A 105,254-nucleotide genomic window follows, 5' to 3' on the forward strand; every position below is an offset into this window, starting at 1 on the left:
TAGTTCAGAATCTGGTTTACCTATACATGCTCTGTGTCTAATTTGTAAATGTTTAAGACCACCTCAAGTGAATGCCATAGGCAGGAATATTTGAAAGTTTTTGATCTATATTCCTTGTTGTAGTCTTCTTTGACAGGCATTTGTATCTTTATAAAAAATTAATCTCTAACATTAAGGAAATATGCTCATTTTGAGTGTAGAATCAACACATGCGTTGAGAATGACGTAGTGGGCAATTGTTAACTGTTATACAAATAAAATTTAAAAGTAATTATTATATGTGGAAGCCCACCAATGCTGGAGCTGAGAATAGCTTTGTTGGAATATATTTGAAAACCACCTCAGTGGTGTAAAGGCGTGATATATTTTTGTAAGAAACAAATTATAAGATGAACTTTCTGTCCTTCTGTTGAAGTGCTTGATTTACCAATTTTGGAATGACTAAGTGGGCTATCTAGCAATTTCTGTTATTTTCAGTATAAAATTACCCGGAAAAGCTTATTGAGACAGCAATGTTATTTCATCTCAGTCCTAACCATTTAACTTGTAAATAAAACCAATTGATTACAATTGAAATTCTAAATAAGAATGCTTAAAACTGCAATATTACTACAGCTCTCAAGAATATTTACAAAATAGTATGCTCCACTGATTTCAGTGATACCTATAACCTAATAGGTGTTTAAGATTGCAGACTTCACAAATCCTATTTCTAGTCCCATTTCAAGTTTTGTCACAGCCTGGTATTAGTTAACTTAGAATAATTAAATTTGAACTTCAAGCAATATCTACACTACACAACCTATAACTTACCAAGTTGAACACAGCCCACCATCATATATTCTGGCCTTCTATGACTTTAACTGGTCCCTGTGGTTGGAGGCTGGAGCAAAAAGAAGAGGTCAGTGGCGTTTCATATGGGCCCCATACATAAATGGTCATTGTTCAGCTGCATTTGACTTATAAGTGGTGACACAGACAGACAGACATGAACAGATAGCGATATTAAATGCCAGTGTCGTTTCATAAATAATGGCTTGTTTTGCCTATTTTCTTCCTGAAGTTTTAACAAATTCTAGTTCTTTCCCCCCCTCTGTTTTGGGTAAAAAATTTGTGTCCACCCACAAAATAGCTTTATCACTGAATCAAACTGGACTTAATCAGACAGAATTTCTTATTGACTATGTAGATCTCTGTTTTTGATGACCATTTCTGGGTGACCTAATACATTTTGATTCAAGTTGAATTTGAACTTATATCTTCCAGGTCTATTTCTAATGTTCTTTAATGACAGTGGCTCCTAACATGGCACATTTTGAATGAAATGTCATCTGGATAATCTTGGGGAGATTCTTTTAAAAATTCCTGATTCTTGTCAGTTGTGGAAAGCTTCAAAATTAATAAGCCACATCTTAGAGACCTCATTCAAAATCTAGTGCTAGCCAATCATATATTTATTTATCTTCTTTATATTTTATAGTCTTTTACATTGCAATCCTAGACAGAGTTACAGTCAAGACTTCAAAGGGCATGATTCTGCTTAGAGCTGCACTGTTAGGTATATGAAAAGGTGGAAAAGTGGGTAGAAGAGATGGTAAAACAGGATAAAATAAGCTTGCACTGAACATAATTCCAGTGGATGGAGTGAATCCTTAAGAAAGTTGTATTGTTTGGTGAGGAAAATGGAGCCTCTGTGTGTGCATGCATGTATATAACCTAAACACGTGTTTCAGATACAGTACACTGATCACAAAATATTTTCAAAGCACTGACAGAACAATTAAATGTGTCATGCACTAGAGTAACAACCCCCCAGAAACAACTCTTAGTAAATATTCAGACAGCAGAATAATGGTGTGAGAATTATATGGGATGCATAGGTTGCTCATTATTTCATATCAAGAATTCTAAAGCATTTTTGTAACTTTATTTTATTTTATTAAATTTATATCTCACCCTCCCTGACCAATGGCCGGGCTCAAGGTGGTGTACAAACAATTTAGTCAATCAGTTTTATTAAATCTGAATCCTGTGTACAGCCCCTCCACTGGCTGTCCATCAGTTACTGGGTTCAATTCAAGGTACTGACGGTCACATACAAAGCCCTTCAGGCCTTGGACCCTCTGTGGAGCTGCCTCTCTTCCTATGTTCCACCATAACCGCTTTGCTCAGCTAAGCAGGATCTTCTTCAGCTGCCACCCTGCAAATGGACAAAATCAACAACTGCCTGTACATGTGTCTTCTCAGTTGTTGCCCCCACCTTATGGAATGGCCTATCTGAAGAGGTCAGGAAAGCTCCCACGCTCCTGACATTTTGCAAACAATGTAAAGCAGAATTGGTCAGCAGGGCATTTTTAATTAACTTATTAGGACTCTATAATGGAATGGTTCAGGAAAGCACTTTTATTAAGGGAATGGGATTATGTACTATACCAATGTATTTAGTATGTATTATCTGTTTGCTGTATGTATTACAGTTCTGTAATAATCCTACCTAATACCATTTCATGCATTGTGTAACATACATCTAATACTTTGTCTCAGACTTCTTTAATCCTCATGGTATTAACTGGCTGTGGTGGGTTTTCCGGGCTGTGGTCTGGTAGATCTTGTTCCTAACGTTTCGCCTGCATCTGTGGCTGGCATTTTCAGAGGTGTATCACAGAGAGAAGTCTGTATGGCACCTGCATCTGTGGGCGGCTGGCATCTTCAGAGGTATACATATTCCACTTGCTTTACTGCTACCAGATCCTCTGAAGATGCCAGCCACAGGTGCGGGCGCAACGTCAGGAGAAAATACTACTGGAACATAGCCATAATACAGCCCAGAAAACCCACAACATCCTAGTGATTATTCCGGCCGTGAAAGCTTCGCCAATAAACACAGTCACCTCATTGCCCGTCGTGGGTTAGCCTATCATAAGCACGTGCATAAGCACTTCATCCTCTGCCCAAGTTGTTACAATACTAATATTTTGACTCGTTTTGAATATTTTGACTTTTGAGGCTTTGCTAGTGGACGGCCGGGACGCCTTGCCGCAGTTTGCTCTGTGCTGGACATTCCACGCCGACTCAAAGGGCGGACTCTTGCTCCATCCTGCAAGGGACACTGGGGAAAGGTAGGGCAGGAGTTTCGGGGCGGGACAGTCGCCCCGGGCGAAGCTTGGGCAGCTTGGGATGGCTCCACCCTGCCCAGCATACCCCGGCGGGGGGAGGAACTCCTCGCGGCGACCCAGGTAGCTCTGGGTTAATCATTGGCAGGCAACGAGCCGCTTTGCTTGCTCTGATTGCGGCCCCTCCTTTTGGCTGCAGAGTCTCCACCTACCCGAAGCGTTGGTGACCCGCCCGCCCGCCTTTCTTTCTCTTCCTTTCCTAAGAGCGAGCTTTAGCTGCGAGTTTCCTGCCTGGCCAGTCGTGATCTCAGAAAGCAAAACCTTTTTTCCTCGAGTAAATCTGCCGTTTTTCCGCTCAGGAGTAGCTGCTTCGCACTTTCCCAACTCGGGTGAGTTTCTGTCGAAGAAAGTTGCGTGAGATGCGGGGGCGGGGGGGGGCATGGCATGGCAATCAGTGCTAAGTGGTTCTGACTTCTGAGTCCAGACCACTGGAGCGCTTTGCTTTTTCGATGAGAGTTTTGCGCCTGTGCTTGCACACCGCAGGTGGCGTGTCTGTGGGAGAGGAATTGCTCTCGACGGGAGTTCAGCGTCTGTCCTTCAACCTCTTCCCCCTCCCGCAATTGACATGGCCATCCCTGTGCAGGTGCCTTTCTGGTGTCTGACGTCGGGATCCCCACCTCGCCAGGGATTATCTGAAATGACTTATCTCCTGGAGGCTCTGAAAAGCTTTACCAGCCCACGCGGAAAGGGGCTTGTACTGCTACAAGTAATCGCGCGCTCTGTGACCTTTGCAGGAGAGGCTGTGCCTACTTTTCCTTTCCAACTGGAAATAATCGTTGCATTTTTCTTTTTGCGCACCCCGGAATTGTGTAGACAGCTGTTGATTATATGCTCTGCTGAAGCAGGGAAAATGGAAGGGGGGCGGGAGGAAGTACTGGATTGACTGATTTATCTTTCTAGTTCAGGAATTGTCCTAAAGCAGCACCAGAGGGGCTCCCAATGAAGCTTACTTATTAAATTCAGCCATAGCACAACATTCAAAAACAAAAGTGGTGTAATTAAGACTTAATTGACTTTTATTGTTTTTCATGCATTTATTAGTGTTCCATAAACTCATTCTGTACTTATTTTTCCAAGTATATGTTTGTGACTAGAGCAGTGGTTTGGGAGCAGAGAACCAGGGAATTTGTGGTATTTTGGAATCAATTCATTTGAAATAAAATGACATTTTCTTACAGTGCAATCCCTAACAGAGTTGTACCCCTCAAATTCCTTTGAAGTCAGTGAGTGTAGAAGGCCATAATTCTGTGTAGTGAGTTTTAAAGTGCAACACAAATGCTGGGGCTGAAACTAATAATTGGCTTGGGGGGAACTTCTTGACAGTGTTAACCCAGAGATGAGGCAAAGGGCTCCAGACTGTGAGGGAATGCAGGGCCTGGCTGGTGACTCCAGGGAGTCTCTTAGAGCTGAAAATTGTAGTTCTCCGTCTCCTGCTGTTCAGGAATGTTGTTCAAACAGGAGATCAGTGCAGACATGTGTATGCAATCACTTTCATAAAACACACTGGCAAGTGGGCTCTCTAATCACCTTGCTCCTGCTGGGTTTGCCTTTCTCATGGCTTTTTGCCTGTGCTAGTTCCCTTGTGAATTTTGGCTACTTCCAGTTACAAGTAAAGCTATATGGTTAAATAAGGCTTTTGATGCAGGGCAAATATTTTTTTCCAAAATATTAATTAGGAAAACAGTGTTACTTGCTGAAGCAACTTAAGTTGTTTATGAGAATGCATGCTTTTGAACTGTACTTTTCATTTAGGATCACTAGCAGGTTTAATAACAGACATCCCTTCCCCCCTTCCTTTCTTGTTCTTTAGGACTGGCAGTCTGAGCACAGTGGCTTTTGCTGCATTTCTTGAATTGTTTGACAGACGGTGTTTGTATAGTTCCTCTGCCCCAGGTGCTGGGAAGGCTGTTTTTCCCCCTTGGGGTTCTATGCCTGTAGATTCTGTTGTGTTTAGTTCAGTAGCATGAATTCAAAGTTTGTGAAAGGGTTCAGTTAACTTTTTACTGTATGTGGGTTCTAAAGTCTTGAGAGGACTTATATCAAGAGCCTCAGAGGCTGCTGTAAAACAGGTTGGATATGTGGTGTCAATAACATTGCTGTTTGTCTTGAGAAAAACATGTGAGGGTTTATTTGACTCTGAATAGATACACTAAAAACTTGTGTGAGTCAGATGTATAGAGTAGTACTGTAATGAATGTGAACAGTCATGTGGAAATAATTTTCACTTGAAATCAAAGACTTGAGTTCAAACTAAGCGTTCCAGTGTACCACGTGGTACAGCCCTTCTGGGACTTAATATTTCAGGATGAATGGGCATATGCTTTTCAGTGTCAACAAGTGTATATTTCTATGCCTTATCATGGTATGTATTCTGCAACAGTACAGGAGGACTGTATTAAATAATACTGATACATGTGCATCTCAGATCTAACTTTGGAAACATGTTTAGGAATGCTGTTCTAGTGATTCTGAAACAAAAAAGGTAACCAAAAGGTCTTGTGCCAATGGAATTATCTCAACTCATGGCCCAGGCAAACTTTACATTTGCTTCTTTTCTGTACTTCTGCAAAGAAGAAGACCCCTTACCAGGTTATGAATGGTGCTCAGTGGCATGACTAAACATGGAAGTTTTGGTACATTGTGACAGGCTTTGTGTTGAAGTACCAACAGCTCAAGTCAGACAATACTTAAGGCAACTATTGGATTTTCAGTATATTTTCCTGTGTGATTGTCTTCCTGTGTGATATGTAACAGCAGATTTTGCACTAGTGCTCTAGCCCATGAAAAGTCCTTGATTAACTGAGTGTCTGATTATTTGTGTGGTCATGTTGACCTATGGAATACTATATACAGTTTTGTAGCAGTTTTGTAGTAATGGCATATGAATAGCTGTAAGATGTAATTTACTTATTTAATTAAATATTTTGACTCCACTTTTAAAAACAACATGGAGAACTTAAAGTGACTTACGAGATCCCATAGACATAAAAATAAACTGAAAACAAAGCTGTACTGCCCAACTAGCCCCCAATACAATTTTAAAGCAAGTGATAAGTCACAAACAATAGTCCTTCTAAGAGGCTTCCTTATCTCTGCACAGCTCACTCTCACTGAGCAAAACTGAGCTGCCAGCGAGAGCTCCTCCTTACAGGGGGTCATCCAACCTGGCTAGCACCAATACGGTGCTTGCGTGGACACAGCTTTACAAGGAACGTTGGCCACAAACATGGCTGCTAGACTCTAGCCCAGTAGTACTTTAAAGACAAACAAGTGGGGGGTATAAGCTTTTAAGAATCAAAGCTACCTTTGTCAGATGGACTACTGCTAGTTCTGCCAATACAGGGCCTCAGACCAAGAGCCCAGGCTCCGCATAACCTGCAAAAAGGGGAGGGCTCAGCCCAGGTTTTGCTGAGATGTTCTCAAATCCTTCCTCATGCCTCTGGCTAAGGAAGGGTTTCTTCTCTCAGTAAGTAATTATGTTGTTGAATTCACTGCCACTGGGTACAGTGATGGCCACAAGCAAAGGGCATTAGGCAGATTCATCTAGTCAGTGGCTACTAGACGTCATAACTTTAGGGAGCCTCCCCATCCAGAGGCAGTGAACCTGTCTGCATACCAGTGCTAGGAGGCAATGTCAGGTCATCTTTGGCTCATGGTTAGTCACTGTCTGAGAGAGGGTGCTGGCTAAATAGGTAACTGGTCTGATCCAGCAGGGTACCTTTTATGTTCATATACTTGCAAAAAGAGAAGGAGCAGATACTGAGCCCAGAACTTGCTCAGTTGTCTTGAATGTGTGGGTTTCCAGCACTGGCTTTGGAAATTCCTGGAGATTTGCAGACAGTGTCTCAGGGGTGTGATGTCTGGAGGATTGTTGAGCTTGGTGAGGTGTGATACCATAGAGTCCATCCAAAGTGTCTCTCCGTAGTCCAGAAACAGTAGTTATTCTGGGAGTGCATCAGCTCCTACCTGGAGGCTGACAGTTGCATCAGATTTCCCCTGATGATTTTTGGTGTTTGCATAGCAAGAACCTTAGGCTTGAATATGAGTAATGAACATCGTTTCAAGCCCTGAGATCCGCTGTTAGGTTATTGTAGGTAGGGTTTTTTAAAATTAAAATAAAATCGTAAGTTCTCCAACTAGCAAAAAATGGAAAGAATGTGACAAGATTATTGTTTGGGGAAAAAAGAAGAGATCTATATTATCCACACTGAACTTTAAGGATAGACCAGGTTATATGTCTGGATATATTAATGAAATAACTGCAGATGTTGCTGATTGCTTTAAGTCTTCCCAGGCTTTGCTTCCGTTACTAATATGAGATCATGAACCACAAGCACCAAGGCACCAGTCAGAATATCTGTTGTTGTTCTGCGGGAAGATATGGAGATGGAGAGGTTGCAGAGACATTAAGCTCTGAGCATTTTTTAGAAGCACTGCATGAGGACATGGAGATCTTAGCCCTTCACGCTAGCTTTAAATAACAACCAAATAAATAAAATAGTGCAGTGTAGTATACACTTTTTTGGGGAGAAAATGCTAATGTAAACAAGATGAGAGCCCTGAGCTGGATAGCCCCAGGAATATCAGGGTCATAATGTGGAGGCAGGCAAGGGCATACAACTGCCAAACATCTCTTCCCTTGAAAACCCCACAAAGGGTCAGCGTAAGTCAGCTATGACTTGATGGCAGAAAAAAATGAAAAAAAATAACATGGAAAGCAATATAAGTGGCAATCCTAATCCAAGCAAAGGGTAAATGTGGGATTAAAGCTTTTTTTTAAAAAAAGTAAAGGCCTTTGTGTAATATGAAGCAATCTGAGGGCCACAAAAAAGAGTTATTTTGCCTTTCCTCCAATCTGTAGAGCAGTTTTTAAAAAGTTAATGCTGAACTTCTTTTATTTAATATCACTGTTAAGTCTACGGATACTTTACAATGATACCATTTGTTAGACCTTGCAGCAACCCTATTAAGTAGAAAAGCTGTGTGGGAAGGACTTTCTTGAGGCTGTCTAAGAAGTTTCAGCACTAAAATTAAATATCAAAAAAATATCGTCCACTATTCTGGTTTAACTGCTTCTTGATGGCTCTTGGGTTTCCTTTGAGGTCTCTCTTGTTAGAAGTGATGTGTAAGAAGAAGAAAGTTCAGGGTAACTCCAAGCAGGGACTAGCTGTGTAAAGCTACTAGCTGCACTAATTTTTCTGAGACTTTTCACAGAACCTGTGGAAGGCTATCTTTTCCTCCTGAGCAGTGATCTTCCATCTCCTTTCCCAGATTGCACATGCAGCTGGCTTTTCTGTACAACTATAGCCAAAAAAAGAGCCTTTCCCTTATATGTTCTAAACCACCTTTTTCTTGAAAGGCTAAGTGTGTGCAGACAATCACAACATGAGCTCTCTGCACCAAATCTTCAAGAAGAGTATGAATTCCATGAGATTAGTACAGCAAAAACAAGAACTCTAGAGACAGGCAGAGAGAGGGAAACAGAAAGAGAGAGGGAGAGGGTGGTCAAACAAGTCGGCCTGTGTCTGCCAGTGCTGCTTTGGTTCTGCAGCTGCAGGAATTACACTTTGGTCTCCACTGCCCTCTAATTTCAAATTCTATATCCATTGCTCTCTTATTCATTAGCTTATCCCCTTTGCCACTCTCCCTTTATGAGTGCTGTGTAATTAACTGGCAGAATGGATAAATGAATTCTGGGAAATTACCTTAGGCAGTGAATTTTTTTCTTCAAAATTTCCTATGCAGGAATGTTTGTTGTTACTTGGGGCTCATTCCTTTCTCACCTGATTTGGTGAGAGCACTATATTTCTTTATTTACAAAATATAAACCCTACTTTTCTGCCTTTGCCAGGTTCACTAAGGTGGCTAATAGATTAAAAACATATAGCAAAAACTTATCTTAAACACCACTAAAATTAAACAAAAACACATTGTTGAAATAATTGAAACCAGGTCACAAGCAATGCAGTAAAATACACATACATTAAAACAACAATTAAGTAGATGGCAGGAAGGATCACTGAAGGAATGCCTGATGAAATAAAGTCTTCACTTGATGTGGAAGATGACAAAAGAAGGGAACAGGTGAGTCTTTCTGGGGAGAGACAGTTCTAGTGTTTTGATGTCGTGACATAAAAGGCCCCCTTATGGGTTGCAAGCCACCTATTCTCAGTAGCTGGGGGCAGCTGAATCAGGATCTGGGGGAGGGAGGTGGGGGCAGCGTCCTTGACCACGTCAATGATGATGTGGGCAGGGTCGAGGGAGCCTGAAGACGACAAAGCAGCAGGACTTCCTGCGGTCTCGTCGTCTTCGTGCTGGGGGGGGGCAATTTTGTGCCCCCCACGTGATCAGATTAGTGGTGCCTGGGGACAAGGGGTACCCCCCCTCCCCAGGCAGATACGCCACTGAGGTCAACACCAGAACCTTCAATTGTGTCCAGAACCTGATTGGGAGTCAGTGTAGTTGGGCTGAGACTGGAGTGATACTGGCCTACTGCCTTCTTCAGTCAGCATTTTGATTTTAGCATTCTGCACTGATTGAAGGTTCTGAGCACTTTTCAGGACATCCTCATGTTGAGTGCACTGCAGTAATCTAATCTAGACCTATGTTTTGTTGCTCATCCTATGGCAAGCTGCTGTAGAGTGGGATTGCTCTATTGTTGACTTTTTTTTTTTAGTTTCTCCCTTCTTTGCAAAGCTAAGAATAGTAAATAGTGATGTATGAGAGGGATATATCATTAGGATAGTACTCACTAGGGAGGGACTAGAATATTAAAGGGCCGAGTACTGTCCTGAAGCCTCATCTCTTGCCTGAGCAGTGGAACTGAGGTAGGCTAATCCTGTTTGAGGAAGAGGAGGAGATGGATAACCTGCTAGAATGAGAGTCTGAAGTTAGAAGAGGTTCTTAGGGATGTTTGAATGAAATGATAGGATTGGGTAGGGGGTGAGGATCTTGAGACAGTGATGGTGGGACATTGTCTTTCTGCCCCTGTTGTATAGTTATGAATTGGCAGCTGTCCTCCTTTATTCCAGTACTGATTGTCTGCAGACAGGAATAGATCCCCTCTTTTCTTCACACAGAGTCTTTGGGTGACTTCAGATGAGCTCATCTGGTTTTTGTGAGCAGCTGCCTCACAAAAATACCAGCTGCACCATTAAAAGAACCTAGCAGACAAGCTTCACTGAGTCAATAGTCACACCCAGTACATTACCAGTCTGCAAGCATGAGCATGCTACCACTATAACACTGTTTTACAAAGCAGCATCCACTAATGCTACTCCCCCTGCTTCTGCTTTGTTTGTAATATGCTGTGGAGACTTAACAGTATTACAGCTGGTTTCCAAGTTAAAAGAACAAAGAATGAATGCAAGACATTGCCCCCTTCCGCACATGCAACATAATGCACTTTCAATCCATTTTCAGTGCACTTTGCAGCTGGATTTTACTGTGCGGAATAGCAAAATCCATTTTCAAACAATTGTGAAAGTGGATTGAAAATGTATTATTCTGCATGTTCGGAAGGGGCCTTTGTGTCTACTTTTACTTGGAACAGCTAATTGCAGAGATGATGTGTGATTATTTTAAAGCCATAATCTAGTACTACACAAGGGATGATCTTGATTGTGAGGTATGGTTCATGTGCGTTCTTCACAGATGTAGTGCAAAGATAGGCAAACAAAACTCAACAGCCATATTATCTACAGGTTGAGCTAGTGTGATTAGATTTAACCCCATTTCATCTTAATATAGTTATCTGGACATACTTTGTTATGTTTGGGGCTATTCAGAAGTGCTGAGTAACCCAAATTGGAGGCTTCTTGAGCCAAACACAGTGCAGCAGTTTAAAAATAAAGATGAGAAGACTATGTGATAGCTGTGAAGTGTAAGAAACTACTGATTATAGGCATGATAGTGGGCCAAATGCACCCAGTTTATATCCCTTTAATAAATGCTTTGAGCAGCAGTGGCATAGTGGTTAAGAGCAGGTGCATTCTAATCTGGAGGAACCGGGTTTGATTCCCAGCTCTGCTGCTTGAGTTGTGGAGGCTTATCTGGGGAATTCAGATTAGCCTGTGCACTCCTACACACGCCAGCTGGGTGACCTTGGGCTAGTCAGCTTTTCGGAGCTCTCTCAGCCCCACCCACCTCACAGGGTGTATGTTGTGAGCGGGGAAGGGCAAGGAGATTGTCAGCCCCCTTGAGTCTCCTACAGGAGAGAAAGGGGGGATATAAATCCAAACTCTTCTTCTCCTTCTTGAATTTCACTATACTGTAAGAGTTGATAACTTAAAACAAAAATGAAAAGGTGTGGGATAGGCAAAGGACTAAGGAGGTTGGGTCACTAAATTCTACTGAGCTTGTCCCTGGAAAACACCTTGAGCAGTGCTATCCATAGTTACATATAATTCTGTTATGTAATAATGAGATGATAATGCATTTAATCCAAACCAGTGTGTCAGATGCATAGTATAAGAACAAAATGCATTGGACCCAGGTGCTTACCAAGCAAAATTTTTTTGATCTTTCAGGCCAGCAAGGTGGTTTGGAGAATGTCCACTGTTCATTGCTGTTCTCCATTCTGTGCTTGTGCCACTACCTGCACCAGTCCTTGGTTCTTATAGGTCCCATTAGCATTACAATGCACACCAGAATGAAAAGAGCAATTTGTGTTCAGGATTGAGTGATTGAAGTTCATGCCAGTGAAGTTTTTTAGTGTTCCTTTCAAAATATTGTTCGGTCTGGTATTTTTGGGCCTAGAAAAGTCAGACTGCAAAAGCCTGCTTTACCTTTGATCTCACTCCACATTGGGGTAAATTTTGAAGATAGGTGTTGTTGATGTACATCAAATGTACGTTGAACAGCAAGATTCGAGTCCAGTAGCACCTTAGAGACGAACAAGATTTTTGGGGTGTGAGCTTTTGAGAGTCGAAATTCCCTTTGTCATATATCTGACGAAGCTCATATCCTGGAAATCTTTCTGCTGTCTTAGGTGCTAATGGACTAGAATCTAACTCAGTGGTTCTCAACCTGTGGGTTGCGACCCCTTTGGGGGTCGAACGACCCTTTCACAGGGGTCGCCTAAGACTCTCTGCATCAGTGTTCTCCATCTGTAAAATGGATAAATGTTAGGGTTGGGGGTCACCACAACATGAGGAACTGTATTAAAGGGTTGTGGCATTAGGAAGGTTGAGCACCACTGATCTAGCTGTTCTACTACAGGCCACATGGCTACCCCCTAAACCAGGGGTAGGGAACCTGCGGCTCGAGAGCCGCATGCGGCTCTTCTGCCCTTACACTGTGGCTCCACGAGCCGAGCCGCCGGCCCCATCCTTGCCCGCCCTGCAGGCAGCAGGGCGGGCGCATCCATGCGTTTCTCAGAATGAGCGGAGTAAAAGGTAAAAAAACCCCCTATATATATAGTGCTATCTTTATTTTAAATGTCAAAAATTATTTGCGGCTCCAAGTGTTTTCTTTTCCCGTGGAAAACAGGTCCAAATGGCTCTTTGAGTGTTAAAGGTTCCCTACCCCTGCCCTAAACTAATATCTGTTATGTGTTTTTAGAATGGATGTTTCTGGTGCTCTTTAGTCTCACCAAAATAGCTTTCTTTGGATCATTTGATAGTATCATAAAATATTCTTGATATAAAGTTCAAGAATGCTGTAAAATAGATCTCACACATTCATCACTCACAAATTGTCACATTATTTTTATGTAACATTTTCTTCTTATCCAGCATGTTGTAGTAGTTAAGAGCAGGTGGAGAACCGGGTTTGATTCCCTGCTCCTCCACATGAGCAGTGGGGTCTTATCTAGTGAACCAGATTTGCTTCCCATTCCTACTTTCCAGCTGGGTGACCTTGGACTAATCACAGTTCTCCAAGCACTCTCTCAGCCTCATCTACCTCACAAGTTTTCTGTTGTGGGGAGAAGAATAGAAAGAGTTTGTAAGCCCCTTTGAATCTCCTTACAAGAGAGAAAAGCAGGGTATAAATCCAAACTCTTCTACTTCATCTTGCGTCACACACACACAGACAGAGGATGAAGTAGAAGAGTTTGGATTTATACCCCACCTTTCTCTCACAGTGTGTGTGTGTGTGTGTGTGTAAAATTTCTATACCTCCTCTCCCTTTTCGGGCTTGCGGTGGTTCACAACAATTCATAAAAATAGCCTAAAATACAATAAACTATAAAAACTATAATACATAGAACATTTATACATCTATAAAACAATAGATTCAATTTAAAATGTATATAAGATATAGAGTATCTGGGTGTCTCCAGTCCAGATACTGATCAGACCCAGATCTGCTCAGGTTCAGATAAGGAGCTGCATCTTGGGTCCTTAGATCATACCCCCAAAATGTCTGCAGTTCAGACCATAGTGTGTTATAAAAGATGTACAGAATAATTATACCAAGGTGCAGGTAGAATAAAAAAAATCCAGATACCGGTAATTCAAGTTAACAAATCAAGCAGTAGCCTGGAGAATCGTGTAGTGTGATTTATTTATTCAAAATATTTGGATAGGGGCTATTCTATTTCAGTTTTTCTGCTGGTTGTACATTTGTGTCAGCTACCCCACCACCCCAGTGCTTTATTATCAGGAAAAGCAAACTGGAGATTCCCTAGTTTTGATGTCCTCCCAACATGCTTGGCCAAACCGCCTGTTATGGTAAAATTTTCTGAAATTGAGTGCAGCAGCACATTTAACATTAACCCTTTCTCTGAAACTTTCAGAATATTTTTCCTGCCTTTGTACTTCCTCTCAGATATTTTGAATGCTCACTTAGCTGGAATAAGCAACATTAACAGTTATTCGAGCATAGTCAAACTGAAAGCTTCCTGTAAAATGGCAGTCTGTTAATATTAAATTGTACTAATGCCTACTGCTTTGTCCTGCTCTGTGATGTACTACTGAAGAACAAAAGAAGGGTACAGTATAGGCTGTTTTAGAAATGGTGGCTTTGTTCAGCTGAAACATTTTTAGAAATGAGGTTAGATTTTGTAGTTCTTAGTGCTCTGTAGTGTGCTAAATTGGTCTTAGATTTTGAGTTTGTTCAAGTAGTTCAGAGTTGTCTGTTCTATTGTACTTGATCTTCATTTGAGATCACATGATCACTATATTTACAGTACAATTTTAAATGTCGTTACACCATTTAACTTCAATGGACTTTTTTTCTGTTAAGTCACAGCTGATTTGTGGTGATCCCGTAGGGTTTTCAAGGCAAGTGACGTTCAGAGATGGTTTACCACTGCCTATCTCCATGTCACACCCTTGGTATTCCTTGAAAGTCTCCCATCCAAATACTAGCCAGGGTCGAGACTGAGAGTGTGTGACTGACCCAAGATCACCCAATAAACTTCTATGGCACAAGTGGGGATTCGAACCTGGGTTTCCCAGATCCTAGTTCAACACTTTAGCCACTATACCATACTGGCTCTCTTCTGTGGGCTTTAGAAAGGTATGCTTCTGTTTAGTATTGCATTGCTAATCATGGACTTTTCTAGCCATACGATTACAAAGTAAGGAGGTACCGTAATTAGCTGTGCTTGACCTAATAAAGAGGGTTGTCCTGTTGTTTTTGAAAGAAGGAATGTTTGCTGTGGATAGTTAAAAAGGGACACCAAGAAAGGGACCAAGGAAGTTTGAGGATGATTTCTTTATTACTTTATTGCTAGAGTTCTTTGCTCTGTGAGCAGTTTTTCTGAGATGCACTTGCCCTCTGTGGTGCACTGAATTTTTGATGGCATGAGTTGATCTGTGTGAGGTTGTTAGGTGGATGGTTATAATTTTTGTCCAAGGTATCCTTTTGGTCTCTTGTAATGCTGGGACATGTGAGTACCTCTCCTATAATACTTAACAACTGTGTCAATAAAATGCAAGCCCAACAGGACTTCCAAGTTCTACATGCACAGTGTTCCTACTAAAAATAATTTGATTTGAGATGTGAATTATTATGCATGGAGCACTTCTGCATCAAAATGCTTTCAACCTGGGTAGCTTCTACACAGAAATTGAGAATCAAGTTCCAAAAGTTCCTACAGAAGGGCCATGGTACATATACTGTAACTCTGTTTTTTTCTACCAAATTTATATTTTGGATTTGGGATAGCCAGAGATACTTGAAGAAAAACAATCTTATTGAGAGTGATCCCTAAAATAAGAAATTTTCAAGGGAAATAAGCTTTAGGAAAATATTCTTAAAGTGCTTGGCTTGGGTTTGTAGGAAAGTGGTTATGATTGGTGTACCCAGAGGTTACTGGCACTCTAACAACAACAAAAAAACCCTTCTGAGTTTTCATTAGTTTAGCTTGCTGTGCTTGCTGCCTTCAAGGAGCGTGGTCACCTGACTTATTCTTGGCTAAGGTGGGAATAGGAGGGAAGGGTTGGGAACTGGTGTTTGCCACTGCTCCTTGCCAATATTTGTGAAAAGTTGCATGATACTCTCAGGATAAAGTTAGACGTAATCTGGCTTGCTCCAAGAAAATGAAATCATTTTGACTCTGCCTGACAAGGGTCAGTATAGCATAAGACGATAGAAGCTTTCTTTCTTGAAGTGAATGTACATGCTAGCTAACCAAAAGGAAGAAAAGTGTCCATGGAATGGTATACGAATACGTAAGCAGAGTTGGTATATTAAGTAACTTTCCAGTGATCATATAGCCTCAACAGGGCATAATCCTAGGTGGGTTGCTAATCTGCTCAGTGTAATTCAGTAGGTCAGGAAGAGCTCAGGAGATGTTGTGTTGTGGGTGGTGCTTAAAGGTGCCATGAAAAGGATTCTAAAAATTCCACAGCAGGCATTTATTCCCTGTAGCATGGCAGGGTCTTAAAGAGTTAATTAAGGTTTAAGCCTCCATTTTGCCAAACCCTGCAAGCGATACAAGCAACTGTTTCAAAAGGTTTATAACTGCAGAAGGTATCCCCATACTGGCAGTACATAAGTCTCACCACTTATCTTGTATGTCCCTAAGGGCTCTGGCCACCTGAAGGATCAGTAGAAATATTTGGTTTAAATTCCAGTTCAGATATTTGGGATGCTCAACAACCCTTGGAAACATCTGTCTGTTGTTGCTGTTCAATCAGGAATGAATAGAACTGTCTGTAATCACAAAAGATCTGAGTCATAGGACTTATGCCTGTGTTAGTGGGCATCAGGTTGCAGACTTAAGGTAAATGTGCAGTGGAAACTGGCTAAACTTCATCTTATTGAAGTTTATTGAAAGATGTCATGCCTAAAATAATATTTGTCATCTGAGTATTGAGTCCCAGTATGACACTAAAGATGTCTATTCACGATCATTTAAAGGAGATTAAGGATGTCTTTATAGTTTATATGTCTCTTTGCATTTGTGGTCTGTGTGATAAAGAGGCGGCTGTTTCTCAGTTTCATTGCATGATCTGGAGATTCTCATTTACATTTGTGATTGTGTAGAAGTAGCAAATGGTACGAATTCTGGATTAGCTGATGGGAACACAATGGTGAGATGTATTTGTGGCATGTTGGTTGTTTGCTAAACGTGAGAATCAGTACAATGGATGAATGGGATGCTGGATTGGTTTAGGAAAACTAAATTAAATCCCTGTTTAGCAATGAAGCTAACTGGGGAATATCATCTCTCAGTCTACATTATTTTGTAAGATTTTTGATACCATATACCGGTAGATCCTTGCTGACACTAATTGGAAGAGGAACAGAATAGAAGAAGAAGAGGAAGAGGAGAAAGAGGAGGATGAATTTGGATTTATATCCCCCCTTTCTCTCCTGTAGGAGACTTGAAGGGGCTGACAATCTCCTTGCCCTTCCCCCCTCACAACAAACACCCTGCGAGGTGGGTGGGGCTGAGAGAGCTCCGAAAAGCTGACTAGCCCAAGGTCACCCAGCTGGCGTGTGTGGGAGTGCACAGGCTAATCTGAATTCCCCAGATAAGCCTCCACAACTCAAGCAGCAGAGCTGGGAATCAAATCAGGTTCCTCTAGATCAGAGTGCACCTACTCTTAGCCACTGCTCTTAGCCACTACGCCACTGCTGCTCCTAAATGAATTTGCTGTGTGCTAGAGAAGGACTGGTCTTACCTCCTACAAATATAAGCATTTATTAAGTGAAATAATTTGTTACATTGTCAATTTGGGAAATGTATAACCTTTAATTTGGCCCCCACATCCTGTTAGGGATTTGAAAATCATAAAATTCTTGTCTCTCATGGGCAAGGCAGGCAATTTCCCGTATCATGCATGCAAACTTGTGGGAAGTTAGTTATCGCTTGGGATAATATTCTCTGTATTCAGGATATTTTTAAGGAGGAGAGTGATATAAACTGAGCAATTCTAGGGGAGAAGGAATGGTTTTTAAGATCTGTGTCTTAAGGGAAAATTTTTACATGGGTGGTCATATTAGTTTTCCTTTTTCCAAGCCTGTCAAACTTCAGATGAGTAGCAAGTCTCTCATGCCTGCCAGAGTATATCAGGGGAGCTGCAATCAGATAGACAGGAAGCCTGCATTTTTTGCTTTTTAGTAGGGTTAGTAGGACGGAGGAGGATAGAGAATTCTTGATTTTTGTTTTCCAGAAAGTCTGACATTGTTATCAAAGGACCTATAGTTGCAGCAGGTGAGGAGGCCAGTTGGGAACGTGTTCCTTCCAATTCAGTCAATAATTATAACAGGTATAAGATCTCTGTGTTAGCATGAGGGAACAAGGAGCAATAAAATCCCAGCAGACAGCTTACTGGGAACCTGTCTTTCAAACACTTGATCTGTGAAGCAGGTTTCATCCTGTTCTGGCAGAGTTTTTTGACAAACATTAGCCCAGTGTTTGCGGGGAATTTTAAAACTGGTGAAAGCTGCTTGGCTGGCTCAGGAACTTGAAGTCCTGTTTATTCAGAAAACAGGTAAAGCACCAATTAGTGTTCCCACTTGTCATCCTCACTGTGACAGAGGAAAAACCTGGTGTTCATTTTTTGTAGCCTGAAAGAAGCTTATTCTATCTGGGTGGGGAGAAGGCTAAAGATTCTATTCATGATGTGAGGCAGAGAATATGGCATTGTGATGAAACCTATGTGTGAAGTTGTAAATTTGCATTTGAACTTGAAGGTGTTAAGCCTGCATAATTGGAAGAACAATAGACTGATTATTTCCTTACACACTTTAACACCCTCAAGCTGTGTTTTAGAGTGTAGTCAGTGAAGTCATACCCATCTAAGTCTGCTGAAGTCAGTGGGCTTAGAAGGGTGTGGCTGTTTCAGCATAGTTATAAAACCAATTGAAAACATTCACCTGAATATACCCAGTGAGAGGTTAAAGAGTGGTAAAAGTATGACTTTTTTCCTCCTATTTCTCACGAGCCATTTATTTATTAATAGGATTTGTGAATGAAGCAGAAAATATAATCTGTTAGCGAACATAGACTGTGGTAGGTATGTTCACAATAATTGAGAGGAAAATAATGCAGCATTTTGTTTGAGAAATGTAAATTAATAGTTCCTTTAAACTCAAACCCCAACATTAGGACTATCCTTTAACTGGGATATTCTGCTTTTGTGTTCCGTCTGTGATGATTTTAGATTGTCAGATGAATGTCTGAGATATTTTAAGTTTTCACATAAAAATATATCTGTAATTGGCTGTGGCTACCTGTCAAGTATACACTTTGAGGCTATTGATTTTGCGTCTGTCTAAAGTGTACAATAACCCTTAGATGCTGAAAGACAAAAACTGGGTACTTCTGGTTACATTTTGGGTTGGGTCATCATTGCACAAGCTGCCAGAAATGTCTGCATTTGAAGTTCTTGCCTCATTCTGTTTCATCAGAGTTGTTTTTACATCTCAGTGAGGATGGTAAAACAAAGGATTCCAGTCTCCATCTTGAGGCATAACCCACTGAAGCAAATAGTATTTCTTAAGCAACCTAGAATCATTTGGCCCTCTTACAAATCTCAGTCTTTGATCCTTATTTGATCTGGAAGCTTCTTAGTGCTAGAGATGAGAGATGCAAAGAATTTGACTTGCTAGGAGAACAAGTTTTAGAGTTTCCTATGAAATACTTTCCCTTGGTATCTGCTCCCAATAATTTCAACGTCTGATCATTTGCAGTGAAAGCTTTAGTGCCGATAAATCTGTGGAAGATGTTCTATGTCTGTGTATTGTAAGGTGTGGCAGATGCCATTCTTGGCAGAGTGACCTCCAGGTACATTGCATGATGTTTCAGTCACTATTGCTCACTCTTCCTGTGAATCAGTACTGATCTCAAGATGTCTGAGCTGTGTTCACATTTCTTACATAGATGTTATGGGAAGTCTTTTTCCTTCTTATTATTTGCTCAGCCTAACCTTCTTTTCAGTGTAGTCGTGAGAATAACATAGAGAAAGGAAGGAAGTGAGGCAAAGAAGAAGTAACCCCCCCTCCCAATTTTTGTATTGTCCTACCCTTCTATTTCCTATAAATTAAGAAAAAGTAGTGCTACAGTCTTGTCAGTTTAAGGCAAAAGACAGAGTTGGTTTGCCATTCCCTGCCTCTGTGTAATGACCTTGGTATTCCTTGGAGGTCTCCCATCCAAATATTAGCCAGGGTTGACCCCACCTAGTTTCAGAAATCTGACCAGATCAAGCTAACCTGAGCTATCCAGATCAGGGCAATCTTATTGCTGACTCTTATTACTTTGAATTTGTCATTCCTAAAATTTTGGTGATGTTGGTGGTAGGACTGAGAACCTATTGCTACTAAATACAACTTTGGAAAGGGGAGAAATTTCCTGCCTGCTCTGGAAATTCCTTCTTCTCTTCATCCATGTGAAGATTAGAGAAGGGGAAGTTCCACACTTTTGGACTCTCTTTGAAGTTTGACTTGGCTCACTGATGGCTGGAATACTAGTTGGTATTATTTAATAGGATTTTGAGTTGTGTATTTCAAGTGAGAGGTGTCAAAATGCCTCTTTTCCTGACTTTCATAGGGAGCCTTAGATTGTGTGTGTGAAGAAGATACTTTAACAGTGGTATCCTAAGTGTGAGTTGTGTGTGTGCAAAGTGCTGTCAAGTTGCAGACGTTTTATGGTAACTCAGTGGGATTTTCAAGGCAAGAAACTATGGCCTTCTTCTGCATAGTGACCCTGGTATTCTGTGGTGGTCTCCAGTCCAAATACTAACTAGGGTCAATCCTGCTTAGCTTCTGAGATCTGATGAGATAAGGCTAACCTGGCTAGGTTAGGGCTTTATGTGGAGTTACATCATTCTAAACTCCTTCAATAGAGTTAGAAGGGTATAACTGTCCTGGGGAGGGGGTACTGTAATAATTTCAATATCTGTTTGGGTGACTGTCAGGCGGTGAGTCTTGACATATGGTTGATGGTGGTGAGAATGTACTTCTCACTGTGCCCAGTATTAATATAAGAATGTGTTGTGTATGTATCACATCTGTTTCCTGCTGCTGCATTATTTTCTGCCTTTGCATTGTTTGGGATGGTCATAATAAAAGGGGATTACATGGATTTTGTGTTTAGATTTTGTTTTGAAGTAGCACAGCTACTTGCTTCCTTTGTCTTACATATCTCTAACAATATTAATGCTGTATCAGATTTTTTGAGTTTGTTCTCAGCCTTTGGTGTCAGCCTGATGTGTAATCAGGGATCACGAAAGCTTTGCCATGAAGCCACAAAAAGAATTGCTTCTTGATCATTCCTAACCCAAAACTAGGTGAAGGGTTGGGCTCTCTCATACGGATAGGGATCACTCTCCAATTAGGGGCTCTGGCCATACTATTATCTTTCCATACACTGGGTGGAAGTTGTTCTCTATGATCACTTGTGAACTTCCTGAGGCAAAGGAACTTGATGAAAAGTTACAGGTAGTTTTAAGGCCATATAGGGCTTTAAGTGACAATACAGTAAAAAAAGAAAGAAGGCATATCTAATTTGTTAGAACTTGTAAATGAAATTTGAATGCATGTTTAATGACTGATTGATTGCAGGATTATTTTGTGCTTTTCTCAGTAGGCTTCTGCATATTACCGAGTAAAATGGGCAAATATTAATGTATGTATGGGATTTATTCAAAGTGACATTATTTGTCCATCAAGCTCAGTACAGCCTACCTGCAGAGGTAGTGGCTGTCCTGAGGCAGAGAAGGGCTTCTATAATACCTGCTAATTGAGATCCTTTTAACTGGATATTTCAGCGACTGAAGCTGGCCCTTCTATGCAAAGAGATTCTGTGCCCCCTTCTCTATTACTTCAGCAAGAGAGAGGCATATTTTCTCATAGCTCAATTACAAGTTTTTATAAGAATATCTGTACATCAGTGGCGTAGTGCCAACCAGGCGGGGGGTGCGATGCCCCGGGTGGAGCCGTGGCGGGGACGTTCTGGGGCGGGGGCGATCAGTGCTGCAGCAGGGGCGCAGAGTGTGCGCCCGCCCTGAGTGCAGTTTCCCCTTGCTCCACCTCTGTTGTAGATTGAGGGTTCTGGCTCAAATGTGAGAGGGAAGGCACTTGTGGTACTCTTGAACTGTCTTTTATAAATTTACAAAAAATATAGAACAGCAAGATATCTACCAAATTGAAAGAAATAAATAGTGCAAAATGTTCTTTTTCGATGAAATGCTGTATTTTATAACCTGGTTTTGGACCAGTTCTTTATTCATGATGTTCTAGACATTAGAACAGCATCCTTACAAATGAAGTAGTAGAGTACTGTTGTATAATAGAAGAGGAGGAGGAGGAGGAGTTTGGATTTATATCCCGCCTTTCTCTCCTGGAAGGAGACTCAAGGCAGCTTGCAAACTCTTTTTCCTTCCTCTCCCTACAACAGACACCTTGTGAGGTAGGTGGGTCTGAGAGAGTTCCAAAGAACTGTGACCAGTGGCGTACTGGGCCTAAATGGCGCCCACATTAATATTTGCCCATTTTACTTGGGCCTAAATGGCGCCCATTACGGGAGCCAGCAGGGTGGGCGGGGCTCTGAGGCAGATTGGATGGCCACCGCCTGCCTGGGCCACCCGCCATCAATACCCCCTGCCCTCCCTGCAGGCTGGCTCCTGCCCTCCCCAGGGTGGGCGGCTCGGGTGGGCAGGTGCCCACTGCTGACCCCCACCCCCCTGCAAGCAGGCTGGAGGGGGCAGGACTGGGTGGCAGGCGCTGCGGCAGACATCGTGGTGGTAGGCCGGCTCCTGCCCTCCCTGGCCTCTCAGGGGGGTGGGAGCTGACCTGTGACCATGGTGAACACCTCAGCCAGTGCATGGCGCCCTGGCACGGGGGGGGGGTGCCAGGCACCAGCTGGGTCACTGCACCGCGGGAAAGGTCAGGTGCGGGGACCCAACCAGTGCTCCCCCCACGTGACAAAACAGTGTGCAACCGGGGACATGGGATACCTGGAATCCCATCAAAGAAAGGGTGACCTGGGCCCCTGTGAAGAGGTTGCTCCGGTTACAGGATCAAGCAAACTCACAATAACCTGACAAGGAGCTTTGATCTCCTGACAGGAAGCCAAAAGGCTTTGAAATTACCCAAAAGGAAACTAGTAGCTAAACAGTGGCCAGAACAAAAAACTGGCTTACAGCATGGCCAGGAAATGAAGTTTACCTGAGAATCCAGGAGAGAAAAGAAAGGACATTCTAATCCAAGCTGGGCAGGAGTTAGCATCTCCTGAGCCCAGGTCTGAAACAAAGCCTGCCAGGAATTGTGCTGTTAGCTGAGAAATAACTGTATCAGAACGTTTTCTTGTTTTCTGGGGTTTTTTTCCAATAAAATCTTTGAGAACTCGTGGTTTTTGAGTATCTGGAAAAAAGAACCCAGGATTTATAGGACAGGCGTGGTCCCCACAGGGTCTTTTGACAGCCCCTTACTGTGACTAGACCCAGGTCTCAGTGACTGTGACTAGACCCAGCAGATATCATGTATAGGTGTGGAGAAACAATCCAGTTCATCAGATAAGAGTGTGCTGCTCATGTGGATGTGTGGGGAATCAAACCCGGTTCTCCAGATTAGGGTCCACCACTCTTAACCACTACACCATACTGGCTCTCAGAATGTTGATTTCTGAAGATGTACAGATACCCATAAATAACACTTATGTCAGTATTTCATTAATTATTTGATTTCTCTACAAACATGCATGCAGCCTTTTAGAATCTTAAGTTATATGTGTTAGAAGTTATATGTGTTAGAACCTAGTTCTAGAAGTTATATGTGTAAGAACCTAGATATTTAGAAAAAATGAGAAATAGTGAGATATTGTAAGGCCTTCTAAGTTCTGAAGACATGGAGATTATTTTGGAAATTGTCCCTTTGATTATACATGCATTTCAACTATAGCTCTTCATGTAACAGTCCAGGGAATTGCAAGAAAAGTTATGCCCTATTTGTAAATTAAAAGATTTAATTGGTGGAACTAAGATGTAGGTGGGCTATCCCTTTTGAATTTCTCTCAAATTATAACTGAAATATTGTTCTCCAAACAAGCAACCTTTGTGGTTAGCCACACTGATTCATTAGAAAGATCATAGAATCATAGAGTTGAAAGGGACCTCAAGGGCCATCAAGTCCAACCCCCTTCAGTGCAGGAACACACAATCAAATCCGTCTGAAAACAGTAAATTCCTTCAGTGAGAGCAATCTTATGATGTTTTGCTAAAATATTCATTGTATATGATACACATCTTAATATGGCAAGGGGCAGGTTGTGTGCTAGCAAAGCTGAGAGCAATACTGTAAAAAGTTTAAACTCTCAAGAGTCTAAACTCCTAGCAGAATCACTCAAGGTCACAGCTGAGACACCATACTAAGATGTATCCCCTTCAGAAATCAGCGGCCACATCTGTGGAAGAGAACATGAAATGTGAGAAGTATGAATCCCGGTAAACCTGGAATTGTTAAATAGAAAATGGCATACTGACTGTTGTGGGTTTTCTGGACTGTGAGACTGTGGTTTGGTGGTGTTTAGCTCTCAACGTCTTGCCCATCATCTATGACTGGCAAAAGAAATACCCAACTACACAAAACACTCTACACTGTGCCACAGAGAGAGACAAATCTTTCTGTGGCATGGCTCTGAAGATGCCAGTTATAGAAAAGGGTGAAACATTGGGAGCTAAAACTTCCATACCACAGCCAAACAGTCTGGAAAAATCACAACAGCCAGCTGATTTCTACCGTGAACGCCTTTCATAATACAGAGAAATGGATGTTTAAATGTTGCAGTCCTTGGAGTAAATGAACTAAAATAGACTGGATTCGGACATTTTCAGTCACAAAAATTATGAAGTGTTTTACGTGGAGTATGAAAAAAAATAAGAAAAGGAGTTGCTTTAATAGTGATGTCAGATGTAGTACAAGCAATCAAGAGCTATAATGCAATAATCAAATAACATGAATCATACTTAATAAAAAACCTGTCAACATAACCATAATTCAAATTCGTGCCCTAATTATGTATGCTGGAGAGGAAGAAATTGAAAGTGTTTATGCAAGTGTCCAGGAAGAAATGCATCACGCACCTGAACAAGATAATAGTTGGTAATTATAATGCAAAAGTAAGAAACAAACTAGAATCAAATTTTGCTGGAAGATTTGGGCTAGGAGCATGAAATGAAGCAGGAATGCTACTCATGAGATTCTGGGAAGTAAACAAATTGTTCACTGTGAACTCATTTCAGGTGACTGTACAGACAACTGTGTATGTGGAGATCATCTTTTTTGCTCTGGCTGCCAGGAAAATCAGGGCAAAGAAAGCAACAGATTAAGTTGAACTTTATACTTGAATTATAAATATTCAATATTAATGATGGTTATAATTCTTGAATTGACCCTCATTTCTGTGATTTACAAATAGAGCTTTACTGATAATTTTTATGATGAGTTTTTTGGATTGCTAATATATTTGATTGTTAATATATTTTAGATTGTAAAGGCCTGTGGCTATATACAGTAAATTTCTTATCATATCAACGTGTACCTCACTGGATGGCCAATACAGAAATTAAATAGTTTACATAACCAGAAGCAGAAAAAGAAGCTCTAATCCTTCTGCAAAAATGAAAACGGGAGCTGATTGCAGTATCAACCATGAAGTCTTACTATTAAAATTGAAATAAAGTTGAAACCCCCCCTGAAGCATTCATAATGCCAAAATACAATCTGAACAACATTTCTAGAGTTTATAGACCATTTAAAGAACAGATTTACATTAATAAGTTTGTGTGAACGTGAAAGAAGAACTATGGGTTGAAACCAGTGAAAGTCATTAATTCACCATATGTCACCAAAAGTTGGAAGTAACTTGATGGCACTTAACACACACAGACAACACACATAAGAAGCAACATGGCGAAAACTGAGAAAATTGAACCAAGTAATAGCATTGGAAGAACACTTGGAAGAAAAGGTTAATATTTTGCAGATAAGTTAAAGGCTCTTAGAAGATTCAAATAATACAAAGTTGTCTAGAATCACTGGTGATTTTGGGAACCTATTTCTAGCTGTATAACTAAAACCAAACTGTTTTTCTTTGTTTCTTTCAGCAATATGATGAACAAGTGAAAATTTAGTAAATGCAATAAGGTTTAAATGTCCATATAAAAAGGAAACAATTTGGTGAGGCCACTTAAGGAAAATATTATATTGGGTTCTGAGATTCTCTTCTGCTAAATGGAGAAGGCTCCCAATGTGGTAGTGAGTCACAGGATCTAACCCACTGAAATTTGAAAAGGAATATTTAGAGGTCAACTCAAAAACAAAAGGAATATGCTTTTAATTTCCACAATAGGTTAATGATGCTCACACCTTTCTCTGAAGGGTTTAACTAATGATAAACGAAGCTATTCTAGCCTGTATTTATGCACCACTTCAAGAGCAGGAAGCACAGCTGGGAGAAAACCTGTTTGTTACCCATAATGGATTGCTTTACAGATGGAGAGATTATAGCAGTCCAGGATTTTAATTGTATGTTTGATCCTAGACTTGATATCTTATAATAGTAGAGTAAAGTTTCATTAGTTTTCCCCTAGAAAATAAACTGTTGGTTTAATTTGTTAACCAATATATGATGGCACTTTAGTACTTGATGAAAGTCTTTCACTTTCTTTTCTGCATGTACCTGTAGTCTTCATTTTTTTGCCATACAGTTAGAATTACCCACCTTCTCAGTACTAGTTGTTATTATTATTGCTGCTGCTGCTGCTACTGGTACTACTGTTATTAAATTTTGTTTAGTATCTGAGCGGCTAGTTCTTTAGCTGGTTGCTGGCCTTTCATTACAATTCGAGCCCCACCCAGAGACCTAGAACGTTGCAATGTATTAGAGTAGGATTCATGCGAATCCCAGCAGGGTTGCCTTCTGAATCTGACATATGTTGATTTTGTCAATTTGAAGATCTTTCAAGTGTTTTCAGAGTGGAACCCAGGGTACTGATTACCACTGGGACGACCTCAGCTTGTTTATGCCATAGTCACTGAATCTCAATTTTCAAATTGTGGTATTTAGTGTCCTCATGTTCTTTTTCACTGTCTGCTGACTTTGGTCTCTATTTTGGAACCCAGAAACATTACATCTCTCCTCCCCAAGCCCCACCCTCCTCAGGCCCCACCCCCAAATCTCCAGGTATTTCCCATCCCAGAGCTGCCCCCAGGTATTTCCCATCCATCAGAGCTGCTATGTTGATGATGGTCACTTTTGTCCTCAATCACTGTGATGTCTCATGTATTATGTGCCAACAGTTTTTCCATTTGGATTCAAAAGTCCCCCAAGATCTTGACCTTCTCATTTTCTGTTACTTTCGCTGGACAGTATTCCCATCAGTTTTTAGCAGCCCTAATGTTGTAATTCTTGCATAAATTCCAGTGGATCACCTTGGCCCCCAAGTTGTGCCTCTGTAATCAGTCTGGGCAACCTTTTTGCAGCAGCTGAGTATATGATTTATAGTTTCGTTGGCTTCCTTGCACAATCTACCCTTTGTATCATCTGAGGATTTTTCGATTCTGGTCTTGACCATGTTTGTTCTAATCAACTGCTCTTCAGCAGCTAAAATCAGTCATGCAGTTTTCTTTTTTCAAATATTCAGTTGTTAACCAAAGCCAGGTCTTTTCATTGTTATGGGGAAGGTCTTGCATGCTTTGATGACATTGAGAGCTATGCTGGATGTAATGTATTCTACCAGAAGGGTGTCCCAAGCCAGGTGGGTCTCAACCGAGAAAACCAGACTAAGAATGTCCACCAACCCATACAATACAAAAGAATCCTATACTGCATCAGTCATTGCATAGATCAGTGATGGCGAACCTTTTTGAGACCGAGTGCCGAAACTGCAACTCAAAACCCATTTATGTATCGCAAAGTGCCCATACGGCAATTTAACTTGAATACTGAGGTTTTAGTTTACAAAAAATAACTCATACATCACCATATTTTATCTGAAAAGAAAAACACAATGACAGAGCTTTCAATGATATAAACAACTTTTATTTTATACACAACTTCACATAAACAACTTTTATTTTACAAACAACTTTTTCTTGAAAGTGAACGTTTGCATTTGGCATGCTTTTGACCAATTAATGTGATTTTTGCTGTTGCATGCATTCTGATAATTTGTCTATGTTTGGCTCATACTTAGTAAGTTTGAGAGCAACACATGCAGCACTCAGCTCATCTGTAAGTCTGTTTCTTGTGTCAGATTTTATATAGTTCAAAGCTGAAAACAGCTGCTCACAAGCATAAGACGATCCAAACAAAGAAAGGAAAGCAATCCCAAGTTCCTTCATTGATTTAAAATTATTTGGCAGAGAATTCCACACTTTGAGGATTTCATTTTCAGAACTAGCTGTGTTCTCCTCTGTCATCCTTTCTATCTTCTCCAGTGTTTCACGCAAGTCATAGAATTTATTTTTCCAGAGTGTGCTTTCTTGAAATTCCAGCAGCTCCATTTCCAGATTTTCTAAATTTAACCAATTTCATAGGAAAGATCAAGTTCTTCAAATTTGGCTTTATCTGGATAAAGTAAGAAAAGACAGTGTTGCCTCCATCTTGCGTAACTGTAAAAATCCTTTACTAAAATTCACCTTTGCAGCTGCTACAATGCTAGAAAATTCCTTGTAGATTTCCTGATGGCTTGTAGGATTGTCTGCAAAAGTTGTAGAATTTTCCAAATGCATTTTTAGTTTTGGGAAATATTTCAGCTGCCCACTTTCAAGATCTCTTTCAAAAACCTGCAGTTTTCTCTCAAATGTTTTGATATCACAAAACATCCTTTCTGCTGTTTTCCCAACACCTTGTAGCTGTTTGTTCAGTACGTTGAAGTGTGCTGTAAAATCTGTGAAAAACATTAGGTTGGTAAGCCAGGCCATATCAGTGAGTTGTGGAAATTCCTGCCCCTTTTCATTCATAAACAGCCTAATTTCATCCAAGCAGGCTACAAATCTCTCCAGGACTCGTCCTCTGCTCAGCCACCGGACATTGTTGTACATAAGTAAACAATTATACTGTGCCTGAACCTCCTCAAGAAGTGTCTGAAACTGTCGAGAATTCAGAGCACGAGCCATGATGTAATTGACCATTTTGTGACATCTTTCAGGACATCCCGTCAAATGTTTTGCTGCTGTCCTGGCACAAAGAGCTTCCTGGTGTATAATGCAATGGAACTGGATGACTGGATGTTTTACTTCTTTAACAAAGAACTGTATGAAGCCAGATGTTGCCCCCACCATGGAAGGTGCCCCATCACTAGTGATTGAAACCACTTTCTCTGGTCTGATATTGTGTGACACAAAAGCCTCCATCCCCGCACTGTGGATATCTATCCCTTGTGTTCTTTTGGGCAAAGACACCAGTTTCACCAGCTCTTCTCTCATGATGTCACCAGCAGCATAACGCAGAATTACTGCTAGCCTGGCATGATCAGTCACATCTGTACTTTCATCCACGCAAATGGAGTAACAGGCTGCCTTTTGTAAGTCAGTGGTGAGCTGCTGACTAACATCAGTTGCCATGCGCTGGACTCGATCTTTCACAGTATTTCTGCTAATTGCCATCTCAGAAAAGCGTTTCAGAATTTTGTCCTTGTTTGGGAAATCATGAAAAAGAGAATTACTCCCAGACAACATGGCTGTTTTGATAATCTCCCCATCAGAGAGGGGCTTGCCGTGTTTTGCTAGGCACAGTGAAATTTGAAAGCTGGCAGCTGTCAGATGATTTGTTCTGGAAAGATAGTTGGAAAAACTAAGATGCTGGGAATGATAGCTCCTCAATTTCCCTTCAAGAAACTCTTTTCTTTCAGCTTCATCAAGTTTGGCAACATTTTCGTGGTTGGTGTCAAAGTGCCATTTGACACTTGATGTGCGACAGACAACACTTTCGTTACACAGGACACAGAACGCTTTCCCACCGCGTTCAATCACTCCAAATAACTCTGTCCAGGTCTCTTGGAATGATCTTCCACTGTCTGTTTTAGCTTTTTTGGCTGTAGCCATTTCTGGGTGACTTGGAGTCTGCAAAAATACATTTTTTAAAAATTAAGCATCCAGTACAAATCTATCCGACACAACATATCTAACACTAAAGAAATGGATATTCCCTGAATAGACCAGTGATTCTCAACTGGGGTTCCTTTTGAATTTGCTGACCACCAGAACGGCAACACATGGCTCCAAGAACTCTCTCAGCCTTACCTACCTCACAAGATGACTGTTGTGGGGGGAGGTGATTAAAGTGGAAGGTAGAATTAGGGCAAGTGTTAAGAAAGCCTGTCAATGGTTGTGTCTTATGATAGCAAAGAATATATTTAAGGAAGTATATAGAGAGGCATATAAATATAAAGGTTTTCAGCTCAGTCTGCGTGGAATAAAAAGCTCACATGTGAGCAAACCAAGCCCCTGGTAATAATGGCAGATTTCTCTTGCAAAAAGACCAACGAGTTGCCAGTGGCCACCTTTGGGTGCCACATTCTTGACAAAAATACTCCCAATAACTGTTCCTTGAAAGAGAAGGAATCATTCCACAACTTCATTTTGTGTTGTACAGAAACAATAATCAATTCTTTTTTTCCTTTCCCTCAGCTTTATATAGCTTTTAGCATCTTTACTTTGAGAATTTCATTACACTGTCCTCCATGCAACTATTTGGGCAACCAATTGTTGCTTGCTCATTCATCCCAATACTTTAAAAACATCCATTTATTTCCAAATATCAACAAGTCTCAGCATGATTTTCTCAAATCCAGTGTCAACAAACAATTTAAAGAACCACCTCTTTGCCATACAGGTTGTTAATTTAAAGCAAATGTTGAAAGCAGACCTATTTCATGCCTTATTTCTAATCTTCTCCCTTCACTCTTTTTGCTCTTTGTTTATGGGCATTTGGCTACACATGGTTTCCATATTAAAGCAGCAGTTTTTTAAAGCTGGAGAAAGTGAGTTGAGAGGGAATAAATGATTATAAAATCACTGGCAGGAATTAAAAGTATGAAAATACTCTGCTTTAAATTTTAAAAAAAGACCCTTAGTTTGACCAATACATATTTAATAAAGAATTCTTATTTAGGATTAACCCTGTAATTTCAGGGAATTTCATTTGCAATTCCCAGGTTGCATGCCTCATTAAACCAACTTTTCACTCCCAATTTAAGTTCAGGGGTGGTGGAAGAGAAGTTATTGATTTTATTATTCAGACATCTCAGGAAGCATAGAGAGTTGCTGGGGTGGGGGGAAGGGATTTTTTGCCCAGGGATCTTTGGATCCTGAATTTTTTATTTAATGAGATCTGGTTGCCTAGCTCCGAATCATCATTCTCCCAAGAAATATGAAAAAAGGAAGTTAACATGAGATCTTAAATTCCTTCTCTCTCTGCCCCCCCCCCCCAATCTCTCTTCACCGCTCCTCCTTACATAATGAAGAGGAGACTCTAATGGGGAAAAGATAAAAAACACCACCACCTTCTCTCTGGTCCACTGGAAATGCATTTTGTGCTTTACGAATGCCCTTGCCTCCATAAACACACACACAAGACAGGCTGGAAGGGCAAGGTGTGTCAACATGAGAGCTAGCGATTGCTGGACGGTGACTGGGGAGGGGAGGGGGGATCGTCCTCACGCTCTTTTCAAGGCATCCACCCCACCCGCATTTTATGTAAACAGCTACAAATTTTGAGATAATCCCCGTGCTTGCCCAACTGACTGTGGAAAACATGTCTTTGTGGGAGAGAAATCTCTTTCCTAAGAGAGCACACCAGCCAGCGCGCGCACGGTGCCTGCTGCTCAAAAACTTCCAAACACAAAATCCGGCACTGGCTGGAAACGTGGAGCAGAGGCTGTTCTCAGAGGCAAAGTGAGGGAGATGTCCTTACAAGGATGGTACATGGCGGGGCGGGCTGGACTGCCCAGAAGACTCCCCCCCCCGAAAAAGGGTCTCCTCTGAGGAGCTAACAGGGTTGCTGGCAGGAGGAAATAAAAGGGGCCAGGAGGGGAGTCGAAGCGCTGCTGTAAGACCAGGCAGGGAGTGAGTCCCTCTCTCGGCAACAAACGTCTCCTCCCGCCCGCCGCTAATGAAAGCGCGCCTCTTTCTCTCCATGAAGCCATGTTCCCTCCTCCAGCCGGGAGCGTGTCTCTCCGCGACCCTTCCCAACAGGCTCCTCCAGCTTTCTCGTTTGTTACCCAGCCGCCTCGTCCACCCGAGCCTTCCAAATCCGCCCGCCCATCCACCCCCCCTCCAAGATCGTGCCCTCCAAGTTCATGAAAGGATGGTACACGGCAGGCGGGCTGGACTGCCCAGAAACCCCCCCCCCCCGAAAAAGGGTCTCCTCTGAGGAGCTCCCGGGGAGCTTTCTCTCCAGTCTCCACGAAGCCATGTGTCCTCCCTCAGCCGGGAGCACGTCTCTCTGCGCCCCCTCCCAACAGGCTCCTTCATGGTTCTCGCTTTGTACTGCTTGACCCTGCCGCGCCTTTCAAATCCGCCCACCCTCCAAGTTTGTGACCGCCGCCGCTGGACCTACCGAGGCTTGCACGGTCTCCAGGAGGCACAGCAGCCCGGCAGCAGCAGACAACCCGGCAAGATGGACCAGTCACCAGCACTGAAACAGCTGAGCACGAGGGAGAGCCGAGAGAGCACTGAAACAGCTGAGCACGAGGGAGAGCCGAGAGAGCACTGAAACAGCTGAGCACGAGGGAGAGCCGAGAGAGCACAGGGCGGGAAAGAGGGAAACGCCCCAGAAGGCAGTGCGGGAGGAAGACCGTCCCAGAAGGCAGTGGGGTTTTTGCGCCCTGCCTCGGAGGCCCTTTCTGACGCCTCTGACGACCCGGAGCCAGTGCGAGGGGGGGAGAGGGGGAGGGGGAGAGTCAGAGCCTCGCGTGCCCAGCAAGAGGCTGCCGCGTGCCACCTCGGGCACGCGTGCCAAAGGTTCGCCATCACGGGCATAGATTAACAAGGACCATGTTGCAGGGACCATAAGGTCCCTGGCATGTGTCAACATGAAAAAGACAGAATTATAGTGTGCAAGAAAATCGTTAGTGTTATTATTTGATGTTATTTATAGTCTACTTTTCTCTGAGACTCAGAGCAGATTCCTTGAGTAAATCAAACATAGTCAAATGGGGCGGGGGGGACGGGACAACCAATAAACAAGCAGGTTTGAATTGTAGAAATCTGAAAATGGACCTAAATGTGGCTTAATTTTTGACGTGACATGTTAAACAATGCAGAAGTGATGTAGTAGGATCATACTTTCTGCAACAGACAATGCATGCTTTATACAGCAGTATATTCCTCAGTCCCCTGTACTGTAATCAAAGCATTTTTCTGAAACATATCAGTACACTCCTATTTCCTGGGTAAAAATAAAGCTTTCCTGAATAATTCAGTTTTCCATAGTTTGCGGAAAGCCTGGAGGATGGGAGCCTTCCTCACCTCATCAGGAAGGCCATTCCCTAAGGTGAGGATCAGAACAGATAATGTATGTATGAGCAGTTGCAGATTTGGCCATTTGTAGTTTGGTACTTGTAGGAGGCCTTTCTCCATTGACCTGGTGGACCATAGGGTAGAGGTAGTCCTAAAGGTATGAAGGAACAAAGCTATTAAGTCAATTGTGATAGTCAGTACCTTGTATTGGGCCTAGTACCTGATGGAGTGACTAAAGAATGGAAGTAATATGCCAGTCATCAGAAAGTATTTACTCCATTTTCTTTTCAGGCCCTTCTCTTATACAGTATTTAAGCTGATAGAATCACCTTTCACCCTGTTGACAACTTAATGTTTCTCTATCCTGTTTGTGTCTTCAGGTCTGTTTGTTCACCACTTCATATCAATTCTCCTTGTGCTACATTGGGCAAATATTCCTGTCATTTAATTTGGGAAGATCTGTGTGCTGTGTACAGTTTGGGTTACTTGCAGACCAAAATCTGAAGGATCCAAACAGTTTGAAGCATGATCTGCAAAAAAGTAAACTACTGGGTTGGCTGGTAATGGTTACTCCTGTATAGTTCTAGAATGGAGGGAGAAGTGCAAAATCATAGGGAAAGAGGAAGGAAAATGTCCATCACTGACAATTGAAGGAGGAACAAAACTGGGATAGGGGCTGAGGGAGGACACAAAGCGACAAATGTAAATGAGGAAGTCATCTGAAAAAAGAAAAAGAAATGACAAAACTGTTACTGAAAGAAACTTTCTATAACTAAAACTGCTTAGAAAATGACACTGTTGTCATGAACCATTAATACTTTAGGGATTGCATCATTTATTTATATTTGTTTATTCATTGTTAAGGTTAATTAGTTATGCTCTCTGTTCAAATTTTATTAAACAGATTCACAGTGCAGTCATGGGCATAATTTCACCCTTCTAATTTCATTAAATTTTGATGGGCTTAAAATGTTGCAATTCAGTTTAGGATGCCTCTGCAAGATGGCTTGCCAGTGTCTCTTTCCTGAACTGTAAGAGAGAATCATAGGCATTATATTGGATAGAATTCAGGAATCTGTAGAAGAGAGAGATGGGTTTATGGACATTATGGATGCATAACACATAGATTAATCAGCAAGGTCATAGGCCCAGTAGTACGCCGGGAAGCATAAGCCATTGACCTTAACTTATTTGTTCACTGTGTGTCTCAGCAAAAAAAGGTGGAATACAAAAAAAGTACATAAATAACCTTTCTTTGGGGGCCTCTGATTCCATAAGGAGAAAATATGGAGAAAAATGCTGTGATATTTTAGGAATGTATAACAATCTATGTTGCATGAATTGCCCGAGGGACAGAAACAAATATTCTAATAGTCCAGTGGGAAGAAACTGAGGAGGAAAGTGACCCCAAAATGAAAAGGCAATAATAGGAATATCTTCAGAAGATGGTACACCAGAACTCATAACCTGACAAAGTTGGGGATTCAGAATGCTTTAAGAACAGTTGTGCAATTGAGAATTGTGGAAAGATTATATGCTGATGCTTTGTGAAAAGTTTAAATTTCTCTTTTTGTGAAATTAAGAAATTGTATGTTAAAGAGAGGCTTGTTGGTTGGCCCAAATTGGACATCTCATGAGGCTGTCTTATCAAACGTATGATTAACTATATAAATGTGTGGCAGTCAGGGTGTGGTATTCAAAATACTGTGCAGATGAAAAAGGATTAGCCTAGCAAGCCAAATGGAAAATACTCTAGGGGATGAATTGATGGGGAAGATGGGGAAGCTAAATGAGAGGTTACGAAAGCACGAGATCCAAAACATGATGTTATCTCTAAAGTTGGAATTGGTAGCATTTGGAGAATGTTGGCATAGTCAGAGATTATTGGTGTTGCTGATAGTTGATTATTATAGGAATCCTACTGAAGAAAAAATGGCCATGTAGGATTTAGAGTAAGTAAATGCGGAACAGACCAACAAAGCTTCATGCAAGGAGCGAGTGAGGATTGGTGCCGTCAATAGAAATGCATCTCACTGTGACATACCTCTGAAGATTCCAGCAATAGATGCAGGCGAAATGTTAGGAGCAAAGACTACTAGACAATGGCCACATAGCCCAGAAAGCCTACAACAACAACCTGGATTCATACTTCAGCATCATACGACACATTGGGGTGGTTGTCCCACAGCTGGGGCTTTGGGGTCATACCACATCAGTGATTCCTACAGGCTTTTTCTGTCTTACTGTTATTGTACTCAGTTTACTTGTGCAACCCATGTTTTGACTGAAATAGCTGCAGCAACTTTGTAGTATGTCTGTCTGTATCCTTGATTTTCCTCATCTGCCTGTAGAGGTGTTGTGAGTCCAGTTTTGGCTGGTACAGAGCAGCAGTAACTAGACCAGATGGACAATCAGGCAGCTCAAGGCAACAGAGACAGCAGTCTAACAGTTTTAGGTTACTAAAAGTTAACCATCTAAAAGGAAGGAATGAGGTTTGTTCCTCTTTGCATATGGCATTAAATACGCTGAGAAGAATGTTATGTTAGTATATTTTGTATGACAAGAAAATGTTTATTTATATGGCAAGTAAAGTGTGTAGTAAAAATGGATTAGCAATCCAGTTTTTATAATTTTTGTTTACACAGAAACCTTTGTAGTTGATTAAAAAAAAAGATTGAGGAAAAAATCAGTAATTTTTTATTCTCCATGGCCTCAACATTCTAACTATTTTGCTGCTTCAGAGAATCCAGGAATGTATTTGCACTATGTGGAAGGTTACCCAGAAGAGTGGTCCAGGGATTCTCAAGCCTGTGAGGTTGGTTTTTTACCGCTGAAATCAGATGTATACCCTCCCAAAAGGATCTGGAAGTCAGCATAAAGAGCTGCAGAGTTAAGAGAAAAAAAGGATCACCTCCATAACCAGCTTAGCATGACCGAGACAGAGCTAGCTCCATCTGAAGTCATGCATCAGCAAGCAGTAATCAGTTTTCAGTGGGAGCAGTGAGTAAACCAAGTATAGTTGAAGGCATGACAATATGGCTGTGTAAATTCCACGTGGCAGGGATGTGGGGGCGTGGGGGTGTGTGAGGAGAGAAAGTAGTAGACCCAAGGACCAGAAAGCAGCACTGTTACTGTGCAGCCAGAAGTACAAGACTGAAAAGGTGTCGAGTGAAAAAACAAGACAGTAATGTCACACTTACTCTAGTGCAGCATCTCCAATTCAGGGCATATACTGATGAAAATGTCTTTCAGAGAGTGTGAAACTTCATCCTTGGGTCACACCCATTAATGACAGAGCCAGAAGGCTATGCAGCACTCACTAATCCATAGAGGAGTTACAGGACTGCAGGTAGGTGGAGACAGGAGTTAAAATACTTACAAAAGGAGTGTGAGAGAGCCCTGCAGGAACAGGGTAGAATTCCAGGTCAGGGTATCTTGAATGGAACAAAGGTGCGTAACCCTCAGCCAGAGTCACCAAGGAATCCACAGAGAGGCTCTGGTATTCAGCAAAGACGTTCCATGTCTGAGATTAGGAATGTTATGCGGGAGGGCACATCAGAGGAGAATACACGGACACACATTTGTTAAGTGTGTGTGTGTGGAGGGGTTTGAAATTATTAGTCCTGCTAAGACACAGAATGAAGGGCAACTCGAGATGGTCATGGAATTATAAAAAAGGGCAAAGAAAAAAATGGCAGTTGGAGAAAGACAAGAAACAAAAAAGACCTGAAAGACAAGGAAGGGAAAGAGGTGAAAGTGTTGAAATGAAGTTGACACGGAGTGACAAGGCAGATTGAAAGGAACTTTTGGTGACAGAGACTTGCGGAAACACTTCCTGTTACGATGATTTGTGTAGTTTGGGATTAAATTAATTTACTTTTTTTGTTTGTTAATTGGTAGCATTCTCTGCTTAAATCTGTAGAACAAAGAAGTACTGTTGAACATTGTTAGACTAAGATGTTTCACTAACCTCTCCCTTCTCAGATGTAATTTAGGATTATGAGCATAATATTTCCACTCAAAGGAGAGGGGGTCCAAGTGTGACCCGTAGCCTGAAAAATAACATCCTGAACCTTTCATATCCAAACCTAGAGCTTGTGAATCTTCCCATTCTCTGAACACTATAAACCTCTGTGCTCCTTTTTGCTAGTGCCAATACAGCTGGGACTGGCAGCTGTGTTGTATAATCTAGTGCAGGGAAGTGTTAACTGTTTGCTTGGTTCCTGCTGAGGGTGCCATATGCAGAACTTTTTGTGTGAACATGACCATGCTAGTTCAGTGTCTTTTTAAACTGACAGCATATTTGCCTCATACTATTTTTCTTGACACTGGCATTCTGGGCTTTGGTACCATGCTGGTAGTTTTGTTCATAACCTTGTTTATAGGTTTGTTTTGGTACCATGTTGGTAGTTTTGTTTATAACCTTCAATTTCCCACATGTGCCATCCTGACTTGGGTGACCTCTGAGAAGCTGAATTAAACCTGACTCTAAACCAGTAGCACAGTTGAAAGGATTGGGTTTTTGGAGAACTGGTGCTGAACCAAAACGTAAAATGTCTTGCTTGCCTTGAGTCTGAACTGAACTCTTAAAAACCAAAACTGGAAACTAATTCAAAATAAATGGCTGAATAATAGTGCCACACCTAAGCAGAATTATGCCCTTCTGTCCATTGAAGTGAGTGGGCTTTAGAAGGATGTGACTCTTAAAAGGAGAAGTTCAGGATGCTTGAATATAAGAGAGCTCCTTCCTCATCCATCTGTAGTTCTCAGGTAGTATCTAGAGAAGGATGGATGTAGGATCAAGAGAGAAGACTCTTTGATCCAGGTGCTAACCTCTTTTCATGGATAAGACAAAGGCAAAGAAAAAGCCAATCTCATGAAAATGAAGCTTCTAGAGATGTAATAATTCAAACAATGAATAGACTGTGATCAATTTTTAAAAGCCTAGTTAGTTCAGATGGCCACCTTAAGCAGTTCCTCATTGTGTTTAGGATTCCAGGACATGAAAGACACTTATTCAGACAGAAACCCACATATTCATTGTATACTACCTGTATTCTTTTATCAACAAGCCACAGTTCAAAAGTGAAAATAAGCACAGAAGAATTGCCACGTTGGATAAGACTGTAGAAGAATTGTTGTAGTGAATAAAGCTGTGAGATCTGACACAATTCTGCAGGACCTGTAAGACAGAGCTGTTCCACCAGGAATATGGTTGAGGCTGCTACAGTTTTTCAGGGGTTCTCAACCTGGGGGGTCAGGACCCCTTTGGGGGTTGAATGACCCTTTCACAGGGGTCGCCTAAGACTCTCTGCATCAGTGTTCTCCATCTGTAAAATGGATAAATGTTAGGGTTGGGGGTCACCACAACATGAGGAACTGTATTAATGGGTCGCGGCATTAGGAAGGTTGAGAACCACTGCCATAGAACAACCTCCCTCTCCCCCCACTTCTCATTGTCTCTGCTTTTATGTTGATTGGATGCTAATTATGGATTTCTAAGATTAGTTAGTCACTATTGAGATCTTAAAAATATCTTTACTGTATAAATTGTACTGTTTTTTATATGATGGAAGCTGCCCTGTGCCCATGAAGGGAAGGGTGGTTTATTATTATTTAATTTTGTTTAATATCGCAGCTGCCAGGTCTTTAGCGGGTTGTTGGCCTTTCATTACAATTTGAGCCCTACCCAGAGGCCTAGGAAGTTGTAATGCATTGGTGTGGTATTTGTATGGATTCCATCAAAGTTGCCTTTTTATTGTTGCTCCTGTTGTTGCTGTTATTAAAAATAGTCTATAAATGTCAGCTTCCCATCAACTAAAGGTCAAATGTTCCTAAAAGTTTACAAGCAAGGCATGGATTATAGCCATCCCCAGTATGGGGTAATAATACACTGCCTCTGAATATGGAACTTTCAAAGGTGCCATAGTATTGAGTGATTGATCCTTCTTGTCCAATCTTTTTTTTAAAAAGTTAGGGCTTCATAAGTTAATTGTGCGCTATATGAAAAAGTATTTTTTGTCAGTGCTGAAGCTACGGCCAATTGATTCAGGGAGTATCTCAAGTTCTAGTAGAATGAGAGCAGGAGAATTTCACTCTTACCCATTCTTTATCATTTCTTCTAAACTAGGAGATTGCTTTAGACTTGGCTTGTAGAATGATATTCCAAGCCTTTGATCACTTTAGGCTGTGCTCACGTACTCAGTACTAAGTCCCATTTCATAAAGTAGGATGTGCTTCTGAATAAACATTCTTAAAGCCCCAGCCCAGCTGCAGAGACTGCCTACATCTTCTGTGCTCCAGATGTTTATAATGACATTTATATTTCTGTTCACTGCCTTAAGATGCCAAAAAAATGCCACAAATGAGCTAAAACTGTGTTTTCCGTTCCCACTATATCAGTCAATATGCTTTACTTCTTGTTCTATATTTATCACGTATTCTTTTTATAGAGGCAAGTCTGCACTTTTAAGTTTTTCTTTAATCATTCTGAATGCATGTGTCTGAACCAGATGGTTACTAAACCACTTTTGAAAAGTTTGTATCTGAAGTGGAACCAAACTGAAGAGTTAGCTGAAATAGAGCTGGAATACAGCTGAAGGCAAATATTTGATAATTCAACATTCTGGGGACGTTGCTGAGTTCCGCAAGGTGCATATTTTGCTTTGTTTTGTTTGTTTGGTGGATGGAGCTCATGCTTTCTTGGTTAGCTAGTGAAAAAAGGAAAGGGAAAGAACTCTGAATAACCTTAGATGTCATTGCCTTTGATTAATAGGCAGTTGAAATGAGGTCCAGCTGTGAATTGCTCTTTGTAACAGTGTCAGTTCCTGTTTGGCCTTAATGGAATTTTTCAAATCTGTATGGCAAATTGGGACATAATTGAGACTGGGATGCTAGGTAATTGGTCCCCCCCCAATACATCTCAGTCTCTTGCATTACTTTTATTTATTATGCTTTCATCTTACCATCCTTTTATCATGAAACTTATGGTTTCCAGAAATCCTCTCATTCAGGAACATTTTTACCAAGTTTGCTATATCATTTATCTTCCAGCCCTACCCTCCTTATGGAAGGTAGGGTTGGAGGATAAATGATAAGCAAACTTGGTAAAAATGTTCCTGAATGAGAGGATTTCTTAGGGAATTTCTTCCTCCTTAGGGAAGGGAATACATATACATACTCTGATGAGCTGCTATTATTCCAAATATTCAAATACTAAGCTGTAGTCTTCAGAACAGCAACCTGGGGCTCAGCCTTAGCACTAGTGAAGCCCTGCTTTTCCAGCAGGGTACAGCTTTCTCCCAGAACCCCTTTTCCTCAAAAGTAATATTCATCACAGAACTTCATGCATTTGAACATCAGTGTGGCTCATTATGCTACTGTGTATTTTGGCTTTGTCTCCCAGCAGCTTCTTGGTAAAATCGCTTTTAAGCAAACAGACTTCGGTAGGAAAGTTCATTCCAAGTAGGATCATGCATGCTCGGCCAGAAGAGCTTTCTTTCTTTGTGGCCACCATTCATCTTCCCCATTTTGAGTTTCTTCCAAGACCTTTTGCCCAGTGTGAATTGCTCCCTGATTGATGTTTTTCAGAGCAGCATTCCACACTTTTGTATCCAGCCTTATGATTTCATACTACAGTTCTAGAATTTCACGTCTTCCATGTGAGTGTGAAAGAGGGAAGCCCTTCAGATTCTCTTTGGAGGAAAGCTCTTTACATTTTCCCCCTCCTTGTTGACTGGTTGGTTTTTAAAAAATCTGCCCAGGATTTCTATGTAGATGGCCTTTAGGGCAATTAGTGCAGGATCCTTCCAGTGCAAGATGCATTGAATTTAATGATGATTTGTCACCAAATAGCATTGTGATTCATACCTATGCAAGGCTGCTTCATCACAGACAAAGGGTGTGTTGCGTTTCATCAGAGTGTCAAGAGGAGGTTACAGATTAAACCATGAAATATTGTGCTGAGAATTGATCGGTATCATCAGGGAAGGAAGGTCGGGAACATCTCTTTGCCAGATGAATGAGTTTCTCTTTGTCCCCTATTAAAGATATAGCCCTGACCTCTCAGCCCTTGGCCAATAGATCCAGGACCAGGCCAGAATTTGAAGTATAAATAAAGTTAACGTTTCCGCTTCAGTCGTGTCCGACCCTGGGGTATTACTGCGAGCAGTGATTTTATAGGCAAGCCTCTTTTGTGGAGTAGTTTGCCATTGCTTTCCTCGGCTATTCTTTACCCCCTAGCTATGAGCTACCAGTAGGTATTCATTTACTGACCAGGAATGGATGGATGGCTGAGTTGACCATGAGCCAGCTGCCAGGATATCTGACCCACAGGGGGCTCGAACTCCTGATTGTGTGAGTGGCAGTGCAAGCACCTAACCACTACGCGACGTGGCTCTTCGAAGTATATTTACTTATGCATAAATATTTATTTTGCAATGTTAGCAAATGGTACTTCTGTAATCAGCTTTTAGAACTTGATGAAGTGTTGATTGTAGACTTCTCTTTCCCAAGTACTGCTCAGATGAAAAAAAGACCTTGTGTATAGGGGCTGACCATTTTGAAAACTGTATGCAGTCCAGGATGGATGTATTTGTTTCATCCATAGTAAATCATAGTAAAACTCTGGTTCTTAAATTGAAATTGATCAGCAACCTGTTGACAGCAACCTGGATACCCAGATTTAGGGTCTTATAATGAATATGCATGGCCCTGCTTTCTTTCAAGCCCATCTTCAGTTGCCGCAGAACAACCCCAGGTTTAATTTCAGAGTTGATCTATATAACTGATAGTCTTTGTAAAACCACAGTCCATGTTCCTTTGGCCACTTTAGAGAAGGAGAAACCACAAGATATAAGAAGGTACTGTTTTGTGGCCTGTCAGCATGCCAGAACACATCCACTTATGAAAGTGTCCCTGGACACAACAAAGTTAGGAAAAAAAATGATTCCTTCTTTCCCTCCGTTCCTTCTGCTGTGTTATGTGCAGGAGGTATGTCTCTGCTGAAGTCCTTAGTGTGGGAGAAAAAGGAGCTAGACTTTTCTGGGTGTGGTGCTAATATGTGAGAGTGTGGGGAAATGACGTCAGTCTCCATATCTTCATCAGCTATTCACTATTCTAAGCTGCTCCCAGCTTCCTTTGGCAGATGTACCATTTGCAGCACTTGGTGAAGGCAGCCAGGAAGACAAATGCATGAGAGATGACGGTCTGGGAGAAGAAGAGCAGCCTGGAATGGCTTCTATCCCAAATTGCTAGGTTGATAGGTAAGGGCAAAATTGGGTCAGTCTTGAAGAAATGCAGAAAAGTGAGTTTTTTGCTTCCACTCTACAAGTGCTTTGTGATACCTTTTAAGGAAATAGGTAGAGTTTGCTGAGAGCAATCGGGACGCTGGAGAAAGATGAAAGGCATGGGAGCTGGTTGCGGAAGGTGCCTCTGAAGGACAGACCTGTCGCTGCTTGCTTGGCTGCCGAACATTGGCACAGCAATGACATGTTCACTTGTGTTATTGTGAAGATGTGCTTGAACTGTGTGTGCTTCAAAGAATGCTGGGTTTTGTGCAAGATATAGAAAGAAGAACACTAACAGGGAAACAATGTAGGGCAAAAATGTTTTGTTGGGTCTTGGTTAATTATTGGCCTATCTAAAGAGATGTGGTTGCACAAAAGATGCTGAATTTTATGGCTGCTTCACACATATTTTCCTGTACCTTTATGTGTAAGAGCTGTACAAGTGTCTACCTGACAAAATATATTTTGGGAATCCAGTGGAAAATGGTGGCTCCCAGTTACCATAAGTGTAAAAAAAAATCTCATAATCCTTATTGCACAGGAGTTCCCCCCTTCTCTTACAAGAGTGTACACTTTAGGGATGTCCATTTGGATATCTTTGGTTTGAATCTTTTTGGTCTGAAAGGACAATTTTTCTTTGATTTTACTGAGTGTCTTCATGCCAGAGTTTGGTATCAGCTTGCCAGCCTGGCTTGGCTTGAATTCTGTCCTTTTAAAATTTATTTGGTTGAACTGGCAATTCTGAGTATGCTCTTTGTTCAAGTTGGATTCCACTGAATTCTCAAGTTTGAACATTGGTGGGATTCTCAGGGTCTACATTGGCTTGGAATCTCTGATTTGATATTTCTTGAGCTTAGAACAGCTTCCCTGGTTATCTCGGTTTGGGTTTGAGGATTCACTGGTTTTACATTGATTTGGATTCTCTGGTTTGACATTTGTTGCGCTTCTGCACGAATTTCCCGCATTGGTTCTTTGGTGGCTTATTGACTCTCTTTGCATTGGGAGGCTTTTGGCCAGGGTTGCTTGGCTTGCTCTGGAGCTTTTCGTTACTGTTTGCAGTGGAGAAAGGTTGGAATTTCCCCCTCTCCATAGGAAACAATGAAGGATAGCTGGAGGCACCCTGTTCAGGGGCCTTCATTTTTGACCTCTTGTTCCAATTCATGTGCAACTTGGGGGTTAGTTAATGAATAGATGTTAGCAGCAATTCTGCAATTTTAGTTCTATTAGCTTAAAGAAAAGCCCCTCGTCACTCCCAAAAGATTCCCCACAGGGAATAATGGAGCCAAATAACGCTGGAATCCTGAAAAAAAAAAATCTGGATCTGAATACTCAGCTGGTAATTGGGAATGAGATAACTGGCAATACTGATATTTTTCAGCTTCCTGATACCTGGATCCAAAAATACTGATATTTTTCAAGGCATACATCCCTATTATACTGTTGAAGAGAAAGCACTGTGTTAGAATTGGCCCTCAGTCTCCTCGTAGTGACTTAAGTGACTCAACTTGCTATTTAAAGGATAGTTTAAGAAATACATATTGTTCTGATCTCTGTCCTATGGGGGGGGGGGGCGCATCTATTTGACTGGAAAATGTTTGTAGTTTCTGACTGAATAATCAATCATGAGTGGGATGGGTGAAAGCATTTTTCATTGCTTGAATTGTTTTTTGCTGTTCCTTTTTTGCCTCTGAGTGTGCTGAGCATGTATAGTTAAAGAATGGGTTTGGGTTTTTTTATAAAGTGATACACAGGGTATGGCATTAGTAATGGTTACTGTATAGTTCCAAATAACCAGCAGTTCTGTTCATTCTGTTCAATGTATATTTCTCATAGGAAATCATGATTAATTGAGGTTACAAGGGTGTACTAAAATGGCAGCTCTGATGGTTCCTTGATTGAGACCTGAAAGGGCTGGAGGCTGTCGTTTGGACTCTTGGCTGAAGGGTTAGTTGAGGGGACTGTTGGTAGCTTGTTACCTTGGGATCGTGATGATTCACTCTCCAGTATTGTGTGGTTTTGTTCTTGACCACCTTGTCATCCTTAAGAATTAACTTTTGAAACTGGTGTACTGGTTTGCTGTAGTGAGGTCGGACTCAGATGGTAGAATGGACCGTACCATTTTCAGATCGCAGGTAGAGGATCTATGTCCAAGCTCATGCAAATAGAAAATCAGAACAGCAAACAAAGTGATGGAATAGAATATTTTCCCCTGCTGTGCTACTTTTCTGTTTTGCTTCGTTTTGAAATGCACAAAACAGTCACAGCTGGAATGTAAGTGGTAAGTCCATTTTACCATCTCAGCATTCTTCCACCTCATTACCACCTCATTTTCCTTTTAATGTGAACTAGGTCTGTTAATGTTTCCATTTGTCAGATTTTTGCTCAATCATATCCTCACAAGACTGCCATGAGCAAAGTTAGTATTTCTTAGTCTAAGTTTTCCTGTAATTTTCCTGTAGAATAAGATTAATAGTACCCTGTGCAAAGAGAGTTATGAAGATCTACTGGATATCAATTGTATGTTAAATGCAATACACTTATATTTACTGCAGTAAAGATTGGACTTTTGGGTGGTGTAAGTGCATCGAGTCGTATAGAGAGCTTTCCAGGCAGCCAGGGCTTGTGTGTGTGTGTGTGTGTGTGTGTGTGTGTGTGTGTGTGTGTGTGTGTGTGTTTGCTGTCTCCCCGTATCACCTGGAAGTTCTCAGGAGGCGGCACAGCAGTCATGAAGTCCCTGGCCACTGGTGCCCTATGGATCGGGCTGCCCAAATTCTAGTTGCTGGGGTGATCACCCCAGGAGGGCGGAACATGAAGTAAAACCATGAAGCCAAACCATAACCAACCACAGAAACAAATAATGAAATAAATAGTGTACCGGCTATCAGTAGGGGTAGGGTAGGGAGATCAGCCATTATGTCCTTGTACTCTTGAAAGGAATAATTTGCGGATGAACAATCATTATTGAGAATGCATACTACCTCTTTTATAAAGCAATCTAATTTTTGTAACTTCCATTTTTTTTCTTTTGCTTCTGGAAAGGTTATACTTGGAGCAGACTTTAACTGAATAATGGATAATGTAGTTGATAGGTCAGTGAAGAAGGGGTGTAATACTAGGACCCTTTATAGCATTATAAGAAGACTCCTCTCTCTTTTAAATGGTCACTACATAACTCTTTTTAAACTTATTGACACTATATAACTCTTTTTAAAAACAGAATAAGACCAAAAGTAAAGATAAGAATTAAAAAGCCATATCCAAACTACAATTATAGTTACATTTTGAAACAAAGAAAAAATAATATAAATATATAATATATTAAACAATGATACAGTAAGTAATGACAATATATAAAAATGTTATTAATAATTTATATATCTATTTATCTACTTTTCTTTATTCTAAAAATATAAGCAATATGCTATCTGTTTAACTTGAAATTATTTAATTGATCTTTTGTTCACATAGTTCATTAATTTTGCCATCGCTGCATATTCAACTGGTTTATTTTTCCAGTATTCCCAGAATGGACACACTGCTTCTTTCCATTTTGCCGTGAATGTTACTCTAGTAGCTCTTACCATATATCTTCCAAAATTCTGGGAATTTTTTTGGCAAAATGCCTCAAAGCTTCCATAGTGAATTTAATTTTCAAAATGTTCTGTATTTCAGCATGTATTTCTTTCCTTTTTTGTCTTTTACCATATCAACTACATATGATAAAAGGTACTATCCATTTTTTCCCCATTTCCAACATTTCTTTTATAGGTAAATAAAGTCTTTATTGGCATATATAGGATGACACAGTAAATTTCCAACATTTCCTTCATAGTTTTTTTCCATTTCTGAATATACCACTGATAGAAGATCTTATACAAAATTTCTCTTAATGTTTGACTGGCTGGAATTTTATATCCTTTATCTAAAGAGTTTCCCATTGTTGAAGAGATATTTCTTCCTCAAAATTTCACATCCATGTTACTGTGTTTCTGTGTCAAATTGAAGTAATAACTTATAAATCCATCCTAATAGATGCTGTTTTTGTTGCATCATCACCTTTTCAAATTCAGTCAACTCCATTATCCCTCTTCCTATGCGAATTTCCGTTGTATATCTTGAAACTAATTGAAAATAGAGTAACTAATGTGCTTTTTTTGCCTTCATCCTTCATCTTTTGCCAAGACTTAATTTCTCCTTGAGAATTTGTCATATTTACATACATTATAAAGTCATTATTTTCCCTCACATGCTTATCACAATATGCCTCGATGGAGGACATTAATGGGGATATTGGAGGGCTTGTTCTTCTTCGGGTGGATTCACTACAGAACTTTTTGTCATCTCAAATCAAACTGAACAGGGGTATAAAACAAGGTTGTCTGTTTTCTCCTTGCAATCATGATTGGAAATCTGTGTATCTAAAAGTGTGATGGAATTGTACTGTAAAACTAGCAGCATCACACCTATATGTTAAAATGGTCTTTGATCGTTGAATGGGGAATCCAAAAGGCCATGGAAATGTACCCAGGACAGGAAGATGCACAAATAAGGCACTTCAAAGGCTTTGGGTAACTGCATGGCAAGGAGGGAAGTTTTCTTGGAGACTAAGAACACAGACCAAGGTGATTCTACCATGGGCTAAGCTAAGAGAAGCATCTCTTGGGCAAGAGGTCCCAACAGAACCGACGAATGTATTCAGCTGAGCAATCTCTTTAACTGCATTTATATTTTATTTCTTTTATTTCTGTTTTTCAATAAATCTTTGAGAACTCAGCTGGTCTGGAGTCATTGAAGGGAAAAGGACCCGGGATTGGGGCGAGATAGAGTGGTTCTCCTAAGCTTGATCTCAGCCTCAATCTTCATAAAAAGCTATTAAAACTGGTCCTCAACACGTTAAGCCTTTATACAGATGATGTTGTTGCCTTTACAATGGACCCAGATAGTTCCAATTAGAAATTTAAAATGATTTGATTTTTTCCCAGTTTGTGGGGTATAATCTTAATGTAGAAAAAACAGAAGCTGTATTGCTTAATTTAATCTCTTCTGGTATATGTTATATAATCATAGGTTAATTTAATTGGCTTTCAAATATGCAATTAAATATTTAGAATGTTAAACTTGGTAGACATAATTCTGAAATCTGGAAAATTAATTATAAATCAGTAATCCCAGACATTAAAAGTATCGTCCAATGCAAAATATAGTCCAATAGTGGGTCTGTCGATTATTGGTATAGTCCAATACCTCTGAATCTTTCCATTGTGGGCCTTATATATGTAGTCAAAATGAAAGTGATATTTGCTGGCTAATATTTCTGTAATAATTCCTAAGACTGTTTTGGGTGAGTGGCAAGCAATCAGGGGCGTACCTAGGCAAACTGGCACCCGGGGACAAAACCTGAGTTTGGCGCCCGCCCTCCCCCACCCGGCGTATGGGCAGCCAACCTCCCCCACCATGACCAAACAATGATTTTTTGTACCAGCTCACAAAACACCTCCCACTCCCATCAAAACATACATGGCTCTCTCCCCACCAACTCTTTTCCTAATCACAACAACCCTATGAGGTAGGTTGTTAGCCTGAGAAACAACTCCAAGTCAGTGCAAGTGGGTATTAAGCATGTAAATCTCTCACAAATCACCCCCAGCAAAACATTTACCAAACAAATGTCAGAAACATCTCTCACAAACCCCCTCCAGTGCAATCCACCCCCAAACAGCATCACTTTCAATGAATTGTTTTAAACTAGGGAGCTCAGATTCTTCTTTTTTAAATCCACCTGTAAAGGGAGAATCTGGGGTCCCCAGTTAAAACTAAAATTGAAAGTGATGATATTAGAAGTGGATTATCCCCACCCTGAAACAGCATCACTTTTTGAGGGTTGGAGATTCAAGATGAAGAACAAATAGCAGATTCGGCTGGAATCTGAGCAAATTTGAAGGGCACATTAGGACAAAAAATTGTCGATTATGTCCTGCCAAATATGAACAAATAAGAATGCACAAGGTATTTGGAAATTATTTTTTGGTGTTTTTTCAGCCTGCAGGGAGTGCATTTTTAAAGCTAGTGGCACCATGATTTCAGGGCATCATCCAGAGACTGCCCTGATGATACCACCCAAGTTTGGTGATGTTTGGTTCAGGGGCAGAAGCTTTGCTTCTGGAGGGGGGGGGTTGAGAGAGTTCTGAGAGAACTCAGCCCACAGGCTTTCATGTGCAGGAGCGGGAAAACAAAATAAGCCTTTTGGGGGCCCATAAAATTGAACCCCCAGAAGCAAAGGTCTCCAAACCTGGATGCTATTACCAGGAGGCCCTCCTGGAGCCACCCTGAAAGTCTGGTGTCTCTATCTTCAAAAATGTGCAGCCTGCCTACACACTCAGAAATTCCCCATTGGCTACAATGGAGCAAAGTCACTGCAAAACAAAGAATCTTGGGCAAATTTCTTGGGGTGCCTGGAAGGGGTGTATTTTTAAAGCTAGTGACACCAAAATTTCAGGGTATCATCTTTTAACTATTCTTATGACGCTACCCAAGTTTGGTGAAGTTATGTTCAGGGGGACCAAAGTTATGGTTCCTCAAATGGGTAGCCCCCATCTCAGGTTAGCTCCCATTGAAAACAATGGGGATGGGGCACCCCCTTTGGGGGTCCATAACTTTGCTTCCCCTGAACCAAACATCACCAAATGTGGGTGGTATCACTAGGACAGTCTCTAGATGGTACCCTGAAATTTTGGTGCCGCTAGCCTTAAAAATGCACCCCCTGCAGGCCGAAACGTGAAAAACACTTTAAAAATAAAAAAAACACTTTCCAACTCACAGATGTGTCATAATGTGGCAAGAGTGACTTGGCTCTTCAGTTGGATGTGAGAGGCTACAGATCTTGAGAACTTTTCTATAAATAAATACAAATGATAGGAAAGAGTATATGAGGGCAATAGCACAATAATTCATGCTCTGTGTTGTTGAAGGCTTTCAAGGTCAAATCAACTGTCTGTTGTGGGTTTTCTGAGCTGTGTGGCTGTGGTCTGGTAGTTTTTGCTCCTAATGTTTTGCCTACCTCTATGACTGGCACCTTCAGAGACATGTTACGGTAAGATGTGCATCTCTCTGTGGTACAGTGTGCAGTGATTGTGTGGTGTAGTATCTATTTTGCCCACCTCACAGGTGGGAGGGGGGTGCGGCGCATCTGCATGAATTATACTTAGACACATGTCTCTTGGATTTTGAAATGCTTCTGACCAAAGGAGGAGAGCATATTTTCTTTAGAATTTATGAAATATTGATTCAGTTAAATGTTTGTAAAAACTATAATCCTCACTTTCTACTTAAATGGAATCGTGGTCTTGTATATGAGATTTCTAGCGATCTCCGGAAATTTGCTTTAACCTGAGGATAATCTTTTACAATAACCTTGTATGTTAAAGAACATCTGCATAAGATGGTTATTAAATTTATCTTATCAGAAGCTGCAAAGATGCATAATGTTTCTAGTAGTTCCTAGTATTGTTATTTTCATTTGGTGGATTTCCATCATAAGTGTTGGTACTGCTCATATACTGTGAATTGTCAGAATAATACATGTGGAAAATTGAGCAGAGGATTAGTGATTAATGTGCTTCTAAATCCAGAGGTCTTTCTATTGAATTATGTATCTAGTTTTTCTGTACAATATTAGGATATCCTTTCAGTCTTGTCAAGATTGTAATACTTGCTTTTTGCTTGGTAGTGGAAGCAAAACATGGCACCAGGTATGCAGGGGTGGGTGGAGAAAATTAAAGAAGTTTTTATAAATGTGACGCTCACTATTTTATAGAAAGAAAAGTGTTTTCTGCATTTCGATTGCTTATGGAGTTCTGTTCTTAATTACATTGAATTAAATTAGTAAGTGTATTAGTTACTCCTGTAAGATTACATTTTCTTTCTAAATAAATTAGAAACTGTCTGCCTAGGCTGAGGAGGTGGGAATTGGGTGAAATTATCTCCACTTTTACACCAGCAGACACTTCCCCCCACCCCCTTAGTTGCATGGGTTTTTTTTTTGTCCACACCACTATTGTAACTTCTAGCATTAGCGTTTTGGAGGTCTCACTGGGTTTACCGCTTTACTACCGCTTTACAGGAACCACCATTCCCTTCAAGACAGTGATCGCATGCTTTTATATGCATACGGAGATGTATGAGATTCAAATGGAACCTGCCACATAGACTTTATAAACTGAAGTTTTGGATTGAATTTGGGGGAGTAAAAGACCTCTGTTTAGTTGCAAACAGGTATATTTTAATTGTTAAAGCAATCAGCTAGCTCAGGGGTAGGGAACCTGCGGCTCTCCAGATGTTCAGGAACTACAATTCCCATCAGCCTCTGTCAGCATGGCCAATTGGCCATGCTGGCAGAGCGACTGATAAAGGATTTACCCTCTGGAAAATCTGGAGTGATAAAACTGAGCTGCTTGTTCAGGAAGCTGAATCGATGGCCCTTTCTGCACAAGTCATCTAGAACTTTTCCAGAATGTTTTTGAACCCCGCCCTTTACCATGATGTTTGTCCACAGTCACCTCCTCCAACCATTTCATAGCTGTGATTTGGGTTTAACATTTTTTTTGGGAGGTGGGATGTTATTCATTGAAATGATGCTTCATTGATTCTTTGCCTCGGTTCTCTGTAGCTGTTTAATCAGTGCTTTGTAGATTCAACCAAACAACAATAACAACGAAACACAGAAATAATGAAAATAAAGAGGTGTTGGGGAAAGGAGTGAAGTCAGGGATGTGAAAAAATGGCACTGAGGAGAAAGTTGGGCTACGGCACAGAGGTGTGGAAAATGGCAGTGGGAAAGATAATCATTATAAATAAGACCACAAAGAGAGGGAAGATAGCTTGGAAACATTTTATTCAAAAGAATCATTGTAAAAGAGGTTTAAAAACCTGTGAAAAAGTTGCTTGGAACATTTCAGAATCCAAAGGGGGAAAATAACAATATAGAACTCCACAGAGGACACGTTTTATTTCTAGCCTGAAGTTTCTTGTGTTGGAAGGATCAATGTCACCTCCTTTTCTTGGTGATTTAAATCATGATTTAACGGCGTTACTACAGTCACCTTGATTTAAATCACATGACACATAAAGCTGCCTTATACTGAATCCGAGCATTAGCCTGTCAAGGTGAATATCATCTGTTCAGATTGGCACCTATTCTACAGGGTGTTAAGTAGAGATCTCTCACATCACATTTTTAGATGGAGATGCTGGAAATTGAAGCTGGGACCTTCTGCCTTTTAAACAAATGCTCTACCACTAAGCTGTAGCCCCCTCCCAAGTTATACTGATAATTTTCTCTTTTCAAGTTTTGCATAAGGATCTTTCAAAAAGTTATAGAAAATAAGCTGACTACATAAAGTGCAGCCCCCCACTAATGTATTTGCTATTCATAATCAATCATATACCTTGCATAGTTAAATTTTCATGCTTGTTAATGAGCTACTGTCGTTCACAGAATTGACCAGGCTCCTGGCTTCTCCCTCTGGTGGCAGAGATGAAATTATTCCAGTGTCTGCCTCCTCGGGCATGAACTCCTCAGCACACCCTGCGGAGCAACTATCTATCAACCTAACCCATGTTAGCCGCATTATGGAGGATTGGAATGACATCACCCAGACACCTGCTGATGCTGCCTCCCTGAAGGCTGGACTGCTGTACAATGCCAACAACAATGCTTCTTTAGGGACTTGGCGAGGCCTGAAGAGCCCTTCCCTCGCTTCGGCTGTCTCCCACTCCAAACTGAGCTACCTGGAGCGTGTGGTGCTGGAGATCGTGGAGTCAGAACGGATGTATGTGCGGGATTTACGAAGTATTGTAGAGGTGAGTCTGTCTGCCATGCATACCTGTTAGGAGAATCATTCTTAGCCCATTGCTACACAGCGCATTTAGTTATTGTTAAAAGCACTTCATATTCTGTTTGTTTCTTGTGGTTCAAAGTAGTTTACTTTTATAGCATTTCATAAATGGTATAAAAATTGTTTATCTGGATTATTTTCTAATGTAAAATGCTGTAAGTGTCTAATGAAAGCTATGGGTTTTGGCTTGAATGTAATATCCCCAGGTGAACTGATTGGGTTGCTGAACCCATAGCTTCTACCTATTTACATGGTTTCAAGGCTTGGTGGTATGTCTTATTTGGTTGCTTTCTATGTGGCAATTCTCATGGCTTGATATGACTTGACAGAATTACTTGGGGAAGATCATAGACACTCAAGAGCTGCTCCTGCGGCCGGAACAAGTCAGTGCACTCTTCGGAAACATTGAAGATATTTATGAATTAAATAGGTGAGTGTGATGTGTGGCCACCATGATTTCTATGGCACTTACTTTCTTTCAGTTCCTTGTATTGATTTTCAGTTTTGCCTTAAAAATAAACCAGGAGGTGACCTTCCATAAGTGGTCCCAATCGCAGTCGGTTTACACAGTGTAGCAGAATAGAACAGCAGAATCCTGAGATGAAAGAATGGACTATGTTGATTCATACTGCAGGTGAGAGTCTGAACAATTGGAAGCAGACCAGGAAACTTCTTGGGATTGTAGTTGATAGCTCAATGAAGATATCTACTGGTGAGGGAGACAGATTCTGTTGTGGGGCTTATTAGGAAAAACCAAATGGACGGTATCCTAATTCTCTTCAGTCACACACTGATTCTAGCAAGTATTTTGATGGGAGACCATCAGGGAATAGCGGAGTCATGATGCAGAGGCTGGTAGTGAAAAACCACCTCTGAATATCTCCTGCCTTGAAAAACCGATGGGCATGTATTAGCTGTGACTTGTCAGCAAAAAATAATAACAGATGTATGGTTTTGGTTGTATTTGGAATCCTGTGTTACAGTTCGAGTTACACCATCTCAAGAGGATATTATAGGCCTGGGAAAAGTATATAAAAGGACAACCGAAATGATTAGGGAGTTGGAGTGCCTTCCTGGCAAGGAATCGCAAAAAATTGGGACTTCTTAGTGTCGACAACTGGTGTCAATGTGAAGAAAGAGGTTTATAAAATGAAATATGGTGTGGAGAAGTGGATAGAAACAACTTTTCTTCCTTTAAACCAAATACACTCTGAGAGGGGGCAACCATTACATTGGGGTAACAGGATAAGTCCAAAACCAGCTACAAAAATTGAGGCAGAAGGAAGAACTTTTTGTGCCTTTTTGCCTGGGGTGAGGAGGGGAAGGGGTGTTGGGATCAGAACTAGGGGATAATTAAAATGCTGTTTTTCAAAGATGAGCTAGCCTGAAAAGAAATCCTTTGTTTATATGGGGGAGAGTTATTTCCCTTTTTGTACATGGGAAGTATCAAACATATTCCCTCTGAGAGACTGGAAACTTAGATCTGTGGCCAGGTATTTGTAATGATTGAGGAAGGTCTGGATCCTTCTTATCCAGTCATTTAGATACTGAGTAAATTGCTGGAATTGGACCATTGCTTATTGTTTCAGAAATCTGGTTTGTTAGTTGAGAATAACTTATCTGGGAGGAGGCTCCAAGGTCCTTGAGGGAAATGGCCCTCAACTGAATCCCTCTTAGGGTGAGTTTTTGCATGGTTGATAGTAGAGCTGCCCTGCATTCCTTTCCAACTTTGGTATGATTCACTGCTCTTCAATACATGCTCCTTCTATCAGTCCTAGGCTCACACTGAGGTGTAAATGTGCACAAATTGGGTAACAAACTGCAACAGAATGTGGGTCCCTGGGGGTTGAGGGTCTCAGAAGCACCAACCATGGGTGGGATGTCCAGCTGATTAACTATTTTTTCCCCTACTCAGTGAGCTCCTGCAGGACCTGGACAGCTGCCACAATGACCCTGTTGCCGTGGCAAGGTGTTTTGTGGACAGGGTAAGGACATGAGAAATGTCGTGGTGATCTTTGGTGGGGGTTGATGGAATGCCATGACTGGCACAGTTGTGTGAGCCCTTTGCCACTTGTATGGTTGCTTCCACTGGTCTGGGTTTAATCCACCAATATTTAGGATGAAGTCTTGGTGTATTTTTTTGAAGGCACATGATGTGACGACCTTACTGAAACCAAGCACTTCTGGATTTGGCTGATACCTAGATGGGTCTCTCTGGGAATCCAATGTATTTTTCATCCAATGTATTTTCCCTCTCCCTTCCACAGAGCCAGGACTTTGATATCTACACTCAATACTGCAACAACTACCCAAAGTGAGTATCCTTCACAGTGTAAAAATCAAGAGTGATGTCATAGTGCCTATGGAAGAGTGCATTTTCCTCTAATAACAGAAGTGTCTTTAACTCAAGAATTCCTGTGCAATCTCTGCCTAGGTTTGAATGCAACTTCCAGCCATTCTTTGTTTCTATGCAGCTGAGCCTGTGGGAGCCCTCAGACCAGAAAATGCAATATTTCTGGGTTTATGACAAACCACCGTTTGGTGTTTCAGCCAAATGCGCAAACCATGATTTGCCCTTGCCCGGTAAACCAGAATTACAAAACCATGGTTTATGCATAATGTGAAATCCTGGCCTTCAGTAAAAGTGCTAACCATAGTTTGCAGGTTCAGACATAATGGCAAACTACTATTTGCCATGGAAGTGAATATCTTTGATTTACTGGATGTGTTCAAGGGGGCAGATGAAGAAAAGGATTCTACCCACCCCGTTTGTTGACATAATGATAAATCATGCTTTTCATTAAATCTGAACTAAGCCAAGTGTCATAGCTGAGTGAAAGTTAGTTGGTAGGCAGGGCTATATCATTTTCTGTGACACAAACGTCAGATCCAGCACTATGAGCAACTGAAGTCTTCAGCCTATATAAATTATGCTAATAAGCTAACTTCATGTAATTTGTTTTGCTTATGCAAGTCAAAACAAGAAGAATAGAGTTATGCATGGTAATTAAGGCACACTCCTGTCCTCAGGATGCTCTGCTCAGCGTTCCTCCTCGCCTTCCCACTCCGAAGCAATTTCATGAGATATTGCTCAAACATTTTCAGGCATTGTCATGGTCCTGGAGTGTTCCTTTATTGCTTGATTTAAAGCAAAAGGTAGCACTTCCTGGCTGACAGATTAGAGCTGCAGCATTAAGTTTTGACTAGATTGGCATCTCTGTACAGATTGATACACTATAGTTTTAAGGCACACTGCCGTCCGTCTGACACACTTTCTCATCTGTAAAATTGAAAGACTGTCCTCAACTTATTGGAATGTGTAAGTGAATGAGCTCTATGGGTTGTGACATGCTAAATGTGCTGCAGAATGCATGCATCCTAGAAGAAAATATTTTGGAAGATGTTTCTAGACAAGATGTAGCTCACAATAACAGTTTCTTGTGAAGCTTTGAAGGGATGGCTTTGCTCAGGAGAAGAGAGCTTTTCCTTGCAGTGGATTAGTTTGCTGGATCTCCTAATCTCCTGTGCTTAGTAATGGAAAATCTCTGCAGGAGTCAAAGAATGCGCCACATTGCTGAGCGTTGATGCCTTTCTGTATTAGTCTGCTTATCATTAGTTCAGCATCTTTGTTTCAGATTCCTTTTCTTTAGAGTATTTGAATCTGTCTTTGTCAGTTCTTCCTAGAGTGTACGGGAGGTTTGTGTGTTTTGAAGCTGGTGCCATTAATTGAATCTGATTCTGGTCCTTCAGCTCTGTGGCAGCACTGACCGACTGCATGAGGAATAAACAATTGGCCAAGTTCTTTCGCGAGAGGCAAGAACAAATCCGTCACTCACTGCCTCTTGGCTCCTACCTCCTCAAGCCTGTCCAGCGCATCCTGAAATATCACCTTCTCCTCCAGGTAACCTGTGCGATGACTCTGGGTTGCTTGCATTCTCCAGGTTTGTGATGTTGGGTTTCTGGGGTGGTATGGTTTTATTTGGAAGAATAAATATTTGTATTAATTCACAATACATGTATTCCTCCTGAAATGAGCAGGTCTGTGTTCTAGAAAACATCACCTTCTAGACATACAGAAAAGTTGTAAAGTATGCATTGGCATAATTTTTGAGAGTTAGTATAGAGGCTGGATTTTTGTGGGCATGGGAATTACTTTTGTCCATGTGGGCTACATATGGGTAAATATATTGTGGGAATTAGTTACACAAGAATGTGGTTTTCCAACAAGGCTGCTACGTCATAATCAGTCTTAAGTCATAGTTCTGTTATGGAGTAGAAACTGCATGTTCTTGCCTAATAAAAGGAGCCATACCTTATTTTAAAATAAAATCATCCACAAAGAAATTCTCTGTTCTGCTGGCAAAAAATAAGACATCTGACCAATAATATTTAATTTCACTGTAAGAAAACAATTCTCAGCTTTCTTAGCAGACCTAATTGTGGAAATTGCAGTTGTGGTCAGCTAATGAGGCCTTAACTCTGCAAGAGCTGAATTCAGTGTAGATCTCTAGATTAAGTGTAACTAAAATAATTTGTCACATCAGAGTGGCAGTCAAACAGAACCCCATGCCCAAAGAGGTTGAATGAAACAAAGCAAACGTTCTGGAGAGAGGCTTTCTGGCATCCATTCTGTAAATGCAGTACTCATACTGATCTACACTCTTTTCACTAATAATCGAGTGTAAACGCAGTATAAATCCAGTGATACAACAGCAGGGAAATCTTCTTTTGAACAGTTGACAGAAAGGACTGGTGTAAAATTCTGTGAGGTTGTTTAGATGAAATATGATGTCATCTGCAGTCTCTAGAAATTAGTAAGGTGAGCAAGATCAGGGATTCCAAATGGGTGGAAGGAGTGTTAGAGGGACTCATGCCATCTGATTCTGTCTCTTTTGTCCTAGGAAATAGCCAAGCATTTTGACTTGGAACAGGACGGCTATGAAGTGGTAGAAGAGGCAATCGACACCATGACATGTGTGGCTTGGTACATCAATGACATGAAAAGGAAGCATGAGCATGCTGTGCGATTGCAGGTAATTAAGAAGGAGTATACTATCCTGGAGAAGGATCCATTGTGACATCAAGCATGAGTGATGGATGACTGTAGTAGCACCCACTCAAACTTGGAACATTAGGCAGATAATTCTGATGATGCCGCCTTAGTCAGACTACTGGTGTTTCAGTGATGAGTATTGTCCAATTTGACTGGCAGCAGATCTTAAGGGTATCAGGCAAAGGTCTTTCATATCCTACAACCTGATTCTTTGAATTAGGAATGCGAGGGTTTTAACCTGGGACCTTTTGCATGCAGAGCTGATATTATGGCACAACCTAACCCATACAAATAATCCAGCCTACCCTGGATAATATAATGCTGAATGAAATTAACATGTAAAACTCAGTGGCAGCCAGGATTGACCCAGATTCAAATCCCCATTCTGTTAATGGAAGCTTGCTGGACAACTGAAGGACACTTTGTAAACCACCCTGGATTATCATTGGACAGAAAAGCAGGGTATAAATAGCTATACCCCATTTATGTGGTTTCTTGGAAGTGGAGGTAAAGGCATTCTACATAGAAAGATCCTGTTATTGATAGCTGACCAGTCCTAGGACTGGGCCTTGGTATTGAAAATGGGTTCTGTGCTTCTACCTTACCTCAGGTAAGCCATGGGAATGCCCTCCTAAAAGTACCCCAGTGGTTCTAAATAGAGTGCCTATTCTCTCAGACTTCCTCATATTTTCATAGCTGATTCATTCCACATTTCCCTTTTGACATACAATTATTACAAGTTCTGCTTTTATTAGATTATCTCACACACAATCTTGTTAGGGCCCCACCCTTACTCACTTTTAATGTCAGGGAGCAATGTTAGCGGAAATTAATGGCAAATTGCCTTCACTTGGGATTTTAAATTTTGCAGTTCTTGAAGTTTTGGTCGTTTGTGTCAGCTTTATTGTAGGGTGTTAACTTAGTTTTCACGTATATTTTTTAAAAAATGATCACCAAAGGCAGGGCTCCTTTGCAGATAACTCATAGTAATTTGCAGATAACTCATAGGAGCAGCAGTGGCGTAGGAGGTTAAGAGCTCGTGTATCTAATCTGGAGGAACCGGGTTTGATTCCCAGCTCTGCCGCCTGAGCTGTGGAGGCTTATCTGGGGAATTCAGATTAGCCTGTACACTCCCACACATGCCAGCTGGGTGACCTTGGGCTAGTCACAGCTTCTCGGAGCTCTCTCGCCCCACCTACCTCACAGGGTGTTTGTTTGAGGCGGGAAGGGCAAGGAGATTGTAAGCCCCTTTGAGTCTCCTGCAGGAGAGAAAGGGAGGATATAAATCCAAACTCCTCCTCCTCCTCCTCCTCCTCCTCCTCCTCCTCCTCATCTTCTTCTTGTTCTTGTTCTTGTTCTTCTTGTTCTTGTTCTTCTTCTTCTTCTTCTTCTTCTTCTTCTTATTATTATTATTATTATTATTATTATTATTATTATTATTATTATTATTATTATTATTTTTATTTTGTCTGAACCAATCAAACCAATCAATTATTTGAAGGCAAAATCCAGGCTGTTGACTGGATTTGGGCAAGAAAATAAGGGCAGATTACTAAAGATGAAGGGTCAACATTTCTAAAATGTGTTCAGCATAGTTGTTGTTTTTCCTAAATGATCTTATGAGATCCTGAGGTCTGTTACTCCATTTGTATATCAGATTGTGATCTGTGAGAGCAGCAACAATGCCTTTTCCTATGTTTAGGCTGGATGCAGGAGTTGCTGAATGAACACCCAAGGTTGATGATTCAGTCCTATCTTCTGTATTGTTAGGTTTTTATTCTGGATGCATAGAATACATTGTGGTAAAGAGGAAGATTTGGGGCTCTTTGATCCACAATAAAGTTGGGTCATCCCTTCTTTTCTGTTTCTTATAGAAAATTTCAAGCAGGATAAGTACTGAAACTTTCTATAACTTGAGGATGTGGGGAGACTCTGTAGGGAAGAAACCAAAAGATTTGAACCATTCTTTACCAGAAACTTGCTTTAAAGCTCCTGGGAGATCTGTTTGTAAGGACAAAATGTATGCGAAATGGATACTGTCTTTAAAGAGACATAGAAGTTTAATGTCTCAGAGTTTACAAAGTTCAAGTGACTTGTTCGGAGCTGCTGAAGTTCCATCACAGAACAGGCACTTGTTTTGATCCACGGAGTTCTTTTTTTTTTTTACTCTAGGAGTCACTTCAAGTCACCCAAAGAAATGGTATGGTACTAGTCTTCTCTCTGACTTTTTTTTCTATTGATTACAGGAAATTCAGTCATTGCTAATTAATTGGAAAGGCCCAGATTTGACGACCTATGGGGAACTAGTCTTGGAAGGCACCTTCCGTGTTCATCGGGTGAAGAATGAGAGAACTTTCTTCTTGTTTGACAAAATCTTTCTGATAACAAAGAGACGGGGTGATCACTATGTATACAAAAACCACATTCCAGTAAGTGAGCTCAGTTTTTGTGATTTTGTGTCCTATATAGGTAATAGGTGAGTGAGTCTGTCATTAGTTCTGACTCCCTTTTTGAGAAGCAAGTATTTCATGTCAAAGAATCTGGTTCATTCTCCATCAGATACGATCTCATACGTGGCAGTTTATACCAGAATACAAATTCAGTTTAAAGGACTTCTGTGCAAATATGATTACATGCTTATAATTTCTTCCTAGAAGTGCTGCCACTTCCCTCACAATCCTATTTACATCCAGCATGGAATAGGCACAAAAGGTCCCTTTTTTATGAACACTCACATAAAAACTATTTAGTGTGAATTTGTTACACTCCAGAAAGCATTGTATATGAATGCATAATAAAGGAATAGATTTTTCTGTACTAACAAATTCAAAAACAAGGGGTAGTAGATCTTCCAAACTGATTAATAGGAACTCGGAGGGCATGAGGGAATGCATGAGAGTCTTATTACTTCCACACAGCCCATTTCCATACTCCCATTTTGGTTCAGCTGACGCATGTCAATTGCAACAGTGTCTTAATGAGCAAAGAAATTGTTAAAATTCAGAAACTATGTCCAAACATACCACAGACTCACTTCAGGCCTTTTGATATTTTTTTTCTGCCCTATCTCTGAGCTGCTCTTTCTCTTTCTATTCAGTGAGATCATTGTATGTTTATTTGGGGACCCTGTCTTGTTTAGAAAGGGGACACAGAAGTGTTTTAAATAACTACAGTAAATTTATTCTACATATAATCCAGATCATCCTAAAAGCCCAACATCAGGCAGCAACAAATAATAAAATTCAGCCCCTTATTACATAATCTTTGACCTCCATGCCAGCCAACCAACCAAAGTGAAGAGCCATTAATGCCATTTTGGGAAACTTCTCAGCACAAGGAAACCCACTGACACTTCTATCCTGGCAGCCCTAACAGTGCATAGATGCTAAGTTTAGGAGAGTTGGTCTTCTGTTTGCTTGGAGATTGTAATGGACCTTCTGCATTCATGTATGTACAGTGTTCCTCCTTGATGCTGATCGAGAGCACCCGAGATTCACTCTGCTTCACCGTCACCCATTACAAGCACAGCAAGCAGCAATACAACATCCAAGTGAGTTGATAAGCCATTAGCATGTGAAAATCAGCTGAAAGTGGTTCTTTGCCAAGGAGCAGAGACAGTCGTAGGTATGGAGAGGAGTCAGAATGGGGCCACAGTGCAGAGTTGGAAGGAGTCTGGTGATAAGAATGCTAAACAAAGATCACAGAGAATGTGCAGGACTGTGATGGAGAAGGCAGAATGCTAGCAAGCTGATTTGGGAAGGGGCTATGGGGTGTACAGGGAGGGAAGTCAGCATGATATAGCTAGATCTTGTCAGATCTTGGAAACTGAGCTGGGCTGGTACTTGGAAGGGAGACAACCAAGGAAGACTCTGCAGAGGAAGGCCATGGCAAACCATCTCTGCTTTTTACTTGCCTTGAAAGCCCTTGGGCTAACTATAAGTCAGCTGTGACTTAATGACACTTTGTGCACACACCTGTGGTATGTGCATTTGAGAGAGAATGGAAAGGAGGTGCTGGCCTCACAAGGGCTGGGTGAGCTGTCTGGTCATCCAACCAGATCTCTTTTATTACCAGGCAAAATCAGGGGAGGACAAACGGGTTTGGACTCACCACATCAAACGTCTGATCCTGGAAAATCACCATGCCATCATCCCCCAGAAAGTGAGTGGGACTTCCTTCTCCTTTCTCATTGTGTTGATTGTGAGAAAATTCATGGGGGTGAAATCACTGTGAACTTCTGTTACTTCTGCCTCAGTCATTTTCTGAGTCTTAGATGGAACCAATTCTGAACAAGTTTTGGGGGTCAGGAGTAGAGTGGGGAAATATGCATTGTATGTGTAAGTTCTTGCTGTTCTTCAGAGTCCATCTACATTCTCATGTCATGGGCCTTAGAAATGTCATACTGTGGGAGTGTTGGTATAGGGTTTTTTTAAAAAAAAAATCTGACTTTTTGATCCAATTGAAAAAAGGATGGACACTTAACAATCAAAAAGAAATTTGGACTCCTTAGAATGTGGGAAAGGCACTTGCAAGGGGAACATCCCCTCACTTATATTTTCAATTTCTCTGTTTTCCTGATAGTAAAAGGAAAATGGAGCTCCTCCATTGCTTCAGGTCTTGAAATCAGTTGTTTTTTCTTCCATTGGGTACTAACCACTTTCTTCCCTTCAGGCCAAAGAAGCCATCTTGGAAATGGATTCCTATTGTAAGTTTTCCCTCTGTTCGTCTTGAAAGTCAGTTTTCTTGCATCCTTTCTTGTTTCTGGTCTGTCAACGGCCCACTGTGCCAGGCCTAGACAGGCCTAAATATCCCAGTTCAAGCCTAACAATGTGCTATGTGGCACAGAGGGTCAGATTCACTTATTGGGCCTTGGTAATTCACACAGCAGAGGAAGCAACAGTGTAAGAGTGAGATTTTGGGGTGGGGGGTGGCCACATTCTATGTGAATGATATAAATCATTGCCTCCTTTTAAAATATATTTGTTTGTTTTAAATATTTGTAGCCCTCTTGTTGAAGTAAGTCTTCAGGGTAGTTTACATGAATAGTACAACATCAGTTTTAGCAATGATTAACCAGTGTTGTGTTAGCCTGTATTTGCTTGCTGTAGCCTTTGATCCTCTAATGGCCTGTGTCCAGCAACTCTGTGCATGGAATTTAGAGTTTTCCCATGTTCCGTTTTGTTTCTGGAGTTTCTTCCAACCCCTGGAAGGACCATTCCCAGGGACATGGGACCCATGCAGAGAAATATCTGTGAGTTCACAGCCAGCAGAAGTGAGGAAGGACAGGGGGTGAAATCACTCTTTCTTCTTCTTCCTCAAGTGGTGAACCACTAAAGAAAGGGGCTGATTTCATCCTCTTGTCCACCTTTATTCTCTCCCACTGACTAGCATGGCTGTTCTCTGCATGGATCCTGCAACATCAGGAATGATCTTTCTAGGCATCAGGTGTGGCTGCAGGAATGGAGTGGAATACAGGAAAACTCCCACACTTGAGTGGCTGGATTCATGCCAGGATGCTCAGGGAAGTGGTATTAGCTTGGAAGTGGTATTAGCTTCCAGGATTCTCAGGGAAGTTGGTATTGGCTTGTGACCTGGTCATGCCAAGTGGGACCCGTTACCAGGCTTTCATACACGTCCTCCTCCTTTTAGATCCTTCTCGGTACAAGTACAGTCCAGAGCGTCTGAAGAAGGCCTGGTCTTACCAACAGGCAGAAGATATTCCTCAGCAAGCCAGACAGGGGCGTCGGCAATCAGGTACACCGGGTGGGGGTAGGAATATACCTGACAAGGCAGTGCTGTGAAATGGAAGCTGCTCTTCTAACTGCATCCTGTTGGCAGCTATATGCTGAGCAGTGCTTGTTTGGAGGGTTTGGATGGGCCCCCCAAATATCTACCAGGAGGTTTATGTTCAGTGGCCTTATGGATGAAGTTGTTGTTAAACATTCAGATTGGGTCACAAGCTGACATGTGCTTAAGTATCTACTTTGCCAAGGACCAGTGACCTCTAGCACATACACACAGAGAACATAGTTTTGTTTATGCTAGACAGACCTTTGGGTCACTGTGAACTTCTGTTACCTCTGCATCAGATGATTTAGGAGTAGATGTGTTGGTAGACATTATGGTTATTTGGAAAAAAAAAAGGGAAATTCAGGACCTAAGAAAAGGAAAGGCCTTGAAAGTGTGTCCAGATGATGCACAGTTATTGCAACAGAAAAGAGGCAAAGTGTGGCCAGCAAAACCTTGTTTGGCATCTTTACAGTTTGACTTGTGCTTGAGAGGGCTGTACATTCTGGCAAGAACTCAAAGACATTCGTACACAGGGAGAGAGGGAGGGATAAGTGGAAGCCATTGCCTTGTGTAGGTGTCATGAGCATTCTCCTGTTAGTGCTCCCTATCTATTTCTTATTTTGTTTTAGAATTGTATGTGTGAGTAAAGGTATCATAGTATCCAGCTGAACAAAAACTGAATTCAGATTACCTCAGTTTTTGTGGCTCTCCAAAGGAATACCGAAGACATGGAGAGTAGAAGCTGGCATATTGCAATATCAGCAAAAGTTGACTCATTAACAAATATTCCCTTCGCTATTCTACTTTTTCCCTCTGGAACAAATGTGGCTACACCTATGCAGGCCATCTATGGAAGAGAAAATGCTGGAAGAGAGTTCTGTGAAAGACTAATAGTTTTGCCTGGTGGGAGGGAGAGATTTGAGGTTGTTTTATTTTGGATTTAACTTGATTTTTTAAAAAACAAACACGATTATTGTAGCAGTCTTGAGCCATGAGGAAAGTGGGGTATGATTGTTTTGATAAATAAAGGAATAATCATTATTGTTTGTACAACTGACCTGGCTAGTTGCATGGTGTTCTTAAAAATGTGGATTGGCCCTTATTGTTAACTCTTCAGAGCCATCTTAAAGGCTAGCATTGAAATCTGAAGGTGGGCCAGAGGTCTTTTCTTTTGCTATGACAAACTTCCCCCCTCACTTCCTGTACAAGGATGGACCAAGTTCATATTCATGAGACCTGGATAGGTCTGAAATGAAGCAGTGTACTTACACTTCAACCAGTGCTCTCTCAGCTTTTGTATTGTCCATTCTGGTTTGAGGCATCTCTTCAGATCCTTGGGACAGAAGTCTTTCCTAGACTGAGACTCCTTGCATAGGGAACTTTGGAGGTGAATCTCAGATCTTTAGCCTCAGCCAGAAGCCTCTCTTACTGACCCCTGCTGATTTCTCTTGAGCCTGTTGTACACAAACAACCTTCTTTTGTCAGTGCCAAACAAGTGTGTGCAAGATAGGGCTGGCTGGTTCCATTTCAGTGAATCATGTACTCTGTAATTTGTGTAAACAAGTCCGCACAGATGAGGTTTTGAGTTTCTTTTGACCTTCCTCAATTTCTTTCCTTAACAAAGAGTGCTCTTGTCAACAGTTGTCATAAATGTATTAAAGCTGGTGTCTAAATTTCTTGTGATAAAACTGAGAAGTAGCAGTTTAGACCATGTTTATTTTCTCTTTCAGAAACTCAGGAAAATTAAACATAGTAGACATAGGGGAGTTCCCAGGCTATATTATGTGTAAATATATAACATGGGACAATGGCTATGTTGACTTTGGGAAAGTTGGGAGCAATAAACAATCATTTACCCATAAGACTAGCTAATTGCAATGTTTTGGTGTATCACAGGTGTGGGAGGAATGTTAGTTTATGACAGTTAGGAGTATGCTAAGGGTGTATCCATAATGTTTTAATCTTTGGTTGCTGTGTCAAGGAATAACTGATGTACTTAATTCTTGATTGCCTCAAGCTTATATTTATGTGTCAGATAAAGATAGTTCACTAGACAATCTCTGGTGGGGGTTAGTGGCAGCCCCTTTCTCTTTTTGCATGCTCTGGATTATCCAACGATGCTGAAAAAGTGTGCCTCTATTGAGGAGATATTGCAAGGCAATCTTGAAAAAAATGGCATCTGGTTCTCTTACAACGAAAGTTTCACAACAGCAATTGTATTGAAACGCAGGGGGGAAATCTTGAAGGGAAAGGGCCAGTGTTATAAGGGATCCCATGATCATTTAGTCTACCTGTTTCCTTGAGAAAGAGGATATCAGAGTGTTGCTTGAGACTGCGCTGGAGCCCTTTTTCAGAAAGATAGGCCTTGTGGAACATTTCCAATAAAACCACACTGGCTCTAACAGGCATCTTGTGCCCCTTCCTTAGAACCATTCCATGGCAAAAACAGTGCTAAGAAGCTCCTAGACGGACTCCATAGCTCTACTTCACAGCGTAATGAACGCCGAAAATCTGGTGCGGGCTTCCTTAATTCAGCATGGAGCACAAAGTTTCTCTACAGTATGGTGTCATGGGGCTGAGAGGAAAGAATTGGAGGGATTCTGACCAGAGATCACTGGTCTTTAGTAAATTGGGGGTGTGTGCTTTGTCTCTGGGGTGATGTAATGGCTGAACATGACTCTCAGTCTCCAGCTACTATGAATGGGTGGTACTGGCTCCTAAAGCCCTAGAGGCAAGGCTGTGTATACTCCTCCTTGTGTTCGCACCAAAACTGGCACCATAAGAATCCCCAGTTTCTTTTTAAAATCTGTATTTCTCATCCGTGTGGCTTTTGAAAACTTTGAGAAGACATAGGCTGAATTGAACAAACTCTCAGAAATCCTCAAGAGCAAAAATGGACCTCTGAGTGATAGAAAGCTCTTGGTCTCCAGTAGGATGGTATTTGCTATCACAACAGTCCCCAATTGTTATACCCCCCATTCTGGTTCTTGCCAATTTTTTTTTTGCAAATTCTTTCAAAACCTGAATCTTTGAAACAAAGCAAGCAACACACAGTAAGAAATTGTGCAGCTAACCTTTCAAAACTGGCAGAATCTGTTCTGTTTACAGAATGTGGATGTTTGCTTTGTGCAGAATTTGAATAATAATATGTGAGGGGGGAGGGGAAAGTACACACAGCCTTATCTGTAGAAATGCCGTTGGAAGAAGGCAAGGGTATTTATATAAAAAACTTGCTGGCCTTTCCATTCCTTTAACGTTGGTGGCTTGTAAGACCACAAGGCTGATGCATGCTGAGAGTGGGGTGTTGGAGAGGCATTTTCTCCCCTGGCTAGTGGAGGTTGGTGCTCTTCTGCTCTGCACTTAGTCTTTGAGGTGTTTGCTTCTGGATGGGCTGAGGCTGGTGCTGGGCTACTTCTGGGACAGTTTGGGTGCTTCTGGGCTCTGAACCAGTAACTGGGTTTCAGGAACTTATTTAACCGACTTTGTGTTTTTTTATCACAGAGCCAACAAAACAAATCCTCAAGCAACTGAGCAGCAAAGGTGAGTGAATTTGCCCCTAACCTCCTCCCCCAAACATATGGGAAAGGGGCTCTATATGCAGTGGTGCTTCCCTAGGCAAAGTGGGCTGGATGTGGGGATCTAAGAGATACCTGGTCTGCCTTTCTCAGATTAATTCCAAACAGCCACTGTGAGCACAGATTAGAGTCTCTCGGCCCGTGCAGCTTTGATGCTGAAAGATCAGGCAAGATAGTTCTCCATGTTGAATAATCCCAAATAGTTCATTTACATATTCATTGAGTAATAGCTTTCTGTTTGCTTAGAGTTTATCCACTGCCTTGGGGGGGGGGGGGGGGGGGGGGGTAACCACTGCACCCACTGAAACTGAATATAATGATATGCCTGTAGAACAAATGGCTCAGCTTGACTGTAGCTATTTGTAGTCATACAAAGTACATCTGGAACAGGTATTGGGAATTGGCACTAGTGAGGAAATAAGCTGAAACTAGTTGAAACCCTTCCCACTGCTTATAACTGCCTTTGTTTTTCTCTTTCCCCCTCCCCACTTCTGTTTTCATATACTACAAATGTGGCAGTAGGACTAAAGGTAAGCTCCAGAAACTGTGGAAGGGAAAACATGGGAGTGATAGGTAAAGGTTTCTTTAAATGGTCAAGGCACTGGGTGACCTGCAGTCGGCTTTGGGTGCCTTACAAAATGCTTTCCACAGTGAATACTTGCTGCCCACTGTTGTAGTCTCCCAAAGAGTGAGAAGTAAGTCACTGCTGCAGGTGAATAAGAAACAAATACAGATCAGGCAACCTGGATGTGAGAAAATTGCCCCAAGATACATCTCCATTGGCCTCTCAGCACTAGTGCCTTGCTAAAGGGAGCTCTCGCTTGCCCCACTTCCATTAGCATGCGGACAGTGATGGTGCTCTTCTGGAGTTTGGGGAGCCCCCACAGCCCTCCAGAAGCTTGTCCCAACAGGAGGAGGAGCAGACCTTTCCCCAGGAACATCCTGAAGAGTTGGCTGAAAGTGATGGCAATGAGAAGGAGATGGGGCCAGAGGAAGAGGATGAAGCGGAGGAGGAGGAGGAAGAGGAGGAGAGGCTGGTAGGAACGGAGCAGGTGGCAGATTTTGCAAGCTCCTTGATGGCAGTCCTCCATTGCTGGCACTATCGGGCCAACGCTTTGCTTTTCTCCTGGGGCAGCACGGTGAGGTGCCTGTTCAACCTCTCCCCTCATCTCCCTTATGCTTGCTGGCTTGATGCATGGCTCTCACCTGCCCTCCGCCATCTTTGGCTGTCTTCTCTACAATCTCCCTGTTAACCAGGCCTGGGCCCAACCTGCATCTTGAGGCTGGACGATGGAATGGGACCCCTCACAGCCCACTTCACAGCTAGCTGGTTAACCCTTCAGTCATGCCAATGACACACTTTGTGCTTTGCACACTCCCACACTGGCTAACAAGGTTTGTGGTTTGTTAACCAAAGAGGCTAGTTGGTCCTGATTACCACTGTCCCCGTGGCAAGCCCCCTTTTTGCAGCTCTTTTCCTTTTGCTCGGAAAGGTTCACCTTAATAGATTTGAGAGTAAGATGAAGCTAGTGCTGTTTGCCAAGTCCTGGTGCCTACAATATAGGACCCTCGTTGGGTCCGGTATTAAGGATGAAAGCAGACCTACCTGTGGACAGGAGCAAATATGGGGGGTTTGGCTGTGGGGGGAACTCTTCTCCCCACACCCCTAGCTCTTGTAAAGACAAGCCAGTCACCTACTGACTGAATCCTGATTGATTGATTAATTGATCAATCCTCTGTCTGGCACTGTGAAATAATTTGAAGGCTTCAATTAAAAAATCATTTGAGTTTATTTGGAGAGGAAGACTTTGTAGTTGACACAAGAGCTGGCCAATCCTTACTGTGCAAACTTAACTTTTTTGGGGGGGCCAAAAACTAGGTGAATGCCTCCAGCTTGGACAGGATCAGGGCAAAAAGGCTGCCTTGTGCCTAGGTAGCAGTGAGTATGCTTTATAGCCATCTCACATCCGTTGTCTTCTTATGAAGCTGCCCAGTGCATCTTGCAAATAGCTTGTCAAGGCTGTTTGCCATTCAGCTGCCAACATCTCCGTGCTGTAGGGTGCCTTGATGATCAAGTCTGGAAGGCTGCAAAGAAAGCTGCTGGTTGCCAGAGTGGCAAACCAACCAATGTTGCCAATGCTTGTCTTCCTTTACTATTTGCAGTGTACCAACCATGTGGAGTTATAAAGCAATAAGCTCTTGGCCTGTGGATCACCCCAATTGTCAATATAGTCCAGCAGTTTGTTTCACACAGAGACCACTAGATGCCCTAGAACAGGGGTAGGGAACCTGCGGCTCTCCGGATGTTCAGGAACTACAATTCCCATCAGCCTCTGTCAGCATGGCCAATTGGCCATGCTGGTAGGGGCTGATGGGAATTGCAGTTCCTGAACATCTGGAGAGCCGCAGGTTCCCTACCCCTGCCCTAGAAGGTCTGCAATCAGGATGCGGAAGCCAATACTTCCCCCCTGACTCCAGCACTAATATTCAGAGGTATACTGCCTCTGAACATGGAGGTATTATTTAACCATCAGGGTTGATAGCCAGTGGCAGACCTATTCTTACATCTAATTTGCTTTTAAAGCCAGCTAAGATGGTGGCAGTCCCTGTGTAAGAGGTGGGTTTGGTTGGTTTGCCCAGGGGCTGTAGTAATTGACTCAAACCTACATGAGAATTCTCTTCACCCAGGAATGCAATTAGGTGGTTGGGACAAGCTGCGATCTCGGTCTTCATCTGTAAAATGTCTTGATACTAATACTAACCCGACTGACAATGAAATGAAAATCGAATTATAAGGTGTTTAAAAAATGACAGATAGCAGTGGTCAAGGATGTTCAGTTACTCTTGTCCTGGCATCCAATAAGACTGCGGTTCTTTCCTGATACCATGTGCTCAATCCTCTAAACAGTGTTCTTTCTCTTTTGGTTCAGAGCAAGGGCCACAAGGCACAAGAAAGGCACAAACCATGCCAGTCTCCAGAAAATAGTGAGAAAACTCGGATCCCGGAAGCTACTACTTCGGTCTTAAAGGTGAGGGTCTCCTTTGCAGACATGTGGCCCAATATGCTGCTAGGCATAACTGTATTGCCACTCTTGCCAGTTTTAGACAGGGGATGTCTTTGCCCTTCCCTTGAAGTAGCGGCTTCAACAGTCCAGGCCCTGGCAATTCTGTTTTCATGATCTAAAGTTCCCGTATTGGCTATAGTATCCTGTTTACTTCCAGACCACAACATACTACAAACTAGATAAAATGTACATCTCTTACGGAGCCACCATTGAGACTTAGCGAAGGCTGGCATTTCAATAGGAACAGTTTGCTATTTCTAAACATGTATCTGAAATTTGCAAGGCCACTATTTTGGCTTGTAAAATAGATAGATGAAATATTCCTGTTTTCTCATTTTCTCTCTTTTATGTGCATTTCCCAGGCACAATCAGCAATGGAGCTTGAGAGGGGAGCAGAGGGTTCTTCCTACAAGGAAGCATGCCCAGAAGAGAATCCTTCGGACCCTGAGTCAACAAGTCCTCCAGAGTCAGCCTCTGCAGACCAACATGGAGTCCTGCATCAGAATTCAGATGGTCTGGAGCCCACTGAAAATGCAGAAAAGCCACTTAGCAGTGAGGAGGAGGAAGAGGAGGAGGAAGAGGAGGAGGAAGAAGATGGAAGCGTGTCCCCGCCGAGAAGCATCCTTCCTCTTTCTGTGCTAGATCAGGCTAGTATTATTGCTGAGCGTTTTACTAGTAGCCTGTCTCGTCGAAGCAGCCTGGCTCTAGAGGAGGGGAAGGGCTACCTGACTCCCAAGCAGGCCAGCCAGAGTGGCAGCGTCCTAAGCCTGGATGGCAGCGAGAAGGCCACCTGCCGCAATAATGGCACCAATGAGCCCCAGAACTGCAGCCTGCCGCAAGAGCCCCCAGCTGAGCCTAGCAGTGCCTGCAGTGAGCTTCGCTCACCTGGTCCAGTTGAAACGGATCGCAGTTCCTGCAGGCGGAAGGAATCCATGCTGTCTCAGCAGGACCGGCTGCTTTTAGATAAGATCAAGAACTACTACGATTATGCTGAGCATCAAGATGCTGGCTTCAGTGTCAGACGGAGGGAGAGCCTGTCCTACATCCCCAAAGGACTGGTGAGGAACTCAGTCTTCAGGATCAACAGCCTCCCCCAGCCAGAACCTGAGCAGCAAGCGAGGAAAAGACTGGGTACCTCTGTTGGCAGCAAGGCCTGTCGGACTGCATCCTGGATACTCTCGAATAGGTCTGCTGTTGGGCCCCAGGCCACCTGCTCTGAGCCAGGCCATGAGGAGAACCCCCAGCCCATCAGTGAAGCGGAATTCAGGCCATCTGCTGAGATGCTTAAGGTATGGGAGGAGATGGAGAAGTCCGGCAGACAGTTGTGGAATGGAAAGGCTGAATATGAGGGCAGAGCTGGCCGGGCAAACGGACAGTGTGCTGAACCTTCTTTGAGAAACAGACTCAAGGGCCAGGAGAATGGCTTTGACCTCTCTGAGTCGCTTCTCATCTTGGAGGATGAAGATCTTGGAGCTATAACGGAGGAGTCTCCTGTGCCCTCTCCAGAGAATAAATCTCCTGTGGATCGAGCCGAACTCTCCAGAGTGCCCTGGAAATTAATGCAAGAGCTGAGGAATTATGAACCACATGAGTGTTCCCCTCAGCTGCACCCTCGTATCATGCGTCTAGCCCACCTGACAGAAGCGGAGCTGACAGAGAAGATGAAAAACAAGGTGTACCATCTGGCCCGCCAGTACAGCCTCCGAATCAAGGGCCGCAAGCCTGAAGTGCACAGGCAGCTTACTGAACTGGAGGAAGAAATGAAGCGTAATGCTTCATCTGGCCAGCAGGAGGCCAACAAGAAGGGCAAGGGTAGGTAGCCCTATGTGGGCAGTGTGCTGTCAGAGGAAGCCTAATGTCCCTACTAAATTATGGTTGTGCCTAATGGCCATAGCTGACTGTCCAAGGCTGACCCACATCTCTGACTTAGTTCCCCTCCCACCAGGCAAGCCACCAGCCACAACCAGTTCCCTGAGGGCCTTACCCAGAGAGGGAGGCAGCAGGGAACCCAGGAACAGCGGCCAGTCTGGTGGGGCAGGCAGTAACAGGCCACAACTAGGCTAGTGGCTCCTACAGCTTCTGGAGAGGAAGCTGGAAACCTGGACAGCCCAGTGGTGGCCTGTAAGGGTGAAGGGCAGCAGCTGGGAAGGACGAGGTTAAGAAGAAGCTGGAGGAGGGGTCTTGGCTTGATACCTTTAAAGCCCAGAAGGGACAGCAAAGGGCAGACAGTCCTGGGAGTGGGTATCCACCCTCCTTTTAATACTTTCAGGAAGATGCAGGGCCAAACTCTGATTGGAGCTGAGGTTCAGGGAGTGGGGCCAAGAGTGGTTTACAGGGGAGGCTTCAGAGCCAGGCTGGGAAGGGCCAGATGAAGAGCACACAAGGCAAGAGAGAGAGTAAGGCGGGGCTCCTTTGGAAGAAGAGGACCAGGGTATCTGAACCTCCTCTTCCTTCCCATTCTGAGGCTGGAACAGAAGCTGCCCCAAACCCTTCTAGGATGGCACAGGGTGGGCAAACTGGCACAGCAAAGGGGAAGCTTCACACTGTCACACAAAGTTGTGATGAGAACATATAAAGGAAGTTCATTTCTTTCTCTCTCTCACACACACATAACTTCAATAAGTAATCCACCCTATCCCTGTCTGCTCATGATTCCATTTATGAAAAAGAATACTGCTACGTAGAGTGTCAAATACAAAGTGTTTTATATGTTTTAAGACTTACATTTTAAAAAAAGATTTTGCAAGGTGCTTATGGGTGATTGGTTTCTCAAGGAGTTTACAGTCTCTTTAAGAACCCATAGTTCCCTCTCTCCTGTAGTCACCCTGTTTAAGATGAGGAAATAGGTTCACTAGCAGTAAGTAGAGGAAATAGGTTCACTGAGCCAGAACAACCTTTTAGACTGGAACACAATTTTCTAACTGAGCAAGAAAACAAGGGAATGCCAGGTGATGGCTATCTACTGCCCTGGGGACACGTTGCATTGGGTTGGGTGCTGAAAGCTAAGAGCCAGTATTGGTTAACACCCCTCTCACCAACAATAATTATTCTGTCCCAAGCAAAGCAGAATTCTGCAACCTGTGTGCAACGTGTGCTTGGGGCGGGTCTGTGTCTTCATGCATGGGCAAAGTTACATTCTGGAATGTCCACTTTACTTGAGGGGGAAGCTGAAATGAGCTTCCTGAGGCAGGGGGATATCCTCAGTCTGCTCCTCTGACTCTCAAAAGTGCATTATGTTATAAAGTGTGTTGGTCTTTTAAGATGTTAGTAGATTCCTGTTTTATTTTGCCCAGGAAAATTTAGTGCCCTGGCATTTAGTGCCTGACTTAGCTTAATTCCTTTCATTACTTTATTGTTCTCTGTTTCCTTCCTTTCTTTGTTCTTTCGTGTTCTCCCTCCTCTTCTCCTTGGATTTGTAGATTGGGTGGGCGGGCAGAGAGGGAGTTATTGTCCACAAAATTTCTTTCTGATTGGCCTAGATCACAGGAAAGGAGTATTTTATCCTGTACTGGAAGATCTCACTTGGGGTCCAGGTCCAACTCCTCCTAGAAACGAATGTTGGATGGAAGTCTGACTTACCTCTCCATAACATGGCTGCTTCACAGACCACTTTAAATTCTCCTTTAATGTTATGGAGGCCATGAAAGTAGTGAGGGTCAGCAGAGGACTTTTTGCTTACTTCTTCTCAGAGTGGGTCACTATTTTGCCTCCCTCAACTGTGGTCAGCCAACAGTTCCAGTTTGTTGAGTCCCGGGGGAGAGATTTATTAGGAAATCTTTGCTAGGGAAGTTCTATGTCTGGTGCCCCTTGAACACATTAAAAGGGATACTGCTAATAGAGGCTTCCAAGCTTTTGCCTGTACTTTACTGCGCCAGCACCATCTCATTCATTCCCTGCTGGTTTTTCTTCTAGGCAAGCGGAAGCCGGTATTGTCCCTCCTCAATTATGAGCAAGTTGTGCTGCAGGAATCGAGCCCACCGACGTTGCTTTCCTCTTCATCACACGGGAAGTCGCCCAAGCGCTTCTCTTTCAGCCCGTCCTCCTCCAGCCCCCGACTCACTTCCTCCACCAGTACCCTGTTGCGCAGTCCCATCAGTCCTGTCATAGCTGAGAAATTCAACTGGCCTGATGTGCAGGAGCTGAGGTCCAAGTATTCCTGTCAGGCAAGGGCTGAGAAGGGCCGGTCTCTACCTGTCAATAGGAGCCGCTCAGCCCCTGAGAAAATGATGGACACTGATAGGATGCTGGAACACCAGGGCTCAAAGGAAAATGAGAAAAGGGAGAAATCCCAGCACGGGAGGACCCAGAGCTGCAGAGGGGCAGTAAGGGAGACATCATCTGACTTTCTTCCTAAGGCCTACACCCGTGATGCTCAAGAGCAGTTATGTATCACAGCTGAAGCCCCTCTGGAGAACAACCATCAGGTGATAGTCATGGAGAAGCTGTTGGGTGCTGCTGGTGAGCCTGATGACAGCTATGTGCAGATCCGCTCCCCTACTTCCAGGGAGAAGATCTCTCTCAAGGCTGTGGTGGAGCGGTGCAAGGCCTACCAGGACTCGGAGGAGTACCGCAAGCGTGAGGAGGGCCTTCAGGAAGTGGTTCCCCAGAAGACACAGCTGTGGTGGGAGAAAACAGACAGCAACCAACAGAGCCTGGTGAAGAACCTACGGGAGAAATTCCAGACCCTTAATCCCAACAGTTGAGCATAAAAGTGCACCTCTTGCTCCCATGCCACTAAAACCTACTTAGAACTGGGAAGCTGCGGAGTCAGCCTTTGAGGAAATAATGATAATTCTCTCCAGCTTCTTGGGAGGACAGATAGTAGTCCCTTGCTGCTACTGGCATTCCCTTTTTACATTGTGCTCTCCACTACATGGACAGCTGCTTTGACATTCTAGGAAACCACAGCACCCTTCTTCATGTCTATGCATTTTGAACATAAACACTGTAGCATCCTAAGCCCATATTCATCTTGCTGCAGGCAACATTGTTGGGCCATTCAGCTACAAGCCTGAAGGAGCTTCCCCTTAGAGCAGGCAAGCCATATGTCAGCTGTTTATGTAAGCCTTGCTAAGAAAAGGTGTGCTCTTGCCTTCAGGACCACAGAGCGGCTGGGTAGTTTCGACATTGTAATGACTGAGCAGGAACAAGTGCTCCTTCTACTGCTAAGTCTCATAGGAAATTAAGTTATTGTTCCAAGTTGCTTTGTTTTAAGGATTGTAATTTTACTGAGGTTGGGAGTTTTGATTGGTTCTGGGCCTCCCACTCTGCAAATATATAATCGAATAATGGTTGTGTACACATTTCAGTCTGTACGCACTGTGCAATAACCACTTTTGACCAGAGAATGTGGCTTTGGCCTCTTCACTGAGATGGTGGGGGGCAAGAATTGAAAGCTATCAGTCACTGATTTTTCACTGCATCTCATGTGCACAATTGTAAGATTGATAATGTATTTGGAGTCACCAACCTTTCCAAGGTGGCACAGGGTGGCGGCGGGGGGGGGGGGGTGTTGATCAAATTAATTGTGCTGGAATATTTCAGGTCATATAACCTGACTCCTGGAGAAACTCACATCCCAACCCATCTTTTTACCATGAACAGTAATTTAATACCATATGTACTCCTTCCATTAATCGGATGAGAGAGAAATGCTCTGAGGTTACCTGAAGGTCCATAATCAATTTTGAAGTCGCCCTTCATTCCATCAGTGTTTGGTGTTACAGTGCACTAAGCTTTTCTAAGCATACCCATCACATCTCCTTTACCTTGAATTTCATGAAGTCAGAATCCTAACTTAGAGAAATGACATCCCTATTTAAAAACCTTTAAAAGGCAAACAACATTACTACTTCATCCTCAGACACAATGTCAGTGTGGGATAGGGGAAAGAGCAGCCAGATAGTATTCTAACAGAGTTTGGGGTGGGCAGAATTCCCGTATCACTATATTTCATGGAAAAGGTGATGCCAATATTTCCAGCTCTTTGTAGCTGGGCTGCATCGCCCACTTGCCATGTAGAATCCATCTGAGAATCTTTTATCGATCTGACTTGCTGGGTATGTGAAACCTGTATTTGCTTTTATACTACATTTAGGAAGGAGACAACAGAGATTTAGGAAAAGGGCAGACAAACTAAGGAAAAAAGAGGAAACTGGAAACACATTGGTGCCCATTAGTGGGGCTGGGAAAAAAATGATTGGGTAATAGACTAATGATGCAAAGCGAGAATACAGCCCTGTGAAAGAGGCTGAGTAGTGGCAATGGGTGTGCAGAGAGATGAGAGTACTGGCGATTTGGGAGGTGGGCTGGACAAAGAAAATGGGTTAACCAAATAAGGCTTGCAAGTAATATTTGGGTTTAAATTGTTTGAAAAATGTTTTTCTGTTGCAAATGCAATGATGTAGTGCTCAGGAGTCAGTAAAAATGTCCCTTATTTCTGCATCATTAAGCCAAGTAGAATCTGTTGCTGTTAAACCAGGTCCCCAATATGCTGACATTGCAATTCCATGTATAATTACTGCAGTTTAAACCTTTTAAAATTGGCTTAGATTGGAGCAATTTTGCACAGGACTGCACTTTATCTCTATGCTTCTAACGCTGGGCTTCTTTAATTCCTCATAACGTTGTTGTTTCCCCATCACATCAAAGAAACATGGTCCACTTTATTAGTGGGATTTTTAAATCTGGCAGAATATATAAAAATCAAGAGAACTTCCACAAATGTGTGTAGGAAAAAAAATCTTTGAGCTGTACTTCAACAGGCCCACTAATGTATATACCATATAGAACTCAAAGGTTTAGCCAAGAGCATGCTTTAGTAAAACTCTGGTCTCCATACCTGTGAATCAGGTTTGTGTGCACTAGATAGTTTCCACTCTGGACTGAATTTCCTCTAAAACTCATTTGCTCAAGATCAGAAGTTTTTAACGGGTCCCTTTGCAAATGGAATATTTAGACCAATGCACATGGAGTTCATAAGATCCAAAATATAGTCTCTTATAATGATAAAGAAGCACTATGTGAATACTAAAAGCATTTGATGTACATGATCATAAATATTCTTATATGTCTTGAAAGTAAACCAGCATTTATTATCCCATGTGACAGTGACTTACCCAAGATCAGCTGGTGAAATCATGGCTGAGATATGACAAAGCTTTTCTTAAAATACTTAAGTAGGCTGACAGAAATTACATACAAAATCCCAGAGCCAAGAATATTTGTTCATCCATTTATTAGAAAAATGTTATTAAATTGCTTCTGAAGCACATTCTGAAGCTTTAGCTCTCTTTTCTGGACAGTGGAAGCACGTTGGAGCAGGTGGAACTTGGTGCCTAGCTGTTGAAGAGAATCCTAACCCCATGAATCTGTAGGAGAAGAGGAGATGTGGGTTTCCTGATTGCTTCCAAAAAAACACACTGCTCTTGTTACTCTGAAGCAACATGTTCTGGACTTGGTGACGGGCTGTCCTTTTCGAACAGGTCTGAACCCCTGAACCAGTGGGGTCTTGGAAAGCTAGGCTCGATGGGAGAACAGCTTAACAGAGTTGAAGTCACTTTTTGCAGGTCTGAGCGCTGAATCAATCCTTCCAAGAATGGAAGAGCTAAGAGGGGCCAGGCACAGTGAGGCTATAAGCCACCAGCCAGCAAATGGTTCCTATCAGGCTAAGAACATTGCTCCTGTTCTCTAATGGGCATGAGAACAATGCAGTGAGACATAGTGGCACATAGACAACTGCATTCCAAACCTGCCAAGCTGAGACTAAATCTTTGACAAGGGTCTGGAAGCGTAGTCCATATGGTGTGTACAAACAATCATTAAAGCTACAAGGAAGTAGAAAACGTACACAAGCTATACAGCATCTTCTGAACAGCACGCAGGGCAGGGCAGTGGTCACACAGCAGAAATAGTGGAGAGCAATTTTAACCTAGTTTTTTTTTTTTTTTAAATCAGCATCGTACTATATATAAAACTCAAGAGTGACAGGTCACAGTATATCCCAAAAAAGGAAAGGAGGACTGAGCTTGCTACTCAAAAGTGCCTGAGAGGTACAAGTCCTGCTGGGTAGCATGTTCAGTGGCCGGGTCTTTTCCTGGTGGTATTTGCAGTACTTTGTTCTTCTATGCTAGTCCCCCCCCCCCCCCCGCAGCTTCCAAGTTCTTGATACTCTATGCCTGTTGCATCTCTTCCTGTTTGGCTGAGAAGATGGCTTCATACAAGATACCATTTAAAGTCTCGCAGAATTTTTCTTTGTAGTGACTGCTTTTCTATGCACAAACTATTCTGTACTCCAGCATGCATTTTAGTATCCTCTTCCTATCCTAAGCATGGTTTGAAAGGGTAGGAATAAATCCCACACTTTTATAGCACCCTGATTTGGATTTTGACAGGGAGATTGGAGCATTAAGAGTGCCGCTACTGCTTGGTGAGTAAGACTGGGAATGACTGGAGAGTTAGACTGGGTAGCATTGTCCCGTCAAGGTAGAACACTTACTGTAAGGAGATGCACAGATCCCAGACTCGGCATATGAGACAAGGTAATTGGAGCAGGTGATTTATTTTTTGGCCGTGCTCCTAAGAAGCCCTTAAAGTGAATTAAACTTCCAGACTGCAATCTTGAAATACCTAAGGACATTTCTTACTCTGTTACCTCTAAGAGTTTTCCTGAAAATTCCCATCCTCCCAGCCCCAGTGCATGAACATGCATGCAATGGTCCAACCCTTTATAGAAGTTGCAAGCACTGATTTCAATGGCAAATTGAAATCGGTGGCACAGGTGTGTGACACAATTCTCTGTAGCAGTGATGCTGTTACAAATTCAAGTACTCTTTCTATTGCAATATGTGTTCTTACATCTCAGCAATAATGAAAAGATTCTAGCAGACTGACCTTTTGCTTTGAGGGTGGGCATGGCACCACTTGCTTGTCTGCCGGAGCTGCCAGTTCCAAAGTGCTAGAGGCCTTTCAGTAATGCTAAGTAAAACAACCTGACTAACCTTTTTGTTACCTTCCCTTCTACAAGTATTGCCCCCAAACCCGCCCTCATCAGTGTGCCTGCTACATAGCCCTAGCAGCATACAGGAGTCTTAAAAACTTGCTCGATGGTCATCTAGATGTGCATACAGTCTCTCAACAGAAAGGGGGAAAGTTTCTTTTATGGTAGTGATGCTTTTAAAGGGCACAGGGAGGGAGAGGCAGGTAAGCAGTTGGAATGTATAATTGCACCCACCTACCCCAATGTTCAGTGGTGTTCGTGTCACCAGAATCCACAATGTAGCAATAAAAACCATTTTGCTGTACTGGCTTTTCATAGACACATGTAGCACTGTGGAAAATGTGCCCATTACAATAGCAGAACAGTCCATATGGATTACACAGTACAATCCAGATCTGGGAAAGTACAGACTTTGAGACCCAACAAAAAGTAACATTTCAAAGTGTCCTAAACCTCAGTTTCAAGGTTTTGCTGTTGGTACCTGGATCCATGGTCACTGCAATCAATAACATGTATAGCCCCCTCTTTCTGCAGCTGCAGATGGGTGCAAGGCAAAGAAGAGCCCCCTCAGCATCCCAAGAGTTTCTCTTTTGCCAAGAAATGGTTTGATACTTCCTGTAGAAGGAGAATCTAAACTGGTCTGTGCATGGTGTTTACAAAGTGTGCTCACTCTTGGATAACTATGGGAAGCCCCCTAGGATAAGGCACTTTCAATATGGTATATGTCACCCACAAACTAAATATGACTAATTTGTACTAATTGCTATGAGCCCTAGGGGTGAGATGATCAAAGGCTACTGAACGATGGGAGTCCGATATGAAAAGATCCTTAAAACATCGCCACCATCCTCGCAAAGAAGCCTTTATGAGAAAAGATAATCTGCAGGCTCCTCTTAGTATTATCGGCTATTAGTTTCACTCCTCAATAATATGTTATAATTGCTGTTCTGCTGTTTGGTTTTGGGACTAAATTCCTACCTCAGATAAGGAGCTTACATAATTTCAGGATAGGATGTGCCTGCATATATTTTAAACAGCCATTCACACACACATAACAGGCAGAGGTCTTTGCAGAAGGGAGCAGATGGGATTAGCACTGTGCATTTATGGTGACTGAAAAAGCCACACTCTAAAAAAGTGCAAGCAGTGCAGTGAATTACCAAAAGCCATGCTCAGGCATTACAGATTCTCAAAGGGAAAACAGAGGAGCCATTTGCATCTGGAAAGCTGAGCCAGCACAGAATAATTGTTTTCAGAAGGCTCAAGAGAAAGCACAGCACCCAGATTCAGGCTTGTCCCAAAGAAAACCCTGCACAAATAACAAGCTTAATCTCATTCGGTAACGGGGGGCACAGTCTAGCAAAAGGTAGTTGCAGTTAAGTCCTATTGAAACTAACTGAACTTCAGTAAGTTCCACACATTGTTCCATTGTTTTCAGAGGGACTTATTTGCAGCTAAGTGTTGCTGTAGAATGTTTATAGACCAGGTGAGAATAATTCATCCGTCTCTTCAAACTTGTCTCCATTCTAACCAATTCAGTGCACAAGGCTGAATGTGGGTGATGTACTCTTTTGGATGTAAAACAGATACATTACAATCAAGGTTCTTTTTGTCGCCATCAGCAGAAGATGGAGTATACCTTTTTCATGAGAGAGTTCTGTGCTTTGTGACATGGCTACTTATGTGTATGTCACAACTCTCTACAGAGTGGGGCATCTGCCCTGCTGAAAACTGGCCAGAAGCCAGCTGAGGGCACATTATCCAAGTTCTTCCAAAAGGAAGGGAACATTTGTTGATGCCTTGGAGAAATTCTAAGGGACAGTTCTTGGTTTTTGAAAGGGTTCACCACAAGAGAAATTGCTTCAAAGCCACATCATGAGTTCCCATGGTTCTTGTCGGATCTCATTTGGGTGGCCTGTGTTTCTGCTTCCCTTTTTTCCTCTGCAACAAGTCTCTGACGCATGTGGCATCTTTCTACTGAAGCCATGCTACTGGGTCTACAAAGTATCACACAAATCAGTGAGCCATCTGAGGATCCATGTCTTAAAGTCTCTGCTTTGGAAAATATTGGATGCCTTGGAGCAAGGACCTTGCCTTGTTCTCTGAAACATTGGCTTGATGCTTTTTGGAGCGCGTGGAGATTGTGGTGGGAACAGACAAGCTGGACTGTGTTGGAGGGATGAAAACAGTGTTGGTTGGGGCCAGAAGTGCCCAGGGAGACTCATACATGCACTTTTTGTTTATGCATGTTGTAGAGCAGAGGCATCTGACTGGAGCAAGCCACCTGTTGGGCTATTTCTTTTTGGGAAAGAAGCTGAATCTTTTCTCTTTGTCTTTCTTGGTCAGGCTCACATCCATGGGAGTGATGGAAGGCAGAGGCAGGCTTTGGGCCTTGGTTTTAATGCTTTGGGATTCAATTATTGCTGTGCTGAAGCCCTGAAGCCAGGTGTGCATCTCATCCTGTTAGAACAAAGACCAAAAAACACCAACATTTTAAAACAGATGCACTTACTTGTAGCTGTAGTCTTCTGTGAAGGCATGCATGAAACTGCGCAAGGACAGGATGGCTGTTAGAACTGACTAGAAAGCTTCCAGAAGTTTCAGAGTGCTTAGAGTACTCCCCTTCCCCTCTGTCTCAAGCTGAGAGTGGTGCAGCTTCCCACCCAAATGGTCATGTGATGGGGGCAGGGAGCGTGTTCCTCCTCTCTTCACCACCATGGACACAGGAACTGTTCCACCTCCATGGTAAGTGAGCTTGCTGCTCTCCCATGTGGAATTGCACAGAAGACGCTCAATGAACAACCGTTACAGGTAAGTGCAACCTTGTTTTCATTGCCAGGTCTTCAGTGCAGTCCCACATGGGACAGTAGCATGCTCACTTACCATGGCGGCGGGTATGGACTTCTCAATGAAACAATGTCTATAAAACTGCTCTCCTAACAGCTGCATCTCTCCTGGAGTAATGTTGCAGGAATACGAACGGAGCGGACCAGCCTGCCACCTTACAGACATCCTGGCAAAGAAAGCAGCTGAAGAGACTTGAGCCCTGGTAGAATGAGCCTTCACTTGAAGCGGACAGTCCACTTTAAGTTGCTACATGCCAATCTAATCACAGAAACCACCCATCTAGAATGGATTGTGAAGAAGCAGCTTTACCCTTTTTTGATCCTTTAAAGCAAACGTATAAATGTTTGTCTTATCTAAACGAACTTGTATGACTACAAAAAGAAGCACTTTCTGACACCAATTGCATGGAGTGATTGCTCAGCTGACAACTGAGGATTTGGGAGAGGGGTGGGAACAGGTAAGGTAATTTCTTGGGACATACAGAACTAGAAAACTACATTGGGTCTAAATTCCAAGCTAGGTGATAGTACTACCTTACTTTGTGTGGAGGGGGGACCTGGTGAAAGAGGAGTCAACTTGCAGAGCCAAAAACTCTCCCAATTCTCCTGGCAGAGGTGACGGTGATCAGAAAAGCAACTTTGTAAGATAAAAAAAGACAAATCAGATGTTGCCAGTGGCTGAAAGGGTTTAAGTGTAATTTGCAATAAAACTCTGAACAGGAAGAGGGGGCTTAAACCCAGGAAATAGGTTATAGCCAAATCTGTCAAAAATTTTGGAGTCAGGAGCTCAGTACTAGAATCCATAGGGACATGGAATGCAGGGATGGTAGCCAAGTGTACTTTCACAGGACCAGTGGCTGCTAGACCATGCTCTTTTAACCATAGCAAATAATGAAAAACATCATGCAAGGAACAAGTGTCACATGGTGCCCACTGGAGAAAACATGTCCACTTGGCAGGATAAGACTTGCACGTTGAAGGTTTGCTCGAATCTCTGCAACTTTTTCTAGGGCTGGACCTATGACTATAGTAGCCATGCAGTTAGGTATACTGAACGAACACTGTGGTCGAGTAGGAAGATTATCATAAGATCATCTTCCATTGGAAGGACCATGACATTCCTCTGAAATAGTTTCAACAGAATAGGAAACCAAAATCTCTTTGGCCAGTGGGGGCTATGAGAATCTCTATTGACCAAATTGAGCCCATTTTCACAATGGTCTTGTGCAGCAGAAGGAAGGGATGGCTGACGTAGTAGAGGCAACTGACTGACACAGAAGGCATCCCCAGTGACTTTTTGTCCATCCCTGCCCCGGGACAGAACAAAGAGTATTTTGCAATGACTGTGGTGACAAACAGATTGATATGAGGGAATCTCCATTCTCTGAAAATGTAACAATAAAATGATAGTAAATAGTGTGGATTAAGGGACCACTTGTGATTTCACAAAATCTGTCTGCTCAGGAAATCCACAGTGGTGTTGTCTTCTCTTGCCACATGGATGGCTGACAGGGGAATGTTCTGTTATATGGCCCATTGCCACAACAGGGAAGCCTCGACACAGAGGGATAGGGAACCTGCACCCTCTTGCTTGTTGATGTACAACTTTGCTGCTGTACTATGTCACTATGAGTAGATGTTTTCCCTTGAATGTTGCTGAAAAAGATGCAAGAGCGTACCTGATTGCCCTGACTTCTAAAAGATTTATGTGCATCTTAAATTCCAACTGAAGTCCTCAAACTTGCAAATAATTGCAAGAAGCCCCCCAGTCTGTTAAAGAGGCATCTGTGGAAATGGTGGGGTCATGATGGGCAGAACCCAGGTAGACCTCTTTAGTAAATTGTCTTGAGAACACCACCAATGAAGAGATCTGAGAACCTCTCTGGGAATTGAAAGTTTACGAACTTGGGGATCTACATTAGGCCTGAACCCTTCTATGAAAATAATTCTGCAAACATCTCATGTTCAATTTCACATGGGGGACTACTGAGTTAGTCAAAACCATCACTCCCAGGAGTCTCTAGACAGCCTTTTGAAAACTGTTCTTGGTAAAAATAGTGACCAAGAACTGAATGACCCTGAACCCTGAAACGGGTAAGTAAGCCTCGAGGGAAATCGCATCAAAAACTGCCCCAATGAACTCTATCTTCTGAGTAGGTTGTAATTGGGACTTTTCCATATTGATCACCAAACCCAAACTAGTTAGCATTTGGGAAGCCAAAGACAGGTCATTTCCCAAAGATTGACAGGAAGAAGCCACAAAAGGCCAGTCATCCTGATAGGCATACACAGCACAGTCCACTGACATTAATAATGCAACTATAGCTGACATGCATTTGGCCACAATATGAGGAGCTACAGCTAATCCAAAAGGTAACATATTGTACTCATAGTAGTTACCCCCATATTCAAACTTCAAAAATTTCTTGTATGATTTGTGGAGAGAAACATGGAAAAATGCATCCTTTAGATCTATGGCTACCAAACAGATGCCTTCAGATAACAAAGAAAGGATGTCCGGAAGAGACAGCATCCTAAATTTTGGAATATGTAAATACTTGTTGTGAAGTCTGAGGTCCAGTATCAGCCTCTGACTACCACCCTTCTTATCAGTGAAAAAATATATGGAGTAAAACCCTTTTCTAGAAAAAGGTGGACTAAATTGACTAACAGCCCTGTAGCAACATCAAAACTCACTGAACATTGAAGTGGGTGTATGTTGATGTAAGAGGAATTGTCAGACTAGTGCAGAATCTCTGACAGTGTCCTCCAGGGAATGCATCAATGTATCCCCTGACTCTCCCTTCGAGTTTGAAGGAAGGCTGTTCTCTGGATCTGGTTGTAAATGTGATGAGGTAGATGCAGACTCCTCATGTCTCAACATAGAAGAGTGCTCCTCAGTTGACTTTGAAGGTTGGTGGGAAGGGGTATAGTATGGCAGAAGCATCTTCCAATGGGTCCATGGGGGCATATACAATCCCAAATAGCAACCACATGTAATATGGCAGGGATGAGACTGGAAATCTTGAGGTGATGAGTGAGGTGAAGACTTCAATTGTTTCCCCTGATCCAAAAGAGGTAACAGAAATTCAAAAACATTCTACGATTAAGGAAGAAAAGATTCTCTGCCAAACAAGGGGAAAGATGTCCTTGGACACTAGAGGAGCTCAGAACTCTTTCTGACAGCAGACTCAATCACTGGCAACTGTGATGTTCAATAATGAGAGGAAAAGAAACTTTGACTTCGAGATGCCCCCAGATTCCAGCCTCAATTTTGACAAGGGCTCAAGGCGAGGACATTGATGGTTGATGTTGAGGATACTGTCGACTCTGAATAGAACAGTCTTGGCATCGAGTAGACAACAGTAATTGGTGTTGAGAGGAGATAGCCAGTTAACAAACTGGAGAATCAGACTGTGCACTGGCAGCAATTCCCTGTGTCTAGGAGACAGCAGCTTAGATTGAAAAGTATTATTAATCTTCTTTTTAGCTTTTTTTACAGGAAGCTTGGAGGTTGCACATTTGGCCATCAAAGCCGACTCTGGAGTCAGAGCAGATGGAGCCATCAGGACTGAGGAGACTGAAGACATACAAGCCATCTTTAAAGATTTCTCTGTGAGAGCATCAACTGAAGTAAGAGATTTTCCCCCACAATGCAGGTTTAAGCCTTGATGCCCATTCATCTGGCACCTTTGGAGTAAAAAGGTGGCAAGATGAGCATGTCTCAAAGACATTAATTTCACCGAGGTAGACTGCTCATCAATCTAAGTAATCTTCATGCCACACTTTGTACATTTCTTACATGATGCCATATTGATGAAGAGAAGAAAAAATCCTGAAGTAAATGCTCTGGCAAAGCAGTTCCTGCGTCCACAGTGGTGAAGACTGAACTGAGGAAGAAGTGCTCTTCCCACCTCTGTCACATGACCATTTGGATGGGAAACTGCACCACTCATGACTTGAAATGGAGGGAAGGGGGAGCACTCCAAGCACTCTGAAGCTCCTGCAGCTTTCTAGTCAGATTTCCATGACCAGCCTGTTCAGTCCCAGACAGGACTGCACTCAAGACACGACAATGAACTTTTGGTTCCCAAATAAAAAGCAGAAATACTGCTCCAAAATCAAGATCAGATTTCAAAATAAGGAATTTGTATTCGTTAAAAAGCCTTTATTTTTTTTAGTTTTTCAAAAAGAAACCCTTTAATTTTGATTCAAAAATATCAAGAGTTTGTAGACAGGGGACCCAGGGAAGGAGCAGCTAAAACAAAGGAAGACCCAGTTTTAAAGGTGAATAAAATAGATCAAGAAGTGAAGCAATTTCACTGCTAAAATAATGACTGATTCAAATGCAAATATTTAATTTAGTTATGGAAATGGAGGCAGGATGAACTGTATATGGCAGAGGTCCCCAACTGTTTTGAGTCTGTGGGCACCTTTGAAGTTTAGAAAGGGGTGGAGAGCACTGCTCCAAAATGGCTGCCACAGGAGGTGGAGCTGAACCTGAAATGGCTGACATAGGAAGCAAAGTTAAATACCTCTCTCCTCACACTTCCTGGGAAGAAGGAATGCCTGAAGGGGAAATGGAACCACACTCTGACTAAGGGGGCCCAGATGCTGACCAGTCTTGCTGATCCTCTAGTGGGAAGCCCTTTCTTTTGAATGAAGGGAGCCAGCATCAACTCTGCCTTACCCACTATCTGAAAAGTTTGGTGGGCACCAAAGGAAATAATGGTTCATCCCATGACACCCATGACTGCTATTACTGAAATCCCAACAAAGTCCACAGAAATGTAGAGGTTTGTGCTTTCCTCAAAGTTCTGGGACAGCTATTACAGGGTCAACTGCTATGGGACAACTATTACAGGGGGAAGAGAACCTGAGATTTTGTAATAGCTGATTATTAACACATTTTACAGTCTGTACTGGTCAAAAGCCAGGATGCAGAAACAGGAAATAGTAATCCTAAAATACACCAACCCTAAAAAGTATCAGAACTACTTTTTATAGTCCCCAGTTGCTTCTTGCCATTTAGTATCTGACTTTTTCTCCACCTCAGATGAAAGCCCAAACCTAATGCAGACTCCACCCAGAATACGCGTAAGATCTTTCCTAGCTGGCTCTGGTTGTTATTCATTGTCAATATGCCAAAACTTCTCTAAATAGTAAAACACAGCTCAAAGTGGTATCGATTACTCCTAAATCTGTTTTTCTGTACTCACATGTTCAGACATGCGTGCCATGCTTTTTTCTTTAGAAACAAATTATCCCAGGACACATAACTCACCTCATCTTTGCCATGAAAGAGCCATTCACTCCCATTGCTGAGTCTACAAAACAACAAAGAAGCAAAAACAAGAAGCTGAAGCTATTATATATCTGCCAACCATCTGGCAGTTAACCTTTAATGAACTGCCATCCTAGGCAAGAGCAGGATGCATACTAAGATGTATAAATACCTGCCCATTTCAAGAATCAAAGAATTAACAGAGTTGGAAGATATCAAAAGATTCCCTGGTTCAACCCAGTGGTGGGATTCAGTAGATTCGCACCACTTCGGCAGAACTGGTTGTTAAAATGGTGCTTGTAAACAACCAGTTGTTAAATTATTTGAATCCCACCACTGGTTCAACCCCTTCGTTCAAAGGCAGCAATGACTATTCACATTACCCAGAGACAGAGGCGTAGCTAGGGAAAATGGAGCCCGGTGCAAAATCTGAGTTTTGCGCCCCTCCACGACCAAAGGCCACCCTCCCGCACTACAACCAAAAACAATTTTTTTGTACCAGGTCATCTCAAAGTCACCATCACATTATAGAACATGCCCCAACTCACAAATCTGAACAAACCCAGGGCTCCCTAGCTTAAAAGTGATGATGGTTTTTTTGCTGGGGGAGGGGGAATCCACCCTGAAACAGCATCACTTTTAATGTTGTTTAGACTAGAGGGCCCAGATTCTCATTTTAAATCCACCTTAAAAGGAGAATCTGGGCTCCCTAGTTTAAACAACATTGAAAGTGATGCTGTTTCAGGGAGGATTCCTCCCTCCCCACCCCCCAAATAGCATCACTTTCAATATTGTTTAGACAAGGGAGCCCAGATTCTCCCTTTAAATCCACTCAGAATGGAAGGGGGGTTTAAAGGGAGAATCTGAGGAACATTTCAGGGTATTTGTCAGGGGAGCAATGTTTAAGTTAGCAGTGACAAAATTTCAGGCTACCTTCAGGAGACTCTCCTGATGATACCTCCCAAGTTTGGTGAAGTTTAGTTCAGGGGGTCCAAAGTTATGGACCCTCAAAAAGTAGCCCCATCTACTATTAGCTCCCATTGGAAACAATGGGGGATGGGGCACCTTCTTTGGGCCCCCTGAACCAAACTTTGGACCCCCTGAACCAAACTTCACCAAACTTGGCTGGTATCATCAGGAGTGTCGCCAGATGATATCCTGAAATTTTGGTGCCGCTATCATAAAAACTGCGCCCCCTGCTGGCCAACAAAGTAAAAACGCTAAAAATATCAAAAATACAGTTTTGCTGTCCCCCCAGACATGCGCCCGGTGCAACGCGCACCCCCGTGCCCCGTGGTACCTACGCCTCTGCCCAGACAGGCCCCCTGCCATCTCATCCTGAATGTGCCAAAAGAAGAGAGCAGGTCATTGCAGACCTAGTGTTCGCAAATGATGCAAAACTCAGACAAGTGTCCACTTGATCTTAAAAAACAAACAACTCTGGGACATTAAGAAAAGCACACAATAAAGTAATCTGGAACATTAAGAAAAGCACACAATAAAGTAATCTGGAACATTAAGAAAAGCACACAATAAAGTAATCTCAGATGATAAGAAAAGCACACAATAAAGTAATAAAATAAGGAATGTTTGATTGGGAATTCCTTAAGCTTGGGCAGATGGCTTAATTACGCCTGGCCACTTCAATCTGCTGTCAAAAGCGTAACTGTGGGATAGACACTGCCCAGAAATAATCTTCCACCCCAAGTGACTGTCCTACACCCCTCCCTCCCAAACATCTTTTGCACTGTTCGCGAGGAATTCCACTTATGCCCATGAAGCTGGTGTTTCTAATTATGCATAGAGAGATCCTATGAATTGGGTCTTTCTGGGTCTTTGATTTTACAGGCTCCAGAAGTAAATGAAGAATGTTATTGTTGACTGCCTGCTTACCCTTACCTCAACTTGAAGACATGTTTTTTCTTCTTGTAATCAGCAGCTACTTCACAGAAGGCATTCTTCATCTGGAAAGGTTCCTCTCCATGGTAAGGCACACCCAAGGCCAAGCTCTTGGCATCCTTATAAAATGTCAGTTCACTGTTCCTGAGCACGCAGTATAACGTATTCCAGGATCTAGAAGAAAAGCAAAAGGCAACTCTTACTATTGGAACTCTGCAGGCTGCACTCAATTGCAAGAATTTTCTAAGGCTTCTGATCAGAATCACAAAAAAGACAATGAATTTATTTCTAGTCAATTTCCAAGGGCCGAAAAGGTGAATTCCTAGAAGGATCTTTGGTAATGCCAATAAAAATACTGATCTTCTGGTGTTAAGAGAACATCAAGCTTCAGAAAATTTCCAAGGGTGTTAGGATATTTCTGTATAATCTGTCAAAAGAGCGGTCGCTTTCCCCACTTTGATAAAATTTAATTTAATGCCTTTTGTTTTCATAAATAAACCAAATTTTACAAAACCGCCACCAACCTCTACTGCTCCCTCATCCAAAGGAAAGGAAAGCCTTATACAGTGACACAGTTAGATCATTTTAGACTCTGGGCTCATGGGAGCTCCCCTTAAGATGACCATATCTACTTCAAAAGAAAAGCTGCAGCTTGGTTCCTCCACACCAATCTTTGCTGAATCGATGCCTTTGGGCCTTGGATTCCACCACAGAAGTCTGTCTTGACAGCAACACTACCCACTTGAAATACTTATTGCTCAGAGAAATGGAGCACCAGCACTCAGCCACAGTAGTTTTTCCTGCTGGTTCAATAGCACGTAAGGCCACTTTATACTGAATCAGACCCTTGATCCATCAAGATCAGAACTGTCCACCCAGATTGGCAGTTATTCTCCAGGATCTTTAACATTTTTCCTTTTGACTGGAGACGCCAGGGGTTGAACCTGGGGCCTTCTGCACGCTCAACAAACGCTCTACCACTGAGTCAAAGCCCTTCCCTACAACCTGGGGACATGATGTGTAAACATCTCTATTGAGGGGAGGCACTTTTCTAGGCAGGGAAGTAAAAGCCATCAGGTCTGAAGAAGAAGCAAGAAAACATATAATCTGAGGAAAAATACATGGCAGAAAAACACCACTGTATTCCAAATGATGAGCAGATGAAGTCTGAAGGTTAACTCCCACCTCCTTTCCTAACCTGAAGAATCTGACCTTCATTCATGTGAGAGGAGATTTGAAGTGGACATAGATTTCCTCCTCCTGGTGTCACATTCCACTCTTTTCCCAAAGGTTCCCCCCATCCCCCATGCCCTCAGAAAAACAATTGTAAGTGGCACAGGAAGTAGATGGCTGGGAAAAATCCATTCTGGGAGCTCAATTAACATCACAGTTCCTAGGATTAGGGCTGCCAGCTCTGGGTTGGGAATGCCTGGGGATTCTGGGGGTGAAACATGAGGATGGTGGGATTTGGGCAGGAGAGGTACTTCAATGGGGTATTCGGCCTCAGGGTCCACCTTTCAAGCAGCCTCTGCTCAGTTGCAATAGCCAGGGATCTCTGGCCACCACCTGGAGGTTGGCAACCTAACTTAGGATCCAATCCTTTATCTGAAGTGAAAAGGAGAATTCAACCCAGGTGAGGAAGGGAAAGCCTTTTATATTACCTGGCATAGGAAGAAATTGCAAAGCATTATGTTTTAGAAGTAAGAAGGGTCCACTTGACAAATACACAGATCCAAGGACATGATGGACTGTGCCTTCGCTTCCAACCTTTAGTACATTTATTAGTTGCTTCTGAGAGTTTACAGTGTTTGCTTCTGAATGTAGCACATTGATAATATCATTTCCCAGCAGCTACATATCCCAAGTGCAATTCAATAACACAAACTGTTCAATAAATCCCATTGACTTCGATGCCTCTAGTTGAGTGGGGGAGGGGGCATCCCTAATCCTCTGAAAATAAGGAAGTGCTTTTGCATGAAGGAGTAAGCAGATCCCACCTTGCTGGCTGGCAGCTCTGCTGGAGCACCATTAAGTTTCCTCAATACCAACCTAACCATCTATGCCATCATAGTGAGAAAAAGGGTCATGCTCTTCAGGCCTAGTCTTTCATAAGGACTTATTGGTATGGATCTCACTATTTAGGAGTGTAGGAGTTCTCAGCCCTACAGTAATGCCACTGCTGCCATTATTTGTCTAGCCAAATACACAGGGTTTGACTTTGTTGCAGTGGTTTCTGTAGCCAATAGCTGCCAATGGACTGAGCAGTAGCAATTCTGTAGAGTCTTTAGGGAATCCAAAAAAGCAATACCATTCCACTAGCCAGACAAACAACTCCACCTGTTGGAAGCCCTCTTGTTAGGTGCCTCTAGATCATGTTTCCTCCCAAGGTAGCCCTCAAGTTGTACACTGTGAGATCTGTCCAGTTGTGCAGGAAGGGTTGTTGTCTCATCTATCTCGCTCACAGAGGTCTGCACCATTTTGAGCAGCAGTTCCTTAGCAGAGGTTTCTTGATTGCCAACTCTGATCTCTGTCTCAGGCAACTTTTCTTCAGGTAGCTCTTCTGGGGCTGTTTCATAAGATTGCTTCTCATTTTCTTGCACCTGCCATGAACAGGAGAAAGAGATGGTGTAACTGAAAGCAGAAGTGGGAAGTGTGATTTCTGCTACATTCCGCTGGAAGAACTGAAAGTAATTCTATACATTAAGCAGAATTAGATAGCAAAATTGTAGACTACACCACTACAAGTGAAGAGCATTTGTTTGAGCCCTCTGTGTATACTTCTGATACACACACACACACACCTGCTTTGTGCTGAGTTAGACCATATGGCTGTTAAAGTCAGTACTGTCTGCTCTGACTGGTAGTGTTTCTCTATGGTCTCAAACAGAGGTCTTTCCCATCAACTCCTACCAGGTCCTTCTAAATGAAGATGCTAGATAGTGAATATGAGGCCTTCTGCATGCAAGCACTAGTCCACCCCACAAGAAGTCAGAGGTGTAGCAAGGGGGGAAAGCGCCCGGCGCACCAGTGCATCCTCCGTCCCCATCGTGCAACACCCACGCCACGCCCTTGCCACACCCCCACAGTGGCGCGTGCCCGGTGCATCATGCCCCCCCCCGGAGCTGCAACAAGTAATATGAGAGCACCAAGGCCATCAAGGAGAAACCACACTGCTTTCCACATCAGCATTACTCCTACCAGCAACTGAGGCAATACTGGTCTGAGCGAAGTTGCAATGGGAATTGCTTCCACATGATTTTGGGTTTCTCATAGGAGCAGTAAAGGAAGGAGCCATGCTATAGCAGCTCCCACACTGTGCGCATAATGAAAGCAGAAGTTTTCATTCCGAAAAATGTAAAGGCATAAGCCTGGTCTTATATATACAGTAGAATTAGGACTGCTAACTCTGGCTTGGGAAATTCCTTGAGTTTTGAGGGCAGTGTCTAGGGAAGGCAGAGTTTGCCGAGGTGAGAGACCTCAACAAAGGCATGACACTGTGCAGCCTACTGTCTAAAGCTGCCATTTCCTGCAGGGACACTGACCTCTAATGGAAAAGAACTCCAAACCTCCACCTGGAAGTTGGTATTCCTCAGAGAATGAGGTGTTAGCTAGAATCAGATTCATAGCTGGGGAGAAGCCAGTGGCTGCACCCATCCTGGAGAACTAATTTGGCCTATCTAAGATTGAAAACAACAACAAACAAACGAAAAGCAAAAAGAAACCTCAGGCCCTCACTTTTGTGATGTTTAAAGAATAAGAGTTTGCTTTTAGAAAAGAAGGCAGTCTATTTCACCTTTTAAAGTAGTGACAGATACAGTCTACCTACCCCAACTGATGACGATGCTCTGAACTCAACCCACCTGACCCATTCAGCTCTCCTTGCTCAAGACTCCCTCTAGGCTTTCAGTGGGTTTTTCAAGACCACAACTGGTTTTATATCACACTTAAGTGATCCAGGTAAAAGCTCTGTTTATCTGTAACAACTGTGGGTGTAGCAGGGTGCTCAAAAGGAACAGGGTGCAAGATAAGGGAGTTAAACCATAAGCAGGTACAATCCTCAGCACTTGAAATGAACTGTTTTAATTCCTCTTATTCATTCACAGACATTATGGACACTGGGACACAATGACAGGATTGTAGGATTTCTTTGTGTAGGAAGGCTGCCTGCTCTACCACCACCTGCATAGAATGGACTACATCACTTCAAATTGCAGATGGATCATTATCATTCTGAATATTCTATCACAGTAAGAAGAGGAAGAAGAGTTTGGATTTATATCCCCCCTTTCTCTCCTGCAGGAGACTCAAAGGGGCTTACAATCTCCTTGCCCTTCCCCCCTCACAACAAACACCCTGTGAGGTAGGTGGGGCTGAGAGAGCTCCGAGAAGCTGTGAATAGCCCAAGGTCACCCAGCTGGCGTGTGTGGGAGTGCACAGGCTAATCTGAATTCCCCAGATAAGCCTCCACAGCTCAGGCGGCAGAGCTGGGAATCAAACCCGGTTCCTCCAGATTAGATACACGAGCTCTTAACCTCCTACGCCACTGCTGCTCCTGTACTGCTTACAGATATAAAATCAGAACAGTTGTCTGGGATGCTCTAAGCGTGGCATCCTCCAAAACGAGTGCTACCCCCTGGGGGGGGGGGTGGTGGTGGTGGTGGAAGCATCAAGGTGGGAAATGAGGAATTTTGAGGCAGTAGGAGAGGGGCAGAGAATTTAAGGGCAGTAGTGGAGCAGTGCAAGGATTCCTGGATCAGCTGACGGGTGAAAGGTTCTTGAGGCAGAACACCAGTTGCAGCCCAGATCTGTGACAGCCTTTGAGAAGTGGCCAGCCCTGTCCTAAGAAGCATTGTTTCATGCTGCTGTCCAGTGCATGCAGGGTTGGAGTGGGGGCATGACAGTGGCAAGAAAGGTCCCCTGGCTGGCGGGTGGAGGAGAGGAGATGGCAGCCCCCAGCCTTGTGAAGCAGCCCCTGAGGTGGGATGGTAAGCTGACTCTTCCTCGCATGGAGCAGTCCAGCCCGCACCCTTTAGGCAGCAACAGCTGCCTGGAAGGCATAAGGAACAGGATGGCCACTGGGGGAGGTGAAATGCACAGACTGCATTCCTAACAGACTGGGCAGGAGCAGAGGGAGGCAGGCTTGGCAAATACACCCTGGGCCTGTAGGGTCAGGTCTGCACGGCTGCCCCATCTTCCCCTTGCAGAAAAGATGCACTCCCTCCAGGCCAAATGCTCCTGCCCCAGGCTGAGGAAAAGTCACTGAGGTTGGTGGCCTCTTGGACTACCCAGATCCATAACAGGAGGGTGGGCAGATGGAGGGATCGGCAAGGTGTCTCCTGCTTCTCTCTCACACTGATTCCCTCCAGCTTTGCAATTTTAATCTTGCAAAAAACAAACACAACACCCCAAAAAGTGTGCCAGGTGAACAGAGAGGCTGGAGCCACAGGCTGCCAAGTGTTCTGTAACCCAGGATTGAGAACTTCCAGGAAGCCTTGAAAACTTGTCATGCTAGAATCCTCAAATGTGTATCTGTGCCAGAATGCATGAACAAGTTCTTGTGGCCAGCTAGGGAGGGGTTAAACCTATTAATTGATTTCAGCCTGATTTTAATATTGATTTCTAAATCTACGTAACATCATGAAAGCCAGAGATTATGCCTTAGTAGGCAATGATTTTGCCAGTTTTTTGGGGAGGGGGGAGGAGGAGGGTAAGGCAGTAAAGCATGCGAGTAACCACAGCTGCATTTCAACCGTTGGATTCTTAAAATCATAAACCAGACTCAGGGAGGAAAAACCAGAAAGAACTGGTTTATTAATAGTCAATAATGCATTCTTCTTCTTCTTCTTCCTTTTCTTCCCCTATAGAGTATCCCCCCTAGAGCATAGGTGTCAAACTCGCGGCCCTCCAGATGTTATGGACTACAGTTCCCATCATCCCCTGCCAGCATCATGCTGGCAGGGGATGATGGAAACTGTAGTCCATTGGGGTGGGGGGGGGGGGGGGTGGGGGGGGGGGGGGGTGGGGGGGGGGGGGGGTGGGGGGGGGGGGGGGTGGGGGGGGGGGGGGGTGGGGGGGGGGGGGGGTGGGGGGGGGGGGGGGTGGGGGGGGGGGGGGGTGGGGGGGGGGGGGGGTGGGGGGGGGGGGGGGTGGGGGGGGGGGGGGGTGGGGGGGGGGGGGGGTGGGGGGGGGGGGGGGTGGGGGGGGGGGGGGGTGGGGGGGGGGGGGGGTGGGGGGGGGGGGGGGTGGGGGGGGGGGGGGGTGGGGGGGGGGGGGGGTGGGGGGGGGGGGGGGTGGGGGGGGGGGGGGGTGGGGGGGGGGGGGGGTGGGGGGGGGGGGGGGTGGGGGGGGGGGGGGGTGGGGGGGGGGGGGGGTGGGGGGGGGGGGGGGTGGGGGGGGGGGGGGGTGGGGGGGGGGGGGGGTGGGGGGGGGGGGGGGTGGGGGGGGGGGGGGGTGGGGGGGGGGGGGGGTGGGGGGGGGGGGGGGTGGGGGGGGGGGGGGGTGGGGGGGGGGGGGGGTGGGGGGGGGGGGGGGTGGGGGGGGGGGGGGGTGGGGGGGGGGGGGGGTGGGGGGGGGGGGGGGTGGGGGGGGGGGGGGGTGGGGGGGGGGGGGGGTGGGGGGGGGGGGGGGTGGGGGGGGGGGGGGGTGGGGGGGGGGGGGGGTGGGGGGGGGGGGGGGTGGGGGGGGGGGGGGGTGGGGGGGGGGGGGGGTGGGGGGGGGGGGGGGTGGGGGGGGGGGGGGGTGGGGGGGGGGGGGGGTGGGGGGGGGGGGGGGTGGGGGGGGGGGGGGGTGGGGGGGGGGGGGGGTGGGGGGGGGGGGGGGTGGGGGGGGGGGGGGGTGGGGGGGGGGGGGGGTGGGGGGGGGGGGGGGTGGGGGGGGGGGGGGGTGGGGGGGGGGGGGGGTGGGGGGGGGGGGGGGTGGGGGGGGGGGGGGGTGGGGGGGGGGGGGGGTGGGGGGGGGGGGGGGTGGGGGGGGGGGGGGGTGGGGGGGGGGGGGGGTGGGGGGGGGGGGGGGTGGGGGGGGGGGGGGGTGGGGGGGGGGGGGGGTGGGGGGGGGGGGGGGTGGGGGGGGGGGGGGGTGGGGGGGGGGGGGGGTGGGGGGGGGGGGGGGTGGGGGGGGGGGGGGGTGGGGGGGGGGGGGGGTGGGGGGGGGGGGGGGTGGGGGGGGGGGGGGGTGGGGGGGGGGGGGGGTGGGGGGGGGGGGGGGTGGGGGGGGGGGGGGGTGGGGGGGGGGGGGGGTGGGGGGGGGGGGGGGTGGGGGGGGGGGGGGGTGGGGGGGGGGGGGGGTGGGGGGGGGGGGGGGTGGGGGGGGGGGGGGGTGGGGGGGGGGGGGGGTGGGGGGGGGGGGGGGTGGGGGGGGGGGGGGGTGGGGGGGGGGGGGGGTGGGGGGGGGGGGGGGTGGGGGGGGGGGGGGGTGGGGGGGGGGGGGGGTGGGGGGGGGGGGGGGTGGGGGGGGGGGGGGGTGGGGGGGGGGGGGGGTGGGGGGGGGGGGGGGTGGGGGGGGGGGGGGGTGGGGGGGGGGGGGGGTGGGGGGGGGGGGGGGTGGGGGGGGGGGGGGGTGGGGGGGGGGGGGGGTGGGGGGGGGGGGGGGTGGGGGGGGGGGGGGGTGGGGGGGGGGGGGGGTGGGGGGGGGGGGGGGTGGGGGGGGGGGGGGGTGGGGGGGGGGGGGGGTGGGGGGGGGGGGGGGTGGGGGGGGGGGGGGGTGGGGGGGGGGGGGGGTGGGGGGGGGGGGGGGTGGGGGGGGGGGGGGGTGGGGGGGGGGGGGGGTGGGGGGGGGGGGGGGTGGGGGGGGGGGGGGGTGGGGGGGGGGGGGGGTGGGGGGGGGGGGGGGTGGGGGGGGGGGGGGGTGGGGGGGGGGGGGGGTGGGGGGGGGGGGGGGTGGGGGGGGGGGGGGGTGGGGGGGGGGGGGGGTGGGGGGGGGGGGGGGTGGGGGGGGGGGGGGGTGGGGGGGGGGGGGGGTGGGGGGGGGGGGGGGTGGGGGGGGGGGGGGGTGGGGGGGGGGGGGGGTGGGGGGGGGGGGGGGTGGGGGGGGGGGGGGGTGGGGGGGGGGGGGGGTGGGGGGGGGGGGGGGTGGGGGGGGGGGGGGGTGGGGGGGGGGGGGGGTGGGGGGGGGGGGGGGTGGGGGGGGGGGGGGGTGGGGGGGGGGGGGGGTGGGGGGGGGGGGGGGTGGGGGGGGGGGGGGGTGGGGGGGGGGGGGGGTGGGGGGGGGGGGGGGTGGGGGGGGGGGGGGGTGGGGGGGGGGGGGGGTGGGGGGGGGGGGGGGTGGGGGGGGGGGGGGGTGGGGGGGGGGGGGGGTGGGGGGGGGGGGGGGTGGGGGGGGGGGGGGGTGGGGGGGGGGGGGGGTGGGGGGGGGGGGGGGTGGGGGGGGGGGGGGGTGGGGGGGGGGGGGGGTGGGGGGGGGGGGGGGTGGGGGGGGGGGGGGGTGGGGGGGGGGGGGGGTGGGGGGGGGGGGGGGTGGGGGGGGGGGGGGGTGGGGGGGGGGGGGGGTGGGGGGGGGGGGGGGTGGGGGGGGGGGGGGGTGGGGGGGGGGGGGGGTGGGGGGGGGGGGGGGTGGGGGGGGGGGGGGGTGGGGGGGGGGGGGGGTGGGGGGGGGGGGGGGTGGGGGGGGGGGGGGGTGGGGGGGGGGGGGGGTGGGGGGGGGGGGGGGTGGGGGGGGGGGGGGGTGGGGGGGGGGGGGGGTGGGGGGGGGGGGGGGTGGGGGGGGGGGGGGGTGGGGGGGGGGGGGGGTGGGGGGGGGGGGGGGTGGGGGGGGGGGGGGGTGGGGGGGGGGGGGGGTGGGGGGGGGGGGGGGTGGGGGGGGGGGGGGGTGGGGGGGGGGGGGGGTGGGGGGGGGGGGGGGTGGGGGGGGGGGGGGGTGGGGGGGGGGGGGGGTGGGGGGGGGGGGGGGTGGGGGGGGGGGGGGGTGGGGGGGGGGGGGGGTGGGGGGGGGGGGGGGTGGGGGGGGGGGGGGGTGGGGGGGGGGGGGGGTGGGGGGGGGGGGGGGTGGGGGGGGGGGGGGGTGGGGGGGGGGGGGGGTGGGGGGGGGGGGGGGTGGGGGGGGGGGGGGGTGGGGGGGGGGGGGGGTGGGGGGGGGGGGGGGTGGGGGGGGGGGGGGGTGGGGGGGGGGGGGGGTGGGGGGGGGGGGGGGTGGGGGGGGGGGGGGGTGGGGGGGGGGGGGGGTGGGGGGGGGGGGGGGTGGGGGGGGGGGGGGGTGGGGGGGGGGGGGGGTGGGGGGGGGGGGGGGTGGGGGGGGGGGGGGGTGGGGGGGGGGGGGGGTGGGGGGGGGGGGGGGTGGGGGGGGGGGGGGGTGGGGGGGGGGGGGGGTGGGGGGGGGGGGGGGTGGGGGGGGGGGGGGGTGGGGGGGGGGGGGGGTGGGGGGGGGGGGGGGTGGGGGGGGGGGGGGGTGGGGGGGGGGGGGGGTGGGGGGGGGGGGGGGTGGGGGGGGGGGGGGGTGGGGGGGGGGGGGGGTGGGGGGGGGGGGGGGTGGGGGGGGGGGGGGGTGGGGGGGGGGGGGGGTGGGGGGGGGGGGGGGTGGGGGGGGGGGGGGGTGGGGGGGGGGGGGGGTGGGGGGGGGGGGGGGTGGGGGGGGGGGGGGGTGGGGGGGGGGGGGGGTGGGGGGGGGGGGGGGTGGGGGGGGGGGGGGGTGGGGGGGGGGGGGGGTGGGGGGGGGGGGGGGTGGGGGGGGGGGGGGGTGGGGGGGGGGGGGGGTGGGGGGGGGGGGGGGTGGGGGGGGGGGGGGGTGGGGGGGGGGGGGGGTGGGGGGGGGGGGGGGTGGGGGGGGGGGGGGGTGGGGGGGGGGGGGGGTGGGGGGGGGGGGGGGTGGGGGGGGGGGGGGGTGGGGGGGGGGGGGGGTGGGGGGGGGGGGGGGTGGGGGGGGGGGGGGGTGGGGGGGGGGGGGGGTGGGGGGGGGGGGGGGTGGGGGGGGGGGGGGGTGGGGGGGGGGGGGGGTGGGGGGGGGGGGGGGTGGGGGGGGGGGGGGGTGGGGGGGGGGGGGGGTGGGGGGGGGGGGGGGTGGGGGGGGGGGGGGGTGGGGGGGGGGGGGGGTGGGGGGGGGGGGGGGTGGGGGGGGGGGGGGGTGGGGGGGGGGGGGGGTGGGGGGGGGGGGGGGTGGGGGGGGGGGGGGGTGGGGGGGGGGGGGGGTGGGGGGGGGGGGGGGTGGGGGGGGGGGGGGGTGGGGGGGGGGGGGGGTGGGGGGGGGGGGGGGTGGGGGGGGGGGGGGGTGGGGGGGGGGGGGGGTGGGGGGGGGGGGGGGTGGGGGGGGGGGGGGGTGGGGGGGGGGGGGGGTGGGGGGGGGGGGGGGTGGGGGGGGGGGGGGGTGGGGGGGGGGGGGGGTGGGGGGGGGGGGGGGTGGGGGGGGGGGGGGGTGGGGGGGGGGGGGGGTGGGGGGGGGGGGGGGTGGGGGGGGGGGGGGGTGGGGGGGGGGGGGGGTGGGGGGGGGGGGGGGTGGGGGGGGGGGGGGGTGGGGGGGGGGGGGGGTGGGGGGGGGGGGGGGTGGGGGGGGGGGGGGGTGGGGGGGGGGGGGGGTGGGGGGGGGGGGGGGTGGGGGGGGGGGGGGGTGGGGGGGGGGGGGGGTGGGGGGGGGGGGGGGTGGGGGGGGGGGGGGGTGGGGGGGGGGGGGGGTGGGGGGGGGGGGGGGTGGGGGGGGGGGGGGGTGGGGGGGGGGGGGGGTGGGGGGGGGGGGGGGTGGGGGGGGGGGGGGGTGGGGGGGGGGGGGGGTGGGGGGGGGGGGGGGTGGGGGGGGGGGGGGGTGGGGGGGGGGGGGGGTGGGGGGGGGGGGGGGTGGGGGGGGGGGGGGGTGGGGGGGGGGGGGGGTGGGGGGGGGGGGGGGTGGGGGGGGGGGGGGGTGGGGGGGGGGGGGGGTGGGGGGGGGGGGGGGTGGGGGGGGGGGGGGGTGGGGGGGGGGGGGGGTGGGGGGGGGGGGGGGTGGGGGGGGGGGGGGGTGGGGGGGGGGGGGGGTGGGGGGGGGGGGGGGTGGGGGGGGGGGGGGGTGGGGGGGGGGGGGGGTGGGGGGGGGGGGGGGTGGGGGGGGGGGGGGGTGGGGGGGGGGGGGGGTGGGGGGGGGGGGGGGTGGGGGGGGGGGGGGGTGGGGGGGGGGGGGGGTGGGGGGGGGGGGGGGTGGGGGGGGGGGGGGGTGGGGGGGGGGGGGGGTGGGGGGGGGGGGGGGTGGGGGGGGGGGGGGGTGGGGGGGGGGGGGGGTGGGGGGGGGGGGGGGTGGGGGGGGGGGGGGGTGGGGGGGGGGGGGGGTGGGGGGGGGGGGGGGTGGGGGGGGGGGGGGGTGGGGGGGGGGGGGGGTGGGGGGGGGGGGGGGTGGGGGGGGGGGGGGGTGGGGGGGGGGGGGGGTGGGGGGGGGGGGGGGTGGGGGGGGGGGGGGGTGGGGGGGGGGGGGGGTGGGGGGGGGGGGGGGTGGGGGGGGGGGGGGGTGGGGGGGGGGGGGGGTGGGGGGGGGGGGGGGTGGGGGGGGGGGGGGGTGGGGGGGGGGGGGGGTGGGGGGGGGGGGGGGTGGGGGGGGGGGGGGGTGGGGGGGGGGGGGGGTGGGGGGGGGGGGGGGTGGGGGGGGGGGGGGGTGGGGGGGGGGGGGGGTGGGGGGGGGGGGGGGTGGGGGGGGGGGGGGGTGGGGGGGGGGGGGGGTGGGGGGGGGGGGGGGTGGGGGGGGGGGGGGGTGGGGGGGGGGGGGGGTGGGGGGGGGGGGGGGTGGGGGGGGGGGGGGGTGGGGGGGGGGGGGGGTGGGGGGGGGGGGGGGTGGGGGGGGGGGGGGGTGGGGGGGGGGGGGGGTGGGGGGGGGGGGGGGTGGGGGGGGGGGGGGGTGGGGGGGGGGGGGGGTGGGGGGGGGGGGGGGTGGGGGGGGGGGGGGGTGGGGGGGGGGGGGGGTGGGGGGGGGGGGGGGTGGGGGGGGGGGGGGGTGGGGGGGGGGGGGGGTGGGGGGGGGGGGGGGTGGGGGGGGGGGGGGGTGGGGGGGGGGGGGGGTGGGGGGGGGGGGGGGTGGGGGGGGGGGGGGGTGGGGGGGGGGGGGGGTGGGGGGGGGGGGGGGTGGGGGGGGGGGGGGGTGGGGGGGGGGGGGGGTGGGGGGGGGGGGGGGTGGGGGGGGGGGGGGGTGGGGGGGGGGGGGGGTGGGGGGGGGGGGGGGTGGGGGGGGGGGGGGGTGGGGGGGGGGGGGGGTGGGGGGGGGGGGGGGTGGGGGGGGGGGGGGGTGGGGGGGGGGGGGGGTGGGGGGGGGGGGGGGTGGGGGGGGGGGGGGGTGGGGGGGGGGGGGGGTGGGGGGGGGGGGGGGTGGGGGGGGGGGGGGGTGGGGGGGGGGGGGGGTGGGGGGGGGGGGGGGTGGGGGGGGGGGGGGGTGGGGGGGGGGGGGGGTGGGGGGGGGGGGGGGTGGGGGGGGGGGGGGGTGGGGGGGGGGGGGGGTGGGGGGGGGGGGGGGTGGGGGGGGGGGGGGGTGGGGGGGGGGGGGGGTGGGGGGGGGGGGGGGTGGGGGGGGGGGGGGGTGGGGGGGGGGGGGGGTGGGGGGGGGGGGGGGTGGGGGGGGGGGGGGGTGGGGGGGGGGGGGGGTGGGGGGGGGGGGGGGTGGGGGGGGGGGGGGGTGGGGGGGGGGGGGGGTGGGGGGGGGGGGGGGTGGGGGGGGGGGGGGGTGGGGGGGGGGGGGGGTGGGGGGGGGGGGGGGTGGGGGGGGGGGGGGGTGGGGGGGGGGGGGGGTGGGGGGGGGGGGGGGTGGGGGGGGGGGGGGGTGGGGGGGGGGGGGGGTGGGGGGGGGGGGGGGTGGGGGGGGGGGGGGGTGGGGGGGGGGGGGGGTGGGGGGGGGGGGGGGTGGGGGGGGGGGGGGGTGGGGGGGGGGGGGGGTGGGGGGGGGGGGGGGTGGGGGGGGGGGGGGGTGGGGGGGGGGGGGGGTGGGGGGGGGGGGGGGTGGGGGGGGGGGGGGGTGGGGGGGGGGGGGGGTGGGGGGGGGGGGGGGTGGGGGGGGGGGGGGGTGGGGGGGGGGGGGGGTGGGGGGGGGGGGGGGTGGGGGGGGGGGGGGGTGGGGGGGGGGGGGGGTGGGGGGGGGGGGGGGTGGGGGGGGGGGGGGGTGGGGGGGGGGGGGGGTGGGGGGGGGGGGGGGTGGGGGGGGGGGGGGGTGGGGGGGGGGGGGGGTGGGGGGGGGGGGGGGTGGGGGGGGGGGGGGGTGGGGGGGGGGGGGGGTGGGGGGGGGGGGGGGTGGGGGGGGGGGGGGGTGGGGGGGGGGGGGGGTGGGGGGGGGGGGGGGTGGGGGGGGGGGGGGGTGGGGGGGGGGGGGGGTGGGGGGGGGGGGGGGTGGGGGGGGGGGGGGGTGGGGGGGGGGGGGGGTGGGGGGGGGGGGGGGTGGGGGGGGGGGGGGGTGGGGGGGGGGGGGGGTGGGGGGGGGGGGGGGTGGGGGGGGGGGGGGGTGGGGGGGGGGGGGGGTGGGGGGGGGGGGGGGTGGGGGGGGGGGGGGGTGGGGGGGGGGGGGGGTGGGGGGGGGGGGGGGTGGGGGGGGGGGGGGGTGGGGGGGGGGGGGGGTGGGGGGGGGGGGGGGTGGGGGGGGGGGGGGGTGGGGGGGGGGGGGGGTGGGGGGGGGGGGGGGTGGGGGGGGGGGGGGGTGGGGGGGGGGGGGGGTGGGGGGGGGGGGGGGTGGGGGGGGGGGGGGGTGGGGGGGGGGGGGGGTGGGGGGGGGGGGGGGTGGGGGGGGGGGGGGGTGGGGGGGGGGGGGGGTGGGGGGGGGGGGGGGTGGGGGGGGGGGGGGGTGGGGGGGGGGGGGGGTGGGGGGGGGGGGGGGTGGGGGGGGGGGGGGGTGGGGGGGGGGGGGGGTGGGGGGGGGGGGGGGTGGGGGGGGGGGGGGGTGGGGGGGGGGGGGGGTGGGGGGGGGGGGGGGTGGGGGGGGGGGGGGGTGGGGGGGGGGGGGGGTGGGGGGGGGGGGGGGTGGGGGGGGGGGGGGGTGGGGGGGGGGGGGGGTGGGGGGGGGGGGGGGTGGGGGGGGGGGGGGGTGGGGGGGGGGGGGGGTGGGGGGGGGGGGGGGTGGGGGGGGGGGGGGGTGGGGGGGGGGGGGGGTGGGGGGGGGGGGGGGTGGGGGGGGGGGGGGGTGGGGGGGGGGGGGGGTGGGGGGGGGGGGGGGTGGGGGGGGGGGGGGGTGGGGGGGGGGGGGGGTGGGGGGGGGGGGGGGTGGGGGGGGGGGGGGGTGGGGGGGGGGGGGGGTGGGGGGGGGGGGGGGTGGGGGGGGGGGGGGGTGGGGGGGGGGGGGGGTGGGGGGGGGGGGGGGTGGGGGGGGGGGGGGGTGGGGGGGGGGGGGGGTGGGGGGGGGGGGGGGTGGGGGGGGGGGGGGGTGGGGGGGGGGGGGGGTGGGGGGGGGGGGGGGTGGGGGGGGGGGGGGGTGGGGGGGGGGGGGGGTGGGGGGGGGGGGGGGTGGGGGGGGGGGGGGGTGGGGGGGGGGGGGGGTGGGGGGGGGGGGGGGTGGGGGGGGGGGGGGGTGGGGGGGGGGGGGGGTGGGGGGGGGGGGGGGTGGGGGGGGGGGGGGGTGGGGGGGGGGGGGGGTGGGGGGGGGGGGGGGTGGGGGGGGGGGGGGGTGGGGGGGGGGGGGGGTGGGGGGGGGGGGGGGTGGGGGGGGGGGGGGGTGGGGGGGGGGGGGGGTGGGGGGGGGGGGGGGTGGGGGGGGGGGGGGGTGGGGGGGGGGGGGGGTGGGGGGGGGGGGGGGTGGGGGGGGGGGGGGGTGGGGGGGGGGGGGGGTGGGGGGGGGGGGGGGTGGGGGGGGGGGGGGGTGGGGGGGGGGGGGGGTGGGGGGGGGGGGGGGTGGGGGGGGGGGGGGGTGGGGGGGGGGGGGGGTGGGGGGGGGGGGGGGTGGGGGGGGGGGGGGGTGGGGGGGGGGGGGGGTGGGGGGGGGGGGGGGTGGGGGGGGGGGGGGGTGGGGGGGGGGGGGGGTGGGGGGGGGGGGGGGTGGGGGGGGGGGGGGGTGGGGGGGGGGGGGGGTGGGGGGGGGGGGGGGTGGGGGGGGGGGGGGGTGGGGGGGGGGGGGGGTGGGGGGGGGGGGGGGTGGGGGGGGGGGGGGGTGGGGGGGGGGGGGGGTGGGGGGGGGGGGGGGTGGGGGGGGGGGGGGGTGGGGGGGGGGGGGGGTGGGGGGGGGGGGGGGTGGGGGGGGGGGGGGGTGGGGGGGGGGGGGGGTGGGGGGGGGGGGGGGTGGGGGGGGGGGGGGGTGGGGGGGGGGGGGGGTGGGGGGGGGGGGGGGTGGGGGGGGGGGGGGGTGGGGGGGGGGGGGGGTGGGGGGGGGGGGGGGTGGGGGGGGGGGGGGGTGGGGGGGGGGGGGGGTGGGGGGGGGGGGGGGTGGGGGGGGGGGGGGGTGGGGGGGGGGGGGGGTGGGGGGGGGGGGGGGTGGGGGGGGGGGGGGGTGGGGGGGGGGGGGGGTGGGGGGGGGGGGGGGTGGGGGGGGGGGGGGGTGGGGGGGGGGGGGGGTGGGGGGGGGGGGGGGTGGGGGGGGGGGGGGGTGGGGGGGGGGGGGGGTGGGGGGGGGGGGGGGTGGGGGGGGGGGGGGGTGGGGGGGGGGGGGGGTGGGGGGGGGGGGGGGTGGGGGGGGGGGGGGGTGGGGGGGGGGGGGGGTGGGGGGGGGGGGGGGTGGGGGGGGGGGGGGGTGGGGGGGGGGGGGGGTGGGGGGGGGGGGGGGTGGGGGGGGGGGGGGGTGGGGGGGGGGGGGGGTGGGGGGGGGGGGGGGTGGGGGGGGGGGGGGGTGGGGGGGGGGGGGGGTGGGGGGGGGGGGGGGTGGGGGGGGGGCGGGGTGGTGGGGGGGGGGGGTGGGGGGGGGGGGGGGGGGGGGGGGGGGGGGGGGGGGGGGGGGGGGGGTGGGGGGGGGGTGGGGGGGGGGGTGGGGTGTGGGGGGGAGGGGGGGTGGGGTGGGGGGGGGGGGGGGGGGGGGGGGGGGGGGGGTGGGGGGGGGAAGGGGGGGGGGGGGGAGGAGGGGGGGGGGGGGTGGCAGGCAAGGGGGGGGGGGGGGGGGGGGGGGGGAAGGGGGGGGGGGGGGGGGGGGGGGGGGGGGGTGGGGGGGGGGATGAACATCCACAGCTCCCTAAGTCTCTCCTCATAGGGCAGTGGTGGCGAACCTTTGGCACTCCAGATGTTATGGACTACAATTCCTAACAGCCCCTGCCAGCATGGCCAATTGACCATGCTGGCAGGGGCTGATGGGAATTGTAGTACATAACATCTTGGGGGGTGGGGGGGGGGGGGGGTGGGGGGGGTGGGGGGTAGGGGGGTGGGGGGGGGGGGGGGGGGGGGGGTAGGGGGGGGGGGGGGTGGGGGGGGGGGGAATTGGCCATGCTGGCAGGGAGAGCTGATTCGACAATGTAGTCCATAACATCTATGGAGTCTCAAAGGTTCACTCACTAGTCCAACCCAAGCTATTCTTCTCCTAAATTAAAGAATACAGACAATGGAACCAGTTGATGATCAACAATGTTAAGTGGAATACAAGGATTCACACACCTCTTGCTGCAAAACACTTCTGGAGTTAATCTGCAGCTTTCACAATTTCACAAAATTTACACTATTTAAATAAATATTAACCACATAAGATTGGGTCCTGCCAGGTTTCAT

At 47.4% G+C, this 105,254-nt stretch overlaps 2 protein-coding genes across 9 annotated transcripts; one reads left to right on the forward strand and one right to left on the reverse strand.

Moving 5' to 3' along the window:
- Nucleotides 1-3,260: 3,260 nt before the first annotated feature.
- On the forward strand, nucleotides 3,261-76,971 carry PLEKHG3 (pleckstrin homology and RhoGEF domain containing G3). Of its 8 annotated transcripts, none has more exons than XM_048485785.1 (19): nucleotides 3,261-3,502; nucleotides 51,816-52,180; nucleotides 52,545-52,645; nucleotides 54,131-54,200; nucleotides 54,483-54,529; nucleotides 55,966-56,116; nucleotides 57,117-57,248; nucleotides 59,515-59,697; nucleotides 60,726-60,818; nucleotides 61,343-61,429; nucleotides 61,940-61,973; nucleotides 62,918-63,022; nucleotides 65,486-65,572; nucleotides 66,560-66,598; nucleotides 67,153-67,163; nucleotides 67,473-67,772; nucleotides 69,564-69,662; nucleotides 70,061-71,510; nucleotides 73,611-76,971. In XM_048485785.1, the coding sequence occupies exons 2-19, from the start codon at nucleotides 51,887-51,889 to the stop codon at nucleotides 74,399-74,401; spliced, it is 4,074 nt and encodes a 1,357-aa protein (XP_048341742.1). In that variant the 5' UTR covers nucleotides 3,261-3,502; nucleotides 51,816-51,886; the 3' UTR covers nucleotides 74,402-76,971. The 8 variants fall into 8 exon arrangements, with proteins under 8 accessions (XP_048341742.1, XP_048341741.1, XP_048341743.1 ...); XM_048485784.1 differs by having other exon boundaries at nucleotides 3,380-3,502; nucleotides 67,473-67,670; XM_048485786.1 differs by lacking the exon at nucleotides 67,473-67,772 and having other exon boundaries at nucleotides 3,380-3,502.
- Nucleotides 28,137-29,618, reverse strand: LOC125426258 (general transcription factor II-I repeat domain-containing protein 2A-like). The gene has a single exon (XM_048484519.1). The coding sequence runs from the start codon at nucleotides 29,616-29,618 to the stop codon at nucleotides 28,137-28,139; it is 1,482 nt and encodes a 493-aa protein (XP_048340476.1).
- Nucleotides 76,972-105,254: the final 28,283 nt, after the last annotated feature.

The sequence above is a fragment of the Sphaerodactylus townsendi genome, linkage group LG02, assembly GCF_021028975.2.
Source record: "Sphaerodactylus townsendi isolate TG3544 linkage group LG02, MPM_Stown_v2.3, whole genome shotgun sequence".
Taxonomy (NCBI): domain Eukaryota; kingdom Metazoa; phylum Chordata; class Lepidosauria; order Squamata; family Sphaerodactylidae; genus Sphaerodactylus; species Sphaerodactylus townsendi.

What these genes read in the sequence shown, in the direction of transcription:
- PLEKHG3 (XM_048485785.1), top strand. Translation starts at nt 51,887, where the DNA reads ATGAACTCCTCAGCACACCCTGCGGAGCAACTATCTATCAACCTAACC. An exon ending in CAAGGTGTTTTGTGGACAGG is followed by an intron (nt 54,201 to 54,482) that starts GTAAGGACATGA and finishes TCCCTTCCACAG; the next exon opens with AGCCAGGACTTTGATATCTA. An exon ending in TAATGAACGCCGAAAATCTG is followed by an intron (nt 65,573 to 66,559) that starts GTGCGGGCTTCC and finishes TTTTTATCACAG; the next exon opens with AGCCAACAAAACAAATCCTC.
- LOC125426258 (XM_048484519.1), bottom strand. Translation starts at nt 29,618, where the DNA reads ATGGCTACAGCCAAAAAAGCTAAAACAGACAGTGGAAGATCATTCCAA.